The 121,569-nt window shown below is 35.6% G+C and overlaps 2 protein-coding genes across 4 annotated transcripts in view; both read right to left on the reverse strand.

Moving 5' to 3' along the window:
• LOC128222573 (NAD(P)H-hydrate epimerase-like) overlaps nt 1-4,192 on the reverse strand; it is a 5,267-nt gene extending 1,075 nt beyond the window's left edge. The window contains exons 1-4 of the mRNA XM_052931648.1: nt 4,071-4,192; nt 1,901-2,009; nt 925-1,035; nt 297-474 (exon numbers count right to left, since the gene is read on the reverse strand). Of these exons, the coding sequence (XP_052787608.1) occupies nt 297-474; nt 925-1,035; nt 1,901-2,009; nt 4,071-4,192 (520 nt within the window). The remainder of the gene's footprint in view (nt 1-296; nt 475-924; nt 1,036-1,900; nt 2,010-4,070) is intronic.
• Nucleotides 4,193-17,025: 12,833 nt separating this feature from the next.
• LOC128222179 (NAD(P)H-hydrate epimerase-like) lies at nt 17,026-84,318 on the reverse strand. 3 transcript variants are annotated; one of them, XM_052931061.1, is made up of 7 exons: nt 84,160-84,318; nt 21,811-21,919; nt 20,833-20,943; nt 20,063-20,240; nt 19,560-19,643; nt 18,014-18,213; nt 17,026-17,322 (listed from the first exon to the last, which is right to left on the reverse strand). In XM_052931061.1, the coding sequence occupies exons 1-7, from the start codon at nt 84,303-84,305 to the stop codon at nt 17,296-17,298; spliced, it is 855 nt and encodes a 284-aa protein (XP_052787021.1). In that variant the 5' UTR covers nt 84,306-84,318; the 3' UTR covers nt 17,026-17,295. The 3 variants fall into 3 exon arrangements, with proteins under 3 accessions (XP_052787021.1, XP_052787020.1, XP_052787022.1); XM_052931060.1 differs by having other exon boundaries at nt 17,026-17,325; XM_052931062.1 differs by lacking the exon at nt 84,160-84,318 and adding an exon at nt 23,991-24,568 and having other exon boundaries at nt 17,026-17,325.
• Between the last annotated feature and the right edge of the window lie 37,251 nt (nt 84,319-121,569).

Consider the following 121,569-nt stretch of genomic DNA (forward strand, 5'->3'; position numbering starts at 1 on the left):
TAATGAACAATTTGTATACACCTTTGGGGAACTTGCACAAGTAAACTAAGACCTGGACACCTAAACAAACAAACATCATATTGTTTACGCAATTTATTACATCTATGTTTTAACATTACAGGAATGAGAAGGTGGGATTAAAAGGTTTCAAAATATATGCATTGTATGAAATAAAAAAAAAAACTATTTGTTTCCAGAAATATTTTTTCTTATTGCAAAAAAATCGTACCTTCAAAACTAAATTCACACAAGGCATCAAATAGGAAGGTGTTCGAGTATATTTTAACAGAGCATACCTTTGAAGCTAAATCCAAACAAGGCATCGACTATGAAGTTGTACGAGTCAGTTATAAGGTGAGCTTCGGATGGGAAGAAAGATAAAACAGGCATGTCCATCCCTTCACATTGCTGGTACAATGCGTCGAACAGGGGTTTGGATGGCCGCTTCGGGTAGAAGATGGTCGGCTTGTAGCCCTACAATTTACAAGAGAAAGACTGCTTCTAGAATTGTTCATTTCTTGATATGCGTGGTTATTGGGTTTTGATAGCAGCTTGGTATTTCGATATCTTTAGTATGCGGCAAATAAAAATAAATATTGACGACAATGATAGAGATCTATTTTGCTTGTGCACAGCTTTGACTTCAGATTGTCCGTATATTAAATAACGTTATTCACATGAAACTCGTACTAGGTATATGATTATGAGGATTTTATTTTCTCCATTAGGCAACACTTTGTCACATATTTCCTTTGTTTCCCGATCGGAAAATTTCATCAATTGCTCAAAGGAGTTAAAGCGATGTACATATAGACAGCCTGAGGCCTCATGTTTATAATTTATTTACAATGCAATGCCTAATACAAAAATATTTGTCAGTAACGTTACAAACATGTTAATATGTCTATCACTAAGTATACTTACAAACATTTTAAGATGTCTCGCACACACCAAACCGTCCCCTCCGTTATTTCCCGGACCACAACAAACCAATACCGCGTGGTTGTCTTTCGTCATCTCTTCTATAGGATAACACTAAAATACGTACGTTCCAATATTATTCAAGAAATGAATTGCGGGACTAAAGTCATTTTCGTGGTATGAACGCGTTTTGACTGGTTAAAGTGTGAAGAGTCCAACTCACCCAAAAATGACATCAATCACGAAATTCATTACTTATATATACACCAATAGTTCATTATTTCATTTACAATATGTTTTTAAAAATGTTTTTACTTAGTGTGATTAAAATACCAAATTTAATTTAAGAAAACATTACAGTTATTCTTCATCGCCCATTCTGTATGTAGAACGAACCGACCGTAACTGCCAACAGTTAATCAAATGACGTCACTATAACGCTGGATAATCCATCACTTCCAATCAATTTTAAACCGTAAAATTAAAACACTAATGATAACAATACATTAGCATATCATTAATTAACACTTTGTAAAATTTTGATTTATATTTTTCGGGGCCTGCTGACACAATTCAACAATCACTTTTCAATTTACATTTATATTGTTATGCAATGATTCGCGATCCGAACATACCAGAACATTTTGCGTTCATCGGAAATTATTCGCAATTGCCAAATTGCAGTTCATTTAAGTAATTGAAGTTAAAATGTGAATATTGTCAGTTTTAATGGGTTGCTAGCACGCTTTTGCTTGTGAACAATGAAAACTACAATTATCGGTGTAGTAGGATAAAGTAAGCCAAAGAAAATGATTGCAAAAGGCCTTGCGTTTATTTGTACCATTGTTTCGTTGTTTCGCTCACAACCACACAAATGTAAAACCTTTGCTTCTGCATTGGCGCAGCTATAAACGGCCTCATTCATGAGCCCATGTCTCTTATCCAATAAACGGATCGTCAATATAAACAGATAACGTACCTTAGCTATTGCCACGGCACAGCTATAACCAGCAAGTTCCATAAGCTGGTCAACACTAAAGGCATATTCCGTAAACAGCTCCTGGTCAATATTCTGAGCCTCCGTCTGACTGAAAAATTGTTTTTAAACTTATTGGAAAATTCTACAGCATCGCTATTCACAACTCGTTTTTAGAGCAGCCAAACTGCTTTCAGGAATTGTCCGATAGATGACACCGAACAATACGACTGTTTACCGAAACTGTCCGATATAGTAAGGCCTAAAACATCTTTACTAACACGGATTTCATAGGTAAGGAGGTGTGTGCTTTCAGTTTTGCCTTGTTATCTTTCAACACCAACAAATATAGTTGGTAGGAATTGGCTTGAAGTCTAGTGTATCAATCTAGATATTAACGCCGTTTTATCTCTCAATTTATTTAATACTGTTCCAGGTTTGCATGTGTTTCTTTCTTTCATACCTCTGACTGATTTAACTAAAATATCACGTTACATTGCGTGAGCTTTTCTCCAGACGCCAAACTAAGGGTATTATAACAATTGGAAGAGTTGACAGATGGGTATTGATAGAGGCAAGGGTTAATGGAAGAGTCGCGGTTGTCATGAAATCCAATTAGTCATATCATTTTGAGAAAACTAACAATAATAAATTCACTTCTTAACACATGTCGTAAGCTACTACGTTTTAGATAAATTTATTTTGCTCTTTCTTCTGATAATACTTTAGATCCGTAGCAAGAAAACAGTCAGAAAAGAAATCCAACTCAAGTTTAGTTCGAAAGATGCAACGGTTAATGGCAATATAAACACGCAAAGTTAAATCCATTAATAGCACAATAAATGAGTTCAACTTTAATATATATCTTGAACATTATCTGCAAATTCCATATGTTAAATACATTGATCTCTTGTAAATAGTTGATGCTTTGTTTAGAAAACAAACATATTTATTCGATGTGATGTCATAAACTGATGACACAAACATTTTATTTAAATTTCTGCTGAAAAGAAATAAATTTGCATGTAAGATATTAAAAATAGATATAGTAAAAAGTATGACTTTTGAGCTGTTTTGATTTTATCAGTCCCGCATAAAATTGACATATTGTCTTATATGTCTTCGATTGGAAACATTTGTTCACCTTATTTCTGAGAACAAAAACAAAACTTGAGTGTACATTCAGGTATTGTAATAAGATGAAAGTATAAAAGTGTAATCACGATAATTAAAGTTCCACGAATATGTAGAAAACAGTTGTAAACATAATTTGGGTTGCCATTTAACCATTGAATTGATAAATAATAAGTGTTTGATAATCGGATTCAAATTTGTTATTGATACTCGATTCGAATTTGCCTTTGGACTACTCTTGAAAGTTCATAATATCATTTGGGATTACATTCTTTAAATTTACTGACATCGTGATCATTTAAATGTTTTAACCTCGAAGCATTTTGTGTCTTTATTCATGATGGTTTAAACAGTAAATACATTTCCATAACATTTTACTTTCTACAATAACTTAAAAAAACACAACAATTAAACACACGCATACTCATTAATTATCAGTTGCAAACCGATGCACACGACATTAAGTAAATTATATTTGCATTTTATCAATGTAATAAAACAATGCATACTTGTTAACCTTCACTAACATATTGACCTTGAAATTTCGCAAACATATCTAACTTTTATAACATTTCACAAAAGTAATTAACATGAAATACAATCGATATTTAACAGTTTTACGAACAGAATGCAACCAGTCGGGATGTCTATGGTGACAGATACTTGCAAAAGGTGGTATTAAATATATAAACAATAAAAAATAAATCGTAATTTTTGGAGAATTTTGAACGATTTGAGCCGAAATGTTTAAATTTACCTTATTTATATGAACACAACGACAATTGACCGGTGGGACAAAAGTGATATTTTCTGAAATTTAACCGCATTACCAAAACAAAATTCATTATTCCTGGATGTTACATAATTGACATCGATCTTGAACAACCACTATCGATTGTCGCCGATATGACATTGTCAGCGACGATTTATGGATTGTACTCGATAATTGTTTTAATACTTACTAAATCTATCAGTGTTAGACATTCATTAAAAACATAACCTTCAGACCTAACAAGAACACTACAATATTTACTATTACCTAATATACTTGATCCTAGGTATATCCTCACTGCTGTTATCGGAAAGTTCGTGTCGATGTTTATCCTTTCTGTGACTCACTTTGCGTCGAAAAGACAAATGACTTACATTAATACGATCCATTTTATTCGATCAGGAAAGGTATCCTTAATATCTCTCAGAAATGTTGTCTTGAATATCTCTACGGAATGGTGTCCTTAATCTATCTTAGGACTGGTGTCATGAATATCCATCAGGAACGGTGTCCTTAATATATCTCAGGAATGGTGTCCTGAAGTTATCTTAAGAATGGTGTCATGAATATCCCTCAGGAATGGTGTTTTAATTATATCTCAGGAATGCTGTCCTGATTATCCCTCATGGATGTTATCCTGAACACCTCTAAATGTATATCAGGAATTGCGTCCTGAATACGTTTCACAAATGGTGTTATGAATATTTCTCTGGAATATGTCCCTATATATCACTTAGGAATCGTCTACGGAATAACTCTCCGTAATGTTTTCTATAAGAACGCTCAGAAACGGTGTCCATATTCTTTCTCAGGAATTGAAGTGTACTTCATATCACTCAGGATTGGTGTCTTAATAGCCTACCACAACGCAACAGTCGTTTGAAAGAACAAAACATAAAATATTTAAAAAATCATTTTTATTTAGTGTTGATGTTATATATTTAGCAAGCATAATACATATATCCATTGCGACATGTATATCTGTAAGTAGGAGATGAACACATTTTATAAAGTAAAATTTTATCAGATTACTGATCAAAAGGCATTTACATTTTTTCCGGAAATGTCATTATACATGGGTCAGTTCAATCAAGTCAACACTGTCTTAGGGCCTTGTTGTGATTCCAGCTATTTTAAAAAAAGATATTTGCTTTTTTTGTATGAATGAATAACATCCACTATTTTCATTATCTAATTGAATGTCTTCATTATTTAAAAATATATAATCGAAAACTCTCAAGAAATTGTTAATTTGGTAATCTGGGGCATTTTGACACAAGATCAAAATCATATTGTCATACAGTCTTTCCGAAAAAATGCAAATGCTTTTTGGGATAAATTCTAATAAAGATCATTTCTCAAACCTAAATTAAACAATACCTTTTTTTTTATTTCTGGCCTTTCCAATTGCAACCAACTTTTTTACTGTGGAAGGCTATAAATATGTCTAAGAAATAGTGCCCTTAACTCTCAGGAATGGTGGCCTTATTTTCACTTATGAATGGTGTCAACGTTCATTCTCAGGACAATTGGTCTGAATATCGTACGTAAAGCCTTGCACGTACGTCATGCGCAGTTTCATATTTTTTACTGAGTTAAAAGTGAATTAAGTTTCGTTCAGAAATCATCACTGTTACGCATCCATATATGTTATAGCTCTGCATAGTTCACATGCTTCCAAATTGTGGATGTACTATAAATATATAAGGAGCAGCAACAACAACACATGGTCAGAAAACTGAGCAGTCACATAAACAACTTTTCCAGAAAACTGAGCAGTAGCATAACAAACTTTTCCAGAAAACTGAGCCGTCACATAAACAACTTTTCCAGAAAACTAAGCAGACCCATAAAGAACTTTTCCAGAAAACTCAACTGTCACATAAACACATTTTATAAAAAACTGAGCGGTCACATACACAATATTTCTTAAAACTGAGCAGTCATCTAAAAATACTTTCGAGAAAACTGAGCAGTCATATAAACACCTTTTTCAGAAATCTGAACAGTTACATAAACACCTTTTCCAGAAAACTGAGCAGACACAAACATTTTGTCATAAAATTAACATATAAACAATCTTCATGATATTGCTTGTATGCAAATGTGCTAAACATTACCCTAGTTTCAAATAGAAGAATTTTAAATCTTTGGCTGGAAAACAAAAACAATATAAACCAGAGTCTACGATTTGGAGTAAATCATGTTCACGCCTCAATAGTCAATCCTTGTTCTGTTGCGCTTGGCTCAGACAGGAAATTAAAACAAGCCATTAATACCACGAATATCGTGCGTTGCTTTGTTTTTGAAAGGAATGGCGAGAAAGACAGGCGGTCAGGCATTCCGTTCAATCATTGACAATTTTTTCAGACTTCAAAGGTTATCTTATATTAATGAACCAAAAATTGAATCCTAATGGTATGATAAATAAACGGAAAATTTGCAAAATACTTTAGGTATGCTCATGTGCCATAACTCAAAACAAAGTCATTGTTTACCCATTTTAGACCGGTCCTTTTGTCGTTTATTGCAATTTTATGCTTGAGGTACAGAATATATTCGTTAGAAACCTTTTGTTTTGATGTTAAACGATATAACAGGACCAAAAATAATAATAAATATTATTTCGACTGCTAATTGCGTCAGACTCTTAAGTGTAAATAGACAGCACCGCTTTTATATAACAATGATGACATGCAGTAAGTTGGCTTTTATTTATTTTTTTGAAAAATAACTGAATGAAAAGAAATATCATATGTTATAAAATCAACATTATCATAAAAGTAAGACTGAGGTGTGTGATAAATAAGTGGTAAGTCAAATCAAATTTAATAATTCCGTCAATTTTAAATATACACCTGTCGCGTGCATTAATTTTAGAAGTCCGAAAAGTGCTCGTAAATAAATTGAATGCGTGCAAATCCTACATCTGATATCAGATGTATATTACGGCGTCTTAAAAGAGTATAAATAACTAGACAATCTCCTTTTAATGTTAAATTACAAAACTTCGCAAACACTCCATCCAAGATATTATGCTTTCCAAGAATCACTACAAACAACCACAGCGAAGCGTCAAGTAATGGGACTGAGCATTGTACTAGCAAGACATCGGTTTCCAATATTGCAGCGGTGAGTAACAGAGCCTCCCACAACAGCTAATAAACTTTACGAAAAAATCGGTTATCTGTTTCAGGAAAACACAGTGAAGTTATGACAATTCAATCTTTTTAATGATCAGAGAGGTACAACATTCAAGTTAATTATTACTCGAGGAATTAAACATGTTTATGTAGCATGAGTTGAGGATATCAGAAAACCATAAACATGAGACTGTCCAATAACTTTGCTTTGAACAGAGTTTTCGCTTGGCTATCTACAACCGAGTCCGTATACGTCGAAGCTATCGAACCAGTTAAATAAGCAAAACATAGTATAAGCGGCAAAGCTTTCGTCTCAATACTGTCGCAAACAGTATTTTGTTCAGGTTTTACTTGTAGTTTGAATTATTGCCACAGTTCATCCATTGATTAAACTAAAAACATGAAACAGAAAGTGGAACATTCAAATAATTAATGTTTAAATCAACCCTGGACATCTTTATGTGATACGACAAAATAGAATCAGGGACGTCTTGGTTAGAACCTTAAACATAGATTTTATTTAGCAATTGGATTCGTCCAAGAAGCTGGCTGTAGTCTCATGTACTTAACATTGCAGAGTATACCAACTATACGTTATACTTAATCAACTTATATCTTACAAGTGTTAAGTTATCAGCATTCAAGTCCCTGAAATCTCGCTCCAAAGGTCAGCCTTCATTACATTTGTTCCTCTTGGTGATATTTAATCTGTTGCTATTGATGTTTCGATGTTTTGCCCGACAATGAAGAATCTAGCTCTATTCTGAAATCGAGATACTATCGTGTTGTGCCAAGTCTGTCATCTTGTCTGCTTTAAGTGTGTTATTCCTACAAGTGTCATGGTGTCAACATTCAAGTCCCTGAAATCTCTCCCGAAAGGTCAACCTCTATTATATGTTTTGTCTCTGGGTGATATTATGTCTGCTCCTTGCGATATTTTGATGATAAAGGTCTTAAACATGCCCAGACATCGAGGATTTCGCAAACTGCTCGATGCTTCAAAATATTTTCCTCCGAAAACGTCGGATATTAAATGCAGGGTGACGCGTTGGCTTCCTCGGAATGTCCCTTTATTGTCCGCGTTGGTCAAATTTGTGACGCGGTGTAACGGCAATATTTGCAACATACGCGATGTTTTGTTGCCCCAGTTACTTTTTCTCACAGGTGTATATTTATCCGACACTGTCCTTCCCATGCTTGTTATACCCTACAAACGAAGTTTGAGGGGGTATATGATTCATGTGACTTTGACAAGATATTTCATTTAACAAAGATCAGGTGTTTAAGCTGATTGGTGCTTTGGAATAACATATTCTGCAGACAAAACCTGACATTATCTCCGACCTAAAAACACGGTGTCCATTTTCCTCGGAAAACTGCTTTCATGTAAATATGAGCTTAATATAGATTTGTGAATTCATTTACTTGAAAACAAGTTCTGCACAGGAATATTGAAGGTATAAGCCAAATAATATAATTCGGGTTACATCGAAATATATCGCCACTCGCCGTAACAAATCTCGACGAATTTCAGGCGTATTCGGCCTGTACCATATATTGCTATTTTAAGTAACGGAAAATTTCCCCACAATTAAATGGGCAATATTTGGCACATTTATCGTCTTCCGTATGCGGAAACGGAAACATAATTGGAATATACTATGATTTGTTAGAAAACAAACAATTTACTTGAATGTTAAAACAGCATTTAAAATGTAACCTTAATATTCGCGACACTTACAGCGTGCATCTATACGCTTTAGATGAACGATGTCCCTTAATGCACATGTACGTATGTTAAATTGTTCACTTCAGACATATAACAGTAAAAATGCAATTCGTTTTCCAGTTTCTGACATGAAGGATCATCTATCAAATAAATCTGAGGAGTAACCTTTAATCGGATTTAAACACACATATCTAACAATATTGCATGATTTAAAACAAACAAGCTTTCAATATCCGTATCAGTACAATTCTACTTCATTCTCGAAATACTGGTAGATTGTCATGTCCCGTTTTAATTAAATCTTTTACTATGCATGAAGTGGGGACGAATTAAAACTCATGTTAATGATAAATATGGGTACGCATTATTCATTCTGCTATTGTCATTGTATATGTACCCATATTATTCACTCGACTCGACACGACTTCACCATAGGACACTAGAAACTGTTATAGTATGCAGACAGTCATTATCAAAAATACCTCTGAATACTAATGCCATTTGGCATACTGAATACGCCATGGACGTTTAATAAAGTAATTAAGGTGTTCTCATTTTTTTTTCGAGTAATTCCAATTATTGAAGCTTATTTGTGAGCAAAACACATCAGCAACCACGCCCTTTTAAGCATAACAAGGATATATTACCTTCGCCGTCGAAACGTCATCAACACAAAATGAAACATGTTATCCGATACATTGTCATATACTCACATGTTAAAAGGGTCATGAACAACATGTTCCGTAATCGCACTTATTATGATTTGTCATAAAAGAAGAGCGTGTAATATCTTATAATAGTATCGTACTAGGCAAAGTACATGTCAACAGCTCCGATTTACATATCTGTCATATTGTAAATATAAAACATATGCATACCGTATGGCATATTCGTATTTTATCTGCTTTGCCACAACAAACAAAAAGTTTGAATGACACGTGCACTTGCACGTTGAGCATATTTTCAAAGTTGCAGAAAGAAACCTCTAAAACAGAGGAAGAAGTTCGCTCCTCACACTTTCTACAACAGACCGCACGAACGACCAAACAACTTACCTTGCGACCACTCAAAAATAGAGAAAAACTATTTATTGTAAATGACGTTAAGCTAATATAATTGTAATCAACAAAAAAGCTTATACATATTTTTTTCAGATGCTTATTACGAGTCTTCTTTTGCCATGTAACTGTATATTTGGAAAGTAAAACGTTACCTTAAACAAGTATTGATAATTTTGACCGAAAATCCACGATGGCTTTGGGGTTTCCTACTATTTTTTCTCATTTGCCAAAAAAAGATTCATTCCTATGCAAAACATCCCAGTAAAATTAATATTTCAAGTGCAACTTGGTTACAATCAAGATCTTGGCTAATATATATATCCGTCAATAAATGATAATAATGAAGACCAAAAGCGACCATCCATCACCCAAATGGCCATTGAAAGCGTCCATATTCGTTAAGCATAATAAGTTCAAGGCGCTGATACATGCCGATGGTTCGGTAAATGGATGATTTCAAGTAAGTGAAAATATATTAATTGAAAATAAAAGCAATCAAAAATGACTAATAGCATAGGGAATATGCACCATTATTAATTGGTAATTCTTAATGGTTGTACGAGACACAAGGGTGCTTTATAACTTTTGATTGACTATATACGTTCTGGAATTAATCATGAACAATGCTGTTTTTTTTATTTCAGATAAGGCATGGCCGATTTGCATATGAGCCCCGGAGCTACCATCTTTTCCGTTACTAAAAATAGCAATATACGGTACAGGCCGAATACGACAGATGTTGGTCACGATTTGTGAAGGCGAGTGGCGATATACGTCGATGTAACCCGGGTTGCATTACGGTGGACTCAAAATGTTTGTTATCTCATGCTTTCTATAAATGATGGGAGGTTTACCTATATCGTATTCGTCTTCAATTAAAGGGACGAACAAATCACGATAATGCATCTGAAAACAATCATATTTCAATCATTTTACTCTTTGATTCAAAAATTGCAGAAAAGAACAACAAAGCAAAAAAGAAAGTTTTTCAAATACTTAACATAAAATTGACATCGTTGTGCACAACACATTGAATCTTACCTACTGGTGCAACACGTCGCTTACGACACATGTATCTGTCGCAATTTTTGCGCATTTTTCCAATTAAATATTTACTAGGGTTGTCTACCATGTATATCCCAGTAAGTTTAAAAATAACGTCAGTATATTTATCTGTACTCATAAGCAGATATGTTTTAAACTGAAAACCCATTATGCGCTCATGTTAAACGGGGAAACTCATATGAGACAGAAACATGAGTGTTGCGTTTATACTTTAAATCATGTAAATGATGTATTATCGGATCCAATATCTCGCATTGACAATTCTAGGCTTGTTTTGTGGAAATACATTATTTGCTTATTTTTGTTATACTATCGGGTGTCTAGTCCCTTTAAGTGTTAATTGGTATGAGAATCATGTCGATGAAAGCAGGAAAGAGATTCAATGTGCAAATTATCGAGCAAGTGTGGATAAACACGCACAATATACAACTTCACCCTAAAACCGATGAAGAACTGGAAACATAAATGAAAAAGTATCTATCAAATACCACTGGTAATCAATACTCAGTTGTGGTATGCCGCTTGTTAAATTTACCAACACAATTTACCGCTGGTATACCACTGGCATACTGCTGGAATTTTACTGGGTTTGCCTTTATTTTTGTAACTACTCGGCTTGTCCAAAAATGAGATGTACCAAAATTAATTCGATTGTTTAAATTTACCGACAAGGATGAATACATATCGAAAGTAATGTGAATGATACCGTGTTAATTCGTAAGAAAGGTAAAGAAAACACCGTATTTCTATGAGACGATAGTTTATCACTGTAAATCTTGTTACCGCCCATCAGTCATTTAATATTTGTGCGTTTTCAACTATTCAATACACATTTACAATCTTGTTATCAGTAATTAATATTTTCCATGTATCATTTAGTAAGTAGTTAAAGGTTGATCACTTAAAATTAATGATTATTATACATGTGTATGTACTAAATTTAAATACGAGCATCACTTGAAATTAAAGTTTGCGAAACATGCAAAGACAAAACAAAATCCTTCCTGTATAAATTATTTGTCATGAGCGGACACTTTGTTTTATTATATAGCATCGTAAGTACATGTATGAACATGGGAATTAAGCGAAGGGTTTATAATCCTTTCGTTAAAAGAACACCATAGGACACAAACAAGTGCCTCATAACGTGCAAGCAATGTGAAGCCTTTGAGGAAATACGAGCAATGTAGGACAATACATGATGTCTCTGTCAGATTGTCTCAATATCAACAGTCAACACATTTGATGTATGGCCGTGATATAATGCCTGTTTGAATTGATTCATTGTTGCTGCATATTTGAAAGCATGGCAACACAATCCTTTAATCAGATCAAAACAATGAGAAGTAAATACCTGTTCTATTCAACACGGTGGTGATAATACAGAGTAAGATTATATCGAGCAGTATAGTCTAAGCAATAAATCAGTTGCCATTCTGTTAATAACAAAACAGTTGTACGATAACAACGTTTAAAATGGCTAGAGGGCTCCTGAATAGTGTACGAAAACAATGTTAAGAGGGCTAGACAGCTCCTGACCCTAGAATAGTGTACAATTAGAGAGTTAGAGGGCTTATGACTTTAGAAAAGTGTACAATTACAATGCTTAGAGGTCTAATGAACTCCTGACTCCTTACTCTAGAATAGTGTACAATTACAATGTTTTGAAGGCTAGACAGCTACTGACTCTAGAAAAGTGTACGATTACAATATTTTAAGGGCTAGAGAGCTACTGACTTTTGTCACATAAGATATTACATTAAAAGCAAACGGAATAAGTCCTAAATTTCCCGTACCGAAATATCTTATTTTTATCATTTGTTATATCAAAATAATATAATGATCCGCATTAACAGATTCATAAGAATACGTGATCAAAATGGCCACCAGAATGTCTCCTGCCAAATTCGGTCTAAGCAGAAGAACGTTGGAAAAGTCAAAATCTCAAACGTTTCCCTTTACGCGCATTTCCGAGGATACTGGATAATAAACCGGTATTTGTTGCGCTTGCATGAGCTATTGAAATATTATGGCTTTCAAAGCGAGCATTTTCTGTCTAAAAGCTGGCCTTAGCCTTGAAATTATTCCATTTATATTCCGTTTTTTAATATCTCTGTTCGTCGCATTTAATAACTGGAATTCCTCCATTTTAGAAATTTTGTTGACAGCCAATTTATGTATTTCGCAAACCTAATAGTTCTTGCAATTGATTCCTTGTTACAAGAATAAAGGCATGGAAAGTGCAATTTTAAAACAAATCGAAACAACAAACAAAAATGAACTAGAGATTGCCTTTTTTAAAGCGCTTGACTCCTCCATTGTGTGGCCGTATGATAGTAATAATCAATGATGTACATGAAATTTGTACTTTTGGACTGAACACGAACGAAGTTTAACATATGGTTCATTTACTGCTCATGACCAACCAGTATACCAAGTATGAAGTTCCTGGGTCCCTGTATTAAGTTTCTTGGTACAAACGTTCTTTAGTTATTCAACGAGAAACCGTTTTGTTTTGTTTTTACAGCAAAAGGCCATTTGACCTACTGACGCCGATATCAATAAGGGTCATCAACTAGTCATTACCAAATGGCATAACAAGTTTTATGTTTTTTGCGCTTTTTAAATGGAAAATACGTGGCTACGTTTCGATTAATTAAAGAAAAAAAACATTTTAAAGGCTATTTTTTACTATATGGACCTAAATGATATGCTATTATTTGTTGTTATTATTTAAGACAAATGGGGCAAACAAGATAGTGCACTGAAATTAAAATAAATGCATCAACCAATATTATGTGACTAACACAACGCTGAGTGTGTTTGGGAGCGTTAGAGATTTTAGAAGGTAGTCATTTACAAAGTAATAAGTGAAGGTTTTTCAGTGGTTTGTTTTGGCCTTTTTTGGAGCCAAAATTCGGCCCACTTCCCTCCTGTTTTTTTCCTCTACCCAGGTAAAACTTTTCGTTTTAGGGAAACTTTTGTATTGGGCGCATTAAGCAAATTTCAACAGAAATATCTAACTAATATGTACATTTATGATAAGCATTTTTATTTCCTTTTCCATATCCAGAATACCCTTTTCTGATCCCTCCTGATTTTTTTCCTCTACCCAGGTAAAAATTGCCGTTTTAGGGAAACTTTTGTAGTGTGCGCCTTAAACAAATTTAAGCAGAATATCTTACTGATATGAACATTTATGATAAGCATTTTTATTTCCTTTTCCGTATCCAGAAAACCATTTTCTGATCCCTCCTGATTTTTTACCTCTACCCAGGTAAAAAAATCCCGTTTTAGGAAAACCTTTGTATATTTAGCGCCTTGAACATATGTTAGGACACATACCTACCTAATATGTGTATTTATGATAAGCATCTAATTTCCTGTTCCATATCCAGCATATCGTTCTCTGATCCCGTATCAAGCCATGTGTTAAGTGCTGCTTTGTACAAACTGATTCTTATTTCACACGCAACTAAATGTTTTGATAAACAGATAACATAACTATTTCAGGAACATTCTGTTTCTCAAAACGATTCTGTTCGAGACTTCAGCCGGTTTAATTGTGCTTATATTGCAGAACAAGTACTGAATCATAAACTCGACTAATTTATGACGTAATGTCCGGATTGGTGATTCCGGGAATTGGCCTGTCAAAACTGAGTGCAGTGTATTCGCTTAAAACAAGAACTGATTCAAATGAGGCATTCAAGAAAATGAATATCTCGATGGAAAGATTTTCCGGTGTCCTTTTCCACGTCTAATTCGATGTATGAATGTTCGTGAGTGTTCGTCTGTTAACTTATGCGTGTTTACCAACCGAACGCAACCTGATACACGACGATCTATCATAAAATCGTCTATATATATACCACCGGTATAAAACTAATTAAACAAAATGAGACATAAGCAATTTGTTCTTACGAATGGTGAACTTAAAATTAATTCAATACTATTTTAAACAAACGACGATCTGCATATCTTTGATCATTTTTTTTCTCAGTTAAGTCGTCTATAATTGATTGTTATTTTAATTGAATCGAATTACTCGCAGATATTCTAAAATGAATATTTGATTAGTTCATTGCAAAACTGTCTTGTCTGGTCATAGATTTTGTTATGAAATATTACCAAATTAATGAGTTTGTAGACAACGGACATTTTACTCGTAAATATTCTAGACGGAATACTCCATTAACACATTGCAAAACTGCTGTGTCTGACTTCACTGAAGACGATAGTGAATATGGGCCCTGAACAGTTCAAATACGGTGTTCTTCGTTTGTCTCCTCCTTATATATACTCCTTTATTTCCAATTTTCAGTGATTATACATATAAAGTTATTGACATGTTCAATGCAAAGAATAATGAAATATAAATATGTGAAAAAACAAAATAGTATGGTGTGTGATAAAACGGTATAATGGTATTTGTCATAGCCTTGGTCTTGTCTGGCAAAACGTCAACATTGGCTTTAACACAAAAATAGTTATTCAGATATACACAGGTTACTTGTGACTGTTATTCAGATATACACAGGTTACTTGTGACTGTTATTCAGATATACAGAGGTTACTTGTGACTCTAATTCAGATATACACAGGTTACTTGTGACTCTTATTCAGATATACACAGGTTACTTGTGACTCTTATTCAGATATACACAGGTTACTTGTGACTGTTATTCAGATATACACAGGTTACTTGTGACTGTTATTCGGATGTTTAGTAAGGACCATAAAAAAAATTCCTATTGTTGTGGGGTTACGCCCTTTAATTGATTATTTTCACCATAGTACGTAGCATACTTTTGGCCAAAGTATTCAAATGAAGCATTGTAATTATGTTACCAGTGACCATACCCATGTGAGTACGAGTTGTGACCTGTATGAATTAATATAACGAGCAAGTGAAACTCGTTGAAAATATGTACACCTCCGGGTGCATAACCGCAAGAACCCATCAAAGGCAGTGCCTCATTTCATACCACCTACATCGCTACAAGTCGTTTCACGAAATAGTTCTGATCATCGAAACATGGTTAATACAAACATTGAGAACAAAGCATTAGAAGAACAAGGTAAAGAAAAACTGCAACAGGTTTCAAAAAAGGGGTGTTTAAATGTGTATGTGTGTTTTAAAGCTATATAAATCCGGACAAAATCGATTTATTCTAACGTTTGAATAAACACGGTCAATGCTGCTGCGGTGAAAACAAATTTGTTCCGATAATCGATTCATTATAATGTGTTTTTTATGAGGGTATGGTTTGTTTTTGATGTTTGTATGTGTGTAAGTGCTGTTAGTTTGTTTTTTTGGTGTTTCTAATTGTGTGTGTAATGCAAATATGTTTGTGTCTGTAGTTCATTGTCGTTTGGGCCTTTACACAAGTTGTTCTTTTTCGTTTTCGACAACTGGGCATGTCTCAGTATTATTATTCGTTGTTTTATTTGAAAACACGATCAATGCTACTGCCAAGTAAACAAATTTGTTCCGACTTACGTGCAAATGACAGAGAAAAGAAATAACTACAAACAAGAAATGCATACACCACCCTCGTAGGTCGAAAGCTTTAATAAAAAAAATACATTGTCAATGTGATAAAACACGCGTGACCTAGTTTTGAACCTTTAACGGTAAATGATGTCTTAAGGAGACAACCAGAATTTCCTCGAGAAAAAACATTCAATAGACTCCCTCGTAAACAAATACAACGAATCTCCGGGAACATACATATATGCGTCATTAATATTGCATTGTAAGTCAAACCCTACAATGCTAGTCATGTCTAACCACGTAAGTCCAATCATACACTGTTTGTCCAATCTTAATGGATTAGTACGATAAGGATTAGTGGAGCCAAATTTTGTAGTTTTGAGTCAAAACTACCGTTTCATACTGTTGATGAATGGTGTCCAAAATATAGCAGGGTTTTTTGTGAGGCATGTTATTTCAGATACACAAGTGTGATTATAAGTTTAAATAACGTAACCACTTTTGTCTTCTATAGGTTTGGGCTTCCGCCCACGGAGCAGGAGACTGGAGGTCTGAGCCCCACACGGTTCGAGTTCTTGTATAGCCGATTGCTAAATCTTCAATTAGTTTAATAAATACTTATTAATTGCCTTCCTGCCCGACGACCATATACACGGATGTCTCCAGTAGTGCGCAGGAAACAAGAAAACGTGAAATGAATAACTCAACGTATTACATATGACTATTTATTGTCATAATTATGTCGAAAACAGATTAGGAAATAACTAAATAATGTTATAAATAGCAAGGAAGTTAACTATCAACTATTATCATGCCGTGAACTGTTCATTTTTAGTTAACATTTTATTGAACTTTTGAAATGTATGTATGGATCAGTTCATCCTTATTCGCATATAACAAATAAAACACTATTCAACATAAAACGGAAGTACAAAATCAGCAAGTTATCAACGCGAACACTCAAGATCGACGACAGTTCCCTGTTTGACACAAGCTGCTATGCGGTCCCATCCTCTTGTGTATCCTGCTCAAAAGACAAAACACAAATAAATTAATCTAACATTGCAATCAGTACTTTGCCTCAACCGATCTGCAATAATTCGACAATTTCTGTAGAAACAATTTGAATGAATGACTACATCAAGAGATAAAGTGCCCAAGTCGTATGCGCCGTCAACCAGTTAAGAACATTATGATGCATCCTATTTGGAGACTTATCCTGGACTTTTCTTAAAGTTGCTTTAACTGATAAATAAATATGTGAATGTTGGATGCCTGGTGCGCACTGAATATAATACTTAGACAAAAAAATAATATATATACACAAATCAAAATTTGTTGACCTTGAAATTTTACAAAGTACTTCTCATCATATTTCAGTTGAAATAAACAGGAGAAAAAAATCACATTAAAAACAATAGGTAACATATAGTTTGAGATGTTTTAACGTACAAGTATAAATCATTTATCAACATGCAATTCTCTTTGAAATTACACCAACATAACCATACCTTATTTACCAGATTGTATGGGTAATATTTCTCCACCATACCTTATTTACCAGATTGAATCGGCAATATAACTCCACCATACCTTAATTTCAAGATTGGATGGGTAATATTTATCAACCATATCATTCTTACCAGATTAAATCGGCAATATAACTCCACCATACCTTTATTATCAGATTGGCTGGGCAATTAACACAACCATACCTTTAATTCCACCACACAGTCCGTGCCAGGGTAAGGCGGCAGATTCAGCTCGTATTTTTGTTCCAAAGTACGAGGGACAAATCTTCCGCCAAGGTAGTGGTGCTTTCCTTTGAACAGGCGAGCACATTGTTTGGGAGCAGTTAGTGAGATAAGCAGTTCGGGTTGAAGACCATTAGGATCGCCTTTTTCAACGTCCCATCCTAAAACATTAAGGAACAGGTAGCGAGATCAGAAACACCTATAACCAGTCGTTTGGGTGTCGAAGCTGAACAAATGGGAGAAACTTTCGAGATCAGTAGATCAAGGGCCGTTTTCACTAATGTATTGAATCTCAAAATGAAAATTCTTCATCTTATTCCACAATTGTTATAAGAAGAACAAAGCATTTACAACTGGTATCAAACTTTGCAAAACAAACATGCCAAACATGTTTTGAAACATAATGACAATAAACATTAACAAGATTGCATATACTTTTATAAAGCGTTTTTCTAAGCAATGGGTATCAAAATCAGAATAGGTTAGTGAACTTGATTTTTTTACACAAACTTAACTGTAATGTAGCAGTTACGGATATGAGTAGACCAGAACAGAGATCTTTTGGGTTGCTTGTGTCTTTGTTTCGACGTTAAGATTTATGTTTTAGGCTCTCCAGCAATACATCTGAATAAACAAGGAGAAAACTAGGAATTTTTCGAGCAGAAAACCAGGAAAAAATTAGGAATACTGAGACAAAAACTAGGTGAAATTATCAGATAAAGTATTACCTTACTTCTGTTTAACTGTCCAATTACCTTACATATAAGTGTTCAGCTGACTGTAAATTTGTTTCTGTTTGGCGTCACTTCAGCATAGTCTAACCTTAAATCACCATGGGTGAAGGCCGAACTATGTATCAGTGACACGAAACCATTACTGCAAGTATCATAGGCAAGTCAGCTGAACATCTTTACATTGTTTTCTGCAAGAAAATCTTCAAAACACAATGAAAAAACAAAATTTGAACTTTCAGTCTGGACTTCATGCTGCAAATGAAAAACCAGGAATACTGGGATCATTTTAAAAAAAAAACTAGGAAAAACTATTAGCACTTTAAAAACAAGGAAACACTAGGAAAACTAGGAAAAGAAGGAACGGCTGGAGAGCCTGCTATTTATTTTTCAGCCCGAAATACAGATTATCGACGTTAACGAAATAGAAAAACACATTAACATTTATTAACAACTATCCAAACAAAGAATGTTTACTTAACTGCGTAAAAATAGTTCATGTTATTTGAAGGAATAAGGGAAGTGTGACGCCCTGACGTAACAAATTGACTTCTGCATTTATTTTGACTAACCATTACAAATTGAATGATATCGTTCAGAACGTCTAGTTAATACCAAACATGTTGACAGTTACAACGACTCATAAACACATTCAAATATTCATCATTTAAAAGCCAAGGGCCAATAGTGATGAATAAATAGTAAATGAAGTTATCATACTCGTACCATACCCATTACACGTACATATGCCTTTCCTGTTTAAATATTTGGCCTACCTGAGGGAACATCAATGCTGCAAATGGGCGCCTCAATCTTTTTCAGCGTCTCCATGACTGGTTCAAATTCCGGTCTCACGGGGGCTGGAAATACATGGACATTGAATTAAAATTCATCATATCATTTTCATTTCACCTACATCGTCGTTAAAAAGGCATATGTTCGGTAATACTAGATCAGACGTTACCGTTTTGTAAGGGATGATAGTAACGAATAATTTTGAAACGCCTTTGGGGAACTTGCACAAGTAAACTAAGACCTGGACATCTAAACAAACAAACAACATATTGTTCACGCAACATATTACATGTATGTTTTAACATTATAGAGAAACGTAGGTGGGATTGAAAGGTGTCAAAACATATGCGTTGTATTAAATGAAAAGAAAATTGTTTGTTTCCAAGAATATGTTTTCTTATTGCAAAAAACCTTACCATTACAACTGAATCCTTGCAAGGCATCAGAAAGGAAGGGGTTCGTGTCTAATATAAGGGGAGCATACCTTTGAAACTAAATCCAAACAAGGCATCGACTACGAAGTTGTACGAGTCGGTTATAAGGTGAGCTTCTGATGGGAAGAAAGATAAAACAGGCATGTCCATCCCTTCACATTGCTGGTACAATGCGTCGAACAGGGGTTTGGATGGCCGCTTCGGGTAGAAGATGGTTGGTTTGTAGCCCTACAATTTACAGGAGAAAGGCTAGTTCTAGAATTGTTTTTTTCTTGATATGCGTATATGATTAAAAGGATTTTTTTCTTCATCAGGCAACACATTGACAAATATTTCCCTTGTTTCCCGATCGAAATATTTCATCAATAACTCAAAGGAGTCAATATCTATATATTGTAAGTCTGGCGTATTAATCAGTTGTTTGTAATTGGTTCGTGCCTCGTTAGTCATGTTGTTCAGAAAATGCCATCTTGTTTAATAATATTATAATCCGTTAAGGCTTCTTGGTTATACAAAATGGTGACTGACCAGAGTTTCCTATATTTTGTCCAATGTGAATTTCGGCTAAACCTGTTTACCTTATGTTTCCAAATGTCCTATTTGTATGCATCGGTATTGATGAAACATATCATCGGTGAATAAATCTAATGCGCGAAAACATCATAAGCAAAAAATAGACTCATTGGCCATTGTCTTATGCTAAAAGAGAAAAGGAGCGTTCAATATGTCAGAGCAGAACTTACAAACATGTTTAGTTTCATAGCATAGCATAAAGTAACGTAATAAAAATGTGAATATGTGTAGCACAAAGTATACTCACAAACATTTTAAGATGTCTCGCACACACCAAACCATCCCCTCCATTATTTCCCGGACCACAACAAACCAACACCGCATGGTTGTCTTTCGTCATCTCTTCTATGGGATAACACTGTAAAAACATTCGATCCAACATTATTTGAGGAATGAATTGCGGGATTGAAGTCATTTTCGGGGTATGAACTCATTTTGGCTGATTAAAGTGTGTTGAGTCCGACGGACCAGCCCAACTGCGTTCTTATCGCAGATAATGGCATCAATCACGCAATTCATTACTTATATTTACACCAATAGTTCATAATTTCATTCAAAAAATGTTTTCAAAAATACTTTATTTAATTTAAAAAAAACATTACAGTTAGTCTTCATCAACCACTCTGTATATAGAACGACCCGATCGTAACCGGAAACAGTTAATCAAATGACATCACAATAACGCGGGAGAATCCATAACTTCAAATTAATTTAAAACGTAAAATTGAAACACTAATGAAAACAATACATTTAACATATCATTAATTTACTCTTTGTAACATGTTGATTTAAGTTTTTTTAACGTCCTGCTGACACAATTCAACAATCACAAGATACACATTTTTCAATTTACATGTATATTGTTATGCGATGATTCGTGATTCGAAAATGTTGCGTTCATCGGAAAATATTCGCAATTGCCATTTAAGGAATGGAAGTTGAAGTGTGGATATTATCAGTTAAAATGAGTTTCTAGCAAGGTTTTGCTTGTGAACAATGAAAATTGCATGTTTTGGAAGATGTAATAATGTTTGAACAAAGTAAGCCAAAGGAAATGAATGCAAAAGGCTTCGCGTTTATTTGTGCCATTGTTTCGTTGTTTCTCTCACGCACCTTACCAATGTTTAACCTTTGCTATCGCATTGGCGCAGCTATAAACGGCCTCATTCATGAGACCATGTCTCTAATCCAATAAACGGATCATCACCAGAAACAGATAACTTACCTTAGCTATTGCCACGGCACAGCTATAACCGGCAAGTTCCATAAGCTGGTCAACACTAAAGGCATATTCCGTAAACAGCTCTTGGTCAATATTCTGAGCTTCCGTCTGACTGAAAACAAAACAAAGTAAATTTCAACTGATTGGCTAATTCTACAGCATGGCTATTTACAACTCGTTTTTTTCGAGCAGCAAGTCTGTTTTCATGACATGTCCGACAGATGACATCGAGCAATCCGACTTGTTACCGAAACTGTCCGATATATTAAGGCCTAAATCATGTTTAATAGCACGAATACGCGTGCTTTTTCCGCTATGCTTTAAATCTTTCAACCACCACAAATATAGTTTGAAGAATTGGTTTTGGCTTGTAATCTTAATTGTACCAATCTAGTCATCAACGCCCTTCGTTTTATCCGTCCATTTCGTTTTATACTGTTTTATTTTCCAGGTTTGCATATGCTTACATGTGTTTCTTTCATACCTCTGACTGATTTATCTAAATTATCACGTAACATTGCGTGAGCTATTCTCCAGATGCTAAAAGAAGGGTATAATAACAATGAAGAGCTAAAAGATTGGTATTGATAAAGGCAAAGGTTAATGGAGGAGTCACTGATGTGATGAAATCCAATTAGTCATATCATTTTGAGAAAACATTATTAAATTCACGTCTTAACACATATCGTAAGCTACTTAATTCTAGATTCTAATTTTAATTTTCATACTGCTCATTTTTCTTATCTAAAGCACAATTACTTTAGATCTATAGCAAGTAACAATTCAGAAAAGAAACCAGACTCAAGTTTTTTGAAAGATGCAACGGTTAATGGCAATATAAATACGGAAAGTTAAATCCATTAATGATAAAATCAATGAGTTTAGCTTCAATCTATTTCTTGAACATTATCTGCAAATTCAAAAAAGTTAAATACATTGATCCCTTATAAATAGTTTATGATTCGCTTAGAATGTTTTTTTTTATTTGATGTGATGTCATAAATTGATGACACAAACATTTTATATAAAATTTCTGCTGAAAAAAAATCAAATACTTTGCACATAAGATATTAAAAATAGTTCCAAGTAAAACGCATGACTTTTAAGGAAACATATTTTACTACCATTTACTGAGAACAGATTTAACAAATTAAGTGTTAATTGAAGTGTTGTAATTATATGAAATTATTAAAGTGTAAAAACTTAAAATAAAACTGCAACGAATGTGTAGAAAACAGTTGTAAACATGATCTGGGTTGCCAACAATTGAATTGACCTTTAATAAGTGTATGAAAATCGGATTTCAATTGTTATCGATAATCGATTCGAATTTGCCTTTGGACTACTGTTGAAAGTTCATAATATAATTTGGGAATACATTCTTTAAACGTACTGTCATCGTCAACATTTAAATGTTTTTACCTGGAATTAGTGAGTGTCTATATTCATGCTGGTTTAAACAGTAAATACATTTCCATAACATTTTACTGTCTACAATAACTTAAAGAAACAACACAACAATTAAACACACGCATAATAATTAATTATCAGTTGCAAAACGATGCACACGACATTAAGTAAATTATATTTGCATTTTATCAATTTAATAACACAATGCATAGTTATTAACCTTCAATAACATATTGACCTGGAAATTCCGAACACATATCCTACTTTTATAACATTTCACAAAAAAAGTAATTAACATGAAATAAAATCGATATTAAAAACGGTTTTACGAACAGAATGGAACCAGCCGGGATCCCTATGGTAACAGACAATTGTAAAAGGTGGTATGAAATATATAAACCATAAAACATAAATCGTAATTTTTGGAGAATTTGGAATGATTTGAGCCAAATTGTTTAAAATTACTGCGTTTTTATAAAAGAGTGACCTCCCTTGTATAATGAACAAAACGACAATGAACCGGAAAGAAAGAAAAAAGTTACATTTTCTGGACTTTAACCGCATTACAAAAAAAATACATTATTACCGGAAATAACATAAGCGACATCGATTTTGGACAACCACTATCATTGTCTCCGACATGACATTGTCAGCGACGATGTATGGATTGTACTCGATAATTGTGTCATCACTTACTAAATCTATCAGTGTTCGACATTCATTAAAAACATAACCTTCGGACCTAACAAGAACAATAAAATATTTACTATTACCTAATATACTTGATCCTAGGTATATCCTCACTGCTGTTATCGGAAAGTTCGTGTCGATGTTTATCCTTTTTATGACTCACTTTGCGGCGAAATGACAAACGACTTACATTAATTCGATCCATTTTATTCGCTTAGGAATGGTGTCCTGAATATATGTCAGGAATGTTGTCTTGATTATCCTTCAGGAATGGTGTCCTTAATTTATCTTAGGAAAGGTGTCCTGAATATCTCATTAGGAATGGTGTTCTTAATATAGCTCAGGAAAGGTGTCTTAAATATATATCAGGAATTGCGTCCTGAATACGTTTCACAAATGGTGTCCTGAATATCCCATTAGGAATGGTGTTCTTAATATAGCTCAGGAAAGGTGTCTTAAATATATATCAGGAATTGCGTCCTGAATACGTTTCACAAATGGTGTCCTGAATATAGATTCCTTAATATCAATTAGGAATCGTCTCCGGAATCACTTTATGTTTTCTATAAGAACGCTCCGAAACGGTGTCCTAATTCTTTCTCAGGAATAGTAGTGTCCTTAATTTCTCGCAGGATTGTCTTAATAGCCTTCCACAGCGCAAAAATCGTTAAAAAGACCAAAACATAAACTGTTTAAAAATTCATGTTTATTTAGTTTAAAATAATTTGATGTTATATATTTAGCAAGCATAATACATATGTCCATTGCGACATGTAAAGCTGTAAGTAGGAGTTGATTTTTTTTAAAAGGAAGATTTTATCAGATTTCTAATCAAAAGGCATTTACATTTTTCCGGAAATGTCATTATACAAAGGTCAGTGCAACCAAATAAATAATGACATTCTTCATTAAGTAGTCTAAGGAAAAACCCTAAAAAGTATAACAAAATAGAATACTTAGGTATGTTTGTCTTGTGTCATAACCTGATCGACGGACAACGAAAATAGCGCTACAACAGCATAGAGACACGACTGCTAAATTTTTGTCACAACGACAGACGATAATTCCAGAATTTACGGCACACATGTATGCAAATGTGACAGTAAACCTATTTGTCACAACGGCGGACAATCACGCAAGATTTCATGAGACAAATGTCTATGTATGCCGATGTTATTTTTTCAGTCATAATTACAGACAATGGTGCCTGATTTTATGACACAACTAATAATAAGACTTTAAAAAACAGAAATTACTTAATGCGTCTGCAATAATGAAATCCAAAATAACTGTAGATGCAACAACCTTGTATATGTCTCATTTACATGTAGTCTAAGAAAAAAGTAGTCCCATTGGTAACGTCATACGTCAAGATACCTCTTCCCTATGCTAAAACAATTCATGAGACGACAGCACTTTATTGGCCTGGACAAATCGTTCAATGCAGTTTAGTCGGCGATATCTTCCCTTCCCCCTGAACCGTATATGCATAGTTACTATGCATGGGTGAAAAGGTACAACTTCGTGTTTCGTAATGAGTATTTTGAAAATTATGATAGGAAACAAAGTGTTTGAAAATATATGCTGTTCTAGATCACATCAATGACGTACGGCCGCATACCCAGCACTGTAAATTCAATAGTCTCGATATTAATCACTTTGTCAACCTTTTCTTGTAAACTTGTAAAGTAATGAATACTTTAAATATTAAAGGAGCAATTCTCATGAAAATGCGATTTGAAAAAAATATGAGATTACTTTTCCGCAAACTTCTTCACACTCCTCATTTATATCATGAACTGCTGCCCTCTGTTTATGGTAGAAGTGCTGAACATATGAACAATGTTTTACATGCAGTAGAGTACCTTACAAATTAGAAGATAATGGTGTTTATTTTTTTTCCATTTCAACAAACAAGCGGCTATCCTGCAGAAGACGAACTGTATATATGTATCTCTTTGTAATATTAGCAAATGAACCTGTCTTTGTTATGGATTATTAGTTGTATATTGGTTGTCTGTATATGTAGCCATAATGAAAGTATTTTTGATGTTTATATTGTGATTTAAGCAGAGAAGAATTGTAAATCATTGCCTGAAAAAAACATAAACCAGAGTCTACGATTGGGGTTAAATCATGTTCACGCCTCTGTAATCAATCCCTGTTCCGTTTCGCTTGGCCCAGCCAGGAAATTAAAACAACCCATTAATACCACGAATACCGTGCGTTGCTTTGTTTTTAACTGAAAGGACGAGAAACGCGGGCGGTCAGGCATTCCGTTCAACAACTGATTGAACAAATTTCTCAGACTACAAAGGTTATCTTAAAGCAAATTAATGAACAACAATTGAATCTGAATGATATGATAAATAAACGGAAAAATTGCAAACTACTTTGGATATGCTCACATATATGTAATTACTCAAAAGAAAGTTATTGTATACCCATTTTAGACTGGTTCGTTTGTCGTTTAATGCAATTTTCTGTTTGAGGTACCGAATATATTCGTAAGATACCTTTTGTTTCGATGTTAAACGATATTAAAGTACCAAAACTACTACCAAATTATATTTTGACTGCTAACTGCCTCAGACTCTTAGGTGTAAATAGACAAACACATCGTCTTCATATAACAATGAGGCATGTGTTGGTTTTGATTTAGTTTTTTGAAAAATAACTGAATGACAAGTTATATCATATGTTATAAAATCAACATTACCGTAACAGTAAGACTGAGGTATGTGATAAATAAGTCGTACTTCAAATCAAATGTAATAATTCCGTCAATTTCAAATATACACCTGTCGCGTTCATTAATTTAAGAAGTGCGAGGAGTGTACAATCGTTAATAAACTGAAAGCGTTCAATTCCAACATTTGATATATGTTGGATATTACGAAGTCTTAAAAACGTCCAAATAACTAGACAAACTCCTTTGAATGTTAAATTAGAAAACTTCGCAAACACTCCAAGATATATTGTTATCCAAGAATCACTACGAACAACCACAGCGAAGCAGCAAGTAATGGGACTGGACAGCAGTACGGCCTTAAGGCCTTGTACGGGCAAGACATCGGTTTCCAATATTGCGGCGGTGAGTACCACAGCCTCCCGCAACAGCTATAAAACTATACGAAGACATCGGTTATCTGTTTCAGGAACACAGAGTTAAGTTATGACAATTCAATCTTTTTAATAATCAGAAAGGTAAAACATTCAAGTTAATTATTACTCGAGAAATTAAACATTTTTATGTGGCATGAGTTGAGGATGGCAGAATACCATAAACATGAGACCGTCCAATATGGAGGCTTTGAGCAGGGTTGTTTTCGCTTTGCGATCTACAACCGAGTTTGACGGCGTCCACGCTAAAACTCGAACCAGTAAAATAAGCAAAACATAGTATAAGCGGCTAAGCTTTCGTCTCACTGCTGTCGTAAACAGTATTTTGTTCATGTTTAACTTGTAGCTTGAATTATTGCTACATTACATCCTTTGATTAAACTAAAATAATGAAACAGATGTAACATTCAAATAATTAATGTTTAAATAAACCCTGGACATCTTTATGTGATACGACTAAATAGAATTAGGTACGTCTTGGTTAGAACCTAAAACATATAAAAAAAATTAGCAATTGGACTCGTCCAAGAAGCTGGCTGTCGTCTCATGTACTAAACATTGCAGAGTATACCAAATAAACGTTAAACTTACTCAACTTATATCTTACAAGGGTTAAGTTATCAGCATTCAAGTCCCTGAAATCGCTCCCTAAAGGTCAGACTCTATTAAATTAAATCCTCTTGGTGATATTTAATCTGCTTCTGTTGGTATTTCGATGTTTTGTCCGATAATGACGAATCTAGTTCTATTATAAAATCGAGATACTATCCTGTTGCGCCAAGCCTGTCACATTGTCTGCTTTAAGTGTGTGATTCCTACAAGTGTCATGGTGTCAACATTCAAGTCCCTGAAATCTCTCCCGAAAGGTCAACCTCTATTATATGTTTTGTCTCTGAGTGATATTATGTCTGCTCCTTGCTATATTTTGATGATAAAGGTCTTAAACATGCCCAGATATCGAGGATTTTGCAAACTGCTCGATGCTTCAAAATCTTTTCCTCCGACAGCGTCGGATATTAAGTGCAGGGTGACGCGTTGGCTTCCTCGGAATGTCCCTGTATTGACCGCGTTGGTCAAATTTGTGATGCGCTGTAACGGCAATATTTGCAACATACGCGATGTGTTGGGTGCCCCAGTTACTTTCTCTCACAGGTTTATATTTAACCGACACTGTTCTTCCCATGCTTGTTGTAAATGTTTTGGTTTTGAAGAATTAATTGTACTAATTGGCTAACGTCTACACACGGAATGATGGACGAATTCTTCTTTCTTCATAAAGGTACAAATGCAATTGAAATTGTAGAGTTATTATGTTGGCCTTGCCACAAAGCAAATTGAATTCTACAAATGAACGAAAATAGAACGTATGAAAATCCCAATGTAATTCTTTTCGTTCTTTGATGAAAATTTGTTTGATCTTGATATCATACGTGAAAAGATCGTGAATACAACAACACTGCTGCAGCTCATTGAATAGAAGGGAAAATGATTACATCAAATTGAATACGTATGTTTTCCCCCTGGCTTTTAACTAAATATGTCTGTTCTTTTACAAATGCATTACTTCATCATAAAGAGTATGGCAATAGAATGTGGTCAAATGCAAAATTTACTCGGATCTCGTCGTTGATAACACTTTGTACAGCCTTTTTGCGCATCAAAAGACACCAAATTTCTTCAATAGGAACACATTTCTTTTTCAAACGAATCATATCATAAATGAATACTTATATGCAGTTGAACAAGGTCTATGTAACTTCTTAGTTATTGGGATCATCCTTGTATCATGGACTAAATAAATGACAGTTCGAAATGTGAGCCAGTGCAACAACACTGCTATTGAACGCTCTACTTTTTATAAATTCCAAAAGCCTTTGCCTTTTCATTGGTATGGAATAAAGGTTTCTATCAACTCAAATATTGTCAATCAAGACGTATTGTAAATATAATGTGATATTATGAGTTGTCCGTCACGCTCACATCCTTCACAATGTTAAACAATTAAAGTTACCGGGCATCATACAAATCCTATTAGTGTTATTCCATAAGGGCCCGGACTAACCAGACCCTGTTGCGGCCGACACCCTCAGTTAGGTACGCGTTATTCGCGGGATGTTAAGAAGCACGCGAGAGGGTATTCGGTACGCATGAACTCAAAATATTTTGGAGTTTGATATAAATACTATCAAATATGCTAATAACTGAATTAAACTCAGAATTCAGATATTAATTAAAGGAAGGAGAAGTCGGTACGCATGGAAAAGTTTCAGCCTCAATGTAGTAGCATAGTAAATCGTTTTATTACTACTTGGTGAATAACTTGTCATATCTAAAACGTAATTTCTTCGCCTCATAACCTTTTATAACGCTTCACCGTATGATAATTCTGAACAGCTTAAAGCTGCACTCTCACAGATTGAACCTTTTGAGAGCTTTTTTATTTTTTGTCTTGGAACGAGGCAATTTTGCGAATATCCATGGATACCTGTTATACAAGACTGAACTCACATATACAATAAATAAACTGTAGCAAAAAGGCACACCATTGATAGTGAATCGAATATATATTTCCCCTTTCGGCGATGACGGATTTCTAGTTACCTATTGGCCGATTTTTTTGTCCCAATTTGCTCTTTACTCTATTGCATTATCTTTTGGATACCCAGTAAGTTTGTGTGTTGAACATTTTGTTCGAGAAAAGGTTCAAACATGTTATGTTTTTATTTCATATCATAAAATAAAAACACAGAAGTTGATACATATGCTTAACCTTTTGCACCGATATATGATGAACATTGTATATCACTTTTTGAGGTGTTTGATTACCCAATGAATGCATCTAGACAACAGCAAGTTCTTTGGAAGATACTTCCATTCGACAATGAGCCCCTTTTACAAATGCTTGGATTAAAAAGCGATATCAAACAATTGAATTATAAAACGCCGATCATCTAAAAGTATGTAGGTATTTCCAATTAGCGATCGGCTGATAAAAGGTATGCTTTTTAGACAAATGAGAACATATGAATGTGAATAGATCGATGTAATGTTGCTTATATAACTCTCATTGCTATACGGACATTGCTTTAGTTTACGTTGGTTAAACGTTTTCTATATAACAATGGTTCTCGTTGCTCAACTACTTTTAATTCTACTAACAAGAAAAAAGCGCGTCATTGGTAAATAGACAAAAATCAAAGATCAAAACCATTACATACAAATGCATTACTAACATAATTTTTGAGTGATTAACCTTTAAATTCTTACTAAATAGTGCATTTTTGGAAAATATTAATTACCGATAACAAAACAGTAACCGAATATTTTATAGCAGAAAGCGCAAAAAAATATTTTCTTGGTAAAATTTCAAAGTTTTACAGTGATCTTATATAGCCGTATAAGGTAGGAATACCATGTTGTATCATGTTGTATGCACATTTCTTTCAAATTAAACTCTGTATCCTTCATAAGAACTATTGTTTTCTACATTTATTTTTTTCTTTTTGAAACATTTAAACAATATTATTAATTGTGTTTTATCTGATATGGGAGTAATAGTTTGTCTTTTTCACCATCCTTGCCAAGGAGAATGCCAACATTATTTGTTTATGATTATTGTGTCAAGTGTATGCTGCTTTGTGATGTTGTATGTTACTCAAATATTATTTGTTTGGCCATGGTCTGTGTGTCTTAAGATAAGATGTTTATTAATGGTTTAAGCTACAAAACGTGTTCCAAACAAAATTATTTTTATGAAGAGAATCAATTATTGTTCAGGGATATAGGTTTCATGTTACTTTGACAAGATATTCTATTCAACAAAGATCAGCTGTTTAAGTTGATAAGTTCCTTGAATTTTAATAACATTTTCTGAAGACAAAACATGACATTATCTCCCATGTAAAAAAAAAACGGTTTCCAATTTTCTCCGATAATTGCTTTCATGTCAATATGAGCTTCATTTAGATTTGTGAAACCGTCAACTGACATTATCGCAGCGTGGTATAGATGGATATTACTAAAATACAAAAAGCTAGCAAAAGCAATTAAGTACAATTATAATGGCAAACTGGTAAAAAAAATAACATAATCATTTCAGACACATAATGTTATGGAATTGTAAGCAACTTGCAATAAATTCATTTTTTTCCAGTTTCTCAAATCAAGGATTATCAAGCAAAGAAATCTGAGGAGTAACTAGATTAAAACTATAACAAACTCACCTGTCTAGCAATGCTGCATGATTTAAATACAAAATACCGTTTTATTTAACCTTTTGATATGCATGAAATGGGAACAAATTAACCGTAATGTTAATAATGAATATGGTTACGAATCATTTATTTAGCTATTTGCATGAGTTATATGTATCCAATTCCTTTACTAGACACGACACAACTTCACTATAGGACACCAGATCCTATTTGACTACGTATACATTAATTCTCAAAAATACCTCTGAATACTAATGCCTATTGGCATACTGTATACGCCCTGGACTTTTCATAAAGTAATAACGGTGATTTCATTTTTTTCTTGTAATTCCATTTGCTGAAGATTATTTGTGAAAAACAGACATCAGCTAACAAGCCTTCTTAACAATGAGATATTACCTACGCATTCGAAACGTCATTAACACAAACTTAATCTAGGTAATCCGATTCTTGTCATAGACTCATATGTCAAAAGGATCATGAGCGACATGGTCCGTAATCGCATATATTATGTTCAGTACTATATACTAGTTTACTCCAGAAATGAATTATTTGTCATAAATGAAGACAATGTAATTAGCTTTGACAAAATAGTACAAGGCAAATTAGAAATCAACTCCTCCGATTTACATCCCTGTCAAATTGGCTTATCAGGTAGATATAATACATAAACATATTGTATGGCATATTCATATTTCATCTGCTTTACCACAACAAACAGGACTTACTGCAACAGATCGCCCGACATACTTAGCTTATGACCATTTCAAACTTAGCGAATATTAAATGTTCAATGGCATTGAGTAAACACACTTGTAATCAACCGGAAAATAAAAAGGCTTAGACATATTTTATTAATTGCAGGTGCTTTTTATGAGTATTCTTTGGCGATGTAATTGTATGTTTGGAAAGTAAAACGTTACCTTAAATAAGTATTGACAATATTGACCTAACATCCACGTTGATATTGGGGTTTACTACTATTGTTTCTCATTTGCCATTTACAGATTTATTCTTATGCAAAACATCCCAGTAAAATTAATGTTTCAAGTGCAACTTGGTTATAATCTAGATATTGGCTAATATATATGCGTCAATAAATGATAATAACCAAGACCTCAATAGATCATCTATCACCTAAATTTCCATTGAAAGCGTCCATATTCGTTAACCTTAATTAGTTCAAGTCATTGATACATGTCATTGGTTCTGTAAATGGATGATTTCCAGGAAGTGAAAATATATTAATTGGGAATAAAAGCGATCAAAGATGACTTATAGCATGGGGAATAATCAAAATTGTTAATTGGAAAGTCTTAATGGTTGTATGAGGCACAAGTGTGGCTTTAATCCTTTTGATTATATTCGTTCTGGAACATAAAACATTACCAATGTTATTTGTTTGTTGTTGTTTTTATTTCAGATAAAGCATGGTTGTTTTGCAAATGAGCCCCGAAGCTAGCAACTTTTCGGTCACTAAAAATAGCAATATACAGTACAGGCAGTATACGTCAGATGTTGGTCACGATTTGTGAAGGCGAGTCGCGATAGATATCGATGTAATCCGATTTTCATTACTGTGGACTAAAACATGTTTGTTATCTCATACTTTCTTTGGATGATGGGTAGTTTGGCTATGTCGTATTCGTTTTCAATTAGGGACAAACAAATCACGTAATGCATCTGAAAACAATAATATTTAATTTACTCTTTGATTCCAAAATTGCAGAAAAGAAACAAAAAGGCAAAAAAAGAAAGTTCTCAAATACTTAACATAGAATTGACATGGTCGTGCACAACACATTGAATCTTACCTACTGGTGCAACACATAGCTTACGACACATGTATCTACTAGGGTTGTCTACCATGTATATCCCAGTAAGTATGGAAATATAATCCGTATATTTATCTGTACTTACAAGCATAACGTTTTAAACTGGAAATATTGTTTAACGGGAAAACCCAGATGAGACAGCAACATGAGTGTTGCGTTTATTCTTTTAATCATGTAAATGATGCATTATCTGCCTCCAATATCTCGCATTGCCTATTCTAGGCTTGTTTCGATGAAATACATTATTTGTTTATTTCTTTTGACCATCTGATGTCTAGTCCCTTTAAGTATTTATTGGTCTGAGAATCATGTCGATGTAAGCAGGAAAGAGATTCAGTGTGCAACTTATCGAGCATGTGTGGATCACCTCGCAGAATCTACAACTTAACCCTAAAACCATTGAAGAACTAGAAACACATACGACAAAGCATCTATCGAATACCACTGGTAATCAATAATCAGTTGGGGTATGCCACTTGTAAAATTTACCAACACTATTTACCGCTGGTAAACAACTGGCAAACTGCTTGAATTTTACTGGGTTTTCCTTTATTTTTGTAACTACTGGGCTTATCCCCAAATGAGATGTACCACAATTAATTTAATTGTTACAATTTACCGGAAAGGATGAATAAATATCGAAAGTAATGGTTCCTGGGAATGATACCGCGTTAATTCGAAAGAAAGGTGAAGAAAACACGGTATTTCTATCTTATGAGACGCTAGTTTATCACTATATATTTTAACAGTAATGAATATTTTTGAATAAATGTGTTATTCAGTTAATATTTAAAGGTTTATAACATAAAATTAATGATTATTATACATGTTTATGTACTGAATTTAAATACGAGAATTAGTTAAAAATTAAAGTTGGTAAACCATGAAATGACAAAAATGTCTAAAACAACTTCCCAAAATGGAGTATTGGTCGTTGTTGCATGTTCGGCATACAGGATAACTACGTCAGGATAGTTCCATATACTCTCATCACCACACTCGTTTAAAGTAATGTCCTCTATTGGTTTCCGTGTATGAACTATTTGCCATAAGCTAACACGTTGTTTTATTATATAGCATCGTAAGTACATGCATGAAAAATGGTAGAAAAATTGGAATTAAGCGAATAGTTTATAATCAATTTGTTACAAGAACACCATTGGATACAAACATAACTTTCAAGCAATGTGGAAATACGAGCCATGTAGGACAATACATGATGTCTCTGTCAGATTGTCTCAATATCAACAGTCAACACATTTGATGTATGGCCGTGATATAATGCCTGTTTGAATTGATTCATTGTTGCATATTTGAAAGCATGGAAACTCAATCCCTTAATCAGATCGGAAAAAATGAGAAGTAAATTCCTGTTTCATTCAACACGGTGGTGACAATACAGGATAAGGGTAAGATTATATCGAGCGGTGGATTCTTAGCAATAAATCAGTTGTCATTTTAACTGTCATAGCAACAGACTAGGGCTTTCAAAGCATGGCTATTATATAGAGAGCTAGAACGCTACTGACTCCAGAACAATTGTAAGGTTACAATGTTTAGAAATGGCTAGAGCGCTCCTGGCTTAAGAATCGTGAAAGATTAAAATGTTACGAGGGCTAGACAGCTACTAACAGCTGAAAAGTGTACGAATACAATCTTTAGAGAGCTATCGAGCTCCAGACTCTATAAAAGTGAAGGATTACAATATTTAGAGGGTAAGAGAGCTCCTAATTCTTGAATAGTCTACGAGTACAATGTTAAGAGAGCTAGAGAGCTATCTGACTCTAGAATGGTGTAGGATCACAATATTTAGAGAGCTAGAGAGCTATCTGACTCTGGAATGGTGTAGGATCACAATAATTAGAGGGCTAGAGACCTACTGACTCTAACGTAGTGTACGATTACAATGTTTAGAGAGCTTGAGGGCTGCTGTCTCTATAATAGTGTACTGTTATAAGGTTTAGGCGGCTGGAGGGCTGCTGTCTCTAGAATAATGTACGATTACAATGTTTAGAGGGCTTGAGGGCTGCTGTCTCTAGAATAGTGTACGGTTACAATACTTAGAGGGCTAAAGAGCTACTGACTCTAACGTAGTGTACGGTTACAATGTTTCGAGGGCTTGAGGGCTGCTGTCTCTAGAATAGTGTACGGTTACAATGTCTAGAGGGCTGGAGGGCTGCTGTTCCTAGAATAGTGGGCTAGAATGTGAATGCCAATACTAACTTGTCATTGGTAAAAAATACGTTATATTTCTTCAAATACAAGGCAGACACTATGAAGAGTTAAACTTTCATAAATATGCGGGAGTAGATTTACAGGATTTCCTTGACATCTAGTAATGGAAACTGTCGCTTACAAATAGATACCCTTGAATTAAATAGTTCATCCATCAGGATGAATAGATTAAAGCGCAATTGAAACTGCCAGCTTAAACAAGCAATCTGATATTGCTCCAGCTGTCGTCATTTATTTACGAGCTATGGGATTTGGGTTGAATTACTAGTTTGAAATAATAACATTAGCTGCCAGAGATGTTTTACAGCATTCACGTTACACAATTCAGACTGCAATGTACAACGAACTGTAACTGTATTAGGTATTTAACGAATGGCAAATGAATACATTGTAGCTAAAAAAACTTGTTAAACATTTTTGATAACATTTGTTCAAGTACATGATTGCTCATTACTAATCTCCCAAGTAGTTCATGATTTTTTATTATTTTTATTCAAATCGAGACTATTTACGAATTGTACTATTGATATCTTCAAGTCGGCATATTACATTTTAAAGATGTTCATGACGTTACAGTCCTTGATGCTATTTTTTGTGATATTAAAAATTTCATTTATAAAATAATGAAAAAGTTCTATTTCGCATCGGTTGAAGCTCAAGTGTTTACAATCTCAACCTTTTCAATATTGTTTGGAACAACTAATATTAATGTTGAATGCTTTCGTCTACTTAATTGAAGTATTTTGCGACATGGTAGCATCACGTTTAACACAAGTAACTCTGACGTCATTGAGTGTCTCTTAAACAAGAAGATATAACTGTTCGGCTTTATCCGTTGTGTCTTAGTAAACTAACCACTGCCCCTGACTGCATAAAAGATATCATAGAATTTGCTTTGTCTGTTTGATGTTTACATTATCTCTTTGATTACACAGACGGTTTCGCTCAGAATAGAAGTCCAATTCTATATATGTCCTGAGCAATTATGTTCGTATTACGTAGATCTCAGACATATTCGATGTCTCATATCCTCTGTACGATATATATGTAACATATACGAACCAACTACCCGCTAATTTCACCGAAATTTTCCAGACTAAAATGCATTATCCCGCTATTGTATCATAAATTCAACACGTGTGCTTAAGAGAAACAATATATCTATCACGATACATGTGAAATGGAAGTCAAATATCGTCCCATAGCACACGGAATGAACACGAACAAAGTATAACATAGGGTTCTTTTACCTCTCATGACCAACCTGTATACCAAGTATGAAGTTCCTGGGTCCATGTATTAAGTTCCTTGGTACAAGCGTTCTTTAGTTATTCAACACGAAACCGTTTTGTTTTGTTTTACAGCTAAAGGCCATTTGACCTACAGACGCCGAAATCACTACGGGTCATCAACTAGTCATTACCAAATGGCAAAACAAGTATAAAGAATACTTGGCTACGTTTCTATTAATTAAAAAAAGGCTAATATTTTTATCTGTACCTAAATGATATGCTATGTTTTGTTGTTATTATTTAAGACCTATGGGTCAAACAATATAGTGCATTGAAATTTAAGCCGGTTATATTGTGCTTTTAATACAGAACAAGTACTAAATGATAAACGCGACTGATTTATGACGTAATTTCCGAATTGGTAATTCAGGGAATTGGCTTGTCAAAGCTGAGTGCAGTTTATACGCTTGAAACAAGGAATTATTCAAATGAGGCAGAAAATACAATGAATAGCTATGAAAGGAATATTTCCTGGTGTCCTTCTCCACGTCCAATTCGATGTATGAACATGAGTTCGTCTGTTAACATATATGCGTATTTACCAACCGAACTCGACGATATACAAGACGTCAAATCAGGCGACCTATCATAATAGCCTGTATGTATTTAACTGGTATCAAAACTATTTTAACGAAATGATACATATGCAATTTGCTAATATGAATGATGAACTTAAAAATGAATTCAAAACTATTTCAAACATTTGACGATTCTCATCTCTTTCTTCTTTTCTCTCAGTTTAGTCGTGAAAAATTGATTGCAATTGTATTTGCTTCCAGTTTCTCGTAGATAATCTGGACGGAATATTTTTATTAACACAATGCAAAAGTGTCTTGTCTACTCTTTGAATATTTGAGTAACTATTAACCCACAAAACTCGATGACGTCAGAAAAGTGACCTTTCATAATATCCTCTATTTTTTCCACTGGTATTAATACTATTTTAAGAAAATCATACATACGCGATTTGTTCTTTTGAATGAAGAACTTAAAAATAATTTCAATACGCTTTCCAACATTCGACGTTCTGCATCTCTTTGTAGGTTTCCTCAGTTTGAGTCGTGAATAATTTGATTGAAATTCGAATTGGTTTCAATTACTAGCAGATATTCTGGACGGAATATTTCATTAACACAATGCAAAACTGTCTTGTCTGCTCTTTGAATCTTTGAGTAACTAGTAGCAAATTAAATAATGCCTTTTAGGAAAATATTTACTATGGATAACAATTTTGTAACACTGTTTTTAATGGCTGAAAACGCAAATATATGAAATGATTGGTGAGTGATTTACTGTGATCTACAATAGCCTCATAGCTTAGAAATACCATGTTTTCTGCACCTTTCTGTCTGGATTAAATCGGTATCCTTCATATAAACAATTGTTTTCGACATTTATTCATCCTTTTCAGTATATAAAAACAATTGCATTACTTGTGATTAATCTTATTTGGGAGTAAGAGTGCATTTTTAAACATCCTGTAATGAGTATGCAGACGATCATTCCCAGAATGGTGTTTATTCTTAAAGACTATCATTGGTTTGCATTTACCCTGGGGCAGAGGCAATCTAAATACAATTTCCTCATACAGTTTATTATCTCCTATTGTCTGTACTGGTTAGGGACCGCTTGTTCACCAGTAATAATTATTCGCCCACCCTATAAAGCCCTTGTTTGACAACTCCAATATGATTAAATTGTTTGCCAGAGTCTGGCTTCGGTTTCATTAATCATATCAAAACCAAAACAAGTCATTTACTGTCTGAACCTCGGAACGCTGTGAACACAAACTAAGCATTCTTGAGATCCTTTTAATACATGGTATTTACAAGGAACCTGAAAAGTACATTTATGTTTAGGGTGCTTTAAAAGTATGCTTCCATTTATCCAACACTCATGACAATTGGAAACAAATACAATTCTATATCTATTTGAAATATTAATAAGACGCTTAAATATTTAACAGTCGAAAACCATTTGTCTCGAGCACCCAGGGACCGGCGAAAATACCTCAAGCCTCTGAAAATTTGAGCCAAGCGGGAATGCTTAACTTCAGGAGAAAGAAATCAGTAATTTACATCCAGTTCGAGCCAACAAGTATAAAGAGCCAAGCGAGTTCGAGCTAACGGGGTTCAAATGTATTTGAACTGTCGATAAAATCACTGAGCAGGTAACAGGTAGACCCTATTCAAAGGCACACAGTCAATACAATAACAGACACTTAAAGGGACTAGACACCATGGTCCCAAAATCGGCAAATACAGTATTTCCTCAAAACAAGCCTAGAATTATCAATACGAACTAGGATGAGGCCGATAATACATCATTTCACATGATAAAAAGAATATTTCGTCGCTGTCTCAGCTGAGTTTACCCGTTTCAAATGTTTCCCAGTTTATAGTGAGTATATTGAACATGTGAAAGACACCTGGTTAGTAAAGATACATATACCGACCGTTATTTTTAAATTCACTGGGATTTACGTGGTATCTTAAATTTGGCTAACAATCGAAATATAGCGATATCTGAACAACGTGTTGTTAAGGAGATCTAACATCTGATAATTGTTTAATCCTGAAAATCGAGCCGGGAGTCTGCCTGAGTATGAGGAATTCATGCTAAAAGCAGGGTTAAGGGGCTTATAATCATATTGCAATTATACTTCCTACTCTTTTCGCTGGATCTGTTCAACAACAATCAATCACTACATTACTTTGAAGTTAAAAGCCCCAAGTTGTTACAAACAACCAACTGAAAACAGGGCAAAGCCCAATTGTTGATACATTTTATTAAACAGGACATAACCCAAAAATTATACTTTTATTTAACAGTACATCACCCACTCATTGATATATTTTATTAAACAGGGCATAACTTATAAATTGATACATTTGATAAAACAGGACATAACCAATAAGTTGATACATTTTATCAAACAGGACATAACCCATTAGTTGATAAATTTTATCAAACAGGACATAACCCATTAGTTGATGAATTTTACTAAACCGGTCATAACCCATTAGTTGATACATTTGATAAAACAGGACATAACCAATTAGTTGATACATTTTATTAAACCGGACATAACCCATTAGTTGATACATTTTATTAAACCGGACATAACCCATTAGCTGATACATTTTATTAAACCGGACATAACGCATTAGTTGATACATTTAATTAAACCGGACATAACCAATTAGTTGATACATTTTATTAAACCGGACATAACCAATTAGTTGATACATTTTATTAAACCGGACATAACCAATTAGTTGATATATTTTATTAAACCGGACATAACCAATTAGTTGATACATTTTATAAAACAGGACATAACCCATTAGTTGATACATTTTATTAAACCGGACATAACCCATTAGCTGATACATTTTATTAAACCGGACATAACCAATTAGTTGATATATTTTATTAAACCGGACATAACCAATTAGTTGATACATTTTATTAAACCGGACATAACCCATTAGTTGATACATTTTATTAAACCGGACATAACCCATTAGCTGATACATTTTATTAAACCGGACATAACGCATTAGTTGATACATTTAATTAAACCGGACATAACCAATTAGTTGATACATTTTATTAAACCGGACATAACCAATTAGTTGATACATTTTATTAAACCGGACATAACCAATTAGTTGATATATTTTATTAAACCGGACATAACCAATTAGTTGATACATTTTATAAAACAGGACATAACCCATTAGCACTTACATTACATCAAAGTAAATCAATGTTTATCTTACAAATAGATGTTGAAAACAGTGCTCGGACTTTAGTTGAAATGATGGAGAAGAAACAATACTCTGAAGAAAGTAGGCATATATCACCGTTGAATCCGTAACAAATAAAGATACAACAAAAAACATTGCTAGTGTTATGAAAACGCGTGACCTAATTCAGAATCTGAAAGCTGATATTTACCGAAAACGTTGATGGATGTCTTAAGAAGAGAGCCTAAATTCCCGCGAGAAGAACATTAAATAGATTTTATTTTCATAAGAAAATTAACAAGAATCCACAGGAGCATGCCTAAAGGCAGAACATACTCCTACATCGGTAATCTAGTAGCGATGTTAAAGCTTACTTCAAAGATTGACCGTTTTGACAAAAAAATATTTTTGTCTTCGACGCACCCGATACATTCCTCCGCCTTGCATATACTATTCTATCCATACACCGCACTAACCTAGACTTCACTATGTATCATTATCAATGGATTGTGTGGCTATTAGTAAATACACGCAATGTAGAAGGCATATAATATTTTAGGTTAAGTAAACAACTAAATATCACTTCAGAAGTGATTATACGAACTGCAGGAAATGCAAAATAAATTAATGTGCTTTCGTTAGTTTTAGTCACAGCTTATTAGCACTTATATTCCTTGGCTGTCATAATCAAACAACGGTGTCCCCAGTAAAAGAGATCAAAAACGGCCACCAGAATGTCTTCTGCCATATTTCGGTCTTACCAGACTCAGAGGAACGGGGAAACAGTCAAAATTTTAAACGTTTCCCTTAACGCGCATTTCCAAGGATACTGGATAATAAACCTGTATTTGCATGAGCTATTTAAATCGTATGGCTCTCAAAGTTTATTAAAGAGTCCTCGTGGGCGAGCGGTTTTGTTGTCCGTTTCCAATATTTTCCTTGACTGTACCGGCCTCTCAATTTTTTACTAGTATTTCTTTATGCAATTTCGATGACAAAGAGTAAAAAAATTATTATTAAAGTCTTCAGACGTTTGAAAAACACGAGCGAGTCCCTTTCAAAAATAAAGGCCTAACTGACACAAACAAGAGCCTGACAATGGTTATTGCGGACACATATTTCTCACAGGAACACGAGTAAGATGAAGCATGTCGGCCACATCAGTCAAGAGATGACATTAGTCCCATAATCTCGTTCGTAAAAACCGTAAAAATATATTCATTCCCTCTTAAATTCCGGAAACGGAGGACTGTTGGTCATAAACGCGAGCAATGCAGTCAATTATTACAACTGAAACAGTATATGAGGAACCTTTACCAGGCATGCGTCCCTGTGGTACTTGCGGATTTAGCTTGCGGATTTAGCTCCTATAATAGTCAAAGTTCAATATCGGAGAAATAAAATGTAATAAAATGGGCTCAAAATAAAACATTTCGGTCTCAATGATGTTCAAATGGCTTTGGGGAGTACCCAAAAACCCCTGCCAATATTTTCAACCATTTCAATTTAAGGTATGAGGCAGGGGCGAATGTCAAAATATTGTGCCCTACTCTACGCCGTCTCTTACGTAAATTCCTGGTTCCGCCCTTGTATTGGGCAAAATGATATACAAATGTAAAAACGCAGGACCTGTCCCAACTTCTCCTAATCATTTGCTAATCATCCTTGTTTGATAAATCGAACATAGAGATTAAGGCTCCCTAAAATGAATGAGCAATTACTGGGTCATAGGTGAAAGGTATCTAACATTGCCGCCAGTGGGTTTGATTCCGAGTGTTGCTATGAACAGTAACATATACATAAGGCATTGGACAAATATTTGAAGCTATCCTAAATTTGGCCGATCTCTACGGAAACCAGCATAACATGAATTATTTGATTACATGCTATGAATATTATATAATGTTTTATACAATAAGCATTTCCTGTCGTATGGTGACAGTTGACTTATAAAAAAGCACCATTCAATATGGCATAACCAATTAGCACTAATATGTGATTAAACACCACCAATGTTGCTCTTATGTAAGTTAATACAAGATACATTTTATTTCCAATTATGGGTCTTGTAATATATGACTTGTGAACCACAGTATATAAGTAGTGTAGAGAAAAAGAAACCAAGATGTTTATGCAAATAAAGCATAACACTAATTGTTTCAAAGAAACATTTAAGTGGGTCAAAACACTTTAACATGTTTCCCACTCTTCTTTTCTATCCTTCAGAAAAACTGTAAAAGGGGCGAAACTGTGTTCAGACCTAAGCGCAAATGGTAATAAATAACTGGAATAAAATAGGCACAAATCACGCTCGCATCCTGAACAATTATTCTACAAAATACATTTGCAATCTGTTACAACTTGATAGTGTAATCTGATTCAACAAAGAGCGTTACTTGATTTCTTAAAAACGAGAGCAAGAATCCCTGGAGGAAGAACTTGATATTCTGCTTAATCAATGTTGAAAACTACACTCTAAAACACAATACATGTTTCAATAGAAAACCCAGATAATTCTTTATGTGAAGCATTCGGCAAATTTGATTCACACGAAATAACAATTAGAATTGTTTATTGTTCAAAGTGGACTATGTTGTTTTTTATACTCCCTATAATGGCAAATTCGCATACAATCGGTAATGATAGTTTGTTCCGGAACTGGCATCTGAAAAGATCAAATATTTATAAACTGGAATCAATCCAGACGACACTGAATGTAAATATGTTTTGTAAATAGGATAAATAATATTGCGTACCCAATAAACAACTTGCATTTTACTAAAGCATACAATGAAAACTACAGGGACAAAAAAACAAATCGCCTGATATTTATCAATGGTCATGCTCCGAGGCACAAGACCAAGGCGTAAAAAATGGAGTATGCAGACACATATCTGCCCCACCCTACCCCGCATTAATTGCACATGAGCACATATCCAATCTGTTGGCAAAAAATATCAACAAGTGACAAAGCATTGTCGGATACACTGTTACACTTCTACGCTATGCTTCGTTTTGTACTTTGGGCAATTTAACTAAGAAAATCTCGCAATCGTGTATAATTAATGAAGCAGCAGTTGCTTTGGTTAAGCAAGGTACCAGATTATTTCAATTTCGCCTGATTGAACCGGTTCCGCCTTCTCATAACAATAAGAATTGTCAGCAGCCAAGACCACTACGCCATCGAGGCTAATGCCACTTCAGGGTTAGTAAAAAACATTTAAATGCAAATTCATTGAAAGTAGAGTTGTCTTCCCTGGCTCATGCATATTCATTAAAACGAGATTTTGTCAATGTTTATGAAGTATAGCGTGGTTGCCGATGATGGTGTCGAACATGCCATTACCACGTTGTAAAAATACTTTTTTTCCCTCGTAATGTCCGCAACCGATATATTTTCCGCAATAAATGTGAACTATAAAATAGTAAAGTATAGCAGCAAGAGCACGATGTATGGCACTTTTTGTCATATGTATATCCCTTGGAAATTGACCTAGATATATACATTAAAAGCGTACGGAATAAGTATAAGTCCTGAATTTCTCGTACCGAAATATCTATATCATTTGTTATATCAAAATAAGGTAATGAACCGCATTTACAGATACATTATTTTGGTCTTACCAAACTCAGAGGAAAAGGGAACAAGAGATGTTTGTCAAACATTATGCCCCCCCTGAGCGCCATGTTGTCAGGATTATATGGACAATTGAATGAAATATGCATGGACCGAAATGGCAGCTGATTTGTTGCTGTTTTAAGATTATGACCATTAAAGTGTTAGGATAAAGTGTGTTATGACCGTCATGACTTTTGACTCCATGAACTCAAAATCCAGAGTCATCAGCTGGTCACCGGAAACCTAAATGTCAAGTTTGAGGGCAATGGGTGCAGGCATTGTCAAGTTATCACAAGACAAGTTTTTTTCGTTCAAGGTCACTGTGACCTTGACCTTTGACCTGATGACCCCTTAAATCATAAGGGGTCATCTACAAGTCAGATGCAACTCCAAGTCAAGTTTGAAGGCCATGGGTTCAGGCATTGTTGAGTTATCACTCGGACAACCATTTACCATTCAAAATCACTGTGACCTTGACCTTTGGCTCTATGAATCCTTAAATCAATAAGGGTGATCTACTGGTCAGGCTTAACATCCATGTCAAGTTTAATGATCATAGGTTCAGGCATTGTTGAGAAATCAGTGGGGGAAGATTTGTTAACTTTTTTGCGTTAAAGGTTACTGTGACATTGACCTTGGCCTGATGACCCCCAAAGTCGATAGGGGTCATCTACTGGGCAGGCCCAACCTTCATGTCAAGTTTGATGACCATAGGTCCAAGAATTGTCGAGTTTGCTTTCAAGGTCACTGTGACTTTGACCTTTGACCCCTAAAATCAATAGGGGTCATCTACTGGTCAGGCCCAACCTCTATGTCTAGTTTGAGGGCCATGGGTGCAGGCATTGTTGAGTTATCACTTGGACAACCTTTTATCATTCAAGGTCACTGTGACCTTGACCCAATGACCCCTAAAATTAATAGGGACAATCTTCTGGCCAGGCTCAATCTCCAAATCAAGTTTGAGGGCCATGGGTGCAGGCATTGTCGAGTTATCACTCGGACAACCTTTTACCATTCCAGGTCACTGTGACCTTGACCTTTGGCCAGATGACCCCCAAAAACCATAGGGGTCATCTCCTGGTCAGGCCAATTCTCCAAGTCAAGTTTGAGGGCCATGGGTGCAGGCATTGTTGAGTTATCAATCGGACAACCTTTTACCATTCAAGGTCACTGTGACCTTGACCTTTGGCCCAATGACACCCAAAAACAATGGGGGTCATCTACTGGTCAGGCCCAACCTTCAAGTCAAGTTTGAGGGCCATGGGTGCAGGCATTGTTGAGTTATCACATGAACAACCTTTTACCATTAAAGGTCTCTGTGACCTTGACCTTTGACCCATTGAGCCCAAAAAACAATAGGGGTCAGCTACTGGTCAGGCCTAACCTCCAAGTCAAGTTTGAGGGCCATGGGTGCAGGCATTGTCACGTTATCACTCGGACAACCTTTTACCCTTCAAGGTCACTGTGACCTTGACCTTTGGCCTGATGACCCCCAAAAACAATAGGGGTCAACTACTGGTCAGGCCCAACATCCATGTCAAGTTTGAGGGCCATGGGTGCAGTCATTGTTGAGTTATCACTCGGACAAGCTTTAAAATTATTTTACCATTAAAGGTCACTGTGACCTTGACCTTTGACCCGATGACCCCCAAAATCAATAGGGGTCATCTACTGGCCAGGCCCAACCTTCATGTGAGATATCAGTGGGGGAAGATTTGTTAACTTTTTTGCGTTAAAGGTTACTGTGACATTGACCTTGGCCTGATGACCCCCAAAGTGGATAGGGGTTATCTACCGGTACTGAGCAGGCCCAACCTTCATGTCAAGTTTGATGACCATAGGTCCAAGAATTGTCGAGTTTTCTTTCAAGGTCACTGTGACCTTGACCTTTGACCCCTAAAATCAATAGGGGTCATCTACTGGTAAGGCCCAACCTCCATGTCAAGTTTGAGGGCCGTGGGTGCAGGCATTGTTGAGTTATCACTTGGACAACCTTTTATCATTCAAGGTCACTGTGACCTTGACCTTTGGCCCAATGACCCCTAAAATTAATACGGACAATCTTCTGGCCAGGCTCAACCTCGAAATCAAGTTTGAGAGCCATGGGTGCAGCCATTGTCAAGTTATCACTCAGATAACCTTTTACCATTCCAGGTCACTGTGACCTTGACCTTTGGCCCAATGACCCCTTAAATCAATAGGGACCATCTTCTGGCCAGGCCCAACCTCAAAGTCAAGTTTGAGGGCCATGGGTGCAGGCATTGTCGAGTTATCACTCGAACAACCTTTTACCATTCCAGGTCACTGTGACCTTGACCTTTGGCCAGATGACCCCCAAAAACCATAGGGGTCATCTCCTGGTCAGGCCAATTCTCCAAGTCAAGTTTGAGGGCAATGGGTGCAGGCATTGTTGAGTTATCAATTTGACAACCTTTTACAATTCAAGGTCACTGTGACCTTGACCTTTGGCCCAATGACCCCCAAAAACAATGGGGGTCATCTACTGGTCAGGCCCAACCTCCAAGTCAAGTTTGAGGGCCATGGGTGCAGGCATTGTTGAGTTATCACTCGAACAACCTTTTACCATTCAAGGTCACTGTGACCTTGACCTTTGACCCATTGAGCCCAAAAAACAATAGGGGTCAGCTACTGGTCAGGCCCAACCTCCAAGTCAAGTTTGAGGGCCTTGGGTGCAGGCATTGTCACGTTATCACTCGGACAACCTTTTACCATTCAAGGTCAGTGACCTTGACCTTTGGCATGATGACCCCAAAAAACAATAGGGGTCATCTACTGGTCAGGCCCAACCTCCATGTCAAGTTTGAGGGCCATGGGTGCAGGCATTGTTGAGTTATCACTCGGACAAGCTTTAAAATTATTTTACCATTAAAGGTCACTGTGACCTTGACCTTTGACCCGATGACCCCCAAAATCAATAGGGGTCATCTACTGGTCAGACCCAACCTTCATGTGAAGTTTGATGACCATACGTCCAGGAATTGTTGAGTTATCACTCGGACAAGCTTTGGTCTACCGACGGACATACCGACCGACCGACCGACCGACCGACCGACCGACATACCGACATGCCTGTGCAAAGCAATATACCCCTCTTCTTCGAAGGGGGGCATAAAAAGTAAAAATCTTAAACGTTTCCCCTTAACGCGCATTTCCGTGGATACTGGATAATAAACCTGTATTTGTTGCGTTTGCATGAGCTATTTAAATCTTATGGCTTTCAAAGAGAGCATTTTCTGTCTAAAAGCTGGGTTTTTCCTTGAAATTATTCAATTTATATTCCGTGTTTTAATATCTCCGTTCGGTGCATTTAATAACTGGAATTTCTTCATTTTAGAAATTTTGTTGACAGCCAATTGATGAATTGCCCAAACATAATAGTTCTTGCAATTGATTCTTTGTTGCAAGACTAAAGCATAGAAAGTGCAATTTTGAGACAAATCGAAACGAAGAAATGAACTAGAGGTTGCATTTTTTGAAATGGCGCCTGTCTCCCCCATTGTATGGCCATAGGTTGGTAATAATCAATGATGGACATGAAATGTGTACTTATAGACTAAACACGAACAAAGTTTAACATAGGGTTCTTTTACCGCTCATGACCAACCTGTATACCAAGTATGAAGTTCCTGGGTCCATGTTTTAAGTTCTTTGGTGCAAGCGCTCTTAGTTATTCAACGACAAACCTGGGGTTTTCAGCTCAAGGTCACGTTCACATTGACCTCTTGACCTACTCATGCCGAATGTGTCACTACCAACCGGCATACCAAGTATGCTTTTGCGCTTTTTAAATCGGGAATTCGTGGCTACGTTTCTATTTTTGAAGAAAAAACATATTAAAGACTAAAAAAAAATTATCTGTACCTAAATGATCTGGGGTGACGATCAGAGACGATCGTTAAGGCGATCGTTAGCTGATTTTGGTCGTACGACCAAAATTACCGATCCGCACCGTTTCAGAGACGCAACGTGCACCTGCCTTATCGTTAATATTGCTCGTAAACCTACGACCGGTAAGAGGCACTCGTTAACTTAACGATCAAGATGGCGGACGAAGATTTTCTCCATATCAAAGTATATTTTTACTTTTTATTAACATTTCAGAGTTTAATATTACGTGTAGCATGTTCGCTGGTGTGGAATTTTCAAACTATGTCTAAAAATAGCTGAAAACAGTACGAACATCTTCTATTTCCGCCGTTCTGTCAAAAACGGATTTTACCTGTAGAAGATGTAAGCTTTTTGTTATATTTTGTTAATGTGCTGATATTGAGTACATCTAAAACATGGAATATGATGTTGAATTGATTTGGTTCCATTGCTGTTTAATATGTCATGTAAAACATGTTCTTGAAATTCTTCTATTTCGGATGGTTTTTAATTCGGATAAACAAATGCCTGTATATATTTTGTTGTTATATTACCGGTCTTTGTGGCATGTAGTCAGTGAATTATTAAACAGTGTTACCATATTATCATGTCATGATATAACATAATTATTTTCCTTAATTTTACACATCTAAAACTGATGCTAAATATGTAAATATAGATACTGTACAGTAATGTAAACAACACTGTCACAACAAATAAGTTGATTATTGGCTACTTTAATACCATGAACACTATCGGGTGACAATGTAATCATTTTAGTTCACCTTTACTTGTAATTGAAACTTGTTTTAGTAAGGTAGCATATGGTATATGTAGAACTTTGTAGTATATATGTACATATGTGAGTTTTCAACTGACAAAGGTTAAATCTTGTCTTTTTCACTCATACCATTTGATGCCAAGTATACAATGAAAATTGACAACAGAAGTGTCATGGTCTTGGTGGAAAAAGCCTTGCTCTTCATTGACCTCTGTTTAATATTGGTATGGAAAAGGGAATTAAATTCTAATGTTGGTTTTATGAATAATAATGGAGGTATATTCAACATATGAACACACTGCCATAAGGACTAATGTAGAAACTAAACTGTAAAACCATATTATGTACCTGCAGTTAATGCACAGGCTATGTACAGATGCTTATTGATATTCTATGTTTTCATTTTTTTAGTGTTTTTGCTTTTTAAATATTGTTTAAGTTAATTATTTCAGGCTGGTTATAGAAAACCATCAGGAATGCTTCAAGCTGGCAATGGAGGGAAATGTAAAAGTAGGTAGGAAATGATAAAATGCAATAAGATATCAACCGATTTTATGAATAATACAATAAAATGAATTTCATACTGATACAATGTTGGGCATCTTACTTTGAGCAGTTAACTGGTATAGCATAATTGTTATTTAACTTATATGAACATTAAACAAGAAATAAAATGTGACCAGAATGGTGTTTTTCATGTTTTCTTAAATACCCTACTTATTTATTTTTTTAAAAAGACAATAATTTTCATAAAATATCCCACTAAAATGGGAATGAAAAGTATGTGTTTCTTGTTGTTTAACCATTAAAAGGCGTTTTCATAAATGCATTTTATTGTGCTGTATTAAACAATATTTTGTCTTTTTCAGGACACTGAAAAATTACAAGGTTTAGAATATGCTCACAGTCAGTCTTCAAGATACTCACCTTAAAGGTTCCAGTGTGTTTTAGGAGACTTTGTCGGAACAGTACTTTATACCTACATACACTGGAGATACCAGACCCAGCAGATAACTACAGATATATTGACACAGAACCTGAAATTCATTGCATATCCCAACACAACATAAAACTTTAAACTGTTAAATAGGCAGTGAGGCATTTGTGTGTAACTTTCATTATTTGAAATGAAATTTCTTATTTATTTAAGTTTGACTTTGCATTTAAAAGCCATTGGCATTAGATTTTCCAAATATATATATATATATATACAGTTTCAACTGTGATGTATATCCAGTTGTACATGTTTCCTCTAAGGATTAAAACACTTCTGAATTGTATAGGAAAATCTAAATGATTCATTTATTCAAACTTATGATAGTATATAAAACACACATTACCATGGTTGATCATGTAAACATTCATACTATCTTATTATAGAAATTAAGTGCATTTTTTTTTATATTTCTGAATACATTTATTTTTACTTTGACTGTCTCGTGTATAAACACAGAATGCTACATAAATTGTATACTCCAGTGTATATCATGACATGACTGAAATAGATAATAGATAATATTTGCATGAAACTCTGAACACTTAACCACTATGGCAAGTTAAGATACTTTTTGTTGAATAATGTGTTTTGAAGAGACGACCTTGTAAAATAGCTGTATTTCTTTTAGTAATTTTGTGTATTTGAAGCATGTCTGCAAATGTAGATTTTATCATGTATTTTGAATGGATCTGAAATGCTGTTTATTTAACTGTTATAACAACGATTGACACAATAAAGATGGATTTATGAATTGTCTTCATACAAAAAATCCATCCAGTCGATCTATTATCATCATCATCATCATCATCATCATCATCATCATCATCATCATCATCATCATCATCGTCATCATCATATCATCATCATCATCATCATCATCATCATCATCATCATCATAATCATCATCATCATCATCATCATCATCATCATCATCATCATCATCATCATCATCATCATCATCATCATCATCATCACCACCACCATCATCATCATCATCATCATCATCATCATCATCATCATCATCATCATCATCATCATCATCATCATCATCATCATCATCAGCAGCAGCATCAGCATCATCATCAGCATCATCATTCATCATCATCATCCACCGCACCCACAACAACAACCACCACCACCAACTTCACCATCTTCATCATCATCCACATCATCAATCATCAGCAACATCTACATATCATCATCACGATCATTGTCGTCATCGTCACATCATAATTAGTATCATTGCCGTCGTCGCATTATCATTATTATTATCTTCATCTTAGTCGTCGTTGTCGCATTATCATTATAATACTCATAATATTCGTCTTCGTCGCCGCCGCATTATCACTACCGTCGTCATCGCATCATCATGATAGTGTCGTTGTCGTATTATTATTATTAAATTATCATTGCCGTTGTCGTCGCATCATCGAGACTATCATCATCAGCACCATTCTGCACGTTTGCATTTACTTTACAGAACATTCATAATACGCATACTATAATATTTCACTTATCAAAGACGAATTTAAAGAAAAATCACCAGCCAGAAAAAACAACGTATTTTGTTGTTGTCCAATTTTCATTATAATTACACAAATTTTAAAATGAGCGTCGGAACCCGCCACCGCCTCCATCACAAAAAACCCGGATGAGGATGTACTTAAGATACAAATGTAACATTAATAGCAGAATAGCGACCGCGAGTTTGTATCATTTGTGCAAATCATTATAAAAAGGAGAGTTACATTAATTGATTCCCTTCAAGAGATTATCATTATCATTATTATTATCATTATCATTATCATTATCATTATTATTATTATTATCATATCATTATCATTATTATCATTATTATTATTATCATTATCATTATCATTATTATTATTATTATCATTATCATCATTATCATTATCATTATCATCATCATTATTATTATTATTATCATTATTATTATTATTATCATTATCATCATTATCATTATCATTATCATTATCATTATTGTTATTATTATTATTATCATTATTATTATTATTATTATTATTATTATTATTATTATTATTCATTATTATTATTATTATTATTATTATTATTATTATTATTATCATTATCATTATCATTATCATCATCATTATTATTATCATTATCATTATTATTATTATTATCATTATCATCATTATCATTATCATTATCATTATCATTATTGTTATTATTATTATTATCATTATTATTATTATTATTATTATTATTATTCATTATTATTATTATTATTATTATTATTATTATTATTATTATTATTATCATTATCATTATCATTATTTTTATTAGTAGTAGTATTATTATTATTATCATTATCATTATTATTAGTATTATTATTATTATCATTATCATTATTATTAGTATTATTATTATTAAATTTATTATTATTATTATCATTATCATTATTATCATTATTATTATCATTATTACTATTATTATTATTATTACTATTATTACTATAATTATCATTAATAAAAAAGGCTGGTGCGCTCATTATTTTTATAAAAGACGAATGAGTAAAACAAGATGTGGCCAAAATTCAGCCCACTTCCCTCCTGTTTTTTTTTAATAGCTCCGTTCAAGAAAAAATAGTTATATTGTGCCTCTTTAAACAAATACAGAAATATCTACCAAATATGTGTTTTAATGATAAGCATTCTAATTTCCTTTTCCATATCCAGCATACCGTTTTCTGATCCCTCCTGATTTTTTTTCCTCTTCCCAGGTAAAATATCCCGTTTTAGGAAATATGTTGTATAGTTTGCGCCTTTATTAAACTTACTGAGAAATACCTACCTAATATGTGTATTTATGATAAGCATTCTAAGTTCATGTTCCATATTCAGCATTTCGCTTTCTGATCCCATATCAAGCCATGTGTTGCCTTGTTGATACTGCTTCTTATTGGTAACGCAACTAAATGTATAGATAAATAGGTAACGGATTATTTCAGGAACATACTTTTTCTCTCAAAGAGACTGCTCCGAATAATTCAGCTGTTTAAATTGTGCTTATATTGCGGAACAAGTACTCAAATATAAATGAGACTGACTTATGACGTAATTTCCGGATTGGTTATTCAGTGAATTGGCCTGTCAAAGCTGAGTGCAGTCCATTCGCTTTAAATAAGAACTTGTTCAAATGAGGCATAAACTACAAGAAGCACCTCGATTGGAAGGTTTTCCGGTGTCCTTTTCCACGTCTTATTCGATGTATTACCATGTAATCATCTGTTATTTTATGCGTGTTTACCAACCGAACTCGACGTGATGCAAGATGACCTATCATAATATCATCTATATATATCACCTATAAAAAAAATAATTGAACAAAATTACACATAAGCAATTTGTTTTATACAGATAATGAACTTAAAACAATATTTCAAACTATTTCAAACTTTCGACGATCCTCATCTCTTTGTTTCTTTTTTCTCAGTTGAGTCATGAATAATTGATTGTTATTATAATTAATTCAAATTACTCGCAAATATTCTAGACGGAATATCTCATTAACACATTGTAAAACTCTCTTGTCAGCTTTTTATAGTGACACTCTTATTCAAAATCAATACCAACACATGTATAACAAACATAAATTTTGAGTGATACACCTTTAACTACTTACTAAAGAATACATTTTAGGAAAATATTAATTATTGATAACCAGATCGTAACCGTGTATTTATTGGCTGATAACAAGATTGTAACCGTCTACTTAATGGCTGATAACAAGATTGTAACCGTGTATTTAATGGCTGATAACCAGATCGTAACCGTGTATTTAATGGCTGATAACCAGATCGTAACCGTGTATTTAATGGCTGATAACCAGATCGTAACCGTGTATTTAATGGCTGATAACAAGATCGTAACCGTGTATTTAATGGCTGATAACAAGATTGTAACCGTGTATTTAATGGCTGATAACCAGATCGTAACCGATTATTTAATGGCTGATAACAAGATTGTAACCGTGTATTTAATGGCTGATAACCAGATCGTAACCGTGTATTTAATGGCTGATAACCAGATCGTAACCGTGTATTTAATGGCTGATAACAAGATTGTAACTGTGTATTTAATGGCTGAAAACGCAAAAATATTAAATGATCGATGAGTGTAAAAAGATGTTCTGTGATCTACTATAGTCTCATAGGGTAGAAATACTGTGTTTTCTGCACCTTGCTTTCAAATTAAATTCGTTATCCTTCATATGAAACATTGTCTTCGACATTTATTCATCCTTTTCGGTATATAAAACAATTGTATTTATTGTGGTTAATCTTTTTTGGGAGAAAGAGTGCATCTTTAAACATCCTTTAATAAATATGCAGACGATCATTCCCAGAATGCTCCTTATTCTTAAAGACTAGCATTGGTTTGCATTTACCCTGGGGCAGAGGCAATTTAAATACAATTTCCTCATACAGTTTATTATCTCCTGTTGTCTGTTCTGATTCGGGACCACTTTTGCACCAGCAACAATTTTTCGCCCACCCTATAATGCCCTTGTTTGACAACTCCAATATGATTAAATTGTTTTCCAGAGTCTGGCTTCGGCTTCATCTATCATATCGAAACCATAACAAGGTACGTACTGGCTGGCTTTCGGAACTCTGTGAACACAAACTAAGCCTTCTTGAGAACCTATACATGCATGGTATTTAAAATCGGTAATTCTATGAGGTACCTTTACCAAGAGACAAACAACAACACAACACACAGACATACTACACATACAGGAAACTTGCGCCACATCGTTTTCACAATATTTATATTAAAGTATAAATGAGCTTTTTACCGAAGGTTAGAAACAGTGCAAGAGGTACAAACCATTCGACACAGAAAAATATTAAGAACAAGCCATTGTGCAGGAATAAATCAAGTCGACAGCAAAACAATCTTTGAATCAAACCATTCGAAAAAGAACAATTTCTTTTTACAAACCATTCGATAGAAAAAAAAACTTAGAACAAGCCATTCGATAGGATAAAACCTAAAGAAGAAACCACTAAGCTGTCTTAAATTTGGCTTAAAGTCGAAATATAGCGATATTAAGAGAACGGGCTTTTCAGAGAATCTAACATCTGATAATTGTTGATCCTGAAAAACTAGCCGGCAGTCTGTCTGAGTATGAGAAAGTCAAGTCAAAAACGAGGTGAAGGGGCTTGGATCCCAATAGAAATTAAACTTCCTTTTCTTTTCGCTGACTCTGTGTAATCAATCATTACATTACCTTGGAGTTAAAAGCCCAAAGTTGTTACAAACAACCAATCGAATAAGCATTTTCATTTGATAAAACCGAACATAACAATAAGTTGATACAGGACATAACCCATTAGTTGCTACATTTTATAAAACAGGATAATAATCAATTAGTTGGTACATTTTATCAAACCGGACACAACCAATTAGTTGATACATTTTATCAAACCGGACACAACCAATTAGTTGATACATTTTATCAAACCGGACACAACCAATTATTTGATACATTTTATTAAACAGGACATAACCCATTAGTTGATACATTTTTTTAAAAAGGACATAACCAATTAGATGATACATTTTATTAAACAGGACATAACCAAATAGTTGATACATTTTATTAAACAGGACATAACCAATTAGTTGATACATTTTATTAAACAGGACATAAACCATCAGTTGATACATTTTATTAAACAGGACATAACCCATTAGTTGATACATTTTTTTAAACAGGACATAACCAATTAGATGATACATTTTATTAAACAGGACATAACCAATTAGTTGATACATTTTATTAAACAGGACATAACCAATTAGTTGATACATTTTATTAAACAGGACATAAACCATCAGTTGATACATTTTATTAAACAGGACACAACCCATTAGTTGATACATTTTTTTAAACAGGACATAATAAATTAGATGATACATTTTATTAAACACGACATAACCAAATAGTTGATATATTTTATTAAACAGGACATAACCAAATAGTTGATACATTTCATTAAACAGGACATAACCTAATAGTTGATACATTTTATTAAACAGGACATAACCCATTAGTTGATACATTTTTTTAACGGGACATAACCAATTAGATGATACATTTTATTAAACAGGACATAACCAATTAGTTGATACATTTTTTTAAACAGGACATAACCAAATAGTTGATACATTTTATTAAACAGGACATAACCAATTAGTTGATACATTGTTTTAAACAGGACATAACCAATTAGATGATATATTTTTTTAAACAGGATATAACCAATTAGATGATATATTTTATTAAACAGTACATAACCCATTAGTTGATACATTTTATTAAACCGGACATAACCAATTAGTTGATACATTTTATTAAACAGGACATAACCAATTAGTTGATACATTTTTTAAACAGGACATAACCAATTAATTGATACATTTTATTAAACAGGACATAACCAAATAGTTGATACATTTTATTAAACAGGACATAACCAATTAGTTGATACATTTTTTTAAACAGTACATAACCCATTAGTTGATACATTTTATTAAACCGGACATAACCAATTAGTTGATACATTTTATCAAACCGGACACAACCAATTAGTTGATACATTTTATTAAACAGGACATAACCCATTAGTTGATACATTTTTTTTAACAGGACATAACAAATTAGATGATACATTTTATTAAACAGGACATAACCAATTAGTTGATACATTTTATTAAACAGGACATAACCCATTAGTTGATATATTTTATTAAACAGGACATAACCAATTCGTTGATACATTTTATTAAACAGGACATAAACCATCAGTTGATACATTTTATTAAACAGGACATAAACCATTAGTTGATACATTTTATTAAACAGGACATAAACCATTAGTTGATACATTTAATCAAACAGGACATAAACCATCAGTTGATACATTTTATTAAACAGGACATAAACCATTAGTTGATACATTTTATTAAACCGGACATAACCAATTAGTTGATACATTTTATCAAACCGGACACAACCAATTAGTTGATACATTTTATTAAACAGGACATAACCCATTAGTTGATACATTTTTTTAAACAGGACATAACCAATTAGATGATATATTTTATTAAACAGGACATAACCAGTTAGTTGATACATTTTATTAAACAGGACATAACCCATTAGTTGATATATTTTATTAAACAGGACATAACCAATTCGTTGATACATTTTTTTAAACAGGACATAACCAATTAGATGATACATTTTATTAAACAGGACATAAACCATCAGTTGATACATTTTATTAAACAGGACATAAACCATTAGTTGATACATTTTATTAAATAGGACATAAACCATCAGTTGATACATTTTATTAAACAGGACATAAACCATCAGTTGATACATTTTATTAAACAGGACATAAACCATCAGTTGATACATTTTATTAAACAGGACATAACCAATTCGTTGATACATTTTTTAAACAGGACATAACCAATTAGATGATACATTTTATTAAACAGGACATAAACCATCAGTTGATACATTTTATTAAACAGTACATAACCCATTACTTGATACATTTTATTAAACCTGACATAACCAATTAGTTGATACATTTTATCAAACCGGACACAACCAATTAGTTGATACATCTTATTAAACAGGACATAACCCATTAGTTGATACATTTTTTTTAAACAGGACATAACCAATTAGTTGATACATTTTATTAAACAGGACATAACCAGTTAGTTGATACATTTTATTAAACAGGACATAACCCATTAGTTGATACATTTTATTAAACAGGACATAACCTATTCGTTGATACATTTTTTTAAACAGGACATAACCAATTAGATGATACATTTTATTAAACAGGACATAAACCATCAGTTGATACATTTTATTAAACAGGACATAAACCATTAGTTGATACATTTTATTAAACAGGACATAACCAATTAGATGATACATTTTATTAAACAGGACATAAACCATCAGTTGATACATTTTATTAAACAGGACATAAACCATTAGTTGATACATTTTATTAAACAGTACATAACCAGTTAGTTGATACATTTTATTAAGCAGGACATAACCCATAAGTTATACATTTTATTAAACAGGACATAAACCATTAGTTGATACATTTTATTAAACAGGACATAACCAATTAGATGATACATTTTATTAAACAGGACATAACCAATTAGTTGATACATTTTATTAAAGCTGCATTTTTATTTTTTATCTTGGAATTAGAAAAGAAATGCGTAAATATCTGCTAACCAGTGATGAAAGACTGCTGACAAAAGATCAGATCGCAGATGATCATATTTCAATTCCAAATTTAATGTTTTATGGCTTAAACCGTTACTAACGGTTTAAGAAAAATGCATAAAACATCACTTTTTGGACGGAAATATGTAAAGCTGCGATTTGATCTTTTGTCAGCAGTCTTTTACCACTGTTTTGCAGATATTTACGCAAAAATTGGCTCGTTCCAAGACAAAAAATTAAAAAAGTTGTCAAAACGTTCAATCTGTGAGAGTGCAGCTTTAAACAAGACAAAACCCATTAGTTGATACATTTTATTAAACCGGACATGACCAATTAGATGATTAATTTTATTAAACAGGACACAACCCATTAGTATTGTCATTTCATCAAAACCAAATCAATCACTCTCTCACATATGGATGCCAAAAGCAGTGCTCTGACTTAAGTTGAAATGATGGAGAAAAAACTACTTGAACCAAAATAAGCATATATCACCGTTGAATCCGTAACAAATTAATCCTCAAAAACTGCTAATATTGTGTAAATCACGTGCCCTCATTCTGATTCTGTAAACCGATATTATCCGTAAACGTTAATGGATGTCTTAAGAAGAGAGCAGAATTCCCTAAAGGAAGAACATTTAGATTTCTCCGCATAATAAAATTAACAAGAAACCACAGGAACTTGCCTTAAAGCAGAACATATTCCTTCATTGGTAGTCTAGTGATATTGGACACAGCCATGTTAAAACTGCACTCTCACAGATTGACCGTTTTGACAACTTTGTTTTTATGTTTGTCTTTAAATGAGCCAATTTTTGCCTACATGTCTGAACAGTAAAAACCAGTGATACACGACTGCAGGTAAAAGATCAGATCGCAGTTTTCCAGGTTTGCGTTCAAAGATTGATATGTATAGGTAAAAAATTACATGTACTAACGCTTTCAGACAAATGACTTTTTCGGCAGTTTTCCGAATAATTAAGATCTGTTCTATTGTGAATCACCTTATGACTGAATGAAATATGGTTGTCCGGTTAGCGCAGTGGTTAGCGCACTCGCTTCTTACCTAGGCGACCCGGTCGGGTTCGATTCCCGGCTTGGGCGCATGTGAGTTTGGTTTGTGGTCACCAAGCCGGACAAGTGGGTTTCCTCCAGGTTTACAACACAAGACCACACTCTCGCGTAAAATCGTGCCAACGAGAGTGATTGATATAATGTTGTTATAACTTGTTTCACAATCGTTGTGAAATAAATAATTTTAAACTAATTGAAGTCATTGATACCAAAATCAGCCGATTCTGAGACAAAGATGGTTTTTAAAACAAACAGTCAAAACTGCTAATCTGTGAGAGTGTAGCTTTAAAGTAAGGAACTAAAAATACTCTGGGAATTAAAAGCACTACAGAATGTATCCCATGCGGAACTGTTTTGGCCTTAAGCCATAACCAATGTGATTGTACCATCAGCCAGCTTTGTCAGCTTTACGGACAATCTTCACGCGTATGGTTTCAAAATACCGCATAGTTTTTAGTTTTATGTAGTCTGATATCGAACAGTACTGCTTTGGCCTAATATGTCTGCAATGCCGATAAAAATAGAACCTAAATTACTTATTTTATGACGTTTATCTTAATATGTACCCGTGTTTAAAATACTGTTTTTTTAGTCAAAGGCGTACCATGAGAAAAATATAATACATCTTTATGTTGAATGAAATGTGAATGGGCTCACGTATAAAATACTTAGACAAATACATATGACTGTTAAAATTAACGAAAATCTGTGTTTGCCGGCTGCAATGTTTCTTAGTAATAGCCTTGTCGGTTATATTTGTATGCTTCAAAATAGAACTTGTACTTAACGGGAGTTAAAGCTGCACACTCACAGATTGAACGTTTTGACAACTTTTTTTTATTTTTTGTCTTGGAACGAGCCAATTTTTTGCGAAAATGCATGGAAACCAGTTATATAAGACTGCTGACAAAAATTAGATCACAGATTATTATATTTAAGTTCAAAAATCGATGTTTTGTGCATTTTTCTTAAACATTAATTTTCGAACGGAAATATGAAAATCTGCGATCTGATCTTTTGTCAGCAATCTTTTACCATTGGTTTGCAGATATTAACGCAAAAATTTGCTCTTTCCAAGCCATAAAATAAAAAAGTAGTAAAAACCGTATATCTGTGAGAGTGCAGCTTTAAACCCATGCCGCGAACATGAAATTATCTTAAACTAGAAATTTTGTTTTCGAACCGCCGCCTTCTGATGTATCCCCTTAAATGTGAGCTTAATTGAAAAGAGGTAATATTCAAAAAGGGGGTATGTCATTCAATTTCAATGAATTTGACTGCCTTCATGTAGTGGTAACTACATGTATATATGATCCATTATTCATTCAATTCCTTTAAGTTGCAGTATTCAATGTGTGTATACCACGTGCTTAATTTCGTTTGTCGAAGTGTTTTAAGAAACTAAACTCCCAATCAAACTCTGGTAAAAGTCCGAAGGCGGGGCTCCGTAGGCGGCGTAGATTGCGCTTTGTTTCATTTCAAATGGTGAAGAAATAGTAAAGAAATCTTTGTTTAAAGTCTACATTCGAACCAAAATATTGCCTTCCGACGTAGCATTTATGACGCCATTTATCACGTGGTATACATACACACTGGTATTTTTTATCTTTGTTCCAAGTTTCAAACAATTCCTTCAAATAGCTGTTAAGTTAGGCTCCGGACAAAATTTTGGTTGAAGTAAAATGAAGAATTGGAAGAAAAATAGATATAAGAATAATAATAAGAATAAGAATAATGACAATTACAATATGTCTTCCTTTCAGACGAGGGGGGGGGGGGGGGGGGGGGCGGCATAATAATAAAATGGAAACTTTAGGGACAACAAACCTAGTTGCCAGAATGTATCAGAGGCCCTGTTTAGGGGCACAAGTTTAAGGCCTATCAGAAACTCAACGAGAGACACAAAATGGTACACGTATTACCGTCGTTGCCCACGGTTCTTAATTCAGTTAAACTTCATAAACACCGTGGGACAATTGACTAACGTTTTTATTAACATGCATGAGACGGGGGAGACTACACTTCTTCCAATGAATTCGCATGTAACAATTAAATATTATTTAATAACCCTATAGTGTCAGTGGCCTCAGTGGCCGGGTGGTCTTGACTGCAAGAAAATACAATTTAACTGCAAAGGCGCATCCGGTTCCCTTCCGGCTTTCACCAGAGTATTTTCTACGGGAAAAAAACTGGTACCTTGCCGAGCCAATGAAACTGCTTCATTAAGTATTTATGATAACGAGATGTTTACAGCCAAAATCACCCACGGTACACAACAAAGCATAGCGTAGTATTGTATCGGGGGCATCCGACGACGTCCTTGTACATGCAGACACATATCCCCCATCGGAACAAGGGCAAGGTGTTTGCCTGTTGGCCACGTCGGTCAAGATGTGACATTAATCCCATCAACTCGTTCGTAAAACATATTAATTCACAAGCAATTTCCGACAATCATGGGTTTTCCGTCATAAACGCGGACAAGGAAATCATAACTTACAACATAGACGATCGTAATTAAGATTAATGGAAATATTGTTTCGAGATTTACGTTTCTGTGATGTTGGTAAAGAATTGGTAGTTGGTAGGCGATCCAACGGATTATTCATGAACGCCCGGAATGTACCAGATTGCACCATTGTTTTCAAACTTTTCCGAGGAAGTATGCCCCTGGGCCCCACTGGCAGAATTATGAACCTATTTTTTCAGGTGCACCCGGTTCAATTACGGCTTTCGCCATAATATTTTTTCTACGGGAAAACACCTGGTACCTCGCCGAGCCAATGAAACTGCCTCATTAATTATTTATGATTACGATATTTTACTAGTCAAATCGCCCACGGTACACAACCAAGCATGGAGTAGTACCGTATTGGGGTCATCCGATGATGTACTTGTATATGCAGACACATATCCCCCGATGGAACATGGGCAAGGTGTTTGCCTGTTAGTCACATCGGTCAAGAAGTGACATTAATCCCATCACCTCGTCCGTAAAACATATTAATTCACAAGCAATTTCCGGATATGATGGATATTCCGTCATTAACGCGGACAAGGAAATCATAAATTCCTACATAGACGATCGTAATTAAGATAAATGGAAATATATTTTTCTGGATTAATATTTCTGTCATGTTGGTTAAGAATTGGTAGTTGGTAGGCGATCGAATTGGTAGTTGGTAGGCGATCAAATTGGTAGTTGGTAGGCGATCAAATTGGTAGTTGGTAGGCGATCAAACGGAAAATTAATGTTTTCAAACATCTTAGAACTCATTCGGAGCTCCTTGGCCATTCTTTTTTTATCGAAAACAACGAAAAATCGGATGTATGCCGGTACATCAGCGGAAGTAGTTCGTATTTTTTTAATCATATTCTTAATTTAATGTACTGTTTTAGCTTCCGGAGTATGTAAACCGTCCACATACATCCGAGGTTGTTTTCGAGAAAAATGGCCGATGAGTTCCGAATGCTTAGAACGATGCCGATAAAATAAGCGACTTTCCCTATCGTTTTCATTGGTTAATTAAAAATACACAATCATATTTCAAGTTTATACATATCACCCTCACTGCTGCACATACAAGGTGTCGGCGATATCAGTCACGAGGTGACAATAACTCTTCTCGACTCCGTGAAAAAACTTCGACTAAAATTGACGATCGCTGTTAAGATTAATGGAAATATTTTTATTATATTGATATTCCTATGAAAGTGGTAAAGAACAAGAGATGTTTGTCAAACAGTATCCCCCCCCCTCTGAGCGCCATGTTGTCAGGATTATATGGACAATTGAATGAAATATGCATGGACCGAAATGACAGCTGATTTGTCACTGACATTGGATGCCGTTGAGGCAGTTTTAAGATTATGACCATTCAAAGTGTGAGGATAGAGTGTGTTATGACCATGACCATGACCTTTGACTCTCTGACTTCAAAATTCATAGGAGTCATCAGCTGGTCACCAAAAATCTAAATGTCAAGTTTGAGGGCCATTGGTGCAGGCATTGACAAGTTATCACACAGACAATATTTTTTAGTTCAAGGTTACTGTGACCTTGACCCCTAAAATCATAAGGGGTCATCTACAGGTCAGACACAACTCCAAGTCAGGTTTGAGGGCCATGGGTGCAGGCATTGTCGAATGATCACTCAAAACATTTTCGCATTCAAGTTCACTGTGAACTTGACCTTTGACCCAATGACTCCTAAAATCAATAAGGGTCATCTCCTGGTCAGGCCCAACTTTCATGTCAATTTTGATGATCATAGGTTCAGGCATTGTTGAGATATCACTGGGAGAGGATTTGTTAACTTTTTTGCGTTAAAGGTTATTGTGACCTTGACCTTGGCACAATGACCCCCTAAATCCAGAGGGGTCATCTACTGGTCAGGCCCAACCTCCATGTCAAGTTTGAGGGCCATGGGTGCAGGCATTGTCGAGTTATCACACGGACAACCTTTCACCATTCAAGGTCATTGTGACCTTGACCTTTGGCCCGATGACTCCAAAAAACAAAAGGGGTCATCTACTGGTCAGGCCCAACCTTCAAGTCAAGTTTGAGGGCCATAGGTGCAGGAATTGTCGAGTTATCTCTCGGACAACCTTTCACCATTCAAGGTCACTGTGACCTTGACCTTTGACCCGATGACCCCAAAAACATTAGGGGTCATCTACTGTTTAGGCCCAACCTCCAAGTCAAGTTTGAGGACCATGGGTGCAGGCATTGTCGAGTTATCAAACGAACAACCTTTTACCATTCAAGGTCACTGTGACCTTGACCTTTGGCCTGATGACCCCCCAAAACAATAGGGGTCATCTACTGTTTAGGCCTAACCTCCAAGTGCAGTTTGAGGGCCATGGGTGCAGACATTGTCGAGTTATCACACGGAAAACCTTTTACCATTCAAGGCCACTGTGACCTTGAGCTTTAGCCCGATGACCTCCAAAAACAATAGGGGTCATCTACTGGTCAGGCCCATACTCCAAGTCAAGAATGAGGGCCATGGGTGCAGGCATTGTTGAGTTATCACTCGGACAAGCTTTAAAATTATTTTACCATTGAACAATTCCGTCCGTGGTTTGGACATTACAATTTTGACAAAGAGTTTTTCGACATTTTTCAAAACTTCTTAAGCTAAACAGGCTTAAGTTCCTTGAGCCGAAATACATACTTTATATTAATTTTGATAAATGAAAAATGGTTAATTGTAATAATCATCAAGATTTTTCCGATCAAAAGTATAAAAATAATAATTGAGAAACTTATTTTTATGAAGTTATTGAAAAACAGAACAGTGAGCTAAGCTTAATCCTGTTAATAAGGACATAAGAAGTTTCGAAAAAATTTGGGCCCGGTGTCTGGTCCCTTTAAGAGGCACATTCATATTCAATGTTATATATTCCACCAACTCGAATACCGACCAAGTTTTCGCCCGTTTGCTTTATCAGTCAAGAAGTGGGAAAGATCTCGTTAACAACGTTCATGAAAAATACATTTTTTCCTCATAATTTCCGCAAATGACGGGTTTTCTGTCATAAACGCAGACAATGAAATTATTTATTACAAAATTGACGATCGTAATCAAAATTTATGGAAATATGTTTTCCGATATATTATTTCTGGTATATTTGTCAATAGGAGTACAAAATTGTCCTTGTTACTGATCGAAAACAAAAACAATTATTGCAATAAACTTGACAGGCCTAAAATCTAATATTCTAAGATAAATCAAAATGTGTTAATTCCTGACAGCCATGCTTCAAAGATTCTTATTGCCCTACCATTTCACCCTTAATTACCCTACTACCTGACAGAAAGCATTGAAAGCGACTTATTACCATACTACTGACAGAAAGCATTGAAAGCGTCTTATTACCATACTACTGACAGAAAGCATTGAAAGCGTCTTATTACCATACTACTGACAGAAAGCATTGAAAGCGACTTATTACCATACTACTGACAGAAAGCATTAAAAGCGACTTATTACCATACTACTGACAGAAAGCATTGAAAGCGTCTTATTACCATACTACTGACAGAAAGCATTGAAAGCGTCTTATTACCATACTACTGACAGAAAGCATTGAAAGCGACTTATTACCATACTACTGACAGAAAGCATTGAAAGCGTCTTATTACCATACTACTGACAGAAAGCATTGAAAGCGACTTATTACCATACTACTGACAGAAAGCATTAAAAGCGACTTATTACCATACTACTGACAGAAAGCATTGAAAGCGACTTATTACCATACTACTGACAGAAAGCATTAAAAGCGTCTTATTACCCTACTACTGACAGAAAGCATTGAAAGCGACTTATTACCATACTACTGACAGAAAGCATTGAAAGCGTCTTATTACCCTACTACTGACAGAAAGCATTGAAAGTGACTTATTACCATACTACTGACAGAAAGCATTGAAAGCGTCTTATTACCCTACTACTGACAGAAAGCATTGAAAGCGACTTATTACCATACTACTGACAGAAAGCATTGAAAGCGTCTTATTACCCTACTACTGACAGAAAGCATTGAAAGCGACTTATTACCATACTACTGACAGAAAGCATTGAAAGCGTCTTATTACCCTACTACTGACAGGAAGCATTGAAAGTGTCTTATTACCCTACTACCTGTGAGAAAGCATTGAAAGTGTCTTATTACCCTACTACCTGACAGAAAGCATTGAAAGCTTCTTATTGCCCTACTAGCTGACAGAAAGCATTGAAAGCGTCTTATTACCTACCCTACTACTGACAGCAAGCCATTGAAAGCGTCTTATTGCCCTACTACCTGACAAAAAGGCATTGAAAGCTTCTTATTACCCTACTACCTGACAGAAAGCATTGAAACCTTCTGATTACCCTAATACCTGACAGAAAGGCATTAAAAGCTTCTTAAATCCTCTTATACATGACAGAATGGCATTGAAAACTTCATTTAATCTTACTATCTGGCAAAAGACATTGAATACTTCTTTTACCCCACTACCTGACAGAAATGTATTGAAAACTTCTTATTACCCTACTACCTGACAGCCAGGCATTGAAAATTTCTTATTACCCTACCACCTGACAGCCAGGCATTGAAAATTTCTTATTACCCTACTACCTGACAGCCAGGCATTGAAAATTTCTTATTACCCTACCACCTGACAGCCAGGTATTGAAAATTTCTTATTACCCTACTACCTGACAGCCAGGCATTGAAAATTTCTTATTACCCTACCACCTGACAGAAAGGCATTGAAAACTTCTTATTACCCTAATACCTGACAGAATGGCATTGATAACTTCATTTAATCTTACTATCTGGCAAAAAGGCATTCAATACTTTTTTTCTACCCTACTACCTGACAGATGGCTTTTATGGCACACCTTTTGTGCACTACGTCATCCAGTAATGTATACGTAATGGCACTCTTTCGTGGACTACGTCATCTAGAAATGTCTACGTGATGGCACAACTTTTGTGCACTACGTCATACAAGTTTGTGTACATTGTACACATTTAGAACGACATGTACAATACCGCAAGGAAAGTTATTTATACGTGTACCGGTGAGCTTAAAAATTCAAATTTAGAGCAACAATTCGCAAACGACTCTTGAACAGTGTAAGAACATTAACATGTAGCTACAATTAAGTACACGGACAAGCAATGTTTCGCAACCTCTATATTTTCTAATTAAGTCTTCCTAGAATGACCCATTTACAATACAACACTTCCGATTAGTCGTCCGGAAATGACCACTAAATGCGCCTATAAATGAAATAAAAGGATGATTTCTAGATGGGAAATAATCGTAAAGCAACATTTATGTAAATTCGAGACAAGCGGGAATGCTTACATTCAGTTTATGGAAATCGGTCCTTTACATTCAGTTTATGGAAATCGGTCCTTTACATTCAGTTTATGGAAAAAGGTCCTTTACATTCAGTTTATGGAAATAGGTCCTTTACATTCAGTTTATGGAAATCGGTCCTTTACATTCAGTTTGTGGAAATCGGTCCTTTACACTCAGTTTATGGAAATCGGTCCTTTACATTCAGTTTATGGAAATCGGTCCTTTACATTCAGTTTATGGAAATCTGTCCTTTACATTCAGTTCACGCAAACGCGGAAATCGAGCCAAAGGAGTTTCGACTGTAGATGAACAAAGAAGTATTCTGTTGCAATATTTCTTTCAAACCATTTGATACTTAGAAATAAATATTACAAACGAACACTTCTAATAAGTTAAACAGATTTTCCATATACATGTAGATACATAGCGGTAATTACCCGCTTTATGTTTTTTTTTCAATGTTTTATATTTGCAGGTTGAGTGGTCAAAAGAGTATTTCTTCAGATGAGGACAATGCAGAGAATAAAGATTAGATGAAGTTCTGATATTTAAATGTCAGAGGTAAACGTGAAGGCAATTTCGTTGACCAATTCCAGACAATAATGTAAAAAACTGTTCATTGTGTTAGTTTATTGCAATAAGATACAGTCAGATATCGTTGGCTCGAACTCTTAGGGACCGGCAAAACTACTTCCAGCCTGCAGTAATTTGTCTGTGTACATTAACGTGTAGCTACAATTAAGAACACGGGCAAGCGATGTTTCGCAAGCACTATATTTTCCAATTAAGTCTTCTTAGAATGTACCATTTACAACCAAACACTTCCGAATTTGTGGTCCGGAAATGACCACTAAATGCGCCTATAAATGTAATCAAATAAAGATTCCTAGATGGGGAAAAATCGTAAAGCAGCATTTATAGTTGCTGTAAAATTGTCCGCACTCTACGTGGTATAGGTTTAATAGTTTATTACGTATTTTTTCGTAAATAAGTAACCTAAGGTTGGAGAGCGCAGTTTGGTTTAACTCTCAATGATCCGAAGTGAAATATTACAAGAAGTTGTAAACTCTCTGTGTACTGTTGCTGTTGCACAAGTGTGTGAAGCTGGCGCGTAGCTCGTTGATCCTACATCAATGAAAAAATAAATGAATTGGTCGACCTTGGTCGTAAGTCATAGATCGTCAATGTTTTATAGTCATCGACATTTGTTGACCTGGGGCGGTATTCATAAATCTCCTTAAGCCATTTCCTAACTTAAATAACTTTCCTGATTTTAGCATATCTTTTATCATATGAAATAAAAACAGAAGATTTTCAAAAATACATTCGTTTCATAGACCTTATTGAAAAAAACATATTTTAATGTTAAAAACCCTTAAACATTTCTTCTCATTTTGCTTCGAAAATTTTAATTAATCGATTTTAAATTAGGAATTGACGTAAGATGTTTCATGGATATGGCCCCTGGGTCATAGGTAGGTCGACCAAATAAACACCATGCTTATTTTGTCGACCTGAATCGCAAATCAAAATAAGACGTTGCCGATATAGAGAAACATGCATCCCATAGACCGATTTAACTAGAAATGCTATCTTCCGTTTTGGAATCATTCGGAACTCGTCGGCCGTTCTCCATCGAAAACAACCTGGGATGTATATGCACGGTTTACAATGTCGGAAATCTTTACATTTAACTACTCTGCAAGTGTATCGCGTAGTAATTTTAATTTAACAGTTAAACTTAATGGCTTACCTCTCGTGAATCTTAATTATCTATGTAATAGAACTCTTCACTTGCAGTCAGTTTTCACTAAGTAATACAAAATATACGATAAAACACTACAATTAACTGTTACCAATATTTAAAATTTTACGAACTACTTCAACTGATGTACCGGCCTTCATCCGAGGTTATTTTCGATGGAAAATGTCCGAGGGATTCCAAATGTTGTTTTTGAGGGTAAATGGCCGAGGAGTTCCAAATGTTGTTTTCGAGGGTAAATGGCCGAGGGATTCCAAATGTTGTTTTCGAGGGTAAATGACCGAGGGATTCCAAATGTTGTTTTCGAGGGTAAATGGCCGAGGAGTTCCAAATGTTGTTTTCGAGGGTAAATAGCCGAGGAGTTCCAAATGTTATTTGCGATGGAAAATGGCCGAGGGATTCCAAATGTTATTTTCGATGGAAAATGGCCGAGGGATTCCAAATGTTGTTTTCGAGGGTAAATGGCCGAGGAGTTCCAAATGGTTTTGAAATATTTCTCCAAGAGGATGTTAGGTATTTAAAGGTCCAGTACTTAACTGTTAACATTCCGACCCTATTATGATTGACTCTTATGGCTCACGGGCATTACATTATGTCACAAATATGAGTTAGTTGACTTACATACAGTCGAACCCCGTTAGCTTGAACGCCCAGGGACCGGCGAAAATACCTCGAGCCTCGAATAACTCGAGCCAAGCGGGAATGCTTACCATTCAGTATATAAAAATCGGCCCTTAACATCCACTTCGAGCCAATGAGTTCGAGCCAACCGAGTTTGACTGTATTCTAGTGTTTTTGAAGGAACACACATTGTAACAGAAAAAAGAACCGAAAATGTAATCCGTAAATTGTCACTAAATGCGCATGTAAAGGCGAATCGGTGATAGCGGATGTTAATGAATTAAGTAATAAAATGTCTCCCTCGAATGACATTTAAAATCAAAGGTGCTCGTCACATTGCCTGGATACAGTAATACATACTTTTTTCATATTTTTTATTCAAAATTTATAAAAATATATATATATATTTCGGTCAAGATAGTGAATACATGTCATTAAAAAAATTATTCCACAATTTTTCATGAAAGAAAATTAGTATAATATATAAATAAATATAAGGTGAACATGTGCAAAAATTCATCAATTCCAAACGGACCTAATTCAATAGAGCATAGTTCCTAAAATAATTGAGATAATCTAATAATTTTTACTGTTCTGGTAAGGTAACATTCCCATCTACAAGAAAAATATAACTTTTTTGCTAGTAAGATTGACCTTATTGGCAAATTCAAACAAAATGCACCGACCAGAAACTGAAATTTGCCATTACAAAAGAACCGGGAGGTTGAAAAACAACTGGTTTTCCCCCCTAAAACACGTTAAAAACAGACTGAATGCAAACTTTGCGCATGCATTACAAAGACAAGCTTACAATATCATTCCTACCGTTAAAAACTCGTTGAGTAAGACGCGTATTTATCCAAATAGATCGTTAGTAACCCTTTTAACCACAAAATACAATTTACGAAAGAAAATATTAAAAGCTGCGATCTAATGTTCTGTCAACATTGTTATATCACTGGTTTCCAGATATTAATGCAAAGATTGGTTCATTCAAAAACACAAAATAAAAATAAAGTTGTCAAAACGGTCAATCTGTGAGATTGCAGTTTTAAAGATTGAAGGACAATTAAGGTTGATGCAAAATTTATATTTATTTTTAATTGCATTTCATGTTAAACTCATTTTGACTTCAATGATAAAAACAAAACAAAAGATATAATTTAGGAACAGATTAAAATAGGTTTACGTTTTCAAATTGGGTTTTGTAAATTAATAGCTACGTGTTCTCAAATGCTCATGTTAAAAAAGCGCGAAAATAGGGCTTATATTTTTTATAACTTTTAAACCTAGCAGTTGCATATTATTGTAGTTTTACCCAAGAATTTACCATTTGCAACAGACAAAGTACCGATAATATTTTCCGAAATTTGCCACTGCATGCGCAAATAAATGTAATAAATTCGTGAAAGCTGGTGGTTATAAATTAAGTTGAAATATGTTTCTCGGAAATGACATCTGTACGGTCCCCCATAAGTGATTCAAGGCTCTTTATTCGGAAATTCGTAATATCATTTCGTGATTACGAAATATTAAATCATATTTTTGATATAAACTTCCGTTAATACGAAATAATATTTCGAATGTATGAATTAGTCGGTAAAACATTTTGTAAATATGAAATCATATTTCGCAATTACGAAATAAAAATAAGTGTCAGATATGTTCGTGAAGTTGGCAACCCAGCAGCCCAGCAGCGCGAAGTCAGCAGCCCAGCAGACTGGCAGCCTAGCAGCGTGAAGTCAGCAGCCCAGCAGACTGACAACCTAGCAGCGTGAAGTCAGTAGCCCGGCAGACTGGCAGCCCAGCAGCGTGAAGTCAGCAGCCCGGCAGACTGGCAGCCCAGCAGCGTGATCAGTGGTTTATTCAAAACTAAGCTCTTTAAAGCATTAATAATAATACGTTTAACGTCATGTTAAACGTTTTTATGCAATACGTATTGAATAAGAAACAGGTATAGGTGTTAGATTTTTTGATACTGCGCAAAAAAATCGGTAAAGTACACTTTTACTGATATCAGGCCATTTGTAATTAAACATTGAATACATGTATTTAAAAAAATCAAAAATTAAACGAGCAGTTTTTTTCAAAAATAAAGAAAGGCGCACTTTTTTCAGCGAAACACGACGCCGTTTTCCTCGCGAAAAATGACTTTATAGACGAATTTAAAATAAAAAACGTAAAACAAGAGAAAGAAAAATATATGAGCGTGAACGTTTTCACAACACGCACTTGAGGTTGAAATTTCATAGCGGTAAACGAGTAATTGATAAAAATATCAGTAATTGTAGCTGGAACGAAAAAATATGAGAGACGTCTCAAAATTTACGTCGGTGGTATATATTAAAGATTGGTAGTTTCAAAACTGTTCTGAATATTGAAAAAGTAATATTAGTCCTTAACTGGGCATATGCTCTTCTATTCGTATACCAATTTTCAGATATTAACTCGAAAATTCGTTCATATTCGCGTTCCACCTTAAAGGTGTGTTTTGCAAACAAACTATTGTGAAGGGTCATTTCCTTTTTTATGTTTTTTTTCGGCTTTGAAAACATGAAATTCACGATTTTCCGTGATGAAAGAAAAAACTAAATCCATCATATAATGCTTTGATGCGTGATGGTAAGTTGAAACTAAACTACCGCTTAGATGGCAAAATAAAATGTTTCGAATTTAAAGACGCGCTTTTTTACAAAAAACGAGGTAAACGTCGCACGATTTCGTCTTAGCAAAGCGATAAAAAAGAGTGAAATTCTAGCAAGATAACGTTAAATAATTATTGTTCTGTAACATTTTACATCTTATCTTTACTTTAAAGTCATTAAACTCGAAATCATTCGAACGTTACACATACTTAAAGCCTTGTATCCAGCCCGTGTAAAAATATCGTAGCTACCTGGGGCTGTCAGAAGCGTGAACTCGAAAAATGGAGTAAAGTGATGTTTTTAGTTCACACAAAAATAATAGTGTAAATGTTGAATTAGTATTCATTTAAGTATTTTGCGTCATTTAAAGAGTATTTTGCAAACGAATTATTGTGAATGATTTTTTCAAATTATTTTCGGCTTTGAAAACATGAATTTCTGAATTTTCCGTGTTGTTAAGTCATTAAACTTGTTATCATTCGAACGTTTCATATATTAGAAGCCATTTATCCAGCCCGAGTGAAAATACCATAAAACGCCCGGGGCTGTCTGGGGCTGCCCGGGGCTGCTAGGGGCTGCCAGAAAGAAAACTAAAATAGAAAAGTGGAGTAAAGTGATGTTTTTAGCTCACACTCAAAGAATAGTGTAAATGTTGAAAAAGTATTCATTTTAGTATTTTGCGTCATTTAAAGAGTTCTTTGCAAACAAATTATTGTGAATTATTATTTTTTTCCATTTTTTTTTTTGGCTTTGAAAACCGGTCGGTGGAATTACCGAAAATCCGAAAATCCCCGTAAATACCGAAAATCCCCGTAAATACCGAAAATCCCTTCCATTCTCTGAGGTATATAGCGTTTTCTTTAATACGCCCGGATTTACTACTTTATTGTGTTCGAATGTTGTATGCCGTAATTGTTGGAGGTTGGAGAGGGGTGGGGAAGCCTGGGGAGGGTGGGGGTGGGGGTCGTGGTGACTAAAATCCGGGACCCCCTTTCATTTTCAAAAGTTCGTACAAAAGAAGAGTATGCGAGGAGGTTTAAAACTGTATTGTGTTTAAGTGGGTTGTATGTCGTGGTTGAGGTTGGTTGGAGAGTGGCGGGGGGAGTCGGAGGAGGGGGTGGTGGCTACGAAGAAGTCTCAAATACTACTTTCACATATCTCATTTCAAATTGTAGAGGTAAGGGAGGGTAGGGTCGTACCTTACCGTATACAAAAAAAGTATGCGAGGGTGTGTCCGCCGATATTTAATACTTCATTTTGGTCGTCCTGTATGCCAAAGTTGATGGTGGGTGGAGGGGGATGTGGAAGTCGGACGAGGGGGATGGCTAAATCCCGGGAAGTCCTTTTAATTTCATATATGTTAATGTTTTAACGACTAGTTCAATATCACATTTTATTGTGTTTGATTACTATAATTTCTAACTACAATTCATATGATACACAATACGAGTATCGGACGGTCATTCACATGAAGCCAGAAAACATTATAGTCAAATCACAATGAATAAGGTTGTATCAATAGTAGAAATATTACCTTTGAATCACTTGTACATAAGAAAAAGAATATCTAACAATTGTGTGCCTAATTTATACAATTGTTCTTATGTGTATCATAGCGATTTGTATGTGTCTCAACTGTTATGTGGAATCGCTTGGTATGTTTCATTGCACAATATCGCGAAGAAAGAAATGCAAATTGTACAATTTCACATAAATACCATCACTGTACCTAAATAAGAATCATCAACATATTTTAACATTTGTCATGACAATGATAGGAAAGTGTATTTAATGAATAAAGGCTTAATATAAGATTTAATATCATAAAGCATACTATTTAAATTCATACATGAAATATTCGTCTCAATATCGATATGGACATGTCATTGTGAGATATTGGTCCATGTCTGATACCTATCTGTAATGACACCCCGCTGTGACAGATTCTTATCGTGCGGTCAGTACTTGGAACCATGCTGTCACTGATGACTATAATACGATGTGTATTGAACCCCAATGGCGGTCAGGTTCAAAACGGGATGCTCCTGTGAACCAGAAATTAAATCTTGTATTTACACAAAGGAGTATTTGAAGATCAACTTTAAATATTGACTTATAATTATAATAGTTTTGTTCATCCTCACCTGATGTGAATATTTTTTGGAATGTATTTATGATTCTATTTCATATTATGTATAACCTATGTCATACCATGTGTTTGTTTATTTATTATTCATTTGTGGTTAAGAAGATGATGTACGTTGTACAAGTCTTAATAAAATATCTGTTCTGTTCTATTTACACGAAGGTAACAAGTAAGAGTACGCGGTGTATGAGAGAAACATCTGAAGTCGGAATATTTATTTCTTAATGCAATGCAGTTCAAGAGTACATTGCACGTCAGTGTTTCTATTTATATATATATGTATGTTTTATCAATTATATTCGTATTGTTATTGGTATAATAATAGTACAATATAGATTTAGTGAATACATTTTAGGAAAAGCGTTGTAAGCATTTGCTTTTAAAGAAAGCGAATATGGATTTTAAAATTGACTAATTAAAGTCGGAACACCTTGAGAACGTGATATGTTAAATTTCACGTGTTTGGTAAAAAGGTGTGAATTCGCAGTACCTAATGAAAGCGCTTGTTGATATATCAAAGTTAGAACCGTGTAATGAGTGTTTGGAGCAGAATTAACACCTTGGCATGGCTTGAGCACAATCGCCAGATTGTCAGTATATATAAAGGTGTGTTCAAATATATTGCATGTATGTTGTGTTCACTCTTGTTATTAAAAATGAAGAAAGTTGCAATTTTCGGGGACAGTCACGTCTGGCGACTAGGCGCATTCTGCAATGAGGACCTCAAGGTGCGTTGTTTTTTCATGTTCACTCACTATGTACAGTAAAACCTAACTTCCTATTTAGTTAGCTTACATCGGCGATTTATACGTGTTTGTTTCTAGTTGTCATATAACGACATGCCAATATACTCGTACTAAAAAGTTTTAGGATGGTCAATCTGTGAGAGTGCAGCTGTTTACAAAAAGTCTAGGGTCACGGACACTACGGACCATGGACATTACGGACCAGATTTAGGGACACTACGGACCAGATTTAGGGACATTACGGACTATCTTCAGAAACTTACGGACCATGATTTATAATGTTTTTAAACAATTTTTTTAATTTATTCACTCATTGGTCTTAAATTTATTAATAAAAACTTGAATGCTCAGTATGACAATTATCTCTAATGTAACTGAAAAATCCCCAGAAATTGCCAGTTTTAAACATCAGTTTGCAAGAATTGCAACACACGTTTTCACACGTTGTGAACGTTGGCAACATCTACGCTGTTGTACAGGTATAACAGTTTCTTACAAGATTGGATGATGAACTTGGTAAACATATAACTAACATAGATTTCAAATTTTGACAAATTTCAGTTCCAGTAATGATTAAAACTGATTAACCAATAGCTTGTGTTTAAAACATCATTTTAACATAGTTGTTATAAATAAATAGGTCTTATACACCTTTTGGAATTTCACAAGATTTTATATTGAACCATTGATGTATTCGAATTTCACGGGATTTTTCATAGTTATATGGAAGATATAACGTCATACGGAGCACTCATATTCAAGTATTTATTAACAAATTAAAAACTAATGAGTGAATAATTAAAAAAAAAAATATGTTTAAATCATGGTCCGTAAGTTTCTGAAGATGGTCCATAGTGTCCCTGAATCTGGTCCGTAATGTCTGGTCCGTAATGTCCGTGGTCCGTAGTGTCCGTAATTCCTGTCACGATTTAATGACTCAATCTAATTAAGCGTACTAAATATTAGGTCTGAATGTACAATGATATATTATGTATTCATATGTGATGTTTAAGCACTTTGCACACTGTGAAATGTTACAGTCATAAATTGTGTAGTAATTCTATAATTGAAAGGCCGCATATATATTCTGTTTTGTATATATTATGTTTTACTTCAATTGAATATATACGGATGACAATTATTAAAACAATGTTGCAATGAGGTGATAATTGAAAAGAATATTACAAAGGCAACGACTGTGAAGCCATTTACAATATTAAATGTATTCTTTTAGGTGCCTATGGAGGTGCGTTTCTTTGGTGCGGGCGGGATGAAAGCTTCCAAACCCAAACCAGGACTTTTGAAACAGGTGAAGATGTACGGGGCGGACTTGGTGGTAGTGAGTTTGGGCGGCAATGATATCACAACTGCATCCGTACCGAAGGACATAGTGGCGGCCGTACTTGACATTGCCCAGGACTTCCTTGACAGTGGTGTATCTACTATCCTGGTGTTGGAGATTGGGGAGCGTGGAGCATTCCGGGACGGGTTGGGGTACAGGTCTTTTGCAAGCCAGCGCGCACGAATTAACCAGTTGCTGGGGAAGAGAGAGCTCGTTGAAGTTTTGCGGCTTCCCCACATACGTTTTCCAGCCGAGTTCATGCGGGATAAAGTACATTTAAATGAGAAGGGACTGAAAAAGTTGTTTTATAGAATTAGGTCGGCAGTGTGCCGGTACATGTAATTGTGCTCGTTTCATTCGTCAATAATGTTAATTTGTATATGTTCATGTGTTCAGCATAATAAACATTGCAGGAAAATTACCAAACGAAAATTTCCCATTATATGGAGTTACATCAAATTCATGCATAGGCGCATTCAATTGTTTGTTGTGGATTTACTGTGCGCCATTGTCCGGTACAAAAAAAAAACATTGTCATTTTAGATGTTATGTGTTTTATTGTATGTCTTTTTGTTCATATAATGTGTTTTTAAAATTATGTAACATTTTGTATCATTTTTGCTCGTGCCATGCTGTGTCTACTCTGGAAAACATGTCATACCTTTTGAAGTGCTTGCGCGTGAGTTTGTTGCTGCAGAGACCCGCCGTGAATCCCATTGTAGGGAAACTTCAGTCGCACTGAGGTGGTATATCTCTCAGCGCAACTCACGTCGCAAGTGCAACTACTCCTTTTTCCAAATTGCGTTAACCTTTTGTCGTCCTCGAAAACCATGCGCCAATAATAAGCAATAATAGCGGCTAGCTGATGTCAACATGCACTTTTATGTCAAACGATATACATGGTGCATTCAATTTTGGGGTGTACCATTTATGTCAGAGCTAGACAATCAGTGAAACCCATTTAAGCGCGTGAGTTTGTTGCTGCAGAGACCCGCCGTGAATCCCATTGTAGGGAAACTTACAATATGTACTCTTGATATGTACTTGCAATGTACTCTTGAACTGCATTGCATTAAGAAATAAATATTCCGACTTCAGATGTTTCTCTCATACACCGCGTACTCTTACTTGTTACCTTCGTGTAAATAGAACAGAACAGATATTTTATTAAGACTTGTACAACGTACATCATCTTCTTAACCACAAATGAATAATAAATAAACAAACACATGGTATGACATAGGTTATACATAATATGAAATAGAATCATAAATACATTCCAAAAAATATTCACATCAGGTGAGGATGAACAAAACTATTATAATTATAAGTCAATATTTAAAGTTGATCTTCAAATACTCCTTTGTGTAAATACAAGATTTAATTTCTGGTTCACAGGAGCATCCCGTTTTGAACCTGACCGCCATTGGGGTTCAATACACATCGTATTATAGTCATCAGTGACAGCATGGTTCCAAGTACTGACCGCACGATAAGAATCTGTCACAGCGGGGTGTCATTACAGATAGGTATCAGACATGGACCAATATCTCACAATGACATGTCCATATCGATATTGAGACGAATATTTCATGTATGAATTTAAATAGTATGCTTTATGATATTAAATCTTATATTAAGCCTTTATTCATTAAATACACTTTCCTATCATTGTCATGACAAATGTTAAAATATGTTGATGATTCTTATTTAGGTACAGTGATGGTATTTAAGTGAAATTGTACAATTTGCATTTCTTTCTTCGCGAGATTATGCAATGAAACATACCAAGCGATTCCACATAACAGTTGAGACACATACAATTCGTTATGATACACATAAGGACAATTGTATAATCAACTCCCGCTTGATACCAGTTATTCACCTTTCTCGACACACAACTTGTTCACAATACACAATTAATTATTATTTATCGATTAACTTATACAGCACCATTTCTATATACACGTTCAAAGGCGCTTTCAACAATATAAACTGGTAACTAATTACAAGCAATATCAATACAAAAGCTATTAAACAATCAATGTACGACATATTAAAAATCAGAAAATCAATTAAAAAATATAATGTGATATCAATTGAATTACTAGTATGAAGTTAAAACATTAAATATCAATATCTACGATAACAAAATAACTCCAGCCCATGTAAAGTACACAACTTCTGTTTATCTTTATTACCGTCTGCTGTCTTATAAGATCACACATTTAAGTGTCTTGCTGTGCGGTGTCATCCAATACAGTACAATTTTCATAAACGAAACTGAATGAATAAATCTTGTTATCATACTTCGTTGGTTTTGATTACGTTTAAGTCACCCCAACACCCCTCCACCGACTCCTCTTCCCCTCTCTACAACCAACTATGGCATACAAGCGATGACACTAATAATAAGTAATTACTCCCGGCGTACAAACCACCTCGCACACTCGATGTAAAATGAAAGGGGGTCCCGGGTTTTAGTCACCACGACCCCCACCCCAACCCTCCCCAGGCTTCCCCACCCCTCTCCAACCGCCAACAATTACGGCATACAACATTCGAACACAATAAAGTAGTAAATCCGGGCTGTTAAAGAAAACGCTATATACCTCAGGGAATGGAAGGGATTTTCGGTATTTACGGGGATTTTCGGATTTTCGGTACGTTTCATATACTAGAAGCCATGTATCCAGTCCGAGTGAAAATACCATAAAATGCCCGGGGCTGCCTGGGGCTGCTAGGCTGCCAGTCTGCTGGGCTGCTGACTTCACGCTGCTGGGCTGCGAGTCTGCCGGTCTGCTGACTTCACGCTGCCAGGCTGTCAGTCTGCTTGGCTGCTGACTTCACGCTGCTAGGCTGCCAGTCTGCTGGGCTGCTGGGCTGCCAGTCTGCCAACTTCACGAACATGTGTCAGATATCACTTTAGGGACACCGTTAATTTAAAACCACCAATATAAAATTTCTGCGTTAAAAAGAAAATGCATGTTAAAGGTATATTAACAGTTCACATAACCAAGTATTTTATTTTTTGTAAGAACATACTAACAATCTTTGAATTTTAGTGGTCTACATAACATTTTGTTAACTACCCTCCAACTGGGCCAACATCGATTGTTTATATCTACCGCTTCAACTGATTAAAATCAATAACGACTGGCTGCTTATTTACTGAAAACGTGTTTTAGAAAACTTGAGAAATACTGCCTTCTCATTGAACACAATATTATGTTGACCACTAACTATCGTATTAGTACGTTCCAAACGGTTTTGTTTGCATTGAAACATTTTTCTAGCTCAATGTGTTCATGAAAAGAAATTACGCCCCCACCCCCTGCTGATCGGCATCAATAATTATAATCATTTCATCAAATTAATATGTCCCTGAACTGTTGCGGCCAAATGAGACACACTTGATCCGTTTGACTGACATGTAAAAAAATAAAAATAAACAATTCTGCAGTTTTTCAAGACCTTTTTTTCTCTGTTGAGCACAGCGCATCGACAAGCTACAATAATATGATCACCATGATTCTGATATACGTTCCGTTGCTGATGGAGAATCTAGGTCTCTAAAATCAATGATTGTAACTATGGCGGCCGTAAAAAACTACAGTCGAACCCCGATGGCTCGAACTCGCTTGGCTCGATTTCCTCATTGGCTCGAACGGGATAAAAAGTCAAAATTTGTTCTATTTCATGTAAGCATTATCGCCTGGCTCGATTTCCCCGATGTTTGAATTTTTGCACGGGTCTCTGGGAGTTCGAGCTATCGGAGTTCGAGCTAACGGAGTTCGAGCTAACGGAGTTAACTTCTCTATGTATGTCAAGTAAAGACGAATAAAAAATCGTTCTTGTTGGTGAGCGTTCAAAGGGAGCATTCATTGACGACGAAATTTAGTTTAAACTTGTCCAAAATCTTCATACCGTATAAAAATAATCTCCCCACAAATTAATCAACAATTGTCATTGCAAATACCGAGAAGAGCTTGTAACCTCAACTTCAACCCATAGGCCCGTGATTTAACTACAAGAGTTAATGGGTGTCCTAAGGTAAATTGGATAACTTAAGAAGTCTTTCACCTGGAGAGTGTTCAGTATGTTAAACCCTATTGATCCCAATGGCACGTGCTGAGAATCTTATCTTTAAAGGGTCACACTGGAGGATAACACTTGGTAGTTGCAAAGAAAATAGTTGTTTTGCTGTTGGTGGTTCTTTTTAATCTTAATGCACTATTTTGTTAAACTCATTTGTCTTTAATGATGAAATTAAAAAAATTAAAAAATAAATAAAAAATAAATAAAAAAATACATATTTTTTTATATATATTTTTATTTTTTTTCATTTTTGTATGTATGTATACCGTGGTGATATTCAATATTCAACGTAATGTTAATCTTATGGTCATACATTATTGGCCTCATTCACTCCATTGGTCAGTTAAAAATAACAAGTAATCCGATTAGCTACATCTTTCTTAGATCTAGTTAAGACATATATTGAATATCAGCCATGATAAAAGAAAATATTAGAGATATTTTGGCGCTTTTATAACAGGCCACGTAGCTATTAATTGAAAGCCCAATTAGAAAAGGCTAATACTTATTAACTGTAGACCAATCATAAAAGTAAAATGAGTAAAATTAAAAAAAAAATTAAAAAAAATTCATTTATCAAGTTTTGCCCCATATTCTGCCCCTTTACAGATTTCTAAGAGACCAGTGGCATCAATCGGAACACCTCGGCCATTATCCCGAACCTTGTCGGAGATGACCGAGTTGTTACGATTGATAGTGGCATACGCCATTAACACTTAGCTTAAACATATTTATTTGACCACGATTGTGAAACTAGTTATTACAACATTATATTAATCACTCTCGTTGGTACGATTTTACGCGAGAGTGTGGTCTTGTGTTGTGGGGGACACCGGAGAACCCGGAGAAAACCCTCTTGTCCGGCTTGGTGACCACATACCATTAAAGCTTTCGAGGTCCCTTATAAATACGGCCGTGACAACAACACCCCTTCTGTTGTAATATTTGTTTCAGAAACAGATTGCCATATCTAAACACATACAAATTCCTCGTATAATATGAATCGTCCAGGGATAACATTAATCTGATTACCATGTTTGTAGAACTCACTATCTTACCATTCCTGCAAATGATGGATTATTTGTCATATACGTGAGCTTCATAATCAATTATTATTTTTTTAATCAACAAGATATATCTTGGACTATATTTTCATATCGTTATTGCATTTATATGGATCAAGATGAAAACAAATTTGTTCTTACAAAGCGAGGCAAACAAATATTTTGAATCTCCAGATATGTCAAATGCTTCCATATCAAAGTAACCTTTTAGTTTAGTTAAGTTCAAAAATCATATATATTTTACAAGGATTGTGAAGACGGTTATATTATCTTGTACAAAGTCTCTCTCGTTGGCACGATGTTACGCGAGAGTGTGGTCTTCTGTTGTAAGGGAAACCGGGGTACACGTTTATAGACAACTTATATACTATTAGAAAATAATAAGATGAATTATTCTCTGTATTAATTCATCTCTACAAAACATACTTTAAAGTGACGCAATTATTCAAAATCAATACATACAGGGAGTATCACTTTAAAAACAACTATTCCTTGTTGCAACTAACAAAATTTCCGCCGGTCCATAGTAAGCAATAATCTTATTTCATTTTTTGTAGTTTACAATAATCTTGCAAAATCTACAAATGAAGGATTGTCTGTCACAATCGCAGACTTCCTAATCATTCATAAAGCTTCGTCATCGTTAATAATATAGTTATGGAAATACATTTTCATAACAACAATATATCATATCGGTCAGGCTAGACAGGAAAAAAACATCTTCGTACTTCATAGCAACCAATCCAAACGGGCAGTGTTTAATATTTTGAAACAGTATATGAGCTTATTACATGTATATCAAATTACTCACACTACATGTTTAGAACATTACTGGCGCCATATTCAGATGGTAAATGATTGACGCCATATTAAGATGGTAAATGATTGACGCCATATGAAGATGGTAAATTATTGACGCCATATTGAGATGGTAAATGATTGACGCCATATTGAGATGGTAAATGATTGACGCCATATTAAGATGGTAAATTATTGACGCCATATTGAGATGGTAAATGATTGACGCCATATCTAGATGTCAAATGGTTGACGCCATATCTAGATGGTAAATGATTGACGCCATATCTAGATGTCAAATGGTTGACGCTATATCTAGATGGTAAATGATTGAAGCCATATTAAGATGGTAAATGATTGACGCCATATTAAGATGGTAAATGATTGACGCCATATTAGATTGTTAATGATTGACGCCATATTAAGATGGTAAATGATTGAGGCCATATCAAAATGGTAAATGATTGACGCCATATTGGGATGGTAAATTAATGGCGCCATATTAAGATGGTATATGATTGACGCCATATTAAGATGGTAAATGATTGACGCCATATTAAAACAATTAATGACTGACGCCCTATTTAGATGGTTAATGATTGACGCCATATTAAGATGGTAATTAATTGACGCCATATTGATAGTGTAAATGATTGACGCAATATTGAGATGGCAAATGACTGACGCCATATTGAGATGGCAAATGATTGACGCCATATTCAGATGGTAAATGATTGATGCCATATTCAGATAGTAAATGGTCCGCACAATATTTAGATGATGAATGTTTGACACCATATTAAGAAGTGTGAGTTCCACATTTACTCAATACTTAGATGGTAAATGTCTGACACAATAGTTAGATTGTATTTATTTGACACCGTATTTAGATGGTATAATGGTACGCAACAAGTGTTAGTTCCACATTTATATTGAATAATATTGGCTGAAGACCTTGTTTAGTTGTATAATACACATATCATATGAAATAAAACGGAGAAAATGTATACCGAGTCTGTTAAACAAGAGCGCTGAGGAGTGAACACTAACGCCCGTCTGTTCTTGGTGTTTGTTATTTAGTCGAACAAGGGCATAACCCGGTAATCATAAAAACAAGAGTTGTGCGCAAAATGGTATATTTCGCAACGCAAATTTTCCAGAACGTCTAGGGCCTTTTTTCTCAAAATGGGTAGAATTGCCTGGTGTATTGTCTCTGGCAATATGGGTATTAAAAGCAAAAATCTTGAACGGGTGTATATGGGCAAGATTTTTGCACGTCACCGACAACGCCGACAAAAACGAAATATAGTCCGACTGTTTTCTCAAAAACCAGACGAGTTAAGAATGTATGTTATTTCGATAACAAAACAAGCAAACAAAATATAAAAAAAGAAATAGCTGATTAATTCCATGCAATAAACATCTACCATTTGTTTTAAGATATCAACCATGTGACACATGATAAACCATGTTGCTCACAATACATTTTTATCAGCCATCTATGTGAAATCCCTAAACACAATATATCAACGTGCAAAGCACTTCTTTTCGTCAAACGGACAAGTAAAGTTTTAATCGAAACAACTCCGTTAAGTGCCCAAAGACAGTTTTGGAACTTATGCCGTATTTAATGAGGAACTTAGATTGAACTTAAAACTAAGATTAGGAACTCAGTATTTTGATTGACCAGTATATTTAGCTGACCAATAGGCAGAATGGAATCACTGAGGCATGTTTAAAGATAAAGATATGATCAATATTGAGTAATGGCACAGGGGTTCGACCAAAAAATGCATGTTATACAGAAAATATATATATACAAAATATATTTGACTTTAATCTTTGAGTTATACGTCAAAGATGTCAATAACAAATAGATTGAGCGTACCACAACAAAATAAAAATCTTAATTGTATTATTATGCGCATAAAAGGTTAATGTGTTATCAAAACATTGGGGAGTATGAGGGGTGGGGGGGATCTTAGCCTTGCTGAAAATAAGTGGAAGCTTGTCTGTATAATCTTACTTGAGGAACTTCAGGTCTCCAATGGCAACCGACATCTTTCTCACAAGTTGGTGTGATGACGTCAGGATGTGTGATGACGTAACCTGTTGGTGTCTAGTCACGTGAGCAAACAGAACACCAATTCTTCGAGCAGACGAGATAAACATAGAGACAGAAGAACTGAAATTTGAAAACGAGGCTCTTATTCATCATTCATGTTTACAGGATGTAATACATGTAGACAAATGTCAGTATTAAAATACAGTTAGTTTAAACTGTAACATTTTTATATAATGTCATAGAGATTAAAAAAATATGTCCTAAACACTAATGGTGAAGTCATACCCGTAATGTCGTGCGAATGTGTTGTTTCATCACACGCTAGGCCAAAACAATGGTTTGCCTAGGGTTACATCCTTTTCAAAAGCAGGTAGGGTAGGAAGGCTTTTTATTTCAATTTATTTTTATGTAAGAACGTTATTGTCATCACTAGAAAATTATGTTAAAGAAATATTCTGTATAAAGCTCTAAAGATGTTGAACTTCATATCAAAACACACTTAAATTTAAAAAATACCAACTGTAGGGCCGGCGCCTATTTCGTAGGTAGGGTTGGGTAATCCGAGCGAAACATATTTTGAGGCCCCCATGGGGAAAACCAGAGTACCCAGAGAAAACCTACATGTCAAGACTAGTGGCCCCTGATCCAGTTCACATACCGTGATAAGCCTACCCGGGTTTCGAATCCGGGACGCCTTGGTGATAGGCTAATGCGCTAACCGCTATACTTTAAGAAACACAACATTAACAACTTCGAACAGAAAATGTCGCATTTTATAACCTTAAAAAGCTGCACTCCCACAGATTGAACGTTTTGACAACTTTTTATTTTTTGTCTTGGAACGGGCAAATTTTGTAAAAAGACTGCTGACAAAAGATCAGATCGCTGATTGTCATATTTCCGTTCCAAATTTGATGTTTTATTCATTTTTCTTAAATCGTTAGTAACGGTTTGAGCCATAAAACAGCAATTTTAGAATGGAAATATGAAAATCTGCGATCTAATTTTTTGTCAGCAGTCTTATATCACTGGTTTGCAGATATTTACGCAAAAAGTGTTTCATTCTAAGACAAAAAATAAAAACGTTGGAAAACGGTAAATCTGTGAGAGTGCAGCTTTAACAGGGGGGGGTTCTTACTGTCGTCGAAAAAAACAGACTCACCTTACTATTCTGTAACTCACTGTTATTACATGTATTGCTAGAGCGTGTTTTTATATTTTTGAAGAACCAGTCGGTATTCATTTAATAATTGATAACGTATTTGGGTTTTAACCAGGCCAAAGTTCTCGAAACTTCTTAAGATTATCAGGCTTAAGTAGCTCATTTCAATAAGTCTAAATACATTGGATTTTTAAAATAAAAAATGGATTATCATAAAGGTTATTCCTATCTTAAGTATAAAAATTTCTTAATTTTCTTAAAAACAAAAACATTTATTTTTACTTTAAGTTAAATAGTGATCTTAGCTTAAAGTGACACTTATTCAAAAACAATACATACACGTGTGTAACAAACATATCTGATGAAAGATATCGAGTTTAATTAGAAAGAAAGGTGCAGAAAACACGGTATTTCTACCTTATGAGACGAATAATAGATTACAGTAAGCATTTTAACACTCACCAATCATTTAATATGTTAGCGTTTTCAGCTATTAAATTCACGGTTACAATTTTGTTATCAGTAATTAATATTTTCCATACATGCATTGTTTAGTAAGTAGTTAAAGGTTTATCACTCCAAATTTATGTTTGTTATACATGTGTATGTATTGATTTTTAATCAGAATGTTACTTTAACAATGGCCCGATTGTTCAGTTCATTGTTAACGATATCAGCGACATTGTTGTTTACCTTTATAGGTGAAATGTGCTCATACAGTAGAACACCGCTATTTCGAACACCGATAAACCGAATTAGTCGGTATTTCGATTTTTTATTTTCGGTCTTGATTTTTTTTAACTAAATATTCGGTCCCAAATACGTTTTTCACGTGTATTTGTCAATCTTCCTTTTGAATTCGAAACAGTGCACAAAAATAGTCAATATAATTTTCGAATCCGACAGCAGACAACCCATGCTCTTTGCTTTGTGGTGTTTTCACACCTACGCTGACATCGGCGTGACAGACCAATTAACGTTATAATAAGGTGTAATTATCGCGGTTTAAGGAATGCCTTTGGTTAATTGGATTTCGTAGACAATCGTTGGTGGAACTTCGGATTATTTATTTCGAATAATCGTTATTTCGAAGTATTTAGCTGGGTCCCGACGACTTCGAAAAAGCGGTGTTCTACTAATTATAATTTATATTTAAATAACACAAGTACAGTTGAACTCTTGTTTGGAATACTGCAGATCATAAGTGTATCTGTGAAATTTACAAAACAATATTCATTTTAACGTTAACAACGATGACGTTAACAACGATGACGTTAACAACGATGACGTTAACAACGATGACGTTAACAACGTTGTTAACTTTAACAAAGTCCTGAATAATCGGCCATCTGTTGTTGTTATTTTTATATTTAAATATTTGATGTCAGTAGAGAGGGATTTATTTTTACAAAACTTAGCTAAGTTTATATATAATGCTATAAAATTAAGAGAAGAAAAGCTAGAAGTTAAGCTGCTTTAATTGGTTATTTTTTTGTATATATTAATTATTAGGATATTGCTTTTGTATATAGATATGTTATTTCATCACATAATTGCTTTATAAATCATTAAACTTTTGTAACTTGGCCATAAGTAGATAGTTTGTAAATGATCGAAGGAAAACATGCCGATTGGCCAATAAACTCTTGAAACTCTTGTTAATGAAAGCCCTAGAAAAATTGATGTACTGAACTTTGATTTCGATAAAAATACATATATATTATTCCAATAACATTGATATTAAACCAACTTTCATATTGGAAGCGTGTTCTGGAAGGGAGGCAAATTCTGGGTTTACATGGAAGACGGTGTTATTCGGTGACTTCCCATTTTGAATATTAAGTTGCAATATTTTCTAATTTAAAACGTTTTCATATGTAAACCTAAATGTGTGTTATTAAAATTATCATCTTTTACTATTCAAAACCTAGTTCGCTGTTTTATATTGAAATAATTATCTGATTCTATTGTGTAAACTCCGCATATCGAGAGAGTTCATCAGTTCGATGACCCGGTGGCCGGTGTACATCTCGTAAGCTATGCTTGTTTCATGTTATTTATTTAAGTTTAAACTCCGCATATCGAGAGAGTTCATCAGTTCGATGACCCGGTGGCCGGTGAACATGTCGTAAGCTATGCTCGTTTCACGTTATTTTATTTAAGCTTAATCTGAAGTTATTCATATGTGAAATTGAAGGTCTGTACCCATGACTGCGAACAGTCTCATATCCGAGTCTACACTCATCTCAGAAAAGCATATTATTTTAAGCATATTTATTTAATTACTAGAAATCGTCTTTATTTTATTCAAACATGTAAAATGTAGATACATGTACTATTTTAAATACATTAGTAATTTTCACCAAATTTTACCATCATTGTTTAACTGAAAAGAACTTTAAAGAAAAATGAAGGCTTTAAGTCATCGCCACAGAGAGTGTACATTCACAACTTAAACTGTGAATAACTGCAATAAGTGGAAATGATTTATGTAATCACATTCACAGTAATGTCGATTGTCGGCACTTTATCATTTTTAAATAAATTACATTGTCATACTTTATTTATCTACTCTCTAAATAACATTGAAGTTGATAAAACCTAATTAAAAGTAAACTTTTGACATGACAAACGTTAATTTGCACCAAATTTCAAATATTAATCTTCACTAGTCTTACCTACCTGTAAACAATCTACTTTCACTTTCGCTTTGAACATAAAACCCCACCGCATAGTTCACACTGTTGAGCGAGTGAATATTGGACGCAGTTATCTCCCTCGTCGCTAAACTAATACAACGTTGCGATTTTTGTGTTACATTGTTCGTTCTGTCTTATATCTCAATATTTGGTAGTTGTGTTTTGATCTGAGAAATTATGATTCTGATATTAATAAAATCTAAAATCAAATTATCGGCCGTAAACTTTACTTCATTAAGGCGTTAGACCACAGTTATTTTTTCTATATGTTTTCATATAGACACTAACCTGGCTTTTCATTTTAAAACAGTCTTAATTGAAAAACAAGTAACTGGCTGCTGTAGAACAATCCAAGACGCAAAATTTAATCACAAGAAAACATAAGGTTGACCAATAAACTGTATATTTTCCAATTCTAAATAAACCACCTCAGAACGCACAGAACGCATCAGCTTGCACCCTTGTTTTCAAAACTTTCCGAGGGGGCATGCAACGCCCCCCCCCCCCCAGCACAAGTATGAATACAGGGCTAGCTACGCCCCTGTATTTAGTGTCTCACAATATTGAATAGACATACATGACCCTGAGGACAAGAGGATTACTACAAACAACCAATTTACACAGCTCACCATGGTATTTATACTTGAGCACAAACACTCTTTTTCTGTAATTAAATCCGGATCTTGGTCAACGGGGAGTGGAGTGTGGGGGGAGTAACAGAGGCAGCTGTGGTCTCGAGCCTTATCGCATTATAACGGGCCTACCACAGTACACAAGTTCCATGGTTCAAAACTCGTGAGATGGATGAAAACATGAAATTTATTAGTTGTACGGGAAGTCTGAGGCATTTTGACATAAACAATATTTTATATTGTCAACATGCTTTTTCAATGCTTTTTTATCCGATATCTGATTAAATCTTTAATCGTCAAATTTGATCAGCTTGTTGCATGTTGCAAAAATGTTCCTCAAAACTAAGCAAATTATGATATGTTTAAACATTTTTATTATTGGCCTTCAAACCCACTTTTTTATAATGACAAAATTGTTAAGGGTGAGCGATAGAATTGCAGGGGGCGAAGGCAAACAAAGTGTAAGAATTGTAAGAGAGAAAAAGATAGAGAGGGAGAAGAAGTGTAAGGGAGAAAAGGAGAAGAAGTGAATGGGAAAAACGGAAAAAGGGAGAAAATGAGGAGTGTAAGGGAGAATGGGAGAAGAGGTGTAAGAGAGAAGGGAGAAGAGGTGTAAGAGAAGGGGAGAAAAGAGGTGTAAGAGAGAAGGGGAGAAGAGAGAAGGGAGAAGAGGTGTAAGAAAGAAGGGGAAGAGAAGTGCAAGACAGAAGGGAAGAAGAGGTGTAAGAGAGAAGGGGAAGAAAGTGTAAGAGAGAAGGGGAAATGAGAAAAGGAGAAGAAGTGTAAGAGAAGCGGAAAAAAGAGTAGTAAGAGAGAAGGGGAGAAGAGGTGTAAGAGAGAAGGGGAGAAGAGGTGTAAGGGAGAAGAAGTGTAAGAGAGAAGGGGAGAAGAAGTGTAAGAGAGAAAAGAGGTGTGTAAGAGAGAAGAGGAGAAGAGGTGTGTAAGAGAGAAGGGGGGAAGAGGTGTATGGGGTGAAGAGGTGTAAGAGAGAAGGGGGAAGAGGTGTAAGAGAGTAGGGGAGGTGTAAGAGAGAAGGGGAGAAGAGATGTAAGAGAGAGAAAGGGAGACGAGGTGTAAGAGAGAAATGTAAGAGAGAAAGGGGGAAGAGGCATAAGAGGGAAAGAGGTGTAAGAGAAGGGGAGAAGAAGTTTTTGAGAGAATGGATGTATAAGCGAAAGAAAGAAGAAGTGTAAAAGAGAAATGGATTAATTAGAAGATGAAAATCAGGATAAAAAGTGTTAGACAATTTGAGAGAGAAGACAGATATCGTACGATACGCGACCACATACGTATGTTCGATTATGGCTCTGAGAGCCACTGGGAAAGATAGAGAAGAAGACAGATCTCGTACCATGCACGACCACACGTACGAGCGGCGGCTCAGTGAGCCAGGATCGAGAACCAGCATCGCTAGTTCCCGTACAAAATTCTGGACATAAAACCCAGAGATAAATTAAGTCCATATGACAAAATTTGGACAATATATGCTGGTGTTATACATCCATTTCCAGGGAAGTAAGAAATTTTGATACTAGACAATGGTGCACCAAAACGCATGTCATCGAAAAAAAACTTATTTTCCAAGGGTTAGTTTAAAGTAATATCTCATTAAAAAAATGTTATTAGTCTTATATTAAGGTTTTATTATTTTTAAATGACTTCCGGTTTTTTATCAGTTTCAAAAATATGTTTTCTATAAATACATTGATAATTGCCATAACAATGCATTGTACCATTCGGCCGTTTCAATGAAAGGTGCGAAAATTATTCATGAATGGAAATGTGTTTAAATCTGTAGCTAAAAAGTCACTAACTTATTGTATTCTTTGATATTTTAGTAAACAGTCATAAAAATGATACTCTGTAAAGGTAACATACTCTTAGAATACAATATACATTTTCAGCCAATGAAATTGCAAATAGGTAATCATTAGGTACTAGGCTTAATCATTAAGAATTTTAACTTTTGCGGGTTTTAAGGTCCGCCTATTGCCATTCATCCGATACACACGCCTTGCTTCAGAGTTTGCGTTGACAATGTGTTAGCCAGTCAGGTAGTATTCTAAGACAGTAAGATGACCTGAAGTAATATCTTAATGATTAAGAAGTGCTCGTTTGCTACGCTCACTCCGCCCATTCTTAATCATTCAAATGTTACTTTGTGTCATCTAATTACGACATAAATCACGCTGGACGTATTCAACTTGACACTATTGCACTAGTAATACTGCATAGTTTTGCACTTATGATGGCGTGACCCCTCCCCCCGCACCCCCAAGCCCTACCTCCAATTTGTCAAGCGGTACTCCGGTGCCTTTTATGTAGTAGGCACATGGAACTAAATAAGATAGTACGTGGAACGCAGCAACCCACAGATTGGCATTAAGCGTTACGCAGACTCTTAGAATATTTTAATAGTATTCTGTATGCCAAATTTGGATAAAACCAGTGCAGCGAAAGTGCCTATGGAGTTATATAGGGAAATATGGTAAGACAGTTTTCACGAATAAGTCTTTTAACATCAATTTACTTCCTACATATATATGTTAGAATAACTCTTGCCCTTTCACGAATAAGTCTTTTAACATCAATTTACTTCCTACATATATATGTTAGAATAACTCTTGCCCTTTAAGATCATTATTCGGATCGAAATCGGAGAAGCACTCAGATAACCTTTCAAGACAAGCTTTTATTGAAACGCAGTTAGGCCAAACACGGAGTTGAAAAATGGCCAACAATCAACAATTTTGAAACTTACAAAATTGGTATAGGGCATAAAATGTTTATGAGTCTTCACATGTCAATTTTGATATGTTTTCCATCTTCTGAAGTGTTTTAGTGGTTTTAATGACAATTTGATTGGACTTATAGCCGTTATAGACCAGCATGACCTGTTAGCAAAGTCATGAAATATGTAATGGTTATGTACCTTTGTAAGTTATAACAATAATGCTTAATCTAACATGTATGTTATAGTATGGTACAGATAAATATAATTATATTGCCCACACCTTGGGACTTCTTAAAGATGCACTATTACTCCCAAATAAGATGTACCACAAATAATCCAACGGTTTTAAATTACTGACAAGAATGAATAAATATCAGAATCAATAGTTCTTATTAAGGATAACGTGTTTAATTTAAAGGAAAGGTGCAAAAAAACACGGTATTTCTACATTATAAGTTGACAGTTGATCACTGTAAATCTTTTAGCACTCCCCAGTCATTTAATATTTGTGCGTTTTCAGCTATTTAATAAACGGTTACAATCTTGTTATCAGTAATTGATATTTTCCATCAATGCATACTTTAGTAAGAAGTTATTTTAAAAGTTTTTTTCACTCAAAAAATATGTTTGTTATACATGTGTATGAATTGATTTTAAATACGAGAGTCACTTTAAAAGTCAGAATCGCATATCCTTGCCGATATTATTACCAGTAGGAAGGACAACTCTGTTTGATCTCTATCAAACATGAAAGTAAGGTTGTTTCCCCTTATTCGTGAAAATTGATTCGTTTCTTTGTGGGTAACACCCACTACTAATTTGCGGTGAGGGAAAATTGTCACAAGTGGGAATTCGATAATGATTTTGTAATTACATTCTGAAGAACACTTACACGCACTCATCTTATTACAGGCAGTTATATCTTATATAATAATACAAAATGTGTGGGTTGTTCTCTCTAGCGGATCCACTGAACGCCCACGTCGCCATAAACTTAAAGCGTCAATTTCGGTGATATATATGCATATAATTAACCATATTAGACTAAAAATGGCATTGGTTTGCTGAGAGAGGGTGGAAGCGGTTACTCCACAGAAAAAATATAATGTATTTAACCCATATCTTTATTTCGTTTTATTCTTCGGGTGGGGGTCGAACATCATAAGTTGCGTTAACTGCAATAATGCCATCCTTGATGTTACTACAGAATAGCTACAACCGAATTATTTAATGTAAACGGGCCTGGGGTCGTATTCAATATTGGTCTTAATTGCATTTATGAACGATGTAGCTAATCGGATTACTCGATATAAATAACGGACATATACTGACACAGTGAATGAAGTCAATGATGTATGACGATAAGATTGATTTAAGTTGAATATTGAATACCATCACCTGAACTAAGCATAGCCCGAAACACCGTGCACAGGGGGCTGTATCAGTCACAGAGGCGGTCAAGGATCGGACGTTAGAGGGGGCGTAACGTAGAAGCCTAAGCTTTTGACTTGCGACCCACCCTCAGAACCGAAATTGATTCTCTTTAGGGATACTCCTCCATGATTATTTATAACTAATGAATTTTGACCGGTAGTTAATGCGCACGATATAGGCTGATGCCCATATTTTCATTTTAATGCATTATCATGTTAAACTCATTCGACTTAAACGTTCAAAACAAATGAATATAACTTAGGTACAGGTTTATGATCAATATGTTGGCGTTTTATTATCTGGGGAATATGTGACCACGTAGCTACTAATGAAACATTACGAAAGCTATTCTTTTTAGATTTTGTTTTCCTATATTAAAATAAAAAGTAGATTTGGAAGGTTCAAGGGGGATCCACGCCTGGTGCCCTCAACCCTGGATCCGCTAGTTAGTCAGGGGTGGTGACAATATGGATATGATGATACACATATACATAAGTTGGATGTTTCAAAAGTCGTTTATTAATTTAAAAAAGTTAATACTTTTGTAATGTGTTTTATACCTTGTTGAAGAGTGGTGTTGTTTTTTTCGTCTGTACGTTAACTCCAATATCGGAAATGTTTGATCGTGCTATAACTATCGTGCGGGAGATATACAACGTTATTCTGTTATTCGCACGCTTGATATTGAACGTTGTCATTAGCAACATGGTATAACATAGTAACGATAACCCACCTCGTGATCACTAACGCTTAATATCAAAGCTGCACCCTAACCGGTTAAAAGTTTTTAACACGTCTCAGAATCAGCTTATTTTGGCATCAATGCCTTCAACTTAGTTATGTTTGATAACTCACAATATAACATATCTAAAAAAGTTTCATCTTTTAAAAGCGTCAGTAACGCTTCTTTTCATAAAGCAGCAATTTTCGAACGTAATTATGAAAAAGTGCTACCTGACATTTTTGTCAGCAGTTTTGTTCACTGAATTCCAAACACTGACGCAAAAAAAAATTGCTCAACTTCCAAGACAAAAACAACATCGTTGTCAAAACTATCAATTTGTGAGATTGCAGCTTTAACCATCATTATTTCAGTGTTGGTTCATTCAATTATAATCAATTCTAGTGGAGCTTTCTAAAATATGTACACGCCAGTTTCTTGATATTACTAAGAAGATACTTCGGCTTTTCTCCGTATTAGGATTATTTCCGGTGATCAGAGTAGCTAGACGCGTGAGACGAGGAGTCAGATTCTTGCAAGCGCTTATCAATTATGAAGACAGTCCAAAATTTAATTACCACGTTCAGACAGTGGCGTTTGGGAGCAAGAAGTAATTAACGGATACCATTTTCATTCTTACAGACTGAAACGTTTATATGCGCAGAACTGATTTATTGAATCGACCTTTTTCTCTTCCAAGAATCTAAGACAGATTTGCCCGAACCGCTATAACCGTTCAATGGAGGCGTAAAGTGTGATAAAGATGGTGATGGTGATGATGATGATGATGATGATGATGATGATGATATGATGATGATGATGATGATGATGATGATGATGATGATGATGATGATGATGATGATGATGATGATGGATGATGATGATGGATGATGATGGTGGTGGTGGTGGTGATGGTGGTTGTTGTGGTGGTGGTGGTGGTGGTGGTGGTGGTGGTGGTGGTGGTGGTGGTGGTGATGATGATGATGATGATGATGATGATGATGATGATGATGATGAAGAGGAGGAGGAGGAGGAGGAGGAGGAGGAGGAGGAGGAGGATGATGATGATGATGATGATGATGATGATGATGATGAGGAGGAGGAGGAGGAGGAGGAGGAGGAGGAGGAGGAGGAGGAGGAGGAGGATGAAGATGATGATGATGATGATGATGAGGAGGAGGAGGAGGAGGACGACAATAATGCAAAGCATTTGCTTCGACACTATCTGAACAAAACCTCCATACAAATTGAAAGTAACAAAAATATTTCAATATCTTTATCGCTATGGACCTCAATTGTTCCCCCAAATCGACTCCAGATAGAAGCATGTCCTTAAAATCATTCATCCAGCATCAGCCCTCTTATCAACTTAATTAACCCATACTTGTTATTTAATTACAGTGGATTTACCCCTTGCATCTTGAATAATAGATGTCAGTACGGCGAAAAAATCCCGCTATATAATTTCCCGAGGGAGTTCCGGAGCTTGACTTTTTTGCGTGTTATTTCTACTTTTGCCGGTTTTAATTGCTTAATTCGGTTTTTACTCCCTTCTCCGGAACTTTGAGAAAGCCATATGCTTGGTATGTTTTTAGTTTTTCCATGTAAGGTTTGGTTCCCAGTCGAATTTTACGACCCCCTGTTTTATATAAACCATGGATGGTTCCGTCTTTTATGAGCGATACCAAGTCATACTATTTCATCAAATTGGTAAAGTATTGGGTACATCCCATAATTGGATAAAAAAAGTTAATGCGTTTCTGTTAGTATTTAACATTCCAAATGAGTTTTTTATGTTTCCGGGATAAAAAAGGCAGAGAAAACAGCTTTGAAAATTCAAAAAATGCAGTAAAATCAATGTCTTAATTTGTTTTATTGGTTAACGCAGTTATGTTTTTGGAAGTATATATTATCATTTTCGGGTTAGGACTAATAATTGACTTTTGTTGAGAAGAAAGATATACTTTCGACTGGAAACAAATATTGTTTCAAATGGTACACTGTCATATAATATTATATTGTTCTGCAATGTCCTGTTCGCCTCTGTCCATTTCTGCGGTGCACTGCCATGTTTTATTATATTGTTCTGCAATGTCCTGTTCGCCTCTGTCCATTTCTGCGGTGCACTGCCATGTTTTATTAAATTGTTCTGCAATGTCCTGTTCGCCTCTGTCCATTTCTGCGGTGCACTGCCATGTTTTATTATATTGTTCTGCAATGTCCTGTTCGCCTCTGTCCATTTCTGCGGTGCACTGCCATGTTTTATTATAATGTTCTGCAATGTCCTGTTCGCCTCTGTCCATTTCTGCGGTGCACTGCCATGTTTTATTATAATGTTCTGCAATGTGCTGTTCGCCTCTGTCCATTGCTGCTGTGCACTGCCATGTTTTATTATAATGTTCTGTAATGTGCTGTTCGCCTCTGTCCATTGCTGCTGTGCACTGCCATGTTTTATTATAATGTTCTGTAATGTGCTGTTCGCCTCAGTGTACTGCTATGTTTTATTATAATGTTCTGTAATGTGGTGTTCGCCTCTGTCCATTGCTGCTGTGCACTGCTATGTTTTATTATAATGTTCTGTAATGTGCTGTTCGCCTCTGTCCATTGCTGCTGTGCACTGCCATGTTTTATTATAATATTCTGCAAAGTGCTGTTCGCCTCTGTCCATTGCTGCTGTGTACTGCCATGTTTTATTAGATTGTTCTGTAATGTGCTGTTCGCCTCTGTCCATTGCTGCTGTGTACTGCCATGTTTTATTAGATTGTTCTGTAAATGTGCTATTCGCCTCTGTCCATTGCTGCTGTGCACTGCCATGTTTTATTATAATGTTCTGTAATGTGCTGTTCGCCTCTGTCCATTCCTGCTGTGCACTGCAATGTTTTATTATAATGTTCTGTAATGTGCTGTTCGCCTCTGTCCATTGCTGCTATGCACTGCTATGTTTTATTATAATGTTCTGTAATGTGCTGTTCGCCTCTGTCCATTGCTGCTGTGTACTGTTAAGTTTTATTAGATTGTTCTGTAATGTGCTGTTCGCCTCTGTCCATTGCTGCTGTGTACTGCAATGTTTTATTAGATTGTTCTGTAATGTGCTGTTCGCCTCTGTCCATTGCTGCAATGTACTGCAATGTTTTATTATAATGTTCTGTAATGTGCTGTTCGCCTCTGTCCATTGCTGCTGTGCACTGCCATGTTTTATTATAATGTTCTGTAATGTGCTGTTCGCCTCTGTCCATTGCTGCAATGTACTGCTATGTTTTATTATAATGTTCTGTAATGTGCTGTTCGCCTCTGTCCATTGCTGCTGTGTACTGCTATGTTTTATTATAATGTTCTGTAATGTGCTGTTCGCCTCTGTCCATTGCTGCAATGTACTGCAATGTTTTATTATAATGTTCTGTAATGTGCTGTTCGCCTCTGTCCATTCCTGCTATGCACTGCTATGTTTTATTATAATGTTCTGTAATGTGCTGTTCGCCTCTGTCCATTGCTGCTGTGTACTGCTATGTTTTATTATAATGTTCTGCAATGTGCTGTTCGCCTCTGTCCATTGCTGCTGTGCACTGCAATGTTTTATTAGATTGTTCTGTTATGTGCTGTTCGCCTCTGTCCATTGCTGCTGTGCACTGCCATGTTTTATCATAATGTTCTGCAATGTGCTGTTCGCCTCTGTCCATTGCTGCAATGTACTGCAATGTTTTATTATAATGTTCTGTAATGTGCTGTTCGCCTCTGTCCATTGCTGCAATGTACTGCTATGTTTTATTATAATGTTCTGTTATGTGCTTTTCGCCTCTGTCCATTGCTGCTATGCACTGCAATGTTTTATTAGATTGTTCTGTAATGTGCTGTTCGCCTCTGTCCATTGCTGCAATGTACTGCTATGTTTTATTATAATGTTCTGTTATGTGCTTTTCGCCTCTGTCCATTGCTGCAATGCACTGCAATGTTTTATTAGATTGTTCTGCAATGTGCTGTTCGCCTCTGTCCATTGCTGCTGTGCACTGCAATGTTTTATTAGATTGTTCTGTTATGTGCTTTTCGCCTCTGTCCATTGCTGCTATGCACTGCAATGTTTTATTAGATTGTTCTGTAATGTGCTGTTCGCCTCTGTCCATTGCTGCAATGCACTGCAATGTTTTATTAGATTGTTCTGCAATGTGCTGTTCGCCTCTGTCCATTGCTGCTGTGCACTGCAATGTTTTATTAGATTGTTCTGTAATGTGCTGTTCGCCTCTGTCCATTGCTGCTGTGCACTGCAATTTTTTATTAGATTGTTCTGTTATGTGCTGTTCGCCTCTGTCCATTGCTGCTATGTACTGCAATGTTTTATTAGATTGTTCTGTAATGTGCTGTACGCCTCTGTCCATTGCTGCTGTGCACTGCAATGTTTTATTAGATTGTTCTGTAATGTGCTGTTCGCCTCTGTCCATTGCTGCTGTGCACTGCAATGTTTTATTAGATTGTTCTGTAATGTGCTGTTCGCCTCTGTCCATTCCTGCTATGCACTGCAATGTTTCATTAGATCATTCTGCAATGTGTTGATTGCCACTGTCCATTTATGTTGTACACTGCCGTGCTTTACTAGATCAATCTGCAATGTGTTGATCGCCACTGTTCATTTCTGCTGTACACTGCCATATTTCTATTATATTATTTTGAAATGTCCTCCCCGACTATAACCTTCCCTGTACTGAACATCCCTTTCCCTGCCCTTCCCTTACCTTCCTTGCCTCACGCCCTTACCTCTCCTGCTTTCCCCTAACCTTCCCTTAGCTCACCTTCTTTTCTCTACCCTAACCTTCCCTGCTCTCCCATAACCATTCCTGCTCTCCCCTAACCTATCCTGCTCTCCCATAACCATCTCTTCGCTCACCTTCCTTACCCTGGCCCTTACCTCTCCTGCTCTCCCCTAACCTATCCTACGCTCACCTTCCTTTCCCTGCTCTCCCATAACCATTCCTGTTCTCTCCGAACCTTTCCTATTTTCCCCTAACCTACCCTACGCTCACCTTCCTTACCCTGCCCCTACCTTTCCTGCTCTCCCCGAACCTTACCTACTCACTCCTAACATTCCCTACACTCACCTTCCTTACCCTACCCTTACCTTACCTACTCTCTCCTTACCTTCCCTACACTCACCTTCCTTACCCTACCCTAACCTTACCTGCTCTCCTCTAACCTTCCCTACGCTCACCTTCCTTACCCTACCCTAACCTTCCCTGCTCTCCCCTTACCTTCCTTAAGCTCACCTTCCCTACCCTACCCAAACCATTCCTGCTCTCCTCTTACCTTCCCTACGCTCAACTTCCTTACCCTACCCTACCCTAACATTTCCTGCTATCCCCTAACCTTCCCTACGCTCACCTTCCTTACCCTACCCTAACATTTCCTGCTATCCCCTAACCTTCCCTACGCTCAACTTCCTTACCCTACCCTACCCTAACATTTCCTGCTATCCCCTAACCTTCCCTACGCTCACCTTCCTTACACTACCCTAACCTTACCTACTCTCTCATAACATTCCCTACACTCACCTTCCTTACACTACCCTAACCTTACCTACTCTGTCCTAACATTCCCTACACTCACCTTCCTTACACTACCCTAACCTTACCTACTCTGTCCTAACATTCCCTACACTCACCTTCCTTACACTACCCTAACCTTACCTACTCTCTCCTAACATTCCCTACACTCACCTTCCTTACCCTACCCTAACCTTACCTACTCTGTCCTAACATTCCCTACACTCACCTTCCTTACCCTACCCTAACCTTACCTACTCTGTCCTAACATTCCCTACACCTTCCCTTCGCCCTACCCTAACCTTACCTACTCTGTCCTAACATTCCCTACACTCACCTTCCTTACACTACCCTAACCTTACCTACTCTCTCCTAACATTCCCTACACTCACCTTCCTTACACTACCCTAACCTTACCTACTCTCTCCTAACATTCCCTACACTCACCTTCCTTACCCTACCCTAACCTTTCCTACGCTCACCTTCTTTACCCTACCCTACCCTTTTCTGCTCTCCCCTAACCTTTCATACGCTCACATTCCTTACCTTACCCTAACCTTTCCTGCGCTCAACTTCCTTACCTTACCCTAACCTTTCCCGTTCTCCCCTTACCTTTCATACGCTCACCTTTCTTACCCTACCCTAACATTTCCTGCTCTCCCCTCACCTTTCCTACGCTCACCTTCCTTACCCTGCCCTAACATTTCCTGCTCTCCCCTCACCTTCCCTACGCTCACCTTCCTTATCCTGCCCTAACATTTCCTGCTCTCCCCTCACCTTCCCTTCGCCCTTCGCTCACCTTCCTTACCCGATTATAACCTTACATGCTCTCCCCTCGCCTTCACTATGCTTTCCTTCCTTACACGATTCTAACCTTACATGCTCTCCCATCGCCTTCACTATGCTTTCCTTCCTTACCCTACCCGAACCTTTCCTAATCTGCAGTTACTTACCATCACTCCCATAGACCTGTCCTGTTCTTCCCTTCGCTGCCTGACCAAGCCCTGTTCTGCCTTATTAAAGAGTGGTTGGCTGTGTGCTTGTTTCTGTAAATAATTGACTTTCAGTGACGTAAAAATATCTAATTGTCTACTTAATTAAAGCTGACAGTGTAACCTCCAATCCCCTTTGAGTACCGAATACCTCCAGCCTCCAGATTCCTCAGATAGACAGTTTTGACAAATTGTGGGGGTTTTTTGTCTTTGAATGAGGCAATTTTTGCGTAAATGTCTGAAAACAAGTGATACAAAACTGTTGACAAAACATCCGATCGAAAAAAATTGTATTATCGTTCGAAAATTTATGCTTCATTGCTTTAGGCGCTTTAAAATATAATAAATATATAAAACTTTTCGGCAGTTTTTAAACAACTGAGAGGTTTTCTAAAGTGATTTATCTTATATTACTGAATTGAAGGTATTGATACCAAAATCAGCTTTTTTCTGTGACAACAGCCACAAAAAAATGTCGAAACTTTCAGTCTGTGAGAGTACAGCTTTAAAGCTGCAAACTGAAAACCAGTGATAAAAGACTGATGACAAAAGATCAGATCGCAGATTTTCATATTTCCTCTCCAAATTTGATGTTTAATGCATTTTTCTTAAACCTTTAGTAACCGCGGTTTTCTTAAACCGTTATTAACCGCGGTTTTCTTAAACCGTTAGTAACCGCGGTTTTCTTAAACCGTTAGTAACGGTTTAAGCTATAACAAATTATATTTGGAATGTAAATATAAAACTCTGCGATATGATCTTTTGTCAACAGTCTTTCTTGACTGGTTTACAGATATTTACGCAAACAAATGCTTATTCCAAGACGAAAAATAAAAAAAAGTTGGGGAAACGGTAAATCTGTAAGAGTACAGCTTTAAAACCTATTACAAACCACGTACCACAAAATGCCATCGCATTGAAGTTGTTTTGTGCATTTTAGTTATTCAATGACATAATTCATACCATTGTGATAATGTGATTGCTTTTTTCACATAACATCTCTTGAAATTGTATATGGCTTTGTCGGCAAACGTTTATTGAAATTTAATGTATACCAATAATTGAAGATTTATAGAATAAGTATATGTTTTATCATGTTTATACAAGCGACCCTTGGTTACTTATTTTTTTTCTTTCCCCTTTGCGACTAGAGTATTATTTCTTTGCTTCAAAAAGAAAGCCGTACTTTAAAAAGTTCAATTTAAATAATTTCAATACATCTTTAGAAAGTACTCGAATCACAGCGATAATTTATGCCAACCCATTTAATATCGCAGCCTTAATGTTATTCAGATGTTTACAAAGAATATACAAAGACGATGACAAACTGTCAATGTAGTTCATCTCTATCGATAGTTTAATTTTTTGGGAGACGAGCAAGAATTTAATCTTCAAAGAATAGTCCGAAAATGAAGCGAACCATGTTGAGTACGAAAAAAATGCGACAGGGTTGTTTTGAAATCTGCCGAGAATTGCAACTCTTTAGCCTTAAGACATCAATTTTCGACCGTAAATATGGACACTGCGATCTGCTCTTTTCAGACAATTTTTGTCTTAAATGTCTGAAAAACAGTGATATAAGATTGCTTACAAAAGATCAGATCGCAGTTTCTCAGTTTAACGTTCCAAAATTGATGTTTTATAGCTAAAAACGTTGATAATGCTCGGTAGTTTTCTAATTTATTCTGATATAGATCTGTTCTATTTTGAGTTAACTTATATGACTGAATTGAAGGCTTTGATACCAACATTAGCTGATTCTGAGACAAAAAATATCAAAACTTTCAAAGTTGAGAGTGCATATTTAAAATAAAAATGTGAAAATTTCGGAGGGCGAGTATGTCCTCATTAAAACACTCAAAGTAAAAACCATTTCCCAATTAAATACAGTCGAACCCCGATGACTCGAACTCGCTTGGCTCGATTTCCACGTTGGGTCGAACTGGATGTAACGGCCCGACTTGTTTTTACCAAATGTAACAAATCCCGCTTGGCTCGAACTTCACGAGGCTCGAGGTATTTTCGCTGTTCCCTGGGAGTTCGAGACAACGGGGTTCGACTTTAGCATAAGTTTAGTGAGCATATTTTAAGTTTCATCAATTCACATTTGAATTGCGTATAAATGGAATTTATCGGGCCTTTAATAAAAAATAAAATTAATCCCAAGTGCAATGACGGTGCGTCATTGAAAAACATGTTTTGTATTATTGAATGGTGTTTTATTGAGTTCTCTTTCAACATATTGTATTTGCAGTTTTATCTACATTCAAAAAACGATGTAATCTCATCACAAAACATTTTCATTTTCTCTTTATCTATATTCATTAACCTTATAATAAAAGCGACATCTTATTTGTATTATCTATTCTTCCACGATCGAATCATCATTGTTGTTATTATTTGAATTGCATTCAACAATTTTCCATTGCCTATAAAGCATATTGAGTTTATTGAAAAGTATACAAAGAAATCAATCATATACATTAAAAAGGCTGGCATAGAAAATGTTTTCTTTTATCTGACGGGATAAAGAATTTATTAAAGATGGTAAATTAATCATATTACTCATACAAAGACAATAATTTTTTCATATCTTATATTTTCTATATCTCTTTTTTTGCTAGAACCACAGGCGATAATATCAGTCCGGGTGGATCAAAACAACATTATAAAAATATATCGCTAAAATTTTAGCAAAAAAAATATATTTGCTATATATTTAGACTGAAGGAAAAATAAAATATTATGGATATTTTAGCTATATTATTGTACAAAAAATCACTATCCCCCAAACCAATGCGAATAATAAAACAAACAATAAATATATATACTATATCTAGACTGTATAAACTATAATAAAAACATTTTATAGAAAAAAATAGGTTTATCATTGTATAACAAAATCACCATCCCCAACCAATACTGTCACCTATGGTTTAACAGTTTATTTGCTAACTCATAAATACTTTACCAGACCCTGTGCTTTCATAACATGTACTTGAACATTTATTGTGACCTGTCATACAATTAATGTATTTACCTGTACTATAGGCTATATAAGGTTTTTTTAAATTGCATATTTTATTCACCATACTAAAGAATGATTTCCATTTTGAAATCAATGTTGTATGCAACGAAAAAACAACCTCAGGCCATTGCAGACAAACGAAAGAGGTGATAAAGCGCATTTATCCCCTTATCCCGACAAATATAGAGCATCCAAAGAAGTAAAATTGCAACACTGACAAAAGACAATGATCGCACCCCTACCTTCGCCCCCACAGAAACCAACATTATAGGCAACAAAGGAACCCACCTCTACCCCCCGCACAGGAACCCAACCTTACCCGACCCTACCCCTCCAAGGGACACCCCTACCCCCTCTCACAGGAACCCAACCCTACCCCTCACACAGGGACACCCCTACCCCCTCTCACAGGAACCCAACCCTACCCCTCACACAGAGACACCCCTACCCCCTCTCACAGGAACCCAACCCTATCCCTCACACAGGGACCCCCCTACCCCCTCTCACAGGAACCCAACCCTACCCGACCTTGTACCTCCAACAGGGACACACCTATCCCCTCTCACAGGAACACACCCTTATCACCACAGGACCCCCACAGGAGACCCATTCTTACCCACTCTCACAGGAACACACCCCTACCCTCAAAATGACCACACACACACACACACACTCACAGGAAACCCATGCATACCCTCTCTCTTAGCAGCACACCCCTAAACCCCCACATGACCACCCCGCCACCCTCTTCCCACAGGAGACTTATCCATACCCCCTCTAACAGGAACACACCTTACCCCCACATGACCACCACCCTCTCCCCACAGGAGACCCATCCCTACTCCTTTCCAAAGGACCCCCCCCCCCCTATCCCTCCCATAGACAATAACCAACATAATTTGCACCAAGCGTGGCATTGACTGCTGAGAAATCTCCAAATTAACTGCTCAGCTATTTTATTTTAAATATTCATCATGTCTAATTTATTCATATTGATTCTACTATATTAATATGAAGAGTTCACCACCACCCCGGATCCTCTAGCGAAAGCATCACCACCATCATAATCAACAACAGCAGCATCAGCAACAAAGCAGCACTTACGACAATATAGTATCACACGTTTTAACATTTCAAAGACATCTGGACTGAAATTCAGTCTTTCTTTTCACAGTATTTAATTGAATTCATGTCAACAGAAACAAAACGCCATACTTCATCTATAGATAACGAAACGCTTTTTCTTCAAAAACTAATTTAATTATAGGCCATATGTTTATAGAATTATTTCTTTTATGACATTTATTGAATTGATTAAACGAATTTACCAGATATTAAAACAGGTAACAATATTTTTATCATGTTATAGAACATATGGTATAATTATCTTTGATATCATTGATGTCATATGCTAACTCAATTTGCCAATTATTAAACCAATTTTCAAATTAATTAATGGTGTTATAAGCGACGTCTTCGGACAGATGGCCGAACATTGGGTATGTCTTTTACATTTATTATTCATAAGCGCTAAAACCGTAGTAATTGTGTGGCATTACCTGGTGACCTAGCTGTGTTCGATCATTGCATTGTCTTTATTATTTAGGCCAATATAAATTAATTGTTAGATCTTCGTCAAGTTTCAAGTTTATTCAGTAAACTCATGCCATGCAACATGACAAAATGCGCATTGCAATGAACATATTATACAGTTACACATAAAGAGGCTTTGAAAAATGAACTTGAACCATATTATAATAATTAACATCATGGCATCCAATGTTGTTGTTTTAAAAAATAGGGCGGATGGGGGGGGACATTTTTTTCTTAGATGACTGTTTCACCTTTGAATATTTGGTCTTGCTCTTTTTTATTGCATAATGAACTATATACATGTGTTTCTCGGCGAACCACGAACCACTCATTTTATACATGTGAATGTTTTACACCGACACACTAGGTATGAATAAATGCCGTTCCCGGACAGTACCGGACCGAAACGTAAATACAGACCCCAGTTCAATATTTTTATTTCTGTGAATGAAATTTATGGGGCGACGGAAAGGGGGAGGGCTACCGGGGATGAAAATCTAGCAATTAATTTATAGCCGCCTTTCCACAATAGTTTCACGTTGTACGTTGCCTTTGAGTGAATACACGTGTTGACTTGACTCTGAAAAGTTATGTAAACATTTATCATTCAGATGATTTTGAAGTTTAATCACCGTATATTTGTATTCTTTAAAGCTGATTGACCGTTTTGACATTATTTTTTTTAATTCGTCTTGGAATGAGCCAAGTTTTGCGTGAATGTATGAAAACTAGTGATATGTGAAGGCTGGCTAAATATAAGATCGTAGTATATTTAATGTCGAAAATTGATGTTTTATGACTAAGAGCGTTACTAAAGCATTAAGAAAATTGGAATTTGGGGCCGTTTCGAACAATTGAGATCTGTTCTATTGTGAGTTATCTTATATGACTGAATTGAAGATGTTGGTGTCGAAATCAGCTGATTCTGAGACAAAAATGAGAAATAGCAAAATTGTCATTCAATCACTAGATTGTCCCATCAATCAATCAGTACATACAAACGAAACCCTTTAGTTCAAAACCGCTTGGCTCAAATTCCTCGTTGGCTCGAGCATAATGTAAAGGGCCGATTTCTATATACTTAAGGCAGGCATTCCCGCTTGGCTCGAGGGTTTTTTTACAGGTCCCTTGGAGTTCGGGCCAACGGGGTTCGACTGTAAATTGTTGCTCATGCAAATAAACAATCTAGCGATACGTTAACAATTCACATAATTCATTTTAGTTATAAGCAATGGAAAACAAATCTAATAAATGGTAGCTTTCGCATTTGTGTGCCCGAATCATAATCGAACCCATAATCGAACCATAATCAGCGGCAGATCCAGGATTTGACGTCAGTCGACGCTTGATGAGCTCATTTTAGACCATGATGCCTTTCCCCTGAAATTGGGGTTTGGGCGAGGGCGACCAGAAATCGGAGTTTGGACAATAACCTCTAAACGTATTTTGGGGTTGGCATTTATTTTCTTAAACCGTACCAGCACAGAGTACAGAAAACCAGAAATACACGTGTAAAAGCTTAATGACATTCAGACTACATATGCTTGGGCGTTTATTATTATAGTTTGAAGAGGGAGCCTCCGTTTGTGTTTACTCACGTCTTATAGAAGCTGACCGCCGGCATACCCCTTTGGTATGCGGTATTCAGGTTCAGGTGTAAGTTTACTCGGGTTTCAACAGGGTGGAATGTGGTACGCAGTAACTCTAAATGTGTCATTATTGGATATTCATTCGGTACGCAGACGTTCAAAATAGTTTAATAGCATTTTAATAGTATTTATCACGCAAGATTCGGGTAACATATAATAGAGATCTCGATACACAAGGGGGGTTGGGAGAGGGGTTTGGGGAGGCGTTTACGCCCATCTAGTGATCAGTCCACTATGATAAGAGGATCGAGAAAATAAGAAAACATAAGTTGGTCAAATTCATATTGCCATTTTTTTCATTATTTCGTTAAACAATAAAAACAAAACAATTCAGGGCGTCTAGTTGCATGGATAAAAATGGGTTTTATCTATAATCCGTTAGCCAGAAGTTCCATTTAAGGCTCCTATCTGGTAATTTAGTCGAGACATTGGGTAATTATGTCAAAATTTCATAAAACTTTTGGTACCATTTTAAAGCAAATTGGTCGCAGATTACCGATATGTAAAATAAATGATCCAAAAAATCATTTTAGATAAAGTTATTGCAGTATATTTACAACTGAAACCGGTCGTGGAATGACCTACTAAGCAATCTTTCAAGGCCCAAATTGGAATACAGTCGAATCCCGTTGGCTCGAACACTTAGGGACCGGCGAAAATACACCGAGCCTCGTAAAATTCGAGCCAAGCGGGAATTCTTACCCTCAATATATATAATTCGGTTCTTTACATCCAGTTCGAGCCAACGAGGAATTCGAGCCAAGCGGGAATTCTTACCCTCAATATTTATAATTCGGTTCTTTACATCCAGTTCGAGCCAACGAGGAATTCGAGCCAAGCGAGTTCGAGCCAACAGGGTTCGACTGAATTAATAATGTGTTTCGAATTTTGATATAATATATATTTTATATCATATATTTTGTATGTATTCTTTTACTGCGCATCTAATATTTCCATATGATTCAAAACTAAGATGGGATCAAAGTCCACACATTTGTACATAAGAATATATATGTATGTATATCTATGTATGCTAGGGTGCGTCACATGAACTGATGGGAAGTCGGTACTCTAGTGTGGTTGAGTCAGTATTCAAGCGTGGACGAGTCAGTGTTCAAGTGTGGACGAGTCAGTACACTAGTGTGAACGAGTCGATACACTAGTATGGACGAGTCAGTACTCCAGTGTCGACAAGCCAGTACCCTGATGTGGCCTAGTCAGTACTCTTATGTGGCCTGGTCAGTACTCTGGTGGTGACGAGGAGATACTCCAGTGTCGACGAGTCAGTACTCTAGTGTTGACGAGTCAGTATTCTAGTGTGCCCGATTCAATGCCCTATGTGTACAAGTCAGTGCTCTAGTGTGGGCAATTCAGTTCCATAGTGTGGACGAGTTAGTACTCTAGTGCGGCCGAGTCAGTACTCTAGTGAGGACGATTCAGTGCTCTGGTGTTGAAGAGTCAGTACTGTAATTTGGATAAGGCAATGCTCTAGTGTGGACGAGTCAATATAATAGTAAGGACGAGTCAGTACTGTAGCGTGGACAAGGCAATGGTCTGGTATGGATGAGTCAATATAATAGTTAGGACGAGTCAGTACTGTAGCGTGGACAAGGCAATGGTCTGGTATGGATGAGTCAATATAATAGTTAGGACGAGTCAGTACTGTAGCGTGGACAAGGCAATGTTCTGGTATGGACGAGTCAATATAATAGTTAGGACGAGTCAGTACTGTAGCGTGGACAAGGCAATGTTCTGGTATGAACGAGTCAATATAATAGTTAGGACGAGTCAGTACTGTAGCGTGGACAAGGCAATGTTCTGGTATGGACGAGTCAATATAATAGTTAGGACGAGTCAGTAGTTTAGTGTGAACGAGTCAGTATGCTAGTGTGGACAAGTCAATACTCTAGTGTGGACGAGTCAATATAATACTTGGGACGAGTCAGTATTATAGTGCGGACGAGTCAGTCAGTATTTTGGTGTTGACAAGTCAGTTTCATTTTGTGGACAAGTCAGAACTACAGGGTGTACTGCTTAAGAGTCCCTTTAAAGCAGCACTCTCACAGATATACATTTATTTTTTTTATTTATTTTTTTTGTCTTGTAAAGAGCAAAGCTTTGCGTAAATATCTGCACACCAATGATAATTATAACATTGCTGACAAAAAAATAGATCTTAAATTTTCATATTTCTATTCGAAAATTAATGTTTTGTGGTTTAAACTGTTACTAACGGTTTAAGAAAAATGCATAAAACATCAATTTTTGAACTTCAATATAAAAATCTTCGATTTATATTTTGTCAACAGTCTTATATAACTGGTTTCCATGGATTTTCGCAAACATTGGCTCGTTCCAATACAAAAAATAAAAAAAAGTTGTCAAAACGTTCAATCTTTGAGAGTGCAGCTTTTATATGCAATAGACAACAATGTACGAAGTAAACAACAAGTTTGAGCAAACCCACATGGCCATGTTCTCATATTCTTCGATCCAAAATAAAACAAAACAACAAAAAACAGTTACATAAGCAAAAATGGCGCCATCTCCCAATCAGACAATCAAATATTTAAAACCATACTCAACTTTTTCGTTGAAATCGTTAGTTTTTTTATCCTTTAGTTCCATTTTAGGATTGAGTATTATAAAATAGATAAGGACTGATGCAGTTAGGATAATTGGTTAATTTGATATAAGTGAACATACGGTTGGCTCGAACTCTCGGGGACTGGCAAAAATATCTCGAGTCTCGAAAAATTCGAGCCAAACGGGAATGCTTATCTTCATGTTAAAGAAATCGGTCCTTTAAAAACAGTTTGAGCCAACTAGGAATTCGAGCCAAGCGAGTTCGAGCCAACGGGGTTTGACTGTTTGTAGCTTACTTATCTTAATAATGCTTTCGTTAACAAAGAAAGAGTCGTATTTCCATCTAAAGTGACACTCTTAATCAAAATCAATTCGTACGCATGTTTAACAAACATACATTTTGACAAATAAATATTTAACTATATACTAAATTATGCATTTATGGAAAACATTAATTACTAATTACAAATTTATAAGCTGAAAACGCAAAAATATTAAAAGATTGGTGAATGCTTAAAGCCGCAATCTCACAGATTGAACGTTTTGACAACTTTTTTTTATTTTTTGTCTTGGAACGAGCCAATTTTTGCGTAAATATCTGCAAACCAGTTATATAAGACTGCTGACGAAAAATCAGATCGCAGAATTTTATACATTTTTCTTAAACCGTTAGTTACGCTTTTAGCGATAAAACATTAATTTTCGAGACGAAATTTGTAAATCTGCGTTTTGATCTTTTGTCAGCAGTCTTTTATCACTGGTTTTCAGAGATTTACGCAAAAATTGTCCCATTCCAAGACAAAACATAAAAAAGTTGTCAAAACGGTATATCTGTGAGAGTGTAGCTTTAAAGATTTACTGTGAAATACTTTCATCTCATAAGGTAGAAATATCGTGTTTTCTGCACATTTCTTTCAATTTAAACACAGTACCCTTCATAAAAACCATTGTTTTCGATATTTGTTCATCCTTTTCTGTGCAATAAAACATTTATATTTATTGTAGGACCTCTTATTTGGGAGTGAGAGTGCATCTTGAATTTTATTAATTAGTCAGCCGCTGCTTACGTCAAGAATAATTAGTTTATTTTAACAAACAACACTCTTACATAAGCAACAAGAAAAAAAATACAACAACACATTTTAATGCATTCAGGCAATTATGTCTATAGTAAACAACAAGATGGCAAACCCACATGTCCATGTTTTCACTGTTTCGTTTCCGAAAAAAAAAACAGATCCAGGACGCATAGTTACATGAACAAGAACTGGCCTCATCTATAATTCAGAGGGCTGGTAATGAAATTTTCTTTGGCTAGCTTTACCAGATAAAGGTTTTGAATTATTTAGTTCACGAATGGTTCGTGTCGGTATCGGCTAGTGAGAGCGAACGCACAATTTCAAAGCAATTGAAACGTCAATAATTGATATATTATGCTCTTTGCGTTCCCGTAATCTTTTTACAGAAGTGTAACAGACCCTATCTCACAGTAAAGCGACCCTGTGGACCTCGTCTAGGCCCGGATAATTGGCAGTTAGCCCTTTTAACGTTTTATTTTTGGTAATTTATGAGGGCATAGCCCCACTCCCATTTTGCGTTCCGAATACTCCGATATGTCAATCGGAACACCGCGGCTATTTTCCATGGAAAACAACCTTATACGCTATTAAATTTAAACGCAATCTACTTGAAGCGCAGTTAAAGTAAATATAAAGCATTCTGACATTACAAACCTTCCATATACATCCAAGTTGTTCCGAATGACTGTGTTTTAACCGAGTTCTGCGTTACAAATTCTATAAAACTATTTTGAGAGCCTGCGTACCGATTATTGTCAACTTTTGCGTACAGCTTACCATCCTATTGGGCTCAAAAGCCACTAAATACCGTGTAAAAGAAGGGGTCGCGATCGTTCAATCTTTATTAACCAATCCTGGAGCGTTCGGTAATGGTCGCTGCATTATATTTTTCTTTCGGTCACTTAATTTCACAATCATTTATTTCACAACGATTGTGAACAAGTCATCAGCTTTTTTATCACTCTCGTTGGCAAGATGTACCTCGAGATAAAGACATCATAGTGTTGGGGAAAACTCCTATCTTATGACTACACACCAAAGGTGGTTGTCCAGTTGGCAAGGTTACCGCATTTGCTTCTCACAACGGCGACCCAGGTTCGATTACCGGCCTGGGCGCGTGTGAGTTTAGTTGGTCGTTTCCAAGCCGGACAAGTGGGTATTTTCTCTCCCCCACAACTCAAGACCACACTCTCGGGCAACACCGTGCTACCGAGAGTGACTTGGTTATTTTTCATTTCTTCACAATCGTTGTAAATAAATAAAGTTCAAACCAATCCAAAAGTACATACGCCTAGACCGAAAATCGAATCCGGGACGCGATTGATGCGAAGTTGATCATTCGGAGTTGAAATATTGTCAAAATAGTCTGAAATGATGCCCTTTCTGGTGGACGCGGAGACCATTCCAAACTTAACTTGTACCGGCATACATCCGAGTATGTTTTCGATGGAAAATGGCCGAGGAGTTCCGAATGCTTCTCGACGATGAATGTAGTTCGACTTCCGTCATATTCGATCAAGGCACCTACAGCCAAGTGGTGATTCTTACACCCTGCGGCTCACAGATCCAGATCAAACAGAATATTTGGAACAAGAAGACTCCTAGCCAAGCTTTGAGGGGACTCCTTAACACGCAAAGGCAATCGACTTAAGGCTAGATTAATTAAATTAATTCTGTTGTTCTTTGATTACATTTAACGACCTAAATGCAACTTTGAAAACACATCGATTTTTACCCGTAATGTTAGTCTTACGAGTAACCAGGGTACAGTGGGGTCATCTTATGATTGCATTCGGGGCAACTCAGCTATTTTCCATCGAAAACAACCTGGGATGTATATGGACGGTTTACACTGTCAGAAATATTTACATTTAACCACGCTGCAAGTAGATCGCGTAGTAATTTCAATCAAGCACTTAAATTTAATGACTTAACTCTTAAGAATCTTAATTATTTATGCAATAAAAGACTTCTCTAGCAGTCAATTTAAACTTAGATATACAAAATGGACGTTAAAACATTGAAATTAGTAATTCTATTATTTAAAATTTTACGAATTACTTCTACTGATGAGCCAGCATACATCCGAGGTTGTTTTCGATGGAAAACGGTAGAGGAGTTCCGAACGCTTGTCAACATCAGATTAAGCATTTCAGTTTACTATTCCGTTAGTGAGTGAAGTGATTTTAATTGAAATTTTTACATGCAAAATGAAAATATAAACTTTGCATAAACTGACCAAAAAAGTTTTGATTATTCATTTTGGAAATATACCTACTCAGAGTACAGAAACTTGAAAGTATGATAGCAACTGCACCTAGCTTACTTTAAATAGTTGCCTGTGGCCACAGCTCAGTCAAGATATTGTCAAATATATAACCCTAGCGGACTTTTAGCTTTGATAATATGTTGAAATATCGTCGACAAATCATGAATAATGGTTGTATCATGTCCCATGACGTGATAAGCAGCCCATAAAAAGTTGCATTTTTTATTTTTCAGGGTGAATACTGATTTTACCCAACTGAGGCCACAGGCAACTATTTAAAGTAAGCTAGGGGCAGCTGTTGAAATCTGCATCATACTTTCAAGTCTCTATGACTCAGGCACCAATATCTCGAGACATCTTAAGTCCCCTATAACAGCACCATTTTTGTTTTAATATAATATATGAAAAAATACATTTTTTAGAAGTTTGAAAAGGAAATTAACATCAGTATAAGTACCATAATAATATAATAATTTATATGTACTTAAAACGAAAATTGGTAGTGAAATATCATACTTAAAGATGCACTCTTACTCCCAAATAAGATTTACTACAATGAACACAAATGTTTTTATACACCATAAGGGATTAACAAATGTCGAAAACATGGTTCTTATGAAGGATAACGAGTTAAGTTTAAAAGAAAGGTTAAAAAACACCTTTATTATTTATACCTTAAGAGACGATAGTAGATCGCAGTCAATCTTTTAGCACTCACCAATCATTTAATATTTTTTTTTTGCATTTTCAAATATTTAATACACGGTTACAATCTTGTTATCGGTAATAGATATTTTACATAAATGCATTTTTAGTAAGTAGTTAAAAGTAAATAGCTAAAATTTATGTTCTGATATATGTGTATGTATTGATTTTAAATAAGAGTGTCACTTTAAGCTAATTATGTTTAAGACGTTTCGAGAAAATGGGACCTGATATATTAATTCAAAAAGCGATCGAACGATACTTGCCTTGATTAGATGGCCACAAAGTATTTCAGAACGGAGACTTTAAATGCCAATGTCTGTGTTTCTAAATACAGTCCATATATAGGTTCCCTGAGTGGCTGGGTGCGTCCGTCCCGCCCCCTTCCCGTACGTCAAATTGGGTTTCGCCTTATATGTGATTCACATATTAGAGCTGCACTCACACAGATTGAAAGTTTTGACAACTTTTATATTTTTTTGTCTTGGAACAAGCAATTTTTGCGTAAATATCTGCAAACCAGTGATAAAACACAAAAGATCAGATCGCATATTTTTTATTTAAGTTCGAAAATTGATGTTTTATGCATTTTTCTTTAACCGTTACGGTTTAAGCCATAAAACATTAATTTTCGACCAGAAATATGAAAATCTACGACCTGATCTTTTGTCAGCAATCTTTAATCACTGGTTTGCAGATATTTACGCAAAAGTTATCTCTTTCCAAGATTTTTTTAAAAAGTTGTAAATAAGATATATCTGTGAAAGTGAAGCTTAAAATGTCAATGTCTGTGTTGCTAAATACAGTCAGTTAGAGGATGGTCAAACCATATAGGTTCTCTGAGTGGATTGGCGCGTCCGTCCCGCCCCCTCCCAAAACGTCCACTGGGTATCAACTTATATATGATTCAAATACTAATACATTAAATTGGTTGCTGCCTCCATCAATGAACCACTGGTTTATAACAAAGCAAATAAACGTGGTGGGAGCCGCTGACTACCTGTGTCCTCGAGACACACCTTGCACGGATATGTACCAGTTAATTGTAACCACGGCCACCAAGGTCCGGGGAATAGCAGGGACTTTGACTTTCGGTCCAGCCAACCCAGGGTGAAATCCGCGCCCTGCGCAGACGAACAGATGGTAACATCCCCACCAAATGCCCCCAAACCCCAGGGACATCCTAGGTAAGGCCCATTCCCCGCTATATTTTGCGCGAAGACAAAACCACCGCATTCACCCGGTACTGCGGGGCCACCTGAAAGGTAAAAACACGGCCCATTTCCCCGGCTATCCCTGGTATACCCCCGGACCTGGGAGCCGTGGTTACAATCGACTGGTGCATTATTTCCTGCACTGAGGAAAAAGTAGTCCACGATAGGCCCGGTAGTGCGTACATATTTCTTAATCGTCGTCTTCTCTTGGAGTCTATGAAAGTCTGTGTTATGACCTAACCCCGTGACGTCACATCCCTTTTGAGATTTGGACTTTAAAGCTGCACTCTCACAGATTTACCGTTTTGACCAAAAATATAAGATTTGTTGTCGTAGAACCATCAAATTTATGCGTAGATATCTGCAAACCATTGATATAAGACTGCAGACAAAAGATCAGCAGATTTTCATATAACCGTTCGAAACTTTATGTCTTATGGCTAAAAGCGTTACTAACCGTTTAAGAAAAATGCAAAAAAGAAACACATCATTTTTTAACTTAAATATGAACATCTGCTATCTGATTTTTTGTCAGTAGTCTTATAAAACAACTTTCCATGTATTTTCGCATTAATTGGCTCATTCCAAGACGAATTTAAGTAAAAAAGTTGTCAAAACATTCAATCTGTGAGAGTGCAGCTTTTATTTTTTTTGCTGAAAAGGGCGGGAATTAACCCAACCGGATTTTGCAGTATACGCCAAAGAAATAATTCTGAAGCCAAAAATGCACATGAGAAACTGCGATTAATGAACTCTTGATGGTTCCACAATGCCGTCGCTTTGTAAAGAATGAACAGAGTCTCTCATAACAAGGGGCGGTTCCAGGATTTGACGTTAGAGGGGCGAAACCTAAGGGCGTACCTTTCGACTTGCACCATCCCTCCGACCCTATATTTATTTGGTTACAAATGTTGGCAGGGGGTTATGGGTTCCCTACTCCAAAAAACTTTTAAAATATTTCTAATCTGAAATGGTGTATTTTGGGCGTATTTTTTTTACTTTTCTCTTACATTGCTATAAAAATAAACTTTGCGCCCCCACCCCCCTCAGGATTCGCGAGTGATTATCTCTCTGCTCTTCCGCATCCCAGGGAGTCGTGTGCCCTCTTCGCTTTATTTGTATTAAGATATGCATGCATGCCTTGAAAGGTTCCAAGGCGGCAGAATATTTGTTTCACTAGAGCTCAGACGTGTATCTGTTTTAAATGTTGAATCGTTTGTCTGTCAAGGGAGTTAATTTTCAATGCAGTTGTCTCCCTTAGAGCACGAAAACAAAAATATGATAAAAACAACAAGAAGAAACAACATCGAGTGATGTTCAAGGAAACTACTCAAGGCTACTTATTTTGTCAAATGTTTCCGTCAAATTTGGCGACTATTTAAAAAACTCGTCTTTATAATACTACTGCTACTGTTACTGCTACTACTACTACTACTACTGCTGCTGCTACTGCTGCTGCTGCTGCTACTACTACTGCTGCTAATCTTTTTGCTGCTGCTGCTGCTGCTACTGCTACAAATACTACTAAAATATTAATAATCATGATTGAAAACATCCAAGAATAACGTCTAACTTAGCAGAGAAATTTTTAATATAAAGTATTAAGGTTCAACAAAACTCTGTATCTATTAAATATATTTTGCCATTTTGATAATTTCATTATATGAAACTATCAAACATGTTTACCGATCAGTGACTTTTATTTTTCAACAACACAGATTAAAACAAATACACAATTACAGGTGGCTTCAAATGAAAACTCAAATCAACACCAGTTTTAAATTCGTTTGATGGTGTCATACACAGCACCGCTTTAACTGGTTACACCCATGTTTTGACACCCCACCCATTTCCGTCAATGAAACGGAAACGTCCGAACCAACCCGAACCCTAAATCAACTCGCTATTAATATCAAATTGTTTCGAATTCTCAGTGGCATCTGATTGAGAAAAAAACAACGATTTGATTCTTGAATATATTCACAAAATTGGCAGGTAAGAAATTTGTTTAATTGATTTTTGTTTTATTATTTATTGATCTCGTGACATTTTATAATTAAGAAGCATGTACGATTTTAACATGTACATGTGTCTTTCTGTTTATATTTCTTTCTGAAGTTTTATAGTCAACAACAACAACAACAACAACAACAACTGTGATTTTATCTAAAACAACAGTAGAATATATGTTTTCAATACTTGAAGGCGTTGTTGTTGTTGTTGTTTTTCTTTAATTATTTAATATTTATCGTATGTCCGAAATTGACAGCGGTCTGTTGACAGTGGTGTTTTTGTCACTCTGTCGATGTCTGCATGAAAACAATAGAATGTCTATAAATGTTTTTAAACATGGAAAAAAAAACTATGAACAAACATACATGTAAAAATCAAAAGTTTCATTTCTAAAAACTGAAAACGGTTTACAGAAATATGTTAGTTATGTGTTCGCCTGGAATTTCAGTTTAATTAATACTCAGAGTTTGTCATATTTTTTTTCAATTTTCTTTTAAGGAAAAAAGCATGTATTTCTAGAAATATGTATAGCTCTCTGTGTGTAAAATGAAAAAAAAGCATACAATTTATTTTAATTTTGTTTTCTTAGAATTTGACTGGAAATGATTGTTATATTTTGTAATATTTATTCAATCATATGTGAATATATAAGTATGACTGTACAAAATATTTAGCATATATTGTATCAGAATAGAGGCAGACAAATTTTATTACATTTATAAGCACTTATATATTAAAATGCTGTAAACTAAATGCATTGCATTTCATTTTTTAATTTTATATTTTTATGGATAAGTCCTTGTTTCACTTAAACAATCATACATGTATTCCAGATTTTAAGACACAGTCTTACTGTTGATATGAAGCAGGCATCTTTTTATAAATAATTAAAAAAAATAAAAAAAATATTAAAATGATGTAGAAAAATCATTTTTTTTAAGATTTTGCTGGAATACTTAAAGTTCTAATTTATTCAATCATATATGTATTACTTTCTCAAACTTACTATGGATTTAAAGCAAGCATTTGTTTTTTAAATATATAAACACTATATATCTGATACTTGCATAAATGAATCTGTTGTTTTATTATTTATTTTCAACTTCAAAACTATTGCATAATTAATACAGTGTCATTATATCATTTAAATGTTGGTGTTTTCTTTATTATTATAAATTAGCAAGCAATGTTCTGCATGCATGATGACAGGATTGTTAAACAAAGAGATATAATTTTAGCCATAATAGTAATAATAATAATAATAATAATATAATAATATAATAATATAATAATAATAATAATTATGATAATAATAATGATGATGATAATAATGATAATTATAATAATAACAACAACAATAATAATAATAATAATAATAATAATAATAATAATAATAATAATAATACAATATAATAATTATGATAATAATAATGATGATGATAATAATGATAATTATAATAATAATAATAATAATAATAATACAATTATAATAACAATAATAAAAGTAAATATGACAATATCAATATACTTTTCTGTTTATCTTTTTTTATTGCCTTTAGTATAGAAATGTTATATTCCAACACACATTTACATTTTTTCATATCAAAATCTAACGTTTTTATTGCTTTAACTTATAATAAATTATTGTAACATTATTAACTTTTCTTTAAACTTTTCTAATTAATCAATTAATAAATTCCCAAAATAGCATGAATTCATATTCAAAAATAGTACATGGCCACATGGTGACCTTTTTTAAACTGTGAGAATATAGGTATATACCATTTTTCAATAATACTTCTGAAAAATAAGAATAAAACAAAAATAAAATGGGTAACATAAGCTGTCCAAGATAATTTTTATCATTTGGCTGGATTTTCATTGTATGAAGGTGTCTGTTTTATGTAGACTGTCAAGTCAAAAATAGCCAGCTGAAATAGAAATGTCTATTTATAGTCTATGTTATATAATATCCCTATACATAGTTTTGTATCTAGGTCTAAAAATACTGTTGGTTCGGGTTAACCTACCTACGAAAAAGGCGCCGACACTACAGTTTGTATAGGCAGTTAAAACAATTTGAAGAAAAGAAAATTCAAAAGAAGACACAGATAAATAAAGTGTGTGTTTTAATAAGTAATTAAAAACCTTTAATATCATAAACAAAAACTTTACATTTGCACACATAAATATTTTGCAAGTAGAACATTAAATGCCTTAAGTTATTCATATGATATTATTTGCTGTTATTTTTAATTATTCACATCTCAATTGTAAAAATGCCATCCGGATTATTTTCAGAAATATTCTAGAATGCTATTTTTTTAAAGAAATAAAACAAATTGCTGAGTTAATATATTTTCTTAGGGTAGTGTTGAATGAGGACTGGTATTCAATATTGGTGTTAATTAGATCTAAGAATGGTGTAGCTAATCGGATTACTTCTTATTAATAACTGACCAATAGAGTGAATGAAGTCAATGATGTATGACCATAAAATATTGAATACCACCCCAGGAAGCTAAAATTCCTATAATTATTAATCCACTAGCGGGTTAACGTGGGGGTGGCAGCCAGCCATTGCCTTCTTAAGCACTTGGGATAGTGCCCGGGGCAGTTTTCGCACACCATTGCCACAGAGCACCACATTGCACCCTGGTCTGACGCACCCGCACACCCCGAACGTCAAACTTTTGTATTGCGAAAAATACTGCCAATACATCCGCAATGGCCTTCTATAGCACTTGGGATAGTGCTCGGGGCAGTTTTCGCACACCATTGCCACCGAGCACAACAATGCACTATGGTCTGCCGCCCCCGCACACCCCGAACGTCAAACTTTTTTATTGCGAAAAACACTGCCAATACATCCGCATTGTCCCACTAAAGCACTTGGGATAGTGCTCGGGGCAATTTTCGCACACCATTGCCACCGAGCACCACATTGCACCCTGGTCTGCCGCCCTCGCACGCCCCGAACGTCAAACTTTTTTTAATTGCGAAAAACACTGCCAATACATCCGCATTGGCCTTCTAAAGCACTTGGGATAGTGCCCGGGGCAGTTTTCGCACACCATTGCCAATGAGCATCATATTGCACCCTGGTCTGCCGCCCCCGCACACCCCGAACGTCAAACTTTTTTATTGTGAAAAACACTGCCAATACTTCCGCATTGGCAGTCTAAAGCACTTGGGATATTGATCGGGGCAGTTTTCGCACACCATTGCCACCGAGCATCACATTGCACCCTGGTCTGACGCCCCCGCACACCCCAAACGTCAAACTTTTTTATTGTGAAAAACACTGCCAATACATCCGCATATGCCTTCTAAAGTACTTGGGATAGTGCCCGGGGCAGTTTTCGCACACCATTGCCAATGAGCATCACATTGCACCCTAGTCTTGCACCCTGGTCTGCCACCCCCGCACACCCCGAACGTCAAACTTTTTTATTGCGGAAAACACTGCCAATACATCCGCCATGGCCTTCTAAAGCACTTGTGATAGAGCCCGGGGCAGTTTTTGCACACCATTGCCACCGAGCACCACATTGCACCTTGGTCTATCGCCCCCGCACTAGCCAAACGACAAACTTTTTTTATTGCGAAAAACACTGCCAATACATCCGCATTGGCCTTCTAAAGTACTTGGGATAGTTCCCGGGGCAGTTTTCGCACACCATTGCCACCGAGCACCACATTGCACCCTGGTCTGCCGCCCCCGCACACCCCGAACGTCAAACTTTTTTATTGCGAAAAGCACTGCCAATACATCCGCATTGGCCTTTTAAAGCACTTGGGATAGTGCCCGGGGCAGTTTTGCACACCATTGCCAATGAGCACCACATTGCACCCTGGTCTGCCGCCCCAGCACACGCCGAACGTCAATTTTTTTTTAATGCGAAAAACACTGCCAATACATCCGCATTGGAATTCTACAGCAATTGGGATAGTGACCGTGGCAGTTTTCGCACACCATTGCCACCGAGCACCACATTGCACCCTGGTCTGCCGCCCCCGCACACCCCGAACGTCAAACTTTTTTATTGCGAAAAACACTGCCTAAACATCCGCATTGGCCTTCTAAAGCACTTGGGATAGTGCCTTTGGCAGTTTTCGCACACCATTGCCACCGAGCACCACATTGCACCCTGGTCTGCCGCACCAGCACACCCCGAACGTCAAACTTTTTTTTTGCGAAAAACACTGCCAATACATCCGCATTGGCATTCTACAGCACTTGGGATAGTGCCCGGGGCAGTTTTCGCACACCATTGCCACAGAGCATCACATTGCACCCTGGTCTGCCGCCCCCGCACACCCCGAACGTCAAACTTTTTTAATGTGAAAAACACTGCCAATACATCCGCAATGGCCTTCTCAAGCACTTGGGATAGTGTCCGGGGCAGTTTTCGCACACGATTGCCACCGAGCACCACAATGCACCCTGGTCTGCCGCCCCCGCACACCCCGAATGTCAAACTTTTTTATTGCGAAAAATACTGCCAAAACATCCGCATTGACCTTCTAAAGCACTTGGGATAGTGCCCGGAGCAGTTTTCGCACATCATTGCCATCGAGCACAACATTGCACCCTGGTCTGCCGCCCCGCACACCCCGAACGTCAAACTTTTTTATTGCGAAATACACTGCCAATACATCCGCAATGGCATTCTAAAACACATGGGATAGTGCCCGGGGCAGTTTTCGCACACCATTGCCACCGAGGTCAATATTGCACCCTGGTCTGCCAGGCACACCCCGAATGTCAAACTTTTTTATTGCGAAAAGCACTACCAATACATCCGCATTGGCCTTTTAAAGCACTTGGGATAGTGCCCCGGGCAGTTTTCGCACACCATTGCCAATGAGCACCACATTGCACCCTGGTCTGCCGCACCCGCACACCCCGAACGTCAAACTTTTTTATTGCGAAAAACACTGCCAATACATCCGCATTGGCCTTTTAAAGCACTTGGGATATGTCCCAGGGCAGTTTTCGCACACCATTGCCAATGAGCATCACATTGCACCCTGGTCTGCCGCTCCCGCACACCCCGAACGTCAAACTTTTTGTATTGTAAGAAACACTGCCAATACATCCGCATTGGCATTCTAAAGCACTTGGGATAGTGCCCGGGGCAGTTTTCGCACACCATTGGCACCGAGCACCACATTGCACCCTGGTCTGACGCCCCCGCACACCCCGAACGTCAAACATTTTTATTGCGAAGAACACTGCCTATACATCCGCATTGGCCTTCTAAAATACTTGTGATAGAGCCCGGGGCAGTTTTCGCACACCATTGCCACCGAGCACCACATTGCATCCT

The sequence above is a fragment of the Mya arenaria genome, chromosome 16 (genome assembly GCF_026914265.1).
Source record: "Mya arenaria isolate MELC-2E11 chromosome 16, ASM2691426v1".
Lineage (NCBI taxonomy): Eukaryota > Metazoa > Mollusca > Bivalvia > Myida > Myidae > Mya > Mya arenaria.

Excerpts from the sequence above, each read along its gene's own strand:
- LOC128222179 (XM_052931060.1), bottom strand. The coding sequence starts at position 84,305 with ATGTTTATCTCGTCTGCTCGAAGAATTGGTGTTCTGTTTGCTCACGTG. Across the intron at positions 20,241-20,832 it reads CGAGACATCTTAAAATGTTT|GGCTACAAACCAACCATCTT; the intron begins GTGAGTATACTT and ends TGTAAATTGTAG. Across the intron at positions 18,214-19,559 it reads CAGCATTGATGTTCCCTCAG|GATGGGACGTTGAAAAAGGC; the intron begins GTAGGCCAAATA and ends TTAATGTTTTAG.